Source organism: Takifugu rubripes, chromosome 8, assembly GCF_901000725.2.
Source record: "Takifugu rubripes chromosome 8, fTakRub1.2, whole genome shotgun sequence".
Taxonomy (NCBI): domain Eukaryota; kingdom Metazoa; phylum Chordata; class Actinopteri; order Tetraodontiformes; family Tetraodontidae; genus Takifugu; species Takifugu rubripes.
This window is the reverse complement of record NC_042292.1, coordinates 821,068-960,765: the sequence shown is the minus strand read 5'-3', so window position 1 is coordinate 960,765 and position 139,698 is coordinate 821,068. Positions and strand designations below refer to the sequence as shown.

The 139,698-nt window shown below is 40.6% G+C and overlaps 9 protein-coding genes and 1 long non-coding RNA gene across 25 annotated transcripts; 7 read left to right on the top strand and 3 right to left on the bottom strand.

The window, feature by feature from the left end:
- The first annotated feature begins 2,297 nt into the window (after positions 1 to 2,297).
- LOC101068564 (cyclic nucleotide-gated channel cone photoreceptor subunit alpha-like) lies at positions 2,298 to 7,266 on the top strand. The gene is made up of 7 exons (XM_011618780.2): positions 2,298 to 2,538; positions 3,380 to 3,452; positions 3,619 to 3,675; positions 4,364 to 4,546; positions 4,690 to 4,791; positions 4,875 to 4,981; positions 5,076 to 7,266. Exons 2-7 carry the CDS (start codon positions 3,388 to 3,390, stop codon positions 6,434 to 6,436), a joined length of 1,875 nt encoding a protein of 624 aa, XP_011617082.2. The 5' UTR covers positions 2,298 to 2,538; positions 3,380 to 3,387; the 3' UTR covers positions 6,437 to 7,266.
- Positions 7,267 to 10,140: 2,874 nt separating this feature from the next.
- On the bottom strand, positions 10,141 to 19,478 carry LOC101068793 (ubiquitin-protein ligase E3A). Its single transcript, XM_003977593.3, has 11 exons — positions 19,183 to 19,478; positions 18,497 to 18,541; positions 17,858 to 18,159; positions 16,325 to 17,571; positions 15,964 to 16,108; positions 15,009 to 15,214; positions 14,766 to 14,930; positions 14,450 to 14,605; positions 14,288 to 14,361; positions 13,942 to 14,085; positions 10,141 to 13,381 (listed from the first exon to the last, which is right to left on the bottom strand). The coding sequence occupies exons 1-11, from the start codon at positions 19,257 to 19,259 to the stop codon at positions 13,261 to 13,263; spliced, it is 2,682 nt and encodes an 893-aa protein (XP_003977642.1). The 5' UTR covers positions 19,260 to 19,478; the 3' UTR covers positions 10,141 to 13,260.
- Positions 19,479 to 23,440: 3,962 nt separating this feature from the next.
- LOC115250788 (uncharacterized) lies at positions 23,441 to 27,470 on the top strand. The gene is made up of 4 exons (XR_003889372.1): positions 23,441 to 23,771; positions 25,222 to 25,354; positions 26,580 to 26,787; positions 26,892 to 27,470. It is a non-coding gene; the product is annotated as an uncharacterized lncRNA (long non-coding RNA).
- An 8-nt stretch (positions 27,471 to 27,478) lies between these two features.
- LOC101068103 (uncharacterized) lies at positions 27,479 to 28,670 on the top strand. Its single transcript, XM_011617986.2, has 3 exons — positions 27,479 to 27,968; positions 28,074 to 28,242; positions 28,524 to 28,670. Exons 1-3 carry the CDS (start codon positions 27,479 to 27,481, stop codon positions 28,654 to 28,656), a joined length of 792 nt encoding a protein of 263 aa, XP_011616288.2. The 3' UTR covers positions 28,657 to 28,670.
- A 2,703-nt stretch (positions 28,671 to 31,373) lies between these two features.
- Positions 31,374 to 44,700, top strand: ddx4 (DEAD (Asp-Glu-Ala-Asp) box polypeptide 4). Of its 4 annotated transcripts, none has more exons than XM_029840651.1 (22): positions 31,374 to 31,509; positions 32,224 to 32,369; positions 32,569 to 32,599; positions 32,897 to 32,948; positions 33,205 to 33,255; positions 34,162 to 34,221; positions 35,816 to 35,863; positions 35,948 to 35,971; positions 36,046 to 36,105; positions 36,184 to 36,222; positions 36,304 to 36,339; positions 36,419 to 36,451; positions 36,542 to 36,684; positions 38,092 to 38,244; positions 38,311 to 38,465; positions 38,870 to 38,999; positions 40,926 to 41,092; positions 41,153 to 41,298; positions 41,640 to 41,739; positions 43,553 to 43,823; positions 43,980 to 44,087; positions 44,367 to 44,700. In XM_029840651.1, exons 3-22 carry the CDS (start codon positions 32,579 to 32,581, stop codon positions 44,439 to 44,441), a joined length of 1,872 nt encoding a protein of 623 aa, XP_029696511.1. In that variant the 5' UTR covers positions 31,374 to 31,509; positions 32,224 to 32,369; positions 32,569 to 32,578; the 3' UTR covers positions 44,442 to 44,700. The 4 variants fall into 4 exon arrangements, with proteins under 4 accessions (XP_029696511.1, XP_029696513.1, XP_029696514.1 ...); XM_029840653.1 differs by having other exon boundaries at positions 32,224 to 32,374; XM_029840652.1 differs by having other exon boundaries at positions 31,408 to 31,513.
- Positions 44,701 to 46,018: 1,318 nt separating this feature from the next.
- LOC105416745 (uncharacterized) lies at positions 46,019 to 50,702 on the top strand. 3 transcript variants are annotated; one of them, XM_011605979.2, is made up of 11 exons: positions 46,019 to 46,218; positions 46,603 to 46,658; positions 46,742 to 46,817; positions 46,973 to 47,045; positions 47,596 to 47,679; positions 47,960 to 48,412; positions 48,606 to 48,723; positions 48,888 to 48,970; positions 49,049 to 49,192; positions 49,584 to 49,686; positions 50,102 to 50,702. In XM_011605979.2, the coding sequence occupies exons 1-11, from the start codon at positions 46,195 to 46,197 to the stop codon at positions 50,562 to 50,564; spliced, it is 1,677 nt and encodes a 558-aa protein (XP_011604281.2). In that variant the 5' UTR covers positions 46,019 to 46,194; the 3' UTR covers positions 50,565 to 50,702. The 3 variants fall into 3 exon arrangements, with proteins under 3 accessions (XP_011604281.2, XP_011604282.2, XP_011604280.2); XM_011605980.2 differs by having other exon boundaries at positions 46,600 to 46,658; positions 46,991 to 47,045; XM_011605978.2 differs by having other exon boundaries at positions 46,600 to 46,658.
- Positions 50,703 to 53,482: 2,780 nt separating this feature from the next.
- ankrd10a (ankyrin repeat domain 10a) lies at positions 53,483 to 56,418 on the bottom strand. Its single transcript, XM_003966371.3, has 6 exons — positions 56,151 to 56,418; positions 55,364 to 55,516; positions 54,769 to 54,860; positions 54,321 to 54,538; positions 54,149 to 54,229; positions 53,483 to 54,065 (listed from the first exon to the last, which is right to left on the bottom strand). The coding sequence occupies exons 1-6, from the start codon at positions 56,346 to 56,348 to the stop codon at positions 53,755 to 53,757; spliced, it is 1,053 nt and encodes a 350-aa protein (XP_003966420.1). The 5' UTR covers positions 56,349 to 56,418; the 3' UTR covers positions 53,483 to 53,754.
- Positions 56,419 to 56,421: 3 nt separating this feature from the next.
- hsf2bp (heat shock transcription factor 2 binding protein) lies at positions 56,422 to 60,737 on the top strand. Of its 4 annotated transcripts, none has more exons than XM_011605981.2 (10): positions 56,422 to 56,591; positions 56,933 to 57,026; positions 57,429 to 57,564; positions 57,721 to 57,824; positions 57,909 to 58,058; positions 58,266 to 58,410; positions 58,989 to 59,106; positions 59,264 to 59,367; positions 59,992 to 60,191; positions 60,361 to 60,737. In XM_011605981.2, the coding sequence occupies exons 2-10, from the start codon at positions 56,958 to 56,960 to the stop codon at positions 60,388 to 60,390; spliced, it is 1,056 nt and encodes a 351-aa protein (XP_011604283.1). In that variant the 5' UTR covers positions 56,422 to 56,591; positions 56,933 to 56,957; the 3' UTR covers positions 60,391 to 60,737. The 4 variants fall into 4 exon arrangements, with proteins under 4 accessions (XP_011604283.1, XP_003966421.2, XP_029696500.1 ...); XM_003966372.3 differs by having other exon boundaries at positions 56,838 to 57,026; XM_029840640.1 differs by lacking the exon at positions 56,422 to 56,591 and having other exon boundaries at positions 56,818 to 57,026; positions 60,036 to 60,191.
- A 680-nt stretch (positions 60,738 to 61,417) lies between these two features.
- On the bottom strand, positions 61,418 to 62,905 carry cryaa (crystallin, alpha A). The gene is made up of 3 exons (XM_003966354.2): positions 62,708 to 62,905; positions 62,359 to 62,481; positions 61,418 to 61,724 (listed from the first exon to the last, which is right to left on the bottom strand). Exons 1-3 carry the CDS (start codon positions 62,903 to 62,905, stop codon positions 61,515 to 61,517), a joined length of 531 nt encoding a protein of 176 aa, XP_003966403.1. The 3' UTR covers positions 61,418 to 61,514.
- A 5,186-nt stretch (positions 62,906 to 68,091) lies between these two features.
- Positions 68,092 to 138,806, top strand: LOC101068375 (diacylglycerol kinase zeta-like). 8 transcript variants are annotated; one of them, XM_029839793.1, is made up of 36 exons: positions 68,092 to 68,440; positions 68,613 to 68,713; positions 89,216 to 89,324; positions 92,490 to 92,585; positions 93,449 to 93,526; positions 94,242 to 94,304; positions 94,928 to 94,984; positions 95,108 to 95,176; positions 95,303 to 95,374; positions 95,466 to 95,582; positions 95,687 to 95,758; positions 96,591 to 96,689; positions 96,882 to 96,964; positions 97,058 to 97,118; positions 97,445 to 97,558; positions 99,075 to 99,212; positions 99,372 to 99,450; positions 100,182 to 100,237; positions 100,594 to 100,656; positions 100,775 to 100,848; positions 101,430 to 101,541; positions 105,167 to 105,253; positions 105,429 to 105,541; positions 105,623 to 105,723; positions 109,033 to 109,112; positions 109,294 to 109,335; positions 117,009 to 117,075; positions 119,788 to 119,828; positions 120,365 to 120,507; positions 126,010 to 126,081; positions 130,163 to 130,212; positions 132,937 to 132,977; positions 133,100 to 133,220; positions 133,938 to 133,974; positions 134,324 to 134,438; positions 136,076 to 138,806. In XM_029839793.1, exons 1-36 carry the CDS (start codon positions 68,177 to 68,179, stop codon positions 136,190 to 136,192), a joined length of 3,204 nt encoding a protein of 1,067 aa, XP_029695653.1. In that variant the 5' UTR covers positions 68,092 to 68,176; the 3' UTR covers positions 136,193 to 138,806. The 8 variants fall into 8 exon arrangements, with proteins under 8 accessions (XP_029695653.1, XP_029695651.1, XP_029695650.1 ...); XM_029839789.1 differs by lacking the exons at positions 68,092 to 68,440; positions 68,613 to 68,713 and adding exons at positions 79,602 to 80,066; positions 85,649 to 86,783 and having other exon boundaries at positions 134,320 to 134,438; XM_029839786.1 differs by lacking the exons at positions 68,092 to 68,440; positions 68,613 to 68,713 and adding exons at positions 79,606 to 80,066; positions 85,649 to 86,783 and having other exon boundaries at positions 134,339 to 134,438.
- Positions 138,807 to 139,698: the final 892 nt, after the last annotated feature.

Genomic DNA, 139,698 nt, shown 5'->3' with positions numbered 1-139,698 from the left:
ACATAAATAAATATAAAATTGTATTTGTATGAGTTGTGCTTTCGGCTGTGGAGTTGAGCAGACCTGACACAAAAGGGTTGATGGAGGCAGACAGGAGGGTTGGGGCAGTGACTTATGTTGGGATTCAGTGATCAGTGTAACCTTGGAGACACCACAGACAACCAAATGAATCCAGAGGAGATTCGCAATTATAAACTCCCAAGACTCATAATCATCCATGACCTTAGCCAGGCTGCTGTCATTACCTCATAAATCTTCTATAAAAAATCCATTAACTCTGTCTGATCTATCTTTTTTTATGATAATTGCCATTAAAAATAAATCTAATGTAATCATCCTAACTCCACAAATGTATTCTAACAGTGCCTGATAAAAGTGTTTATTTCAAATTGATTTTGGGATTAAATCAATCAATCAATCAATCAACCAATCAATCAATCAATCAATCAACCAATCAATCAATCAATCAATCAATCAATCAATCAATCAATCAATCAATCAATCAATCAGTCTTTATTTATATAGCGTCTTATACAATCAAAATTGTTTCAAGCTGCTTTCCAGAATCCCAGGGCCTGACCCCAGACAAGCAAAAGTGGCAAGGAAAAACTCCCCTTTAACAGGAAGAAACCTTGAGCAGGACTAGACTCATGTAGGGGGACCCTCCTGCTGATGGGGGGCTGGGTAGAGAGAGGAGAGGAGAGGAGAGGAGAGGAGAGGAGAGGAGAGGAGAGGAGAGGAGAGGAGAGGAGAGGAGAGGAGAGGAGAGCATTTCCCAGTGGGGTGACAGAGGTCAGGTGATCATGTTTCTGGGGCCTATAGCAGCCTCGGCCTATAGCGGCATAACTAAGATGATAAAGTTTATTGCCCCTCACCAGTTGCATCACTGTGAACTGATCCTTCGTTTCATCTTTGCTCACCACCATCAACAGATTATCTCTAATCTTATTTGCGGCAGCTAATCTGATGGTGCTGTGTGACCACGGTCAGACCACAACAGCACTCACGATCACGCTGTTGCACTCAGTTTCTCCACATTTTCATTTTGATGGCACAGAAACGCTGACCAATAATCAGTCATTTAATTAGAGTTCAGGAAAGTGGAAGGCATTGGAGCCACACCGCTTCATTAACTTTCCCTCACAGAGCGCAAAGCAGGTGTGGGTCAGCATGACACATTTAAAAAGGTTTTATGAGATCTGGAAAGTGCGCATGTAGAAATGTGGATCATTATATAATTGACATTTATTTTATGTTTAAAAGTATTTAGGGTGATTTTACTTGAATTGTTTGCAATTAATGTAGTAATGTCACATATTAAAACATATGCTTCATATGTAACTACTCATTCTTTTAAAAATGCAAGTCTTCATACACTATAAGTATATACAATATGTGTGTGTGATAGACGAATGAGACAAATAAGGATACATATATGTATGGTGGGATAAAAGCAGAGCTAAGATCAGCGGAGACTTCTGAGGTTCTGCTCGGCACCAACACCTGATGTCTCACTTTAGCCATCCAGGCGCTAAGAAGATTTCAGCAGGCTGGAAGGGGTGTAAATATAGACATAGCTAAGAAGTCACTCACTTCTGTTCTGTCCAGTCTCATCTCACATATGATAAACTGACAGTAGCGGTTTCTGGGGGGGTTATGTTTTTGTATAACTAATTAGCATAACATTTTTTTAAATCATCATTTAGGTTCAATTTGCAGATTAAAACACTTTATTCAATGAAAATGCTAAAGGATTGCTATGACTATATCAATAGGACTGCAGTAGATCTGATCATATCTGAAATTAAATGTACTATTGATGTAAAAAGTAATTTTTCTAGCATTTGATTAAGATTAAAGTTTAAATTATATGATCTAAACTAAATTATGCATGTATATGAACTTTAGTGAAGGACCAAAGTGAGTCTTTTCAGACTGAAATGATCGGATTATTCATGGTCTAGTTTGGAAAAGGTGCTGAAAACATTGTTCAGCAGATTTTGTGCTGTATTCAGGAAATCAGTGTACTTGAGTGATTTATCTGTGGGGTGATTTTACAGTTCTGGCTTATCCGAGTTGCGAGTTATAAATTGTGAGCTGACCTTTTTGCATCATTTCACGTTTTTAATCTGTGTAGCAAAATAAAGGTAAGCATAAAAAGTAAAGAAACTATAGACACTATGCAATGTTACTTGCTGCCATCGTGTGCATGCCTTCCTGGTAGGCTCAATCCCACTTCCTCCACTTCTGTCCTCCCCCTCTCCCCCCTCTCTCTTATCCTCTGTTGGAGTGGATAAACAGAAAGCTGCTCCAAAGCAGAGGACAATATCTTCCACAAGAGATCATGAGTGCTGTTTGCTCCTGTTACATCTATTGATGGATGGCATAAACCATCAGGGTCCCTTTGGATCGCTCAGAGACAGGACAGCAGCTCACACCAGCCAAATGCTACGTACCAAGGCAGAAGAACTATTATGGGATTTATTCTGAGCTGGGTTTGATCTCTCCTCACTGCTTGTCAACAGCGTTCCCACTCAGGTAGAACGATATTAGCATTGTGATCACTCAACAAGCAAAAAAAACGTGTTTGTTCTCGATTTTCAGGTCTCGATCTAAATTTAGCCAAAGTAATCTGTGAGAAAAGGATTTGAGTTTACAGTGCTAAAGAGGAAACATTCAGGGCTAATAGGACTAAATGGTGTTTCCTCTGTTTATCAGCAGATCTGAGTGTGATACTGCCTTTGAAGATTACGAGTGTGTGAATATATACTGTAAATATGTATACATTCATGTATGTGAGCATAGTGAATGTCTGTATGTTCAGTGTGATTTAGGGTTTAAATTGGGGTTTAAACAGGGTTTAAATTGGAATCATGAACATAACTAACCTGTTATCTGTTCTATACCATATAAGGTCATCAATGTATCAGATATACAGGTCGCTGCTAAGAATGCCGCAAAATCTTTTTAGCCTTCTGTAAACCACGTTGCTGTTGTTAGAGACAGCAGTGTCACAGTGGAAAGCTAAGAAATATCCGGAACGCAGCACAATGCTGTAGAATAGATAGGATAGAGGGATTGCCAATAATTAGTGATTTGCACCCAAAAGCTTCAATGCCTTTTCCAGTTACTAATGAGAACCAGTTCACTATATTATTTGTTCTATTATATCTATATCTAGGAAGTGAAGGGGTTAAAAACCCTGAAACATTCATGTAAAATCCAGGGTAATTACTGGAGTAATAGCTGGCAGTGTGTTACAAGTGAGATAGACTCCTGATTGACATCACCTCTGTGTGACCAGGGTCATAGGTCACTTGGACCTTAAGTGGACTTCAGTGCGGCTACAAGTTAATATGTCGGTCTTATTTTCCCTAAGTGGTCACTATGGTGCATTTGGGGAGAGGCGGTGTTGGTCCCTCAGGGTCCAGGATGATGACTACGGGAAGCAGGTGAGGCCAAACCACAGTTTTAACACTGACACCAACAGTGCAACACATTTTACATTGCTCAAGAGATCATATGACAAGCAGCAGTTGCAATAAGAGAATATAAAAACACCTTTGTAATGCTGATCAATTGCTGTTCTTCTTTTATTGATTTCATCGCTCCACTCAGTGAAGGCCCGTGGCCTTTGGCTGCACGGAACACAAACAGCTGCAACAACAACGACGGGTGAGGTGATGCACCGTCGACCCGCTTCACAGGGGGATGCAGTCGTTCCGCCATCCGCATTAGAGTCAATTCAGTTGATTCTTTGCACATACTCGGACATTTATTATCATAAAGAAGTTGAGTTCAGTGTAAACAGTGAGGTTGTCGGTTATTGTAGGCTCTCTGCAGAAGACCGTCAACATATTTGAGACTGCTCACAAATCTCCCGCAGGACTGGGGACAGAACGCTGGCCCTGGCACCTTTAATGATCCAGCTTCTAAAAAGAGCTCTGAAAGGCCTCAGCCAGGGCAACTTTACAGACGCTGGGGCCCTCAGATCAGCCCCCTGAGGCATAACAAACATCATAACCTTCTCCTGCAACTTTGTTTTTTGTACTACTGCTCTTGAGTGCTCAAACAACCTGTCAGTATAACTGAGGGCTTCCTCTTATCTGAGTTTAATTTATGTTGACAGTCATTTTGTATGTGCAAATATTTCAATCAAGATAGATACTAAACCATGGGGCTGTGCTGGATTTGATGTATGTTTTGGACTTTTTTTAAAATTACATGATCATTTTAAGCACTTAGAGCTGCATTTTTGCCTGGAAGGTATTTTTATTGTGATTTAGGTTTTGAATGTTGACACGTATAGCCTTGTCATTTACCATTTTATGGGGAATTTACTTGCTTTTCTGGATATTCACAGGAAAAAAGATGAGAAGAAGGATGAGAAGAAAGATGAGAAGAAGGATGAGAAGAAAGATGAGAAGAAGGATGAGAAGAAGGATGAGAAGAAAGATGAGAAGAAGGATGACAAGAAGGATGACAAGAAAGATGACAAGAAAGATGACAAGAAAGATGACAAAAAGGATGCAAAAAAAGAAGAACCGTAAGTCGTAAATTGGTGTGATCTCCATGTGTTTTGAATTGACCAGAGGACAAAACGTACCTGTACCTAAGTCTTTATGCTAATGTGTCTATCTGCACATGTATAACAATATTATTCCTGTTCCAAATTCTCTTGCTAATTAGAAAAGAGGTGTGGATCATGGACCCTGCCACAGACACCTACTATTACTGGCTGTGCACAATAGCAATTGCAGTGTTCTACAACCTGATCTTACTGGTGGCCAGGTTTGAAACCATCAGATTTTAATTTTCCAGATTATATTGTGGTTCTTTCAGAAGTCAGATTTGCTTGTTTTTTCTTCTTTCAGGTCTTGTTTTAATGAACTACAGTACAAAAACACAGTCCTGTGGATGTCTCTAGATGGTGCCTCAGACATCCTATATTACATTGATACCTTTGTGAGAGCCAGGACAGGTTGGTGATGGAGATTACTCAATTATCAAGAGTGTGAATAGAGATAATGCTGAGTATATCGTCCAAAAAATTCCTCCACTCATGTGTCCAACAGGGTTTCTGGAGCAAGGACTTCTTGTTAAGGACGCAAAGATCTTGAAAGAAAAGTACATGAAGACACAACAGTTCAAATTGGATATTTTATCAATAATTCCCACTGACATTGTATACCTCTACATCGGAATCGACAACCCAGAGTGGAGGTTCAACCGTCTCTTCAGGTTGCCCCGACTCTTTGAGTTCTTTGATCGGACGGAAACTCGAACCAATTTCCCCAACATTTTTCGTATTGGTAATCTGGTGCTTTACATCATCATTATCATCCACTGGAACGGCTGCCTGTATTTTGCCATTTCCAAAATACTCGGTTTCGGCTCCGACACCTGGGTTTATCCGATGACCGCCAACAATCCTGAGTTTGCGCGTCTAGCCAGGCAGTACATCTACTGCTTTTACTGGTCCACTCTGACCCTGACCACGATCGGCGAGACACCGCCTCCGGTCCGAGACATCGAGTATTTTTTTGTGGTGCTTGACTTCCTCACAGGAGTTTTGATCTTCGCCACAATCGTAGGCAACGTCGGTGCGATGATTTCCAATATGAGTGCTGCACGTGTGGAGTTCCAGGCTAAGATCGACTCCATTAAGCAGTACATGCAATTCAGGAAGGTCAGCAAATCCCTTGAAGCCAGGGTGGTGAAGTGGTTCGATTACCTTTGGACGGAGGACAAAACCTGCGATGAGAAACAGGTGCTGAGAAACCTACCAGATAAGCTAAAGGCTGAGATTGCCATCAATGTGCATTTGGAAACCTTGAGAAAAGTTCGCATCTTTCAAGACTGCGAAGCCGGACTGCTCATTGAGCTGGTCCTGAAACTCCAGCCTCAGGTTTTCAGTCCTGGTGACTACATTTGTAAAAAGGGGGACATCGGCAAGGAAATGTACATTATCAAAGAAGGGAAGCTAGCTGTAGTAGCAGATGATGGAGTTACACAGTTTGTGGTCCTCAGCGATGGAGCGTACTTTGGAGAAATTAGCATCCTTGGAATCAAGGGAAGTAAAGCAGGGAACAGAAGAACAGCCAACATCCGAAGTGTAGGGTATTCTGATCTATTTGCCCTGTCCAAAGAAGACCTGATGGAGGCCCTCATTGAGTATCCGGACGCCAAATATGCATTAGAAGAGAAGGGAAGATCCATTCTGATGAAAGATAATCTCATAGATGAGTCATTGGTGAACGCAACGGATGCCAAAGACATGGAGGTTAAAGTTAACCAGGTCGAAACCACCCTTGAGGTCATGACGACCAAATTTCGAAAGATGTTGAACCAATACGAATCATCTCAGCGTAAACTGAAACAAAGGCTCAGTAATCTGTCAAATGAGGTCCGGATTCTCAGATCAGATGACGAGTAGGACTTACCTTTATGCTTCTGCTTACCTCAGGAACTCAACCAAGACTCTGGGTTTTGTCACGTGAAAATGTGCACGCTGCTCAATATTACTGTCATCTCCGAAGATGCTCAGTCATTGGGGTCGTGGTTATTCCATAGGTTGGACTTCCTGGAAGTTTTCTTTAGCTTGTTCCATCTCTTATTCAAGAGGCTTTTTCTCACATCCCCTACACAATACTGAATCAATCATTTTCAGCCCATTTTTATAGCATCAAAAAAAGAAAAATTTGAACATTGGAACAACATCAGCATAGTCAGAAATAGAATGACAAAATTGTTTTTTAAAGACCTGTCCATGGAGGTATTAGGGATCTGTGTGAAGACTGCAGTTTACCAAAACAGGGGAAGATGCCCCAAATTCCAAGGTGCGAGTGTGTCTGCCAGGATAGAATCACCCCACCACCCTGATAAGGTCAAAGTGGAAGAGTAATCTAAAATCTGTGAATTTGCTATCATGTTAGATCACGTATTTGACTTCATGAAGTCATTTGAGTTGAGTCTTCAAAAAATAATGGAAAGCTCCAAATTCTAGTCCCCTTCCTGAGGTACAGTAAAAGAACTGCTAAATCTGTATATGTTTATACTGTATAGCTCTTTTCCATTTTATTATTCCTTCATAATATTTGTAGAAGTATGGATTTCAAAGCCTATTACCAGGTTTGATATGTTCAAAGGGGCTTCCTTTGAGAAATTAATTAATGTAAAAATTTAAATGACCACTCAGTTATTCAATAAATCACTACATAAAATGATGTTTCGTATTCTTAAATAGAATTAACATTCCTCAGTGAGCTACACCGGGTAGCATTCAGGAACATATTTGACTTCATGGACATCTTAAGGCTATTTGTAGGATTTTGGCATCATTAAAGCTGGGCAGACCTTTATGGAATTAGTGTATCTGGTCCACACACACACATTAGCTCTTATTTCTGAAGATGTGGAAAAGCACATAAAGATACAGCACAATATGGAAACACTAACCTTCTTAACACCATGGAATTATTTTTTCTATATTGTGAGAAGGGGGGGAAAAAAAACTATAGCAGCAAAAAAATGCCCATATTTATCATCCAACATATATTTATATTTTTACAAGACAAAAGACATTTTAAGAATTAGTTTAAGGCTGTGGATACTAATGCAACAAGGTCATTTTTAGTCATTTCTTCATAATAAACTGTATGGTTGAACTGACATTTTAATAGTAGCAACTGAGGATAGAACACATCCTTCCTGGAGGATGTCTTGGACTGCTTTGCTACAATTACCGTCTCACAGACTACCTCAACTTCTGTGTAGATGTGGTTGTCCCCACCAAGACTGTACAGTGTTATCCTAACAATAAGCCATGGGTAACACAGGAAGTCAAGGATGTCCTCAATCAGAAGAAAAAGGCCTTCAGAAATAAAGACAGGGAGGAGATGAAAGAAGCGCAGAGGGAGGTGAAACGCTGCTTGAAGGAGGCGAAGAACACCTACAGGAAGAAGGTGGAGAAGAAGCTGGCTGATAACCACATGCGGGACGTCTGGGAAGGTGTCAGGACCATCACTGGTCACAAAGCCAAGACCAGCACGAAAGGGGGAGGAGTGGAGAGGGCAAACGACCTGAACCAATTCTTCAACAGGTTCAGTCAGCCCACTCCACTCCAATCCTCTGCCCCCCACCTCAGCAGCCCAGCTCCCCTCCACCCCCTCCCCAGCAGCCGAGCTCCCCTCTACCCCCCCTCCCCCCTCCCTCCAACCAGCTACCCACCACAACTTCCCCCAACCCCGCCTCCCCTCCTCCCTCCTCCACCTCCCCTCCCTCTGCTGACCTCCCTCCTCCCACCCTTCCACCTTCTACCACCCCCATCCCCCTGCTCTCACCATCTCCACATCCTCCCTGCATCCCCCTGCTCTCACCATCCCCACATCCTCCCTGCTTCACGGCTGACCAGGTGAGGGGAGAACTGAGGAAGCTCCGGCCCCGAAAAGCAGCTGGACCGGATAGAGTCTGTCCCTGGCTCCTCAAGACCTGCGCTGCTGAACTCGGGGAGCCGCTACAACGGGTCTTCAACCTCAGCCTGGAGCTGGGGAAAGTGCCCACCTTATGGAAGACGTTCTGCATCATTCCTGTCCCCAAGAAGAACAGACCGAGTGAGCTGAACGACTTCCGGCCGGTGGCACTCACCTCACATCTGATGAAGACTCTGGAGCGGCTCTTCCTCAACCTCCTCAGGCCCCAGGTGCAGCACGCTGAGGACTCCTTACAGTTCGCCTACCGGGACAAGGTCGGTGTAGAGGACGCCATGATCTACCTGCTGCACCGAGTCCACTCGCATCTGGACAAGGGGAGTGGCACAGTGAGAATCCTCTTTTTGGATTTCTCGAGTGCCTTCAACACGATCCAGCCCCTTGTCCTACAGGACAAGCTTCTACAGATGCGAGTGGACCCCTGCCTGGTTGCTTGGATCTCCAGCTACCTCACCGACAGGCCGCAGTTCATCAGGATGAAGGACATCACGTCTGACACTGTGGTCAGCAGCATCGGGGCTCCACAGGGGACTGTGCTGTCCCCCATCCTCTTCACTCTGTACACCTCGGACTTCTGTTACAACTCTGAAATGTGTCACATTCAGAAGTTCGCTGATGACACAGCCATCGTTGGCTGTATCAGAGACGACCAAGAGGAGGAGTACCGGTGCCTGGTGAGGGACTTTGTTGCCTGGTGCCACAACAACGGTCTGCAGCTCCACACCTCTAAAACCAAAGAACTGGTCATTGACTTTGGGAGGGACCGACCGAGACCTAGACCAGTTCAGATAGGAACGGAGGAGGTGGAGGGCGTGCAGACCTACAAATATCTTGGGCTGTGGCTGGACAACAGGCTGGACTGGACAAGCAACACGAGGCAGCTGTACAAGAAGACCCAGAGCAGGATGTACTTCCTGAGGAGACTCAGATCCTTCAACATCTGGAGGAAACTCCTCTGGATGTTCGACCAGTCTGTGCTCGCCAGCATCCTGTCCTACGCTGTGGTGTGCTGGGGGGGGAGTGTGACAAAAGCAGACCTCTCCAGGCTGGAGAAGCTGATCAGGCGGGCCAGCTCGGTGGTGGGGATGAAGCTGAAACCTCTGGCGACAGTGGCAGAGAGGAGAACTATTGACAAGCTGCGGAGCATCATGGACAATGTCCGCCACCCTCTGCACACTGTCATCCACAGCCAGAGAAGCCTGATCAGCCAGAGGCTGCGCCTCCCCAAGTTCAGGACCAACAGACTGGGGAACTCATTCATCCCCCGAGCCATCAGGCTGTTCAACTCCTCACAGGGAGGGAGGAGGGCCAACAGGAGAACTGGAACATTTTTATAGTTTTATATTTATATTCATATTCTATTTAATTTATTCTATTTTATTTCTTATTTTATTCTATTTTTATTATCTTTAATAGGTTTAATGGGGTGTAATGGTGGTGGGAAATTTTGTAGATGCTTGTAGATCTTTGGAGATGCTAATTTCCCTGGTGGACACCCCCTAAAGGGATCAATAAAGTACTCTTGAATCTTGAATTACTCAGTGTATTGAGTGCTACATATTTTAAGCAGCAAATGTGAGAATCATGACAGCGAGATGCTTCAAAAACTCCACAGGTAGCACAAGGCTAAAATCAAGGGAAAGAGACAATAAAAGTTGAAAAAAGCAGTCATCTTTATTTAGCATTTTTTCACAGGGGACTTTTTCAGGGACTTTCGGCCTTTCATATGTTCAAATCTTTTAAAAACGCCTTCCCCTCCTTCCCGCCCACCCACTCTATAGGCTCTCAGACTGTTTCCACATAACCAGGACAGCAGCATCTTCAGCAATACAAGACAGAGTTACAGAGTAATGTTCCACACAGCTGAAACCACACCTGGACTTTACCTGCACAGCGCCACATGATGGACAGGGACCACAGTGTAACAACATAAGCTAAGAGGGCAACTGCAATGTACATTTTAGGCACTCTTTCTACCAACTCCAATTGACATTTAAAAATATGGATTGTTTAACATAAACCCCCCTTAAAAACACAACCAGGTTTGGCTAAAAGCATTTTTTTTGAAAACTCTGGGTGGGTGTGTACCACTGTGATGTATCTGCATCTCATCTCTGCAATCTAAAAAATAAAAGTGAAGAAAATTAAGTTTTAAATTCTAAAAATCAACTTTTAAAGTTGCCACGTGGGTGTTGGCAATTTAGGCCTGCTGTGATCGAAGCAGGCTTCAGGACCCAGTTAACAGCAGTAGTCTGGAGGATGCCAGTGCGTCGTTTTCAGAGAAATCAGATGTCTTTGTGAACGTACATACAGATTAAAATCCTTTTCAAAAAAGGTTTGTACCAGAGAGTAAAGAAATTATAGCACAAGATCCAGATATTTGCCACCAATTTTCACCGACTAGAGAAAGTAAAAGTTGCATCGTGTTGGTATACATTCATCTTTTACTGATGGCCGGTGGCTGTTGCACACTGGGATCTTTATGGATGCATGTGTTCCACAGTGATCTTAAAGGCTGTACCACTGCTGTGCTACAATGTTGCTGTCAAGGAATTGCACATTAGGACACAACAACTAGTCACATCTTTGGGTTCTAATCAGACGGTTAGCCTATCTGTGTTCAGAGCTTTTCTCTGGTGTTGGATCTAAATGTGGTTCTCAGGCTGTCCCGGTTTTTAGCAGTGTTTAAATCACACATTGAGTGCCAATGTTTGAGGAACTGTTTGAACATTTTTTCCCGTAGCTGCACAAATCTTTATGTAAAAGAAAAGCTCCTGAGCAGTGAGGATGCAGATGGTTTATGAGCAACAAGATAGAAAGTTTTTGATGAGTGGCGATTTATTAGTCTTTTAAGTACACGTGCTACTGACTTCAGTTTCTATCAGTTAGCAGGCTTTTGAAATGTGCTTGAGTTTGTTCAGTATTAATTTACCTTATAAATCAAGCATGGACACAAAGCAGAGTTACATATCAAATTTCAAGTTCTATAGTACCGCACTGAAATGAATCAATGACCGGAATCCAATGGAAGCAAAGACCAATCAAAATAATTGATTTTTCTTTTTACAAAACAGAGCAAATGGATGCAGAAAGGTCGCAGTTGACAAGATCTGAAACTAGAAATGTAAAAAAAAAAAATTAAAAAAAAGAAAAAAAAAGGAAATTGGAGACAATATTGTGAGTCCATTGCAGATGCAGCCAATTCAGTTCAGTAGCAGTAGGAAGGAGCAGCCTGGTCTCTGGGGAAATGACTTCACAGTTGAATTTTTTTTTTGAAATGGTGTTGAACACCAACAGTTTCAATGGTTGAACAGGTGCAATCAGTCAAGAGAGCATTTACACCCGTTTTCATTCATTAATATTCCAAATGTACACCAGATCACAATTGTGTATCCACTCTAACGCCGTCATTCTACATAAACTGGAACCTATATGAAAGGAATAGAATTTTGTTGGTTCCAATCCCACAGATTCAAATGTTGCTTTCCACCAACTATTAAACAGATTAAAACAGCTGTTTTCTACTTTGTTCAACAGGGAATAAGAAGCTGTGGTTGTTGAATGGCACTATTATCAATTGTCAGGTTGCTTTATTGTTGTCCGTCAACATAGTTTAGATAAAAATAGACACAGGTATAACCAAGCCAACCAGCTAAGATAACTCTGGGATTGCTTTTTAGTGCACACTACAGTTATGACTACAAGTCATTTATACTCACTGAGTCAGTTTAATCTAGCATGACCCAGAAGTACGCAGCAAAATAGTTAGGATTCAGACGAGTTGGCACAACAATAGCTCAGTGTCCTCGACCTCTATGACTGAAGACTAGCCTACATCCTCCAGAATGTGCACAATATAGTAGCCTTCCAACTGCACTGATATATAAATACTGTTTTTATTTAGAATCATCAACACAGGAAGACATGGAAATAAAAGGTTTCAAACAATCATGGCAACCTGTGGCCAGAAAAACAAACATTCTGAGAATGTCTAAGTGCACTTACACAGCTCTGATGCGATCTTTGTCCAACCTGTTCCCTTCCCCTATTGAGATGAACGTAATCCATAATGGCCCCAGAAAAATGGATATTTTAGAATATGCCATTTATGACAGTCGATTTTCCAAATGTGTAGTTGAGGAGAAATAGCAGAAACAGACAAATGACTGGAGGATCGTAGAAATCTGCTTGTTCGTTTGGGAATTTCGAGGGAAAGACTACGAGTCCATTTTCGACAGAGGTCTTTCGTCAAATAATTCAGAGCTATTATAAATTTTTTGTTCAATAAAATCATTTTTTTGTTGAATTGAAAATGCATCTGCCTAAACGTACTTAATAGGGTAACAATCCTCTTTTTCCCAAGTAGAGTAGCTATCACAACAGACAGGCATGAAAAATAACCCATTTTATCTTTTAAATAAATAATAAGGAAATTAACCTCTCTGTACATTGAAAAAAGATGTGAAGGCTGTGGTACATTCACAAAATGTAATGAACGACTGGGTGTTTGGAAGGGGGGGGGGGGGGTTGAAGAGAGGGTCTCACGCTGTGCTTACACTAAAAGATGTGGGATGATGAAGAGACAACAGAACAACTACAAGAACACTCTACTCAAGCCATTCATTCATCATCGACGCTTCAAGTGTGATTCACAAACATACTCTGGTCTGTCTTGTCACCTTGTACATTGTATGTTAACAGGCAGGATGGGGCAGGGCATGTTGGGCTTTCTGAGAAGAAGTCCGTTCCCGTGGTGTTTGGAGGTGGGGGCTCAGAGCATACCAAAACCTTTGGCATAGGTGATGGCTTTCAGCAGTCTCTCTCTCAGCTTCTCCTTGCTGCTGTACTCAGGCAGCAGCAGCACGTTAAAGCAAGTGTGAGATGTCGGTAACCTGCAAAGACCAAAACCGTGTCAACTAAGTAAGAGAAGCCATACATACTGTCTTTAATAATACTGAAGGGCTATAATAATTCATCAAAACGATCTTCTGAATATGTTATCCTGCAGCGAGATGGGCACATAACGCAAATTCATTAATCAGAGGTCTTTAACAGTTTAACATTCAAATACATTGTGCACACTGACGGATTCAAATAAAATCAAACGAACAAAATCAAAGCGAACCAAAATAAAATCCCGCTGTGTCCAGGGAGCGGGTAGATCGGGTGGGATAAAGATCGCCGCGTTATAATGCAGCTCGTTTCACTGTTGTTGTAACAGAAACAGGCGTGCGCCACCCCTGATGCTAATGTTGGGGCAAAAACAAGGCAATTATCATGCAACGCATCACCACACTTTGGCATCGACAGCGTTGATAGCGAACCGCCCCCCCCCCCCCGCCCCCACTGATTAATATACATTCTACTGATGAACAGATAATGGGTGTTATTCACGTCAGCCGTCATAATGTCATGCCTGAACGGGGTAGAGTACAGTATAGAGGAGGCTCACCTGTCTGTGTCAGGGCCGTTTTTGGCGATGATCATCTTCAGCTTGCCCAGCCCACCCACAGGTGCTCTGTCAGTGCCAGTGGTGAACTGCAGAAATAGGCGTTTCTGCTCCTCACCAAATGAGTGTAACGTCTCCCAAAACTCTCTTCAAATAAGCACAATTTACCATTTTTTTTAAAATATCTGCAAAGTCCCAGGATGGCTTTAAAGATTAGATCATTCAAAATATAAAAAAAACTACATTTCATCTGGCACAAACGCTCCACAAAGCTGCAAATATACAGTATCTTGATGTTAGCTAATGCCAGCAAAGGCACGAACGAAAATCAATTTATACAAATTCTTACTTGATGATTCGAGAATCTCTGTTATAGCCTCCGTCATACTCTGTCGTTTCTTCAAGGGCAAGAAAATCCAATTTCTGTATTACAGAAAACACGGCAAGAGTTAGTTTGCAAAGTTGACCAAACAAAATAAATGTAAAATCCACGTCTAAAATACAATCTTACTCTGCTTCCACAGATTAGGAGCTCGATTTCTTCTGGTCTGAACAAATATTTGAGAGGCGACTCGTTGGTGACCATGTGGAAGCCTCTCCTGAATGCTTTGAACTGCTTCTCCACGCTTTTGTTCACCATATAATCTGCATACTGCGCCACAAACTCCTGCACAAACACATCGACGAGCACATCCAGATCATTCCTCCTGACTGTTAAACACAATCACCTACACAGATACCGTGAGATCTATTCTGCGTTGATTCTGAGCCACCTTGTCAGGCCAATAAAGAATATCATTTAAAAATATGTAATAGTTTCAGTTTACCTTCCTGTTTTCATTTGTGACTGGAATCTTGTCCCCATTTTCCCTTAAATCATACATCAGTGGATTCCCAAACAGATCTGTCTGGGAAATCTGGAAGGTGATCATCATGTCCTCCTCCACGCTGCCCTCGTACTCCAGCAGCTCCTTCAGGCTCTGGTACAAAACCTTCACAACACAACAGACCCTCTTCAGATGGAGCATTACACATCAAATGATAGCCAAGGCTGGTGAGCAGGTTCTTACTGGGTTGGCATCAGCCAAGTCTCTAAATGTTCCTTTCTTGCCCATCAGCTTCCTGTACACCACCATTGGAAAGTGAACATCCAGAATACAGTTGTTATATATGGCTAGGCCGAGAACAATGCCGATCAGCGTGTATTGTCCCTCATTCTCAAATGACGAAGGGTTGAACCAAAACAGCTTTGTGCGCTCATCATACGTAAACATTCCTGGAAAAAGAAGAAAAAAACAGTTTCAATGTTTTTAAGCTCTTGATCACCCTCCACTCACAAACTGTACATATTATGAATCAATCCTTACAGATTTTATAATAAATAAACTTAACATTGAGCAGATAATTCAACATCGATAAAAACAAAATACAATCCAAAGAGATATTTTCTTAAAAGTTAAAAATAGTACTCTAATATAAAATCTTTTTTGTCATAAATATGTGTCATTAGGACTGCACATGTATACAAGAAAATACAAGGCAAGAATATCTTTAGTTTTTTACTAAACATCTTATTAGCAGCACTCAATAACGTGCACAATCATAAATATCACTCCAGCAACGGAGCATTAAATAATCCAAACTGTTGGATTGGCGAGGGAGAAGTACAGTCTGGAAATTATTTAATGTACAATACCAAGGGTCCAAGTGCCGAAACACGGCACGGGAAACATGGCTCAACTGGTAAATTAGAAGCAATAACTTACACAGGACATGTACAGAGTAGGACTATTGGCAAAATCAAACCTGTATAAAGAATATCTACCCTCCAAAGACTGTCTGATATCTCCACCGCTCTCAATTTTTGCAACATAAAAAGTTCAACAAGCTTTTAATAAAAAACCACAAAGGAGGTCATTTAATACGGTGACAATCTAGGAAATAAATTACTGACAATTAGTTATATAAATTCCTCTGCTAGAAAAGTGGCATCAGAGAAGAGTGAAGCCTTGTTTGTTGTCTTACCAATGTCAGGGTTGAAGATCTCCTCAACAACCAGCTGAAAAAACTCTTTGGACACTCCTCCTTCATCAACACCTTGCTCGCCTTCAAATTCCACGTAGAGCTGCTTCTTTAAGTCTGCGGGGTTCTCCATTGCTATCATTTCCAGCTACACACACAGACAAGCACAGCAGAAATGTGTCAATGCGGCTTTTTTTTTTCTAAAAAAGAACCGTTTTTAGAAATTTGAATTCAAGTTTGTTTGGAAAAATGATACCAAACTCTATTTTTTAGGGTATTTGGTGTACAAGCTTTCAATTCCACACAATCTGGATGCTAATTCAACTTGAAATGAATGAAAGTGCCTCGGCCTGGCTGCACATACCCTGACGAGAGCGTCGTCAATGATGTGGTCTCGGCGAACTTTGAGCCTCAGGTAGGGGTTGAGCTGCTGCCCCTGTACCAAGCTGTAGAGTACAGTGATACGCCGCTCGCTGTACATGCGAATCCGGTTGTCATAGTACAGGCCTAAGTTCTTGGTGACAGCATTCAGAATAAAAGGGCAGGTCATAAAAGAGAACTTATTTTCTGTTTCAACTTTAAAAAACGTGTAGTCTTTGTCCATTTCCAAAACCTCGTTTAAAGGTTCATTGACAAATTCCTCAAAGGGAATGAGGGGTCGCCGGCAATCGTTGGTTCTGATCCCTAATTCCGTCTCCAATGGGTCCACTCGGGGACCCTTTTTGTTCCGCCGCTCCTCACCCAGCAGTTCCTGAAGGGTGAGCTCGCTGGACTCAGGGATAGGCTCATCATCCTCTTCCTCGTTGTGCTCCATATCGAGGTCCCCTCCGAGGACATTTGCATAGTAGACGATCTTCAAGCATTTGGTGGCCGCCACAACGGCGTCGTCGTCGTTCACCAGGTTTCGGCTGTTGAACTCATTGCTAATCACTTTATAGGTGATGAGTTGTTGGAAGGTCTCCACCATGCGTCGAATCTGTTTGGCACTGTAGTGCGACCACAAGCGCGCCAGCTTTGCCTGAGCTGCCAGTGGAAGTTTGCTCATGGCCTTACAGAACTGAGGGAGAGCTATCTCTAGGTACTCTGGGCTGTGGAGGTTGCTGTTCTCCATGACTATAACAAACAGGTTCAGGTAGTTTGGGTCTCTTGAATAAACGTTGTGGTATGTCAGGTCACACTCCACATTTGGAGAGAGGTAGACCAGTGCATTCAGAAAAGCGGCTTCTATCTTCTCATTGGACAAAAGGCGGTCGTAGACTCGGCGTACCGCTTCGATGTCCACAGAGACTTCATCAGGGGCGAGCTTTTGGACATCATTTTCCCCTGAAGAACTCTCTCCGAGACGCGATGATGAAGAAGGGGAATCCTCTTCCATCGCTGAAGAAGAGGTCGCAGCTGCCTCCTTTTCATCCTCATCCTTATCCTCATCTTTGCCTTGGAGGGACTTGAGCTCCTCCTTGGTGTGAGGTTTGGACCTCCGGAAGCTCTGCACCAGACCCTCGGCACTTGAGAATACGCGGCCTATTACCCTGATTAGAGGTGAGTAATCTTCCTTCTTTCCACAGATGTCCAAGATCTCATACACTTTATCCTCTGTCAAGTAATTTATATCTACAGACACAAAAAAAACCCAATGTTAATTAAATATGAATTATTGGATTGATCATGATGTAGACACATCTAGGCACTATGAACAGGACATTTACAGAAATGAAAGTCATTTTGGCATCTTTGCATGATTCCTGCACACAGAATCAATATGGATGCATTGGTTTCCAACACTCTTCGAAACCACTGATTTTCGATTTTGTGGAAAATTTATAAAGACTAAAATAGTGCATGGTGGATGAGCACATTCGGACCTATTTTTTTTTTTTATAAACGCTGCATGTCTCACCTTTGAAATTGTCCCTTACAGAGTGAAAATCCTGCTTCAACTTCCTGTTGCTGCAGGCAGAATTACTGTGCGTGCTGCTCTCCAGGTAGGCTGAGGCAGTGCCTTTCTTTGAGGGATGAGGGTCACATAGTTTAGCATTGCCTTTGTAGAGCTCCAGGGCTTTGACCGCTGCTGCATTGTTATCCATGCGGTTGAAGCCGACTGATGAGGCACACCATGAGTTCGAGCACAACTCATTCCCACAGCCTTCTGTTAACTGGTGGTAATAACGCTCTATTAGATGTTTGGCGGCTGCACGCTTCCTGCATTCAGAGAAAAAACATACACACTTTATAGATATAACCCAAGAAACCAACATCTTGCTCATCATTTCATACAAATTTGGGTAAGATACACATCTCTGCTTGATTATCATACACAGTCCAAATTGTAACAATTTTACTATTTAATCAGCTCTACAACCCCATCACCAACCTTATTAATTTGGAAAAACGTCATAACTAATGTAAGATAACTAGTTATCTATCCTAAAGTTTAATATGTAAGGGAAAAGGTATTAAAAAAAAGAGAACATCTCAAGAGTAATCAGTTAATATTGATCTATATGACCGAGGAGACATAAAATGTGGTTTTACTTACATTCGGCTTGCTTCTGGGTTTTCTATTTCAGGCTCCTCGTAATCTCTAATTTACAAAAACAATGCATACATCAGAACAGGTTGCGCATTTTAATTATCAGTTCAACAAAAACCTGGATGCATTTAAGACGTCTCAGCTGTAATGAGCACAATTTGGAGCTTCAACAAAGCATGTTTGAGCTAGGGCATGAAAATCAAAGCTGAAGATGCAGTTTTGCAGCCGGTGTGTTTCACTTTCAGACAACAAAGTTAAGCTAAAAGAGGAATTAAGAGCCACAGACAGCAAATTCTTCCAGAGGTGGAGGCAGTTAATAATCGTGTGTGGTTGTGCTTATTAAATCCCTGTTTAACAATAGTCTACACCTCGATCTATGAAGTGCAATTGGTCGAGTCGAACCGCAGAATTGACAGGGACCTTGACATCCTAACCTAAACTACCGCTGGCTTAGCAGGCTAATATAAAGCAGTTGGCTACTTTTCGTCTTTAAGTTATAATTAACAATCGGAAAAATAGACGTATTCAATGAACTAAAAAAAATCATGCATTCATCAACTAATACTTAAAATGTATTTAACGAAAATAAATGGCTAAAACTAGCAGCACATCCACACCACTAGTAGCAACAGCTAGCTAGCGATCCAGTGTTTCAACTAGCATCCCCGGCTCATTCCTCTGTGCGTGCCTACCTATAAGGTATTCCTTCAGGGCTGGTCTCGGCCTGTGCTGGCGCACACTCACAGTCCTCCTCCTTGTCGGAATTCATACGAGACTTTATCCACAGCTGTTTGTAATTCTGCTACTTTTTGAATGCACCGAGTACACGTACAGCTTCAACTCCACATGGGTTTTGGTGTAAACGAACAGAGACGAAGAATATTCTATTGGAAACTTCATTCAAGGCCTCCCCACAGCAAGCTCTATCCTCCACCTGACGTTCACCGCCATCTTGAATCAACTTCATCGACGGCCCGCTCCCCACAATGCATTGCGAGGGGTTCCAAGAAGTACCGGAGTGGAGTGGACAGCTGACACGGACCGAACTCTCACCGTCACCCTCTAGCGACAAACTGGGATGGATGGATGGACGGAGCAGAAGGGATTTAAGAAATTAGTTCATCCAAACGCCATATGTTTATACAAATTGGACATTTTTAGATGTGTTCTTGGGACAAAGTGATATTTGAGTAGCAAGTAAAATCACAATACACATACATGGAAACAGTATGTAGTTATTATTAGTAGTAGTGTTAATAAGAAAAACAATAATATTAATAATCAAAAACACAAAAATCACACAATATCATAAGAGGAAACCAACTGGGGGCTGATTACTTAATCAGCAGGTTTTGTCTGATTGACCTTAGTTAAGTGTAGTAGTTACCTTGGTGCAGGCTTAAAGTGCAAAAATATAAACAATGGATGTTCCGTTTTTTTCATTATGGGGTATGGGTAGGTACAATAGACAAGTGGTGCTTTAATATTATATCCTGGGGCCTTGTTAAGGAGGTTCACTGAAGATAGAAAGATACTGTTCTAGGAGTGCAGGACTTTGAGTCACTTATTTGTGACTTGAACAGTGTATCCAGGTAAGAGGTGTCGACAACAATCTTGCTTGCATACTTCGGGGTCCCTGAGGTGTATAGGTGCTGGAGAGCTGGCAGATTCCAGCCGATCACCTTCTCAGCAGGTGAATGACCCTCTGTGGTCTCCCTCTGTCTTGGCAGTAGTTGCAGTGTACCAGATGGCGATGGAGACCCAGAGGATGGACTCAGTGGTGGCAGAGCAGAAGTGTACCTTCATCGTCTATGGTAGGTTGAATTTCCTCAGCTGCTATGGGAAGAATCTACCCTGTTATGCTATTTTAATGAGGGTGTTGCACCAGTTTTACACCAGCAACCCCCTTGCACCCTTTACACCTTGCACCAGCAAGAGAATGATTATTTTTTTCCTTTTCTTTTTCAGTCACATATAAGTTTAATATGTGTAGACCCGTGTTTAACCTCTATAAGCAAATGTACCAGAGAAGCTGAGAAAGTAAGGCCTTCTCACCCCAATAGAACATTTTGATGGGATAACATGTATCCATGCTCCCCATGCTCATATTTTACTGCATATAAAGAGATGGTCAGGTGTGAAAATCTGTCATTCTGCGGAAAAGCTCAGGCTTTTGTAGACTCAACAGAGAGGAACGAATGCTCTGCTGGACTCCGGTGTTTCATTTGGACTTGAAGATTTTTCCAACAGTAGTCACTTATACTCAAGGATATTTCCACCTTCTGTGACTTCTGGAGAGAGTTCTATCACTTATGGTCCACTCCTTGCCCCTAGTATGGAATAGTTTCCTGGGCCTGGGTGGATTATACTTGAGAATGGATTACTTAATAGTTTTTTTTTCTGTGGAAGTACACATCTAATTGGATATATTAGTTATTTTAATGGTATTATTATTAATCCTTGGGATTATTTCTTCATTTTGGAAATATTATTCCTTTCATTTGGATTATTCAATGATTTCTCCTTTAGATTATTTCAGTTTTCAGGTAGAGATATACACAGGCTGGATATTCGATTTTCCTTTGTTGGGTTGATTAAAATCTTGAATTGGAATTATTCAGTCTTGTTCGGATTACTCAACCTCTGAGCAAGTGTCCACAACTATTGCAATATTTTGTAATTATATCTTTAAGGATTATCAGACTTTTTAGGATGAAAGATTCACATCAGTGGTTGATGATGTTCAGCTTCCATTTGAGGTCCACAAGAATCTCCATCGTCTTGAGGGCATTGAGTTCCATTTTGTTCTGTCTCCACCAGATTGTAGATCTCCCACCTATAGGCAGACTTGTCACCTTTAGAGATGAGACGGTGAGGGTGGTGCTATCCACAGAGGATTGGAGGCGCAGCTGCTAGTGTACAGGAGGAAAAGACGTGGGAAAGAATGATGCCTTGAATGGAACTAGTGCAGTCCCGGAGACAAAGTTATATTGTCCCAGCTGCATGTACCCTCAGGTGGGGCAGGCACGTTCAGTTGTGTCCAGGTACCGGACGATGAAGTGGAATGCTATGTTGACAGCCAGAATTTTTTATTTATTTATTTTAAAGATATAGCATTATATAGCAGATGCCTCTTGGCTAGATCAATTGTTCGTTATCAACAGGTTATGGACTCCAGTCTTACAAGTTTGCAGTTATCAAACCAATGCAGTGATAAAAATATCACTGGATCCTGTTGTGTTAGCAAATTATAGGTCTATATCTAACCTTCTTTTTATACCTTGCACCAAGGTTACTGGAGCTCCTGCAGAGGAACAGCATTCCTTTAACTGGAACATGTGATTGGCATGAAAGTTGTAGCACGAGACTGATCATATTTATCAGATACCAGTATGTTCATGTTCATGATTACTCGGCTTTATGTTAGCCATGGAGTTCCACAAGGTTCTGAACTTGGACCAATCCTTTTCACCTGCCTTCCCTTCAGAAACATTATTCAGCAGCATGGAATACATTTTCATTGTTATGCTGATGACACTCAGCTATATTTATCCATGAAACCAGAGGAGACATAGCAGTTAGTGAAGCTTCAGACCTGTCTAAATACATAAAGTCTTGGATGTCCTCAAATTTCTGAGATCATTGTATTTGGTTGTAATCTTCTAAGGGGTACATTAGATCATATATTTACTCTAGATGGTTTCTCCTTAGCATCTAGTCTCTCTGATGTATCTTAGAGAAAAATTTTGACCAAGATCCATCCTTTAATTCATATATCAAAATGGTCTTTAGAAACACTGTTCCAGATCTCCAACACGTCCTGAGGCACATCTTCCGCCATCCTTCTTTTATTGAGATTAGGAGGTCCCTAGTTACACAGAATTCAAATGTGCCTACAGGGAGGGGGAAACACAAGATAACAGGTCCCATACAAAGCAAAGAATGTAAACCATAATGGTGAGTATATGAGTAAGTCTTCACTGATTTAATTAGCTTGGCTCGCATCCAGCACGTTCTTCCATAATAGACACATAAAAGAAGAAACCGTTCTGCTTCTCTGTGTCCTCCCGTGTCATGCTCTGCAGCTCTATCTCCAGTCAATGTCTCTTCCTAATACTCTTTACAGTAGCTACATTTCTGTCGTCCTTGAACAGAGGGGTACGAGCTCACACATCAAACATCCCAAACATTAAGCATTAACAAATAATAAGAAACATTAAGTAATGAGAAACAATATAACAAGAATAAAGAATATAACAACACTCTAAAAAAAGACCGTGAAATGTACATAAAAACATTGTAAAATCCCTACAAAAAAATCTTGTAAACCCAAATACATATATTTTTTGTTTAAATCACTGTGAAATTTTGTAAACTATGAAACAGAATTTTTTGTTAGATTTACTACAACAATATGTGATTTAAATGGAATTTATTTGTTAAAATTACAAATATTGGCAAAAGAAACCGGGAAATACTGCAATACTCATAACAAAGCAACTTTGATAAATTGACATGCAAATATTGCAAAAACTATTGTTTTAGTCTTTTTTTTTTTAAAAAATACAAAAACTATATGTTATTTCCTTCACAAGTTTGTCCTTTTAGCAAAATTATTCCTTTTAACATTGATGAAGTTATGTTAATTGAGGTCAACCAAATGTGATTTCACACAAAATTTCATTGTAACGTGAAACCGTTTACTGCCTATCTATTTATATTTTTTCAAATTATAAACTTATAATGACATTGTTTTTAGTATAGCCTATTGTACTGTTCTTAACTTTATATATTTTTTGTCTTTAAATTTTAATGCATTACAGCCCATTATTATTATTGTTGTTAATAATAATAATAGCAACATTAACAATAATAATTATTATTTATATAATAATATTTATTTATATAATAATTCAAATAGACAGCCACAATATTCATAATACTCATAATGGGCAGTGCATCGTCATCACTGGCTAATCAACCTCGAGGCTGATACCTGTGCAATAAAGCCGCCTCCTTCCGATACTTATATTTTTGAGTTTAAAATTGCGCGGGTTAAGCTCGTCTCTGATTGGATAATAATGGAAAGGCGCGAACTCCTCGTTGACGGACACAACGGACACCACTCGCGAACGGGTCGGAACTGAGCAGAAATCGCAGAATTTTTTCATTTCAAAAGATTTTACAAAAAATCGACACACTACATACAAGATTTTGCAGGGTCTGGAGTGACTGCGCAATTGGAAAAAAGTCTAAAGTCTGAAAGTCTAAAGTTTGCACGGTAAGTTTTCTTACTTTCTTTGGGAGACCTAGCAAAAATGTGTGCTAATAGCAAATGGCGTTAGTTAGCAATTCTCCATATTGCAAAAAGTACGTCAGTTCGTAATTATTAAGCAGAAAGAGACAGACAAACACTTGAAATTTTAAAAATGATCACCTGTGTCTTTTGTAAAAAGAAATTGGTTACGTTAAGATGCTATGTGCAACATTGCAGAGTGCATAGGAATGAGCCACGCTGTCTTTTCAAATGTGTTGGCGCCAACTGTAATAAAACCTTTACTACTTACTCGGCTTTCAAGGGCCATTTTTACCGTGTGCACAATATACTTGAGCCACAAGCTGTTTCTGTTGTTGCGGATTTAAAATGTGCGGTTTCATTGTGTGTCCGCCATTTTCAAACAGTGAAAGAGCTAGTGTCACACTTAAAGGATCACATTGGCGAAGGCAGGTCTGTGTCATGTCCAGTAAGTGGTTGTAAGCACGTTTTTACAAAAAAATCCACATTTACTTCACACATGTGTAGGAATCATAAAGAATGCTCCCCTGATGGCATTGCTGACATGTACAGGGAAACTTGCCCTCAGCCCCCAAATGTCATTGCCACTACAGATGATTCAGAACACACACATGATGCCATGCCATCAGTGAGTGCAACCATTGACACGCCAGAGAATGATTCTCAGTCCTATCTCAGAAACATGTGTCTCTTTTACCTTAAACTACAAGGACAACTGCTTATTCCTGCCTCTACTATACAGACTATTGTTGAGGAAATGCAAAATGTGCACGAGTTAGGTCAAGCCTACACAATTACAAAAGTAAGTCCTGTATTAAAAAATGATATGAGCCTATCAGATGAAGCAATCACTAAAATCTGTGACTGCATTAAAGAGTCAGATTTGTTCTCTGCATGTCATCAGGGACAATTAAGAACAGTGTACACCAGAAATCAGACATTCACAAAACCTTTTAAATACACAGAGCCCCAAGAAGTCGCAACAGTTTGGAGATCCCGATGCAGAGGTTTTTACAGATTTATATGATGGTCAAAATTTCAAATGTAACCAGTTCTTTAATGAAAACCCTAAAAGCTTAAAACTCATTTTATACCAAGATTCATTTGAAGTTGTAAATCCGCTAGGCTCTGCTAAAAAGACACACAAAGTCCTTGCAGTCTATCTTTCATTAGCAAATTTACCCATTCATTTGCGCTCAGATACTGATTATATGTTTTTAGTATTGTTGTGTGTTGAGAATGACTTTAAGCATTTTGGAATAGCCAGTGTTTTCTCTGAGTTGTTAGCAGACCTGAAATCATTGGAGACAAATGGAATAAATGTAGATGGAGAAACTGTAAAAGCAGGTCTTTACTGCATTGCTGGGGATAACTTGGGTTCTCATTGCATAGGTGGGTTTACAGAGAACTTCAGTCGCTCTCGATATTTCTGTAGGTACTGTGAGATCACAAGAAGTGAGTTTGAGGCTGAGCCGAATACCTGTGGTCCTCCACGCACCCGAGAGACGTATGACACAGCTATTGCTGATCTCCAGGCTGAAAACATCCAAGACGTCAGAGGAATAAAGGTAAACTCTATCTTTAATTCCCTTGAGTCTTTTCACGTATCCCAGCCTGGTCTCCCACCATGTTTAGGTCATGACCTTTTTGAAGGAGTGTTGTCATATGATCTAGCACCGTACTTGAAGCACATTATAAAAAAGAAACAATGGTTCACATACTCACTCTTAAACAGACGCATCAAACAGTTTAAATACAAAGGATCTGAGGCACTCACAAAGCCATGTGCTGTCAAACCTGATGGGGACAAGTTATCAGGACAAGCCATTCAAAACTGGAACTTTTTGAGGTTACTACCAGTTTTGATTGGTGACAAAGTGCAAAACCATGAGGATGAAGTATGGCAGTTGGCTCTCCAACTAAAAGATATTGTGGATCTTATTTGTGCTCAGAATATTTCTTTGCCCCAGATAGCATATCTTGACATTTTGCTCCAAGAATATTTGGAGATGAGAAAGATGTTGTTTCCTGAAATTCAACTAAAACCCAAGCACCACTATTTGCGCCACTATTCAGCACTGTTGTTGAAATTTGGTCCATTAATTAGGTTATGGACGCTAAGGTTTGAAAGTAAACACAGTTATTTTAAAAGATGTGCCAGACACTTAAAAAACTTCAGAAACATTTGTCAAACATTGTCAGAGCGTCATCAGATGTATCAGGCTTATCTTTTGGCTGGGCAAGAATGCAATAAACTGCTGAAAGTGAAGGACAGCTGTCCATTTTATCCAAACCTATACAGTAAGACTATTAAACATGCAGTCAAGGTGTTAACCTTTTCAGGAATCAAAACCACAGTTACCACAGACATTGAGTACAAAGGCACTGCATATAAAAAAGGACAGTTTCTTGTGTACAGAAATGATGATGGTATGGAGTTTGGCAAGCTTTTGCTCATCTTGATTCAAAATGACACATCTGTGTATGTTTTGATGGATATCTACAAAGGCATCTTCCTTTCAGAATACCATCTGTATTCAGTGACAAAGGACAGTCTTGGGTTACACTGTATCAACATTAATGACCTGCCTGATTTCTATCCTTTGGTATCTTACATTCTTGGTGGCTACCAGGTCATTCCATTAAAACACAGTATTGTGGCAAAATAAAGTTCAGTTAAAGCTCACTTCTCAGTGTAAATAGTTAGACATTATGTGTAACCTGATGCCTTTATCTGCTCTGTTAACTTTATGCACTGCATATTTTTCTGGTCTGTTGGTTACATTTCTTTAGTACAAATATGAGTCACTTGGAGCAATCCTTCCTAGATGACGCCATACTGGAAGTCTTACCAGATCTTCCAGCAGTCGACAGAAACATCCTGAAAGACCACTTGGAGTCGAGACCTATGATGATCTACACTTCGTGACGGAGGCTGATTTGATGAAAGCATTAAAACCTGTACAAGCCAGAAAGGTTCTTTCTGTTTGGAAACAGAAATGTATGTAAAACACCACACAAGTATCCAAATTCACAAGCAAATATGGATGTTGGGTAATATTGCACGGTGTGTATCGTAATCTTATTTATTTTTGTCATTTAAAGACCTAACTCCTGAGAAAAGCTCACCATCATCTGTGGAAGCTTCGTCTACCCATTCGCTGTCATTGCACACCGTTTCACCGCAAAGTTCATCATCAACCTCCTCCGGTAGCCCAGGACTTGACACACAGTGGGATGACAACTTTGAAATTCCATGGAGTAAGTTTCCTGAGGAACTGATCCATTCTTTGGAGTTGGGGAGAAGGCCAAGCCCGAGGCTGAGGAGGCAAATGGTCCGGATTGTCGTGGCTGAGATGATGGGGAAATGCCGTCATGTGGGTAAAAGGCATGCAACTGACGTTGCAAAAAAAATGGTGGCAAAATATCCCAAGTCACTTCAAGATATAATAGAGGGTGATATTATTGGAACCGGCTACTATTCCATCGTCAAGCAGTTGCAAAACAGGATTGAAAATGAGAAGCGCACAACAACAACCAAGATAAGAAAAAGAAAGCATTGGGATGATGACTCAGACACAGATGTGGTCCCATTAGAAGAAAGAGCAGCAATGCAGGACACTTATGGATGCATTAATTGGAATGTAAAATTCCTCCCCATTGGAGAAACTCAAGTGAGCCAGCAGCAAAAGATGGAAAAACTCCAGAATATGTACCAACACTCAGATGCCAATCCAAAGGAGGTAACATGTCTGATGAAGTCCACTTTTTACACACAGCGTCAACATGTAAACGAGGGAAAAAGTATCAATTGCCTTAGAGAGGAGTGGCCATTTTTGTTTGACGAACTTGGCATGATAGTCCACTTCAAAGAACTTACTGGTATTGACATCAAAGAGACATTGACACATAATTTGGATTTGAAGGGGAAAAGGCTTCTCAACTACTTGACCACAGTTTGTGTCCATAAGAGCAAGAGATTCCATCAAACTTATGCAAGGCTTCAGAGGATGCGGGGACAGCAGAGTGGCTGCTCAGAAGACGTGAAGGAGATGCTGCTGCTTCTGCTCAGCTACTTTGATGAGAAGGAGGAGTCCATGTTCTTCCATGTAGATGATACATGTCTGGCAGAAGAGGTTGAGCTAGGGCAGGTGCCTCTGACACCCACTATTATTGTCTGTGGTAAGTCTCTTGCATATGTGTCTGAATTTATTAGTCTGAATTTATTATGTGAGTGACTGAGTTATGACCACCATGGACTTATTAATATAACCTGTTAAATTATAGGCCAGTCCTGCTATTCCTCAACAAGGTACATGCTGAGTCTGGATCGGAACCTTGTCAACACAAACATCTCTTCCTTCGTTTCTGCATTGTGGCTAATGTTTGGGAGCTACTACTGTTTCAACATCCATTATCCATCTGAGCTGGCTTCTACACTGGAGTTTCTTCAAAGGTGAGTAAACATTTCCTGGGACCTGGAGTCCGGACTGCACCCAGAGCCAAGGCCAAGAGTCAGACCCAGACTAAGCCGTAATCACACCTGGTCTTGGTGTGGGTCTGATTCTCGGCCTTGGCTCTGGGTGCAGCATTGGTTTTGATACGACTTTGAGTCTTGGCTCGGACCCAGACTCAGACTGTTTGTTTATATATGGATGTGTGTATTCATTCATTCCTGTAGTCTTCTTTTAACTCATTAAAATGCTTAATATGTTTTTATATGCTTTTATTCTACAGGTGTTTTTTCTTGATAAACCCAGAAAAAGGAACCAAAGTAGAGAATAAAAACTCAAAGCGTCGTCTCAACGTGAACCCTCGAGTTCTGACCCTGATACAGGATCTCGCTGATCATGAGTGGCGTGAAGGCTAAACAAGGACTCTATTGACTGCTAGAGAAGAGGTGCTGTTAATTTTCACTTTGTTAAATGTACAACATGCAAGTTTTGTTTTAAAGGCGCATTTTGTAACTTTCTATGAAGAGGTTCTGCCACCTGCTTGTTGTCCTTGTTATCCAACAATGTTCCACAGTATTGTAAAAATCTTGTCTATCTTCAATCACTCAAACAGAATATGTTTTAGCAAACAATAACACAGATAAAGTATGACCTGTAACTCTGTCTGTTCAGCAGTTAAAAAGAGCCAATGCTTGAAAGTTCTTTGTGTTGGGGTCCAGGGTTGTGTTGCTGGTTTCTTCCTGCAGTGGCGTGGAGGAGCCACTCATCAGCCACGGCTGGCGCCGCAGGCAGACGCACCTGCGGGCTCTCTTCAATCTACCGTGCTATTTACCATGCTATCTTCCCTGCTTGTTCGAGGTCTCCATGTCGTCTGCTGGACCTGTGAATGTGCAGAATCGGACTCCTGAGATTCCTGCAGTCCAGGAGGACTGCCTTTGTGTCCTTGGTGAACGTTCGCAGGTCCAGCAGACGACATGGAGACCTCGAACAAGCAGGGAAGACGCAAGGGAAACAGGCAGAACAAAGCATCAAAGACACAACACACAGGAGTTCTGTCCTTAAATGGCACGGTAGATTGAAGAGAGCCCGCAGGTGGGTCTGCCTGCGGTGCCAGCCGTGGCTGATGAGTGGCTCCTCCACGCCACTGCAGGAAGAAACCAGCAACACAACCCTGGACCCCAACTTCTTTGCATGCTCTATATTTTGAAAAAGTGAATCTAATTGTTTGCAACTAATCACAATGGCTGTTCAATAAATTTCCTAAAAGTGATATTCTCTTGTCTTTTATCATGATGTATTTTTGCATTTTTTTGGTGTAGTTCTAATCATTTTAAACTGATTATTAAAACATACAGCTACTGCATATAATGAGTAGCTTGTATGTAGAATATACAGAACAGCTCCATTTAACATGCAAAGTTTTACTGTTGTTCTACCAGTTTAAATAGTTTTTTGCCTGATAGTTCCACGTTAATTTTACAATTTATTGACGCATAATAAGTAGTTACATGTAAAAAGTACAGGAAATGATCTATTTATATACAACAATGATCCATGAAATTGATAGATTTTTTTTGTAGAATTAACAGTTCGGCCTTGGCATTCACTGTAAAACCATTTACATATTTTCTTTGTAAATTTATCTACTGTCCTGTTGGTTTTTTTACAGGAATTCTCTGGTAACCCCAGCTGCCAGCGTTTTCCTGTAAAAACGACGGTCTTTTTCTAACAGTGAAGGTAAAAGCAAATAAGAGATAACTTTATTATAATGATTCTAACAAGCACACTCTGTTAGAATACTACATCTTCTCTGGGGAACAGTGTCCCAGCATCTTTAAAGAGGAAAGCACAATAACTCCCTTAAAGAAGCTGCAGCAAAACCCAAGCTTCCAGGAGGCTTTTAGCCAGCTTGGCACATTGTAGTTGGTCACAGATAAGCCCCAACAGGAGCTTGAATCCTTCACCTACATCATGTTTGGCCATGGCTGGCTGAAATGGGTTATGCTATGAGGGCCAAGATGCTGCAGAAAATTTTGATTGTTTATAGAGCCCTGGATAGAAACTCCAAAGTAGAACTGGAATGCTTGCCTTCCACCAATGTCTGTCATCCCACACATACACTGAGCAAACAACAGAGTTGCCTGTTACAAAAGAGCAGATCAGCCAATAGTTGAGAGGCTAGAACGCTGTGATCAGGATGTGGGCTTGGAGAAAACAATGGATAAAGAGGTGTGAGAGCCCGTCTGGTCAATTGGCCTCTTCTTCTTCACCTATTTATGTCATGGCAAAAAAAAAAACAGAAGAGGCAGGCGCTCTTGAAAAGGAGGCAGATGATGTAAATGAGGATAAGAAAGAGAGGAGGTCAATTTTTTATGAACTCTTAAATGATGATTAGCCGTGGCAGCTTCACTTGTTTCCACCACTCACAATGGGAATGGAGTTTCAGCAACAGTAGCCATAATCGTAATAGTTGTTGTTTGAATAGAATATTCAACTCTTTGACATTTGGCCTGGTTTACACTAGAAGTACAATATTTACAACATAAGAACATGGAAACAGTCTTGTTATGAGTATTATTTTTTTTAAAATATAAATCTTATTCAATGCACAGGATTTTTGTATAAATGGAAAATATACCATACTGGCGATCCCAACATTTTCGGCTTAGTTTTGTCATGTTCTGTCAAGATGTCCTTAAAACTTAAAAAATAACCATTCTGCTAAATCCTCTGGGTCAGAATTAGAAAGGAAAACTTGTTGAATTCTTTGATGAATTCCAAAGCAATACATTTTCCTTTACATTTCCATCAGGTTTAGATTTCTGCCAGGCCTAGTAAAACCCCATAGGACATAATTTCATCCTAGTGCTTCTTAAAGTATCTTAAAGTAGACACTGCAAGAGATTAGAGAACTTGAACTTAGAAAAAAGACTTTAGTTCTGACAAATAAAATAGAAACAGCAGATTGGTGGTGTGTTTTGGCACATTACCTGATCATTTGCATTCATTCAAAAAACAAAAACGTGCATGAATTAATCGTGTTACAAATACTTCCAGGTGTCTGTCTCTCTCTCTCTCTGTGTGTGTGTGAGTGTGTGTGTGTGTGTGTGTGGGGGGGGGGGGGGGGGGGGGGGGGTGAATGGAACCATCAACTCTGGCTCGGCGTGCGTGTAGAATTGCACACGACACTTAACAGAAGAGCGGCAAGGCCGAGTCCGAGGAGACGGTCTGACAGCGCGTTGAGCAAGTCACCGAGTTTCTCTTGATAAGTAAGTACGTGGATTAAAAAATAGTAGCTCATTAAAACTTGATTTTAATAAAGATTAAGGAATTCTTAGTCGGTCCGAGAGTTCGGTCCGTGTCGGCTTAGTTTCCTATTTGTGAAAACATTTAGCGGAAAGGCCGAAAACTCAGGTGTGCACTTTCTACGTGGCCTTCACCTTCACAGTCTTGTTATAACCTCACAACCTCAAACACCGGCGTTTTATTGTAGTTTGAAATGCCTCATTGGTTTGACCGATGCAGAAGGCCATGTTGCGTAGTTTGCTCAAAATGTTCATGCCAAGTCGTAAAATGTTTTAACTAGCTTAATTTGGGGGTTGCTAATTTAACGTGATTTATTTCCATTGTGCATGCTAATGCATGCATGCATATTAATGGCATTTAGGGGTAAAATGAACCACAAATCCACGTTTGAATATGTTTATGAAGTATACCAAGGAATTGGGTTCTGATTGTTTCCTGTGGGCCCAGTAATTACGGGCGCCATGTTGGGTGACCGTTTTATTGGGCAAACCATGGCGGAGCATCGTTTAATCAATCTATTAATGTTTTGGTTTTTAAAAAAAAAAACTAAATAAGTCTTAACTTAAAGCAATATGTCGGGTAGTTTCACAGGGCTAAACCTCTGATATTCTGTGTCTAATCTAATGTATGGGAATAATTTGTGGTTTTTGTTTTTCCAAAATGGCTCCTGGTTGCAGGAGGCCTGTGCGTCCCCGCATGGCTGCAGCGGCTCATTGACTGGAACAGACGCAGCTTCACTGCGCCAGATATCTGTCCCGCAAACAGCACTGGCTCCGCACACGCTAGATAACTGTTCACCATCGGCCCAGAGGCTTTCTGTCTGGTATAGTAGGGCCACAAAATATTTAGCAACTAAGGAAAGCTCCGTGTGGAGTTTGACCGGAATTGTTCTTTAAAACAGAATAATCTGCGTTTAAAGTGTGAAAAGATCCTCTCTTCCTCATTTCTATGAGCTATTTATTTGTTAAGGTATTTCAGTACATTTTTTGCCATTTATGTCTTGACTTTCTCATTTTTTTCAGGTGAACTAAAATGGATGATTGGGAAGAAGAGGTAATTTACTGTAGCACAATGTATTAATGCAGTCCTGTGCTAATTAAAACTATCAATACATTAAAGATGTCCACAAGAAAAAGAGGTTATTCTGACATACAGACGCACATAGAAAACAAGTTAGTTGTTTTGTCACGCCTACATGCATTTAACAACAGTATGAAGAATTCAACAAAGAAATGTACTTTGTTCTTATTCATGCATTATGTAAGAGTTGTAATACCAATCTCTGAATGGAAAATACAGACAACTAAAATGCTGTTGCTAAAGAACATTGAGTTGAGTGTATTTCTGCAGGGCACAACTACTGCGACCACAACCAGTCTAACCAATCATAACCTGTATGAAGGTATGTTTGCTGAACTGGATTCAAACTTCATTTGAATGATGATTATTATTAATATATATAGTAGCTTGAAACATAAATTGCTGTATTCCTATATATCTCTATATCTATATAGATAGATATAGAGATATATAGATTGAGATTCGTTTTTTAGATTGTGCATTGCAAACAACACGGGCACATAATTCAACTAGTGTTATTGTTTAATACGTGTACATGATATGGTTTTACGGCACTCATAACTGCTATTTCATTTTAGATGGAGGCAGCAGAAGGGGTGGAGATGGATTTACATACTCTTTTCCTTCAGGTGGGTTAATACTGACTTAAAATTTAAAACCATCTGAAATGCATATATGGGCAGTATGTGTGTTTCAGTGACTTCATGCATGCTTCCATGTACATTTGTCCACTGTCAAGCTCCTGTGACAAAGGATTGTTTTTCCCATTTAGTCTGTATAATGTGCATGCTTTTTGGACATGGCAATGAATTTCAGTTCTTGTTCAGGCCTTATGGTGTCAAAAGGTTTTTTTTTTTCTTGATTTTCCAGACCTTATCTTGACCTTCACTGTTCTTGTTAACTGCTATTTCTTAATTACAATTTGAATTGTTGAAATTGTAGCTGGAAACATAAATTGCTGTATTCCTATATATGTTTCCTGCCTTCAGTTTTTGGGGGCTCAGTCATTTTTATTTTTGGAGTATGTTCCATCTTAGAGGAACCTATGGCTGCTGATTAGAGCTGTTTTGAGTATTTATAAAGCTTTAAAACTGGCATCAACTGATCTTTCCTAATGACATTTTTTTACAAGCCATAATCCCAGTAAGGCTATAAAAGTCTGATAGGTCAAAGTTATGAGAGCTATGATATATTCCTGGGTTTTCCTTTCAGTGAAACTTCTTTTTCTCTCTCAAATTGTACCCAATAACAGCCAGTACACCAGTCCTGCTTATATTGTTGATTGTTTATTGTTCAACTTGGGTCCTTTTTTGGAGGTCATTTGCTTTGCTGTTTATTTACCTCTGGTGTAGCCAATTCCTTATTTACTCTTACATTATGGACTGCTGTCCCAACTCTTGTTTGCACTATGAGACTGAAACTACATTTCTTTTTTAGTAGCTAATGAGAAGAATAGCAAGTAGTCTTGAATGGTATTATGGTAACTGGAGTATTGTTCATATTCACTTATTGAATATATATTTTGTTCTACATAGATGAACCACTCCACATAAACAACTGGAACAACACAGGAGGAGAAATGGGTGGTTTCAGAGGTAAGATGTACACATATTAACTTGCCGAGTCGCAATTTCAGGTTGGCTTTAACAAAAAATAAAGGCAAGATTACCGTATTTTCACAACCATAAGGCGCGCCGTATTATAGGGCGCACCTTCAATTAACAGCCTATTTTAGAAATATTTTCATACACAGGGCGCACCGTGTTATAAGGCGCATAGCATAGAAACTGCGTAGTGCCTGTGGTTTCATGACGCGTTCACTAGATCGAGCTGCGCTAAAGGAATGTCAATAAAACAGCCAGATATGTCAGTCAAACTTTAATAGAATACAAACCGTCGTCCTCACAACTCTATTCACTCCCAAAACGAATAAACAGCTGTTTTATTATTTTTCCCGAGTGACGTAGTGTTTTCGCGTAACACAGTTCGTTTAATAACAGCGAGTTATAACAGGCAGTGCAACATTTTTATCACAAGTGGAGTTTAATAAATCTTCGATTTAGTGCAACATTTTTATCACGTAGTACCGTTGCGGTAAATCAAACGTTAGTGCAAACACAATATACGGTAACTCGAACTCTCGAAGTAATGCAAAGCGATAGCAATAGCAATATAACAACGTTGTTCAAACGGTAATTTCCATATTCACAGTATGACCAGCCTTGGTTGTAAACACACAAAAGAAACAAGTAAAGATCACTTTATCAGTTCATTCCTCATCCAGGAATCCCTCGAATTCTTCTTCTTCGGTGTCCGAATTGAACAGTTGTGCGAATACGGCGTCCAACATGGCCGGCTCCGTCTCGTCAAAGTCGTCATCAGGGTCGGTGTCGCTGGTGTTGTCTGGCATTTCAGTGACAATCCCTGCCTTCCTGAAAGCTCGGACCACGGTCGATGCCCAGGCATTTACGATCCACTGGCAGATAGTGACGTATGACGCTCGGCGCCGTCTCCCCGTCTTGGTGAACGTGTGTTCGCCGTTCGTCATCTACCGCTCCCACGCAGTTCGCAGTCTAGCTTCTAATGCCCCGTTGACACCAATATCTAGCGGCTGGAGTTCCTTTGTTAATCCACTTCTTGCTTTGTTTCCTCGGAAGCTCCGTTGAGTCTTCTTTACCTGGCGCAGGTCGTCTTGTTGCTTCCTCCACTTCCGCACCATTGATTCGTTCACGTTAAATTCTCTTGCCGCTGCTCTATTTCCGTGTTCAACTGCGTGACTGATAGCCTTCAGTTTGAACTCTGCGTCAAAAGCGCGTCTCTTGCAAGGAGCCATTTTGGGGTCTTTACAGACAGAAATGGTTTGGGACTGAATTTACTGCTGTTACCTCGGCCACGCCTACTGACTACGGTAGCCGCGATTAACCAATATTACCGTAATCCAGACAAAAGGCGCTCCGGGTTAAAAGGCGCACCGTAGATTTTTTAGAAAATTCTAGGCTTTTAGGTGCGCCTTATAGTCGTGAAAATACGGTATTCTGAATAAAAGGTAAATCCTATTGATTTTAAAATATGCAGAATTGTAATTATTAACAAGTCCAAAATAATGTGAGTCTTAATTTTGGTACTACTTGCTATTCTTCTAAAAAAAGTCACTGCTGTAATTTATTTTGACATTTATGTATTGATTAGGAGCTGGCAGAGGACATTTTGGCAGAAAGGATTCATCTGAATTCAATGGTAATATTTTTATACATTTCATTTGCATTTACATTCAGATTCCCAAAAATACATGAATTTACATTTTAAGCTGTCTATTTACAGGAAATAATGGACACTTTGAAAATGGTAGGATACTAATTTTTCTCATCTAATATTCTCTTTTATGCCTTTGACTCATATCAGTATTGTCATCTTAACAGGCTTAAGAGGTGGATATCGAGGAGGAAGAGGTGGCAGAGGAGGAAGAGGGATTAGACAAGGTGTTTGTTGCATACCATTTTATGTTCTCCTTAAACTGCTTGTATTTGTAAAAATTCTAATGTGATCTTTTGTTAAAGGTGGTGATCAGGATGGGAACAGAGGAGGTTTTCGAGGAGGTAGTAAAATATAAATCTAACGTTGAATAAAGTCAGTTTTACATTGTTGAAAGCATATTTTTCACTCAAATTTTCACCCAGGCTACCGTGGAAAGGATGAAGAGGTCTTTTCTCAAGGTTTAAGTCTGTTTTTAACTTATTAAAATCGAGTGAGTATTGACTTTTCACTAATGTGGCGGACCTTTTCTTTATGTAGGTGAAGACACAAAGAAAGAAAGCAACGAAGAAAGTAAGGTCTTATTTCATTCAAATGTTTTGCGCCATATTTAAAGCAAAAATGTTCATTTTGGAATCTTGAATAATTTCCTTGTATATTCAGAGCCAAAAGTCACGTATATACCCCCAACACTACCAGAAGATGAAGAGTCCATCTTTGCCCACTATGAGACGGGCATCAACTTTGACAAGTATGATGACATCATGGTGGAAGTCAGTGGAGTTACTCCACCCCAAGCTATCTCGGTAAGAAAACATGGTGACCATGATGCCATTTACTTTTCAGGTATAGGTGATTCAACAGGTATCGTTACTTCTATGTAGGCTTGTACAAATTAATGCCATCTAGCCTGTGTGTTTAATTTTTTTTAAAAAAAGGGCCTTTTAACTCCCTTTTACACTTGCAAGTTGTAGCAGATATGAACCTACATTTTAAAAGAAAAAAAAAAAATCCCGTCTTGGCAGGGACAGACATTTAAGGGGCAGCTATATCTGTGTTTCCCTGCATGACCATACCGACATTCCTTTTGACTTCATCATTCTGATGGCCCCAGTAACGCCCTGTTCACATTACATGATTTTAGACTAGTCGTGAGGTTGCTGACTGTTTTTTGTCCTCGTTCACACCCGCGTGAGGAAGTTGTACAATTAATGGTGAACACCGTGAAGATGTCAGAGACTCATTTGTCCAGTTGCAGACAGACTTTGAGGTGTTCAAGACCCAGATAACTGGATGTCGAGCATGCTTAAGGGTTTTAATGACGTATGCTACAGTAAATGAGAGCAGTGGGTTTACGCGAAATATGGAAGTGACCAGAGCAGCAGCAGCCCGAATAGCAGGAGCAACAGGATCATAGTCTTCTATCTTTGTTGATTTGAGTACTGCTCAAAACTCAGGCCTCTTTTCTGCTTCAGATTAAGTACATTTAGATCAAACTACAGTTCTCACTTGACAGGCATGAATCATTTATGCAGCCACATTTTGTTTCTACAAAGCAGTTTGCAATAGTCGTGGGTTATGTGGATCATGGGTGGAGATGAGCCACCATGCGCGTAGGCCAGCTCGCCGTATACTTGCTCTCATAACTCGACCCCCATCCAAGCTCTCTGGGTGTTAGGCCAACTACATTTGGACTTCTCTGGGTATTAACTGAATGCTTATGGTTGAGAAATTGTACATAAACGAGTGCTAACAGGTTAATTATTGATACAAAATTGTTGACATTTAAAGAGTTATGGTTTAAAAAAAAAATAAAAAAAAAAAATTAAATTGTACTATTGACCAAATTATAATTTGGTGGCCAGATGAAAAAAAATTGTAAATGTTTTGTGATTTCATATGCAAACCACTTGTGAAGGTGGTCATTTTGGATGCTTTGGGGCATTTGATTCAAATGTAAATGAGTTTCCATATGCAATAGCATAAGCAATGGATTCTACAGGTTGATAATCCCACCTACATGAAGTCTTTATAGTCCATTAAAGCTTTGATTGCTCTAAGATGGGTTTGACTGGCATTAGTGGTAACACTTGGTATGCTCTAAAGTGTTTAGGCCACCAGATGTCAGTGTTGCTTTCCAAGCAGAGCTGCACATGACTCAGGCTTTGCTGAACTATATCTGCTGTTGAATAATTTTAGCATTTGTTTTTCAGACATTTGACGACGCCGAATTGTGCGAGTCTTTAAGGAAAAGTATCTCCAAGTCCGGTTATATCAAGCCGACCCCTGTGCAGAAGCATGGTATCCCAATCATATGTGCTGGCAGAGATCTCATGGCCTGTGCCCAAACAGGATCTGGTAAAACGGTGAGTCTATAATTCTGTTGCAGCTTTACTTTTTGGACATGTTTGACACATGTGTTCCCTTTCCAGGCTGCATTTCTCCTGCCTATTTTGCAAAAGCTGATGGCGGATGGAGTTGCAGCCAGTTCCTTTAGTGAAATCCAGGAACCTGAAGCCGTCATTGTTGCCCCAACCAGGGAGCTTATTGGCCAGATTTTCTTGGAAGCCAGGAAATTTTCCTTTGGGTAAGCATCATGGCTGTGGTTTAGTCATTTTGTTGCTATGGTTACCATTCCTAATTGCATCATACTTCCCAAACTAACATTTTATTGATGCTCTATTTCTACACAAATGGGCTTTTTTGTGTGCTTGTTGGGCTAAACCTTGGGAAGAAGGAATACCTGAGTTAGCAATCTGTTTAGTCTGTTTAATTGGCATGGAAATGGTTAATTGTGAAGAGACTTTAATCGTACTACTTTATAATCTCTGGTTGTACACCAAGATGATCTATGGCTACCTGAGTAAGTTTTATTTTATTCTTTTTTGTGACCAGCTGGGCAGCACATTGGAAGACTGCTGCCAGAAACAGAATGGAAGATAAAGCATGTAACATTGCTTTCAGCTACTAATGCATGTTTCCTCTTTAAAGCACATGTGTTCGTCCAGTAGTGGTTTATGGTGGAGTAAATACTGGATTCCAGCTGAGGGAACTGTCAAGGGGCTGCAATGTCCTGTGTGGAACACCAGGGAGGATGCTGGATGTGATTGGACGAGGAAAGGTAGTTCTAGTTACCGTATTTTCACGACCATAAGGCGCACTGTATTAAAAGGCGCAGTCACATTTATGGATGCTATTTCTGTATTTGAAACATACATAAGGCGCACCGTATTATTAGGCACATGCTGAAACATACAGTAAAAAATGACAACGGAAGTAAAACAGTGAGTTTCAACACATTTATTGAACAAAATATTCATTCTTCCGCCACAAAACCATCAAAGTTTTCATCTTCTGTATCTGAATTAAACAGCTGCGCTATTTCAATGTCCAACATCCCGAATTCCTCTTCTTAATCATCTGAATCGGACTCACCGACCGGTTCCGCTTCAGCGTTGATTTTGTGAAAGCTCTTCCAATACATGAAGACGGTATCATAGCCCATGCCTCTACAATCCACCTGCATATGGTGGCATAACTCGCCCGCCGCTGCCTCATAGTCTTTGTGAAGGAGTGTTCGCCTTCCGTCATCCAGCGCTCTGTCCGTTTCCGTGGCAGCCGAGAACCACGGTGAACGACGACTTCTCGTGCCCCGTTGTGCGTATCGCCACTGTGCTGGTCCCTTTTTCTCCACTGTGTGGGTCAAAGGGATGTTAAAAGTCAGAGGGATCTCATCCGTGTTGGTGATGTGGCTGGGCGTGGTTATCTTGTCGCGGCAGTAGGTGCGGAAGATGGCCACCCTCTCCTGGTTAGGGTTAGGGAAGATGGCCACCCTCTCCTGGTTAGGGTTAGGGAAGATGGCCACCCTCTCCTGGTTAGGGTTAGGGAAGATGGCCGCCCTCTCCTGGTTAGGGTTAGGGTTAGGAAGATGGCCGCCCTCTCCTGGTTAGGGTTAGGGTTAGGAAGATGGCCGCCCTCTCCTGGTTAGGGTTAGGGAAGATGACCACCCTCTCCTGGTTAGGGTTAGGGAAGATGACCACCCTCTCCTGGATAGGGTTAGGAAGATGGCCACCCTCTCCTGGATAGGGTTAGGAAGATGGCCACCCTCTCCTGGTTAGGGTTAGGGAAGATGGCCGCCCTCTCCTGGTTAGGGTTAGGGAAGATGACCACCCTCTCCTGGATAGGGTTAGGAAGATGGCCGCCCTCTCCTGGTTAGGGTTAGGGAAGATGGCCGCCCTCTCCTGGTTAGGGTTAGGGAAGATGACCACCCTCTCCTGGTTAGGGTTTGGGTTAGGGAAGATGACCACCCTCTCCTGGTTAGGGTTTGGGTTAGGGAAGATGACCACCCTCTCCTGGTTAGGGTTTGGGTTAGGGAAGATGACCACCCTCTCCTGGTTAGGGTTTGGGTTAGGGAAGATGACCACCCTCTCCTGGTTAGGGTTAGGAAGATGGCCGCCCTCTCCTGGTTAGGGTTAGGGAAGATGGCCGCCCTCTCCTGGTTACGGTTAGGGTTAGGGAAGATGGCCGCCCTCTCCTGGTTACGGTTAGGGTTAGGGAAGATGGCCGCCCTCTCCTGGTTACGGTTAGGGTTAGGGAAGATGGCCACCCTCTCCTGGTTATCCGCTGGCAGCCGCTGCTCAACAGTTGTCCTTGCGCGTATGGAGAGATGCCGCCTCCTCATAAAGTGAAAACACTAAGATTGCTCGATTGCCATTTTCAGCCACATATTCGATGGCCTGCAGTTTAAAGTAAGGCTCATTCATACGCGTCTCGCTTGACCGGTGCCATTTTAGGGGATCCTTACGCAGAGGTGTGCCGCTAATCGATGGGCGGAGCGTTTACCGTAGTGCACCCACCAAAGGCACACAGCAGATTTTGGAACTCAGTCCACACACAAGGCGCTCCATATTATAAGGCGCACCGTCGTTTTTTTTTTTTTGTTTTTTTTTGAGAAAATCTCAGTGTTTTAGGTGCGCCTTTATAGTCGTGAAAATACAGTACTCTTAAACTGAGTTGACAGCTTAAAACTTGAACTGATGTTTTCTAGGTGGGCTTGAGTAAGGTGCGTTACTTGGTGCTGGATGAAGCTGACCGGATGCTGGATATGGGTTTTGAGCCTGACATGCGCCGCTTGGTGGGTACACCTGGAATGCCATCTAAAGAGAATCGTCAAACTTTGATGTTCAGCGCCACCTTCCCTGAGGACATCCAGAGGTTGGTAATTACTTCTGTCGATGTCACTGTGTATGTGTGTCATTTATTTCTTTTTTATAGATTGGCAAGAGACTTCCTCAGAGTGGATTATTTATTCTTGACTGTTGGGATAGTGGGTGGAGCCTGCACTGATGTGGAGCAAACATTTGTTAAAGTGACAAAGTTCTGCAAGAGGGAACAACTCCTTGACATCGTCAAATCAACTGGTAACTTTTTTCTTACAACCGCTTTTATGCGATGGATTTCACACATGATTTAACTCATTGCATCCTTCACCTCATCTGATAAATATCAAGAAATGATACGTCTTTCTTACAAGTTTCTTCATTTTCTTCTGAATTATGCACAGTCATGTTTTAAATTTAGTCATGCAAAGATGAAGTGAATGTTCAAGACGCTATAGGAAGAAATACACTGATGGGACATTCAGATACCAAGTTAAAAATTCCGGTTTATGAAATTTTTGGGTCTACCCAAATTAGAATTCTTGCCCAAAATCTGTTTATAGTGGACAAGGACTGTTTTCAGGATGGATATTTTTCCGCAGGGACGGAGCGAACCATGGTCTTTGTGGAGACAAAGAGGCAAGCTGATTTTATCGCTGCTCACTTGTGCCAGGAAAATGTTCCAACTACCAGCATTCATGGGTTAGTGATGTCCAGTTCTAATAGGTCACACCGATATATACTGCTACTATAGCTACACACCTGTAGATATTATTTATATTACTGTATATACTGGCTGAATAGGGGAAAATAACCAATTTTATTATCCTAACAAATAGTCGTGTAACTAATTGACCTACAGTGATGTATTGACCATGGTGGATAACTACTGCAAATTAACTTCTTTCCCACACTTTTTATGGATTTTTAGGATTCCTCGATCGCTCCACCGGGGCTCAATTACCGTATTTTCACGACCATAAGGAACACCGTGCGTTAGGGCGCACCTTCAATTAACAGCCTATTCTAGAATTGTTTTCATATATAGGGCGCACCGTGTTATAAGGCGCAGAGAATAGAAACTACAGTCGTGGCTGGGGTTGCATGACTCATTCACTAGCTCGAGCTGCGCTAAAGGGAATGTCAATAAAACAGTCAGATAAGTCAGCCAAACTTTATTAATAGAATACAAACCGGCGTTCTCACAACTCCGTTTACTCCCAAAATGAATAAACAGCTGTTTTATTATTTTTCCCGAGTGACGTAGTGTTTTCGTGTAACACAGTTCTTTTAATAACGGCGAGTTATAACAGGCAGTGCAACATTTTTTATCACAAGTGGATAGTGGAGTTTAATAAATCTTCGATTTAGTGCACCATTTTTATCACGTAGTGGAAACACGTAAAAGAATTAGTCTGATACTGTTGCGGTAAATCAAACGTTAGTGCAAGCACAATATACGGTAACTCGAACTCGTAACTCTCGAAGTAGTGCAAAGCAATAGCAATATAACAATAACCCAACGTTGTTCAAACGGTAATGTCCATATTCACAGTATGATCAGCCTTGTTCAGTTGTAAACACACAAAAGAAACACATAAAGCTCACTTTACATGTTTCCCTCGAATTCCTCTTCTTCGGTGTCCGAATTGAACAGTTGTGCGAATACGGCGTCCAACATGGCCGGCTCCGTCTCGTCAAAGTCGTCATCAGGGTCAGTGTTGCTGGTGTTGTCTGGCATTTCAGTGACAATCCCTGCCTTCCCGAAAGCTTGGACCACGGTCGAGACTGATATATCAGCCCAGGCATTTACGATCCACTGGCAGATAGTGGCGTATGCTGCTCGGCGCCGTCTCCCCGTCTTGGTGAACGTGTGTTCGCCTTCCATCATCCACCGCTCCCACGCAGTTCGCAGTCTAGCTTTGAATGCCCTGTTGACACTAATATCTAGCGGCTGGAGTTCCTTTGTTAATCCACTTCTTGCTTTGTTTCCTCAGAAGCTCCGTTCAGTCTTCTTTACCTGGCGCAGGTCGTCTTGTTGCTTCCTCCACTTCCGCACCATTGATTCGTTCACGTTAAATTTTCTTGCTGCTGCTCTATTCCCGTGTTCAACTGCGTGACTGATAGCCTTCAGTTTGAACTCTGTGTTGTAAGCGTGTCTCTTGCAAGGAGCCATTTTGGGGTCTTTACACACAGAAATGGTTTGGGACTGGACTGGAATTCCTCTTTATAGTTCTTACTGCTGTTACTTCGGCCACGCCTACCGACTACGGTAGCTGCCATTAACCAATCTTACCGTAAAACATACAAAAAGCGCACCGGGTTAAAAGGCGTGAAAATACAGTAGAAAGGCTCATAGACCAACAAATTCTAATGTCTCAAACTCTATAATTCTTTAGATGAAAACCCTAAAATATTCTGAATAGCTGATGCCCCATTTCATTGTGTTTCTCCTTGACATGGACGGTCAGAAATCTCTTGTGCATCAAATTTTTTTCCCGTTTGATTTCTGCAGGGACCGTGAGCAAAGGGAGCGAGAGAAGGCTCTCTTCGACTTCCGATCTGGCAGATGTCCTGTTCTTGTTGCAACGTCTGTAGCTGCCCGTGGTCTGGACATCCCAGATGTACAACATGTGATCAACTTTGACCTCCCAAACAACATCAGTGACTATGTTCATCGTATTGGGAGAACTGGCCGCTGTGGTAACATTGGGAGGGCTGTGTCTTTTTACGACCCAGACACTGACAGCCCATTGGCTCACTCCCTAGTAACAATACTAGCCAAGGTAAGGCCTCCAGTGGACAGAGAACTAGATCGATGCCCCCCCCCCCCCCCTCTTTTATATTTTTTTAAGCTATGTTTTACACCAGGGAAATGTTTCGAACACACTATATTAAGTATTATTTGACAAGCAAGCCGGTTTGTCCATTTGAATTGGCAGGCACAGCAGGAAGTGCCCTCATGGTTAGAGGAATCTGCCTTCAGCAGTCCTAGCATTGGGAAATTCAACCCCCCGAGAAAGGACTTTGCTGCCTTGGACTCAAGGAAGGTAAAAATCTGTTAACTCGCTTGACATTTGAATTTCAAAGCACCAATCTCCTTAAATTGGGTTCTTGGATTTTTTTTTTTTTTCTACAGCTATCTTTATCATTCATGAATCTTTTTTATTAACTCAATTATTAAGTTCAATTCCACGGCACGGCAAATTCTTGCATTTTTAGTTGCAGTCCCCTGATGAGCAAATATTATCAGTGTTTAATGAGCATTGTGAAATGTAGGATGGCAGCGCGGCAGCTACTCTTCAATGTTGTGTCTTCACCACCCACAGGGAGAATTGTTTCCAGTCAATGTCAGCAGCCGGCCAGCGTTCCAGGCTGCAACTGATGAGGAGGAATGGGAATAGAAGAAACAGCCTACATCAAAATATTATTTTCACCTGTTCGTTTTGTAGTTTTATCAGGGTGATTTGTTTCAGGTTTTCTTTTGTTAATTAAAATGTGAGGTGAGATGCTTGAAAGATAACGGATCTAAAATTCTCACGTTGACTTGAATACTTTGCTTTTTATATTGCTTGTGTTTCCAACAGGCTGCTCTTCAGAAATGTTACATTGGAGTCCCACTGTGTTCAACATCTTTTGGGAATAAATAATGGTTCAAAGCAAGATGTGCTTTTATTGGTCACTGAAGATATTCATTTACTTACCCATGTCTGAACTGTAGGATTTACTGTAGTTTGAGTTGGTGTCAAATTATGTCATGTTGTGTTTTCTCATAACAAAAAATATATTCCAAAGGTCTGAAAGTTGATTCCATAACTTGATCTACAAGAAAGCTTTAATATTTCATGCAGAAAATCTGAAATAAGTTCCAACAAGATGCCTTTCAGTAACAAAAGGTGCATTATTTCAATTGTGATTGAAAGCTCAACTAATCTCATTCTCAACACGCAGTGATCGGTCTGTTGAAAGATTAAAAGTTTTCATTTAAGTGTTTCAAAAATTGATTTGGTAAACGATTGCAATGGTAATTGGAATTATTATTAGTGTATATTTTGCTTTATCAGTTTACTTGTAATGTAATACAATTTTGACAGGATGTTTCCACATGGTGCAGCTTTGAACACTTTTTTTTTTTTTTTTTTGGGACAAACCAAGCGGAAAAAATAAACGTTTGATGATAAAATGCAGTTATATGTTTGAGTAAACGGGCACAACTATAAAAACGAGAAAAAGGTTTAGTTCAGGCAATATTTCACAACTATATTTTTAGTATTTTGGGGTTTAAACTTTTCCATATAACACCATTTGGATGTTGGTGAATTTAAAGCAGGGATATGAAAATAAGCTACAAATTTGAAAACATAGATTATACACAGTACATTTCGAAACTTAAGTTGTACATGTTGGCTATTTAATTCAAATGAAGTCAACCTCAGAATTTAAAAGATTAAGTAAAATCCCAAAATCTACCTGCTCGAGAGACCCATTTTTCTGCTATTTGTATAATGAATAGAAAGTAGTTTAAACAATAAAAGGAACATATATGCTGAGAAGACAACCTTGATGGATCCCACTGTCAAATCTTTACAGTGCCAGATAAAAGTTAAATTGCATTAAATTCATAGTTTGTACACATATTTTTCAAAGATATTACCAAAAGCAATAAAGCTTTAAAATGCTAAAAGTCCAGAGCATTAAAAGTATAAGTTTGTCATTAAACAATCAAAAGTTTTGTGAAAAGATACAAAAACCAAACTAACAGATGTGAAACCATCCTGCCGACTCTTGCTGGTGTTCAGCCTTTTGATAGCTTCTACAAAACATGTCACTGTGATGGGAGCGTCGCATTTTTGGTTGCTTTACTAAACCTCTTATCAGCTTTACCTCAAACAATCAATCCAATTTTCCTTTGATCATTGTTTTCAAAGGTCGGCCTCACTTCGCCCCGCCCTCTTTAACCAGAAAGTACCACTTTGATTGGTCCATATCAACTTCCGCCTTTCAAACTTGCGTTCAGACGGTACCAGTTGTTGCACATTAAGCTCAAACAGTGGTGAACAAAAACGTTTTTAGCATTAATAAAATACTGCGCGAAGCTCTAACTGAGAGTTTTAAATTTATAGTCGGAGCACTTGAGATTTGCTCACTAAAGCGACCATGAAAGGAGTAGCTAAAAACAAGGTAAACTAACTTATAACTTTAAACGGGTTCTGTCAAATCACAACAAACTAGCTCGGTGGATACACAAAGTTACAAATATTACAGCTTTACAAATATTACCAACGTAAATACTGCAAACTTAAATATTCCGTTACGCTTTGCATCTGTTACAATAATATAAGGAGTTCGTTGTGAAGGTTCTCAGAAAAAAAGTGTTATTTTGATATTAAGCGTGCCTTTTGATTGACACATAGTGATTGCGATGGTTTATACAGTACATTCATGTGTGAAAAGATCTGGCCTCTTGTAGAAGTGAATGGCATTTGTTAGATTTCCCTCAAAGTGGTGTTTGATGTCCTCAAGCGTGGTTGTGTGCATTTAGAACTATTGACTGTTGTCTGGCAGGTGGTGACATCGGGAAGGATGACAGGAAGAGGCAAAACTCAGCCTACGCAAAAACAGGGAGTGAACCAACATTTGCTTTATTCCCTTTGGCAGCCCTTGTCCGTCAACCTAAAAATGCCACGTTCTTCCTTGTGCACAGGTTGATTCCAAACCCCAGGTTGGCAGCCATTCCTGAGCCAGCCTACAGCTTGTACTCTTCAGTCTCTCAAGACCAGGTAGAGCATATTTGTTGAATATTCTAGTTTTGTGAAAGCATTGTTACCTCAAAAAAGATTTATTTGATATTGATACTATGTGGTATGTAAGACAGCATGTTTTTGAAGCCATGATAGGATTTTTTATTCATGATTCCATAATATTAATCTTTTAGGTCACTTTTCTCCATAAGGGTTTAGACCGATGTGCTGCCTTGCTCGGTGGCATCCTTCAAGCCGATGAATCAGGTTAGATGAGTGTCCCTAAAAACATGGTTCCGAACACTTCAAACACAGTCATTCAGTCGACTTTAAAGCTTAGTCATTTTTCTGATTGATGGTGGAAAAAAGTACTGGATAATACTGAAAACTGACTGAATTTCATTACACTCATTTTTACCATAAGAATAACAAATGATTGTGTTTTACATCTGAGTTTTAAGGGGTTTTTTTATATCAAGGATCTTTGCTCAATTTGTTTTGTTGCAATGTACTCTGCTTCTTTTTTGAAACGTAGCTGGAGGTTTCCTAGTGTATAATTTCCCATTCTTTATCCTTAGTTCGTAGTGATGGTGAAATAGATTAAAGACTACATCCAGACATCTAATGTACGGTTCAGGTTCAACAATTAGGGCTCACCTCTGCAACTGTTTACATACTATAAAGAAATTACATTCGATACTTCACATCACATTGGAAACATTTTAGCGTTAGCTTAATTAGTTGCGGCTGGCCTGTCCAACTGGGGGAAATGTTGAGTGGAGGTCACCAGGTAAACAGCCCACATTGTGTGTGACAGACTTGCCAGGTGATCTGGGAGAAGCAAAGGAGTCAGCAGTCAAATCAAAACTGGGGAAAAAGTTTGCAAAGAAAGCTCCAGCAGGTGAGTGTTTTTCTTGTTTTACTCTTTATATACTGCATATGAGTTTGTGTGTATGCGCCCCTGCTTGTATCACTATATTAAAGTTGATATTATTTATGAAATGTATGCCCTCATCCTGCATACAGTAGTATCCAACCGTGCAGAGGTCAAATCTACACAAATGTGTGTTATTTCCGCTACTGACAATGGCTAACAAGAACTGGGGGCAAACTTTCATTGGTTAGCATTTCTACTCTCACCATCTGGAACTTTTCCTAACATGTGATGTATTTTCATTCAGCCCCTCATCGACCTGCCGGCACAACTCTAAGAACAAGGCAACACCCCAAAGTTCCAGCTGCCCATTCAGGGGTTAAGCTGCATCCAACTCAAAAAAGATTTCAAACAGAACTTTTACAGCTTCAAACGCCGCGTCACACGCCCTCAACATCTCCGCATCACACCCCCTCAAACCCTGCGTCACACTCCAAAGTGGTAGGCAAGTCGGGGGCTGAATCCAAAAACATGTCCTTTTGGGAACAGGGTGCTTGTGGAGGAGATGACCTTATTCCTGTGAGAGACATCGATCCTCAAATCGCCAGTTTGAAGGTGTCAAAAATGCAGCAAAAGAGGAAACTGGCTGAAAAAGTGAACAAGTCCCACAGCCCTGATGACAGGAGTGCAGAGGGAGACGAGAAAATGCAGACATTTCAGTACCTGCTGAGAGAACTCAAGGCCCTGATGATTGGAGAAGGTAACATCAGCTGTCTGTCTGTCTGCATCACTCACTATAGCTGACAGAATTTTAAGCAAAGCACAGCAGATTTAAAAAAAAAAAAAAAATACTCCGAATGCTGTAGATTAGCTGCAGGTATGGACAATGTTTGTTCAAATTGGAATAAGAACGATGGTACGGCCCCATGTTTTATACAATCTTTACTGTGTAGGAAGTGTTGCAGAATTGCTGCTCCGTCATTTGGAGCAGATGGTGTCATCATCTTTGGTAAGCAACCAGGGTGAATCAGAGGCGTCATTTCTGCAGAACCAGAACTATCAGCTCCGCAGGTAATGATGCATACAGTACTTTCACTGTCCTACTGAATTTCTACTCCTGACATTTCCTCCCTGAATATAATGCTGTAGCCTCCTTGCATTACCAGTCACTGTTTTTTTTTTTTAAACTCTTTTTCCCCATAAAAAGTATGTATGGACCTCTTCTGTTTTTCCAGATATGTGGAGATGCTGCAGCAGCAGTTGAAGCTGAGGGAGAAAGCAAAGGATGGCACAGTGGAAAGACTGAGCCACTCTGAAGGTAATATCTATGCATAACGAGGGTTTGTGGAGGTCTCATTCTGGATTAAAAGGCATTTTTAATTACGTATTTGCACAGCAAGCGAGATGCAGCAGGAGTTGAACACAGCTCTGTCACAACTGCGGGAACTCCAGGACAACCTGAGTGAACTCCAAAAGGCCCACCAAGTCACACAAAACCAGCTGAGAGACAAGGAGACCATTAATGCACTTATCATGTCAGGTTTGGATGCTTACTGTCATAATCTGTGTCCTGAAGAAGCTGCTTTTCTGAGGAAGTCTTGAATGCATTTTGCAGTAGTTCTCTAGCATAGTGTCAAATATATGAAGCTTGAATTTAATGTTTTTTAGCAAGAGTCTGTAGCTTTAAAAAACAGTTCACTCATGTAAATACTTGTTCCCCTTAAGTATTTTCAATAAAATTATTAAATGATTAAAAGAACAATCAAAACATGGTTGTTTTTACAAAGAAAAACCCAAATCATCAAAGTTGCTAAAAGTCTCATTGACTTTAGTAGATGTAAATAAAGAACATTCATTTTGTGGGTCTGGGTGTCACCCAATGTCTGAAGAAGAAGCTGAAAATCCCATCACATCTTTCTGTGTGTTTCCAGAGTTGGAAGCAGCTCGACGCCAGTTGCTGGTCAGTGACAGAGAGAAGAGTGAGTTGGCCACGCTGTGCGATCAAAGACTCGAAGAGCTGGAGCACTTGAAGGGGTGGGCTTGGGTACATTTCCTGTAAAGCTGTATAATTAGACAGATTTTCCAAGAGTCAGGGTGCAACCATAAAACTCAGAACAATCCCCCAATCTTACCAAAGTTTACCAAAAATTTTTGTTTCAAGTTTCCACAGAAGAAACTTATGTGCTTAATTTGTAATCTATCAACCACTTCCATTTTTAAAAAAAAAACAAAAAAAGAACCTGCCTCTTAGATGAGATATGGTTAAAAACCAAAACGAGATAAATATTTCCCTGATCTTGCTGATTCAGTCTTGCCTGAGTGAAATAAAATCTTATCAGGTGATGATGTGTAAACAAAACCAATGTATGTTCTTTCAGCTGTGATGGCAACATCCCTCAGGCCCTTCCTTAAGCTGAAAGAATTATTGTATATTTTATCTCCCTTTCAGGGTTCCTCCAAGTCCTTCAGCATCAGATTGCACCTTAGTTGACAGCACAGTGGCAAACAGTCAACACCGACACGACCCGGAGCTATCAGAAGGCGCCTCTGAACGCATCACCCGTTACCTCATGTCCCTGAACCAGGCAAAATCCACAGTGAATGATGGACCCCAGCTTAACAGCCAGACCACAGGTCCGCCAGATAGGCAACCTGCAGAACATTCGGGCTGCCACAATCCTCACCTGAGCTGGGGGCCCGACATGGACAAAGATCCACCGCGTAGGCGAATGTCACTCGCGCTGTCCCTGTGCGATGCCGAATCTGTGTTGTCTGCTGGGAGCACAAAGTCTGGCTCGACGTTCAACACCATGGACCATGCTGCATTCAAGGACGGGCTCTCAGCGCTGGACAGTTCAATAGCCAACCTGCTGAAGACTATTGAGCTGGATCGCGGGAGGTCCTGCATCTAAAGGTCAACACGTTGACTTCTTTTCACAAGAACCCTCGTATAAGTATCTGCATGCTTTTGTGCACTTTATCTGATCTTTATAGTTGTTTTAACACAGAATTGTGCAGAATAAACAATAAAGTCTGCTTAAAGAGCTGAAGACTTCTCCGCTTTAACACTGTGAACACTGACACCATGCTTGGACCTCGAGCTCCACTCCATTTTCCTTTTAGGACTTTCTAATACGCAGACCACAAAATGTTCCAAATGGGTTTGTAGTAAGTAATCTGGTTTCAAACACAGGATTCCCAAAAGGTTTTCTTTTGTTGCTCATTCATTTCTCTGCTACACCAATAACAGCCCCTGCAGCAGGGAGTGGCTGAGTCTTTATACGCAGATGACATGGCCCTGGTGGCCCACATAGACGGCATGAAGGCTCTCGCCCAGAACCAACAGCCACTCAATGGCCTGGTCACAACCTTTAGAGAGAAATCTGTAGAACACTGCTCTAGAAATAAAGCCAATAGTTGGAGACTTTCTGGGGACAGACGGTCTCCTCCCTGTGCTTTTAAATACAATCAGACACAAGCCGCTCCATCTTCTCGGGAAGCTGAGGTCTAACGGTCACTCACAGAATCCTTCCTCACCTTCAGCATCACATCTTAGCACAACTTTCTCTAGCAAACAGAACATCAAATGCACTGCTCAAAAAAATTAGAGGAACACTTTTTAATCAGAGTATAGCAACCTATCAGTCAAACTTCTGGGATATTGATCTGGTCAGTTAAGTAGCAGAGGGGGTTGTTAATCAGTTTCTGCTGCTTTGTTGTTAATTAAATCAACAACAGGAGCATCAGAGGGGCAACAATGAGACGGCCCCCAAAACAGGAATGGCTTTCCAGGTTGAGGCCACTTTTTTCCCTCCTCATCTCTTTTGACTGATTTTTCCTGACTGACTTTCTACTGCTCTAGTTCTTCATTTGGCACCCTGACTGCTATTAGGTATCGGGATGAAATCCTTGGACCCATTGTCAAAACCTACGCTGGTGCAGTGGGACCTGGGTTCCTCCTGGTCCATGACAATGCCCGACCTCATGTGGCTAGAGTATGCAGGCAGTTCCTGGAGGATGAAGGAATTGATAGCATTGACTGGCCCCCACGTTCACCTGACCTAAACCCAATAGAACACCTCTGGGACATAATGTTTAGGTCCATCCGGTGCCACCAGGTTGATCCTCAGACTGTCCAGGAGCTGAGTGATGCCCTGGTCCAGATCTGGGAGGAGATCCCCCAGGACACCATTCGTCGTCTCATTAGGAGCCCCAACATTGTCAGGCATGCGTACAAGCACGTGGGGGCCACACAACCTACTGAGAATCATTTTGAGTTGCTACAATGACATTTTGGCAAAATGGACCAGTCTGCTGCATCATTTTTTCACTTTCATTTTTGGGGTGTCTTTGATTTCCCCCCCTCTATAGGGTGATCATTTTCATTCCTATCAAATCATGTGACATCATTTTGTTACTAATACATCACCTACTTTTTTATCAGGAAAGATATTCAAGATCATTTCCCCCCCTCTTAGATCTGATGTGTTTTCCAAGTGTTCCTCTAATTGTTTTGAGCAGTGTATATTGCACCAACCTGTTTTGCCACAAACTGCACTGGCCCATTTTTCTGAGTACTTTGTGGTCAGCAAGGCCACCCTGATCACAAGGGAACCCTCTCATCAAATCATCTCGTCATCCATTCAGCCTCCTCCCATCAAGCAGGAGGTACAAAGTTCTACTGTCCAGGACAGCCACTGATCATTCATTTCAATTACGATAACAGCCCTCAACAGTAAAGGTGTTTCGTTGCCCCGGGAACGATCTGTGATGTGTGTTTCTAGTGTATTTTATGTTTTTATGTACATTGAAGTTATTTGATCTTTGTGTTCTGTCTACCCACCTTTGTGCTGCAAAGGTATAATACAGCCTATAGCATGGTATCTTTTGAAGAAGTAATTGCAAAGATTGAACAAAAAGACAAATTTATCAGATTTTTATAAAATTAAAAAAAGGGACTCAATGGGAAAAGACACAAAATTATAAAAAGTCACTAGGAGCATCAACTACTGCGGTACAGATCAATTCATCACTCATTCCGTGTAGGAATGAGCGATGGCAATGCTTACAAAATGTTCTCGTACATGTACAGTAATTCAAATAGCTTAGGGAATACACTAGAAAATTACAGTATGGATTTCGTAATTGTGTTCCAAACAATAAATACATCGAAATGCCAAACACCAGAGACAGATCCTAATGTATTCTCTTTAACAGATAAAGGCTAGCAAGATTTTTTCAGCGTCAGTGCAACTCTTCCCTTACGATGGACGGCAAATTCAGACACGTACACATGAAATCCTCAAAAATGCATCAGAACAGTGCAAAGGTGCTCAAACTGGCAGCGGACTCGGAGAAAGATTTTACAGCAATGCTCGGCAGGAAGTGTTTTCTACATTCTTTCCACTGAGGGCACATGGGAATCAGACTAATTACACCTGATGTTTGTTCCTAAAACTAAGCATTACAAAAAATGTTGTTTTCTTTTGCTGTTTGTCATCTTTAAAATTGCAGCACCAGCAATATAATGCCAACACTTGTTGGAGATGGTTAAAGGCAGCCAGTGAAGAATTCTAGTCAAGTCTCGTCTCATGCTAACAATTCCAGACAAATGAGTCATTAATTCGACCTTACTGTCAATTCCAAATGCCTCGTAGATACAGTTTAACTTTATGAGAAGTCTCCGAGAAAAATAACGTCAGTTTTGTCTCAGCAGCATTTGATTTCAGACATCCAATAACAGCCACTTACAACTCTCCCACCGGTGCTACAGAACTTCCCTCTTCCCCTTTTCTTTTCTCAATAATTTAACTAATCGTATTTCTCAAAAAGTTATTGCATTCATTTAAAAAATATATATTGTTTTTAAGACTTTTGTTGTACATATTAAGGGGAACAAGATACTAAGTATCCACAATTTGGATCACTTCTTAACAAAAAAACATCTTAATTTGAACATTTCTGACATTGACTTAAGAAGTCTGGCTTTTTGTTTCCCAAGTTCATCTGATTTAATATTTAATGTTACAATGGCTTCAGTAGTAAAAACCTGATCCAGCACCAAGTGGAAAAGACAACATTTTTATAAAAAAGCACATCAGCTTAGAGGTGGACGGCCTGCTCGTATCTATGCAGGACTTCGAGTTGGCTGCAGTCGCTCAGGTCCTCCGCTGTATCGCCAAAACCGTGGTAGTGTCCATAGTGAAGGAATGCCTCATAGTCTGCTCCCGTTATCCCCCACCAAACCGGCCGATGGGACGCGCAGCTGCTGGGACTTTCGCTCAAATGGAGGGAACCACATGTGTTGGACACTGAGGGCTCCACGGGGGCTTCGCTTGGTGGCGATGAGCTCGTGGGTAGCTCAAAGTAAGGCACTGAGGGAGGATGGTTGTTTGTGGGGGCTTTGGTGTCATCTGATCAAAACAAAGGCAAACAGTTCATGAGCTGCAGATGGAACATTTGTAGTTTAACGTGCTTGCTCAGGTTTCAGTCCCACCTGGATGAAGCTCCAGTCCCATCTCTGTGCTCATGTTCTCTGGCTCCTCAACTCCAGTGTACTCCATCTGGATAAATACATCTAAAGCACAGTGACAACACAAAGATACATATTCATCATTTACATATTTATTTTCCCCTGTTGTGTTTCCTGTCAGACACCCCTATCTTACCCCCAGCCCTCCTGACTCTTTTACTGTTTTCACTGTCCGCAGGGGTCAGCAGCCTTTTTCGGCTGCGCAGATCCAGGCCACATGAAGCGCCATCTCCATTCTGCACTTCATTCACAGGAAGTGCCCTTAGCTGGCTTGTTGAGATGAGATGGAAACAGTTGTGGAACCCACGAGCATAAGCCAGGTCTGCTGCCGTCTGCCCGCTGGTGTTTTGTAAACTGAACGGGAAAAAAGAAGATTACGGAATACTGCACTGATCAATAACTGTTTCAAATAAAGGTTGAAAGGTCTACTAAGGGTAGTACGTCAGTTTTGGCTGAGATTGATTTGAACTCTTATTAAGAAGTAGAGAGAATTACTGTGCATTATCTGTAATATTTAACTAATGCACAGGCCTGATAGCCAATCGTAGTGGTGTTGCAGTTACTCCATGATTCTGAGTAGCTACCTTGGTTTAGCACCTGCTATCAAAAGGACCTGGGTACATTCCAGGCTACCTGAGCGAGCTGCCTTGTGGATCGGGGTCTCACCAAGAAGGTCCTGCAGAAAGAACGGTGTTTAAGCATGATGTGAACACGTGATGCAAGTTGTGAGGTTGCAGTGACATAAACCGCTGGAACTGATCTATGTAAATTTACTCAAATAGGATATTTTTAAAAAGAAATTGAATAGATTGTAAAGTATATGCAATATCTATTTGGCCTTAATCTCAACTGGTAATTCACACTGTAACAAGACTTGAAAAAAAAAAAAAAAAAGGATCACCTCAATGAAACGGCAGCAACAACAAAGAAAATCAACTCAAGCAACTTTAGAAGTGATACAAACATAAATGCTAACTAATAACTAACTGTCCTATAATCTTTTGCAGAAAAATGTTTGGATTAAAATAAAGGCTTCCCTGATCAGTGGATCTATCCTAAATTGGACTATACAGTTGCGTTATTGTATTTATTGCTATATCTCCACATTAATCCTGAATCCAAAAAAATCAGATATTAGAGATTCAAATGAATTGCACGTTGCAGCTGACAGTAACAGACCTGTCTGTTGACGTCCGCTCCAGCTTGAGTCAGCCACACCAAGCAGTCAACGTGCCCGCCAATCGCTGCACTGTGTGTCGGGGTGTGTTTGAAGTGACTGGTCGCTGTGTTCACCTCGCACCCCATCTGCACCAAACGCATAAGGCACTCCAGCTGCATCCGTGACAACACAGAACCACATACACCATGTCAACAGCAACTCTTTGTAAACAAAGTATGAATCTTCTATTCGTCTAAACTATTTTTTTTTTAAAAATTGATTATTTGTGGTCTCATCTTCTAAACCTTTTTCCCCCCTTTGGGGTCACGGGGAGGGTACACAATGGGCGAAGGCAGGGTTGATCCCTGGGTGAGTTGCCAGTTCAATGCAGGGCCCTATATGAGCATTCGTGGGTTCGGTACCTTGGCTCGGCAGAGCTCTGAAGATGTTCTGGCACCTTCCCCTACTATCAGAACGCCATCCGTGTTTTGTCTGCACTGGGGCTCGAACCGAGAACCCTCCGTTTACTTAGGTTCATTCTACGGTACTTGTATTATGGCGCCTGAAATCCCATTGGCTCCTCCTGGACCGATAGGAATGCCTAACATTGTACCACCCAATGAAAATGCTTCTTCGGATAAGACCGCTTTAATGCAGAGTGAAACACGCACAGTTGGATAAACCACGCTGTATGACAATCAAGTCTGTTAATTTAGCCGCTGTGGTTGCAAACTCCACTAATTCAAAGGCTGTTGTTGTGTAGTCTTGCTAAGAATAATAATTTTTGAAAAAGAACGACAGGTGTACCTGGCCGTTGTGAGCAGCCCAGTGTAATGGGGTCCATCCAAAGAAGGAATCTTCCACCGTCAAATGAGTCTGGTTTGATAGACGCTCCAAAATCGATACCAGCGCCCCGACATCTCCGTCCCGACAAGCACGGTGGATGGGGAAACGGTTGATAAACACTCCATCGCTGGACGGGTCTTGTTTCAGTCCCACGGACATACGGAAACTATAAATATGCTACTAAAGCATATCTGTCCGGCGTTCCCGGTCACTCAAAGGAAACGGAACCTTTCAAATAAAAGGAAGTGGAATTGGGGGAGCCGTAAAACGCGGACTGGATCACGCGGATGACGAAGCTGACATACGCGTGCCGTCGATTCTCAATAGTTGTTGTAGTTCCATTTACGAGATAATTGCTCATTTGGATTTCTTCCATTTCTGTACTTTCTTCACACGTGGCTGGTAAGTTGACAACCCATTTTGTGTTTTGAAGACTATGTCATGTTTTTTAACCACTTTTATTTTTTGCAGTCGGCGTTAATTGATTTATTTTGAAAATTTTACTACACTAAACACGCGATGTTCTTGTCTTGAGCGTAAACACGGCAGCAATGTCTGTCTATCTCTGAGTTTATGTGCTATATTGGATGCTACATGTAGTGGTTTTAGCGGCAGCATTTTGGATTCTTATTGTGGCAAATGCTAAAGGAGCGCGAGCCCATGAAGGGAAACGTCTACCTGCCGCGTGCAGACCCATCAAACCACGCCCCCGGCGTGATGAGTACGACTCGTTTGGATTTTAGCTGGACGACGTTCGTCGACCACAAGATGGCGACCGCGCAAGGCGCCAAATCCGCGCTTGTGAGCTATGGAGGACGGACTAAAGCAGTCAAACAGGTACACAATCACAATTCTGAGCATAAAAACCCACAGAAACACGTTTCTTAATGATTGAGCCAGTGGTGTGTATCCAGAACTACTGAAGATAAACGCAGTAGGACAAACTTCTGAGCTTACTGTACTCAAGCAGAATATAAAGCTATATGGATACCAAGTTTTGTCGCCATGTTGCAATGTTCCCTCTATAATATATTTAATATAATGTATATAAGCAGTGATTCTTTGTAAATGAGCGTTGCAGCTCTTTGGGCTCATTTGTTATTTTCGTCATAACTTTTGGATTTAAAATTTTGTCATCAAATCTCTTGCGCACAGTGTTGATGAAGAAGAAATAATGACGCACAACCTCATGTAAAGAAAAAATGTATATAATTTTATTTTATTTTTTTTATCTTGCAGGCTGATTTTGTCAGAGTGAGAAAGAGCGATTTAGACAAGCTGACCACAGAAGTCATGCAGCTGAGGGAGTTCCTGCCCAGAGTTCTGAACAGGGATTTCAGCGAAGTGCTTCACAAAGCTCGAGCTGCTCAGACAAGTACCTGAGCTGTCATCACCATCATCATTATTGTTTTTGTCATTGACTCTCAAGCATGACTAGATATTTTAAACTGCATAGCCATCTTTATAGAAAATAAAGGCCTTTGCCATTATTAACTGTGCAGTGAAACAGTTTGTTGTTTCTGGTTCGAAGGGAAGGAGCACTGCATGCAAGAACAAGAGCGGTTGCGTCAAAAATGTCTCCACCTTGACAGCCAACTAGTTGCAGTGCAGACTGAATGTCAGAAAGAAAGAGAGGTTAGATTTCTGCATATCAATGTCCTCATGAATTGGTGTGTTTGTATGCAGTGTGTGCATGTGCCGGTGTGTGTGTGTGCGCAGGAGAAGCTCCTGTTGCGTGAGCAGCTTTGGCAGAGTGGAGCAGAGTTACAGCAGCAGGCAGATTTCTGCTCTGGTTTGGGATCTACGATGTGCCATCTTCTGTGGAGCAGCTCCACCAGGGAGAATACAGTCACACACTGGTTGGCTGATGTGAGTCATCTCGACAGCATTGCCTGGATTTTAGTGTAACACTTCATACATTTGATTTGAATTATTATTGTTTTCTACTTGGTGATTTATTTCCAGTGGTTTTAGGTTGTTGGATAGTCATTATTCGTTATGATAGTCATTATTTTTTGTTGTTTTCAAACTGGAATGTCTGTGTCTATATGTTTTTCCACCCATACGGTGATGCAGGGGATGCTCCAGCCATTTTTGGCAGTAGCTTCCCAGACTCTGGAGAGCTTTGTCAGATCTTTGGATGATGAAGTAAAAACTCAGACTGAAGACCACAGCTCCCAAGAGCACCAGTTTGTGCTTGCTTTAGCAGGAACCATAACCAGTGAGTTAAATGTTTTGGTTTATTTGTGCATTACTGCACACACAAACTACATATTGCAAGATATTTACAATATATTAATTTAAGTACCAAATATACTGTGTTGCATTAACTTTCCTCTTTGGTAATTTAATGAAAGACAGATCTCCAGTTGTAGCATAGGACAAAGGAAAATTATGTTTTGTGTTTTTATTTTTTTACTGACGCGGCATCATCTATTATAACAGTTAAAACACTTCAGAAGGTGGTATTATAGTAGAAATTTTGGTGCTACATTGTCCATGTTGATTTAAAAATGTATTAGAAGAGTGTACCTAACTCTCACAGTTGAAGCACTTTAAAAAGGGAATAGGTTTGAATTCAAGATGCTTTGTGCATCGAGAACTTCTCTGTTACATACTGTAGCATCTTTCACACATGCATTATTGTCATGACATTACTGGGATTCTAAGAAAAGGCATACTTACAGTTCCCACTCCTGTTATTTGCTGAATGTGTAAATAGACAAAAACTCTTGATTTGTTTCCCTCGAGATCTTCTGGGGTGCACAAAGGAAAGGAACTTTGTTTTTATTCATACAGATATAGCAGCAGTAACACGTGGAAGGGATTTCCTGTCAGGCTCAGCTCCCATTCTGCTGGACACTATGATGAAGCTTTTACAGGTGATGAAACCTGGCATCTTCCCAAGGTTGAAAGTGTGAGTAATAATACACACAAGTACCACAATGCAAGAAAAAATCAGTGAATAAAATGTCACCGCATAGTCTGGTGTACTAATGCTAATCTTCCCCCCAGCCTCGACTGTCCTGCCGTCATCAGTTTGAACAAACTTGAATCGTGTCTTTCTTTGGCAGGTTGATGCTGATGACTTTGTATAATGTCAGTATCAGTGTTAAAGGGCTGAAGTACATTAGTGAGAGTCCAGAGGTCATTCCTCTCATCTGGACACTGCTGGATGGTAAGAACAGTCTTATAAAATGATACAGTCCAGTCATGAAGGCCACATTGTCCAAGTATTTGTAAGGGTTTTCCAAAAAACCCAAAAAGAGGTTAACTTAAATTGCAAATGCCAATCCTTGACAAATGAAAAATTCCATTTAAATCTGTAATTTGTTGACAAAAAATAAAAATACCAGAGGAATTGGCAATCAATCATTTCTAGACTGGATACAAGATCATGAACAGAATCAAAGTGGAAAATGATCAAAGGCTTTTCTGAGGTTTTCTTTTTCAGAATTTATAATGCTGTTTATTAGCGTATCTGGCTGCCATATGCTTGTGTACGCTCTCTCCAAAATTGGGGTATACTCTTTATTACTAACATGTTCCAGAAGTGTGGTTGACTTAGAACTACACTGTTATGTTTTTCTAAAAGTGCAAGAATTATGATTATTTGAATTTTGGATTTTCATGCACATGCTTAAAAGTGAGCTCCACTGCAACATGTTATTTTTAAGGAGGTGCTAGCAAATGACAGTATAAATATGGAAAACAATTTGCCATTGAGATTTAGGGTTTGCAGGGTTTCATTTCATGAGGTTACTCAAAACTACCAACATGGGCGACTTCTTCATCCTGACAGACGGAGACTGGGAAGTGTGTCTCCATACTCTCCGTCTTCTGCAGTCAATGTTGGTGGAGGAGGAGGTGTTGCTCCTGTCGGGCTCCTCTCTGCTGGATCCAGAACTACAGAAGCGCGTTGGACAGCTCACCTCTTCTGGTCAGGCCAACCTGCGACTGGCCGCACAACAGATCCTGGAGGACCTACAGGCCCTGCAGCAGGTACCATGAGTAATACAAGCTAACCTCTTATCTTGTTCATGGCTTTGTTGACTTGAATGAAGGACTGTTCCACACATGCAGAGACTATAATCAGGGTTTCCCACCAAGTTATGAGTGTTTTCCAAGGATCAGAGTGTGGGAGGCTTGACAAATCTCTCTGTCTTCCTAGGATCAGAGATGTAAACAGAAGAGAATTTGATGTGGATTCTGGTGTCCGGTTGTATTCCAGCGTTCACTTTCCAGATTTTTCAGACCTTCTTGTTTGGGGGCTTTATCTGCACTTTATAAATATTTTGAAGAGAGCCTCCCTTTTTAGAACTGTTCTTGAGATTTGCCTGTGTAATGTTGAGGTTTTGCAGTTATTTCTTTGACCCTTTGTGTTGGATAGAATCCAGCTTTGTTACGGTACAGCAATGAATCTGTCAGTGTGCAGTTGAGCAAGGAAAACTGACACTGTCAGTGTAGTTCTGTAAATCTGCTACCAACACTTGCATTCTTACTCATGCTGCACGGGTTCTGCCAGGAATACATTTATGTGCAATCTACTGTCTCTTTCTTCCTTTACCCTAAAATAGAATACTCTGTTACCTTTTTACATTTTTTAATTTAGAGGCAGTAATTCTAATTACTATAGAACTAATGTAAACTAATCAGCCACTGTCAGCCTTGTGACTCAGGTTACAACAGTTTAAAAAACTAATCAAGATACTGTGTTAAAATAATATTTTATTAACTGATTGTAATGATTGAGACCCATTATTCAACTGGGATCAACATGTTAATTTGATGAGGTCTCTGTTCTTTGAAAATCCCATTTGTTGGCAGCTCTTCTCAAAAGCCTGCACTATGGTTGCTGCACCGTCGCATCAGCTCTCACACAACAGAAGAAGCCGATGCTGTTATACATAGAAAACCTTTCAGACGGAAATGAATTGGATAAACAGTTGCTTTTGTGTTAATTGAGCCATTTATTGTTTCCAATCAACAAGGCCTAGACTTGCACAAGATATATTTTAGACGACGTATGTCTGCACCGCCAGCCCTTGGAAACATGAGAAGGAGTGAGACGAGACGACACATTGGACTCCTCAGCTGACTGCTCATCTTCGATGTTTGCTCTGATGCAGATCAACGACATTCAGCAGAATATTGTTTCTGTGAACGTCTCATCCTGATGCTAATTATACTACAAGTGTGCTAAAAGTCTAAAAAAAAAAGATGAATTGAAATTACACAGATAGTAGTTTGATGAAAAGGGAGAAGAAAAAAGAGGCAGGGGACAGAACTCCATCCATCCCCTGCGAAACCTCCACCGCGTGGCCTCTAGGAGGAGGCAGCGGCGTTGGGCTTGTCGTCGCGGGTGACGGGGATGCTCCGCTCGCTGCGGCCTGACTCGCTGCCTCCCTGGACCTTAGCCCCGCTCAGAGTCAGCAGACCGTCGGCTGACAGGTTGCAGCCGATGGCTGTTTGGTCCACGCTGGAAGGGAGGCGGTATCGGCGGCAGAACTCGCGAGAGATGTAACCGTGATCATCCTGAGAAGAGCAATCATGAGAGGAGATGTTGGACGGGGATATTTCTTCAAAATGGCATTGCATTCAATGGGAGGACCTCCGCTGAGGTAAATACACACTGTGACCACTTCCTCTACAAAAGGGAAGGGAAAGGTGCTACAGTGTGAATGTAGCTGCAGTATCACATTAGTAACAAAGCCATTAATCCAATCTTAGAGTTTAGACTGTATATTTATATTGCATTACGTAGATACTTTGGCCCTGATGTGGTCAGAAGTGATACTTGCATTAGTACATTGACCTCATGATGTTAGATTCAGTAAATATAGAACTGAATTTTAACAAAGAAAAAGCCTGTAGTGTTGTACTGTTAGCAAATCGTTTTGGGTTTGAAATTCTTCTGTTTTTCCTTATTTATACTTATTCTCCACTAAAGACTAGTTTGTGGACTAAAAACTTTAGTAAGACCTTTTTCAATCACTGAATCTGTTAATCTGCTAATATTGGATCTGATATTTGGTCAGGATGAAAAGTGTATGGGACTTTAATTGAGAAATCCAACTGTCTCAAGGATGGCCAATATTATATTTATGCTTTTTAACAATAGCAATAGTAAGAAACAGGCAACATAATTCATATCTATTGAAATAAAAACCTGTCTTTCTCCATGCTTCCCCTTGATCTCCACATAGTCATCGGTGACCTTCACATTCAGGTCATCAGGAGCAAAATGCTTGACATCCAGGTAGATTGTGAACTTTTCCCTGTCAGACCTCACCTATAAATCACCAAAACATATACTGACAATCCACAATCCAGTTGTAAAGATTAACTTTACAAGTTAATATTCTTTGGGATTAAAAAAAAAATGGCAATGATGCAAATAAATTCCTTCTGAAAACAATAAACTAGATCCAGGTAGAAGTTTAAATATTCACACAACTAGGACTAATATATCAAACAGTCTTATTTTGCTTCCTTGTGTATGACTAAAACTTGTTTACCTCAGAGATGCCAGAGTTGGAAAAATCCAAAAAGCTGCGAAACAGAGATTGTCTGTAATAGGGGCTGATGGTGGAGGCCGCGTATGGGAACAGGTCATAGTCAAACATGCCTTCCCCAAAAAACTGGTCAAAAAGCCGGGTGGGGTATGCAGAGCCCAGGGCGCGTCTGAACCAGGGATGCTGGATGGCGATATCCATAGTGACAGCAGGCAGCTCGGTCTTACTTGCTGTGGTGGGTGTAGCCGGTCTTCTCAGAGTCCTGCAGGTGAAGGAAAGGAAGTAAGGCGAGCAGTGTCAAGGAGCCTGAGAGGTGAATGTCTCCAGAGAGCTTTCTGCTCCCCAGCTACCAACTCTTTTTATACACGGGAGCCAAAAAGAGAGGCTTTAGCCACAATCCCTCTGGAATGGCATTATCTCATGGTGGTTTGGAGCCTGTCAGCAGAATCAGGGCTGAGGAAGAGGCTGCAATGGATGGCCGTAGCGGGTCCGGTTGGCGGGGGGTGTCCGTAAGACCCCGATGCGCTGCATTGACGTCCACACATCAGACGACTGTCCAGGGATGCCAAAAGCAACAGTACTGGGGGAAAGACCAACAGGAGGAGGGTTCAACAGAGACACAGAGATCAAGACATGTATGTGGAGAAATAATGATTCTTCACCCTGATACAGTCTGTTACTGACACTGTGGTGCTTATTGTCTTATTGTTCCCATCCTCTCGGATGTAGGTAGATAAATATACAGCTAATGAGTTCTACACCAGGAAGAAACAAAATGGAATAAATAATTAGGGTATGGGGTAGCTACAGGCAGAATCTATTTACTTATTTATTATATCCCACCTGGGGTGCTGTAAACCATGATTACATAAGCAGTGTGGCGCTCTTGGGAAAAGAAGGAAGGTACTATTAGTGTGATATTCCCTGCAGTTTAGATGCAAAGTATGAAAGCTCATGCAAATAATTGTAATTTGTTGTAATGAAAATATGAGCATCATTTCCCAGGCCTTGTGTTTTTCACCACTGGTGGCTTCTCAGTGCATTAGTCTAATCCTGCAGGGCTTTAGCCTGTTAGCCCTGGGGCTTAGCTGCTCCATGCACCCAGGCCAAGAGCAACCGGGCCAGGCAGCCAGGATTGGGTCTGTTATTGGGGCATTTTTGGGAGATTGTTGAGGTCTGGGGCTTCTCGCTGCCCCACAGACCGGACGTAGATGCCATTAGGCTGGCTCCAGTTCATCCTAGTCAGCATTCTGGTTTTTATCAATGGGGCAGACAATGGATGTGCACTCTGTTTCCACAGCTTTGAAAAGCTGTTTTGGCTGACAGTCTGGCTACCTGGCTCAGTAGACTTACTTGTTTTCGTTCACTGATTTTTTGTTCTTGAACAATTTTGGCATCTTCCACTCACAAGCGGACAAAAGGAGTAAAAATTCAATCTTATCAGTGAACAATGACCATCTTTGCCTTCATATAAGGAGCTTTATGAATGGAGGACGAAAGGTTTCTACTTTTCTAGCAAAAATGTGTACTACAAAAACTCCATAAAAGCAAATAAGACTGACATTATTTGTAAATGACATAGTGCAAATATATGAAAGAAAAATAATATAACAAAGAGAAATGAGCTAAGGAGAGAAATGTACCAAAACAGTCGTATAAAAAACAGCTCAGCACAGAAATCCACCCTAATATATGTCCTAAATGTAAAAACATGGCCTTAGAATTTATTACATTTGTTATAAACCAGTCAGCTATAAAATATCGGGCCAGGTGGGTAAATATAAATATTGACTTCCCTGTACAAACATGAATTGTGTATTAACGAGAACCACATTTTCAAGTGAATGTTGTTGACGACTGAATCACTTAAACATTGCTAGATCATTGAGACCGTGATAATAATACTCTAACCTTTAATAGTCATAGATATAAACATAAGCAGACTAGGACACGTGGACTCAATGTCAGCTGGTTATTCCAATAATTAAATATCAGATAGTCATATTGAATAAAGCTATATTGTTTTGGAGGATTTCCATTTTTCCTAATTACTGTCCGCAGCTCAACTCTTGCGGCAAAGATTTGATTTTCATGTTGGGTGTCAGCGAATCTGCCGCTCTCTGCTGCCACCAGAGAGCTCACACTACAACAAACAACTGGAACCACTTACTGGTACATCCTGCACTTTGCTGTTTTATTGATGAGGGCAAATACTGTAAATCTACTCACTGGAAGCGTAAATAGAAGAGTAACGTGTTTCTTTTTATTCTCTTTTTAGGTTTCTAATGTAATAATTATTGTGTCATGCTGCATAGCTTCAAAGCAGCTTAAAATTAGAGGAATAAAAAAGATAATGAGGATAATGTGTGACAACTAGTGTTCATTATTGCAATATGTGTAAGCAGATTTGGGACCTTTGTTACAATAAAACTCAAAGACCTTGTGCTGCAATATTCTTTGATGATTAAGATCCAACTGCAGTAATTAAAGCTGTATACTGTAGGTGGTACCTTCCACGTATGAAAAATCTATGAGTCTGAGCTTTATACGAAAAGCTTGTGGCATCGGCAATTAGTGCCACACTTTAGCGGGTAATTGTGTGCTGATTTCAGGTTAAAAGAGAATGAAGCTGATGTGCTAAAATCATTTTCTGAGCACTTTTCAATGTCCATCCTAGGGTGGACCTTTATTCCAGAAGGTGAAGGAGGTATTTAAAGAAAGCTGAACTTTAAAAAATTATTAAAACCAACCAAAATGGCCAAAATATAAGTTTGATAATGAATTGATTGCTGTTTTTTTTGTTTGTTGTGTACCTCCTTAAAGAGGACAAGGCCCCCCTAGGATGGTCAGTAAGCAGAAAAGTCTTTAAATAATACTTTCTCACCAAAATACTGAATCTCCAAAAATGATAAAAGCCAGAATTTGAAATAGAGCTCAGTGCTGTATTTCTGAGTGGCCTGACGTTTCCATACTGGCCTGTCATGTGAGAGGCACAACTCCATTCATTCCTATAATTATTTATCCTGTGGATGAATTCATTCTGCCCTAAACAGTGTGGTACATCTAAATATAACTAATATCTACATTTTGGCTTGCAGAGGAGGGAAACATTCTGAAATGCTTATTTTTGCGCAGATCTGGTTGAAGCTTATTTTAGAAAGCTTTTTTTGGTCTTTTGATCCTATTTCATTAACATAGGTTGTCATAAAAACATGAAACATATTGTTATTACATTAACATAACATATTTAATGTACTGTACTTCTAAGACATTGATGGGCGTTAATGGAATTTGGTACGGGCAGTGTAGAAATAGCGCCATCTCTTGCCATCTGTGGGTGCTGCAGCACCCTCTGCACCCAACTTCACCTTGCCATCGTGGATACAGTGATTCTTTATTCACCCACTAGTAAAACGCGCTACAATGTGTGTGCAACTGTTCCTGGGATATTTATTTATTTATTTTTTACAAGTGACAACACCCCGTTTCCCCTCGCCATGCTATAAAGGTGTGCTAATGCACACTTACAGAAATTCATGTTGTTTGAAGGAGCTAATGAGCTATTTTTGCACTGTGCACCTATGGCAATTTTAAATCTCCCCCCCCCCAAAATGATGGTCCTGAAAAATTAGACCAACCGAAGATCCTTAAAATTTGGCTGATCTAAAGAATGCGCTAGTCAACAGAAATCCTGAGTAATGTTTTTTTTTTTCTTTTTGGGGGGTAAAGGGTACTTTATAAAGTCTTTGTGGTGCTCTTCAACTCATCCATGGTTTCTCACGTTAATGATATCAAACGCACTTGAAACGAGAATAAGGAGAGTAATAATATATGAATTTACAATGTTGTTTGCACTGTCCAATCATGGGCTTTGGAAAGCCTCAGAATCAATTTAAATCGAGACATGTTGCTGTTCTGGTTCCTCTTTGTAGCACTTTCAGATATTTATTATTGCGAGTACATAATAAATGATCATCAATAAAAACAAAGTCGTGTGTACACATACATTTTTATCTGAATATGAAGTCAGCAAAAAGCTGCTGTTACTGATAATCACAGTTTTAATTGTACAGTTGTAATTCTATTTAAGGGGGCGTGGTCAGGATCTCCTCTGTATGAGGAGTATTAATGCAAACTGACGTCAGAGAGAGAATGACAGAAGAAGACATAAAGGGTGAGAGAGTGATAGAGGGAGACAGAAAGGGGAGAGAGAGGGAGACAGAAAGGGGAGAGAGAGGGATACAGGAAGGGGGGAGTGATAGAGGAAGACAGAAAGGGGAGAGAGAGGGAGACAGAAAGGGGGAGAGAGAGTGTGATAGAGGAAGACAGAAAGGGGAGAGAGAGGGAGACAGAAAGGGGGAGAGAGAGTGATAGAGGAAGACAGAAAGGGGAGAGAGAGGGAGACAGAAAGGGGGAGAGAGAGTGATAGAGGAAGACAGAAAGGGGAGAGAGAGGGAGACAGGAAGGGGGGGAGTGATAGAGGAAGACAGAAAGGGGAGAGAGAGGGAGACAGAAAGGGGGAGAGAGAGTGTGATAGAGGAAGACAGAAAGGGGAGAGAGAGGGTGATGGAGGAAGACAGAAAGGGGAGAGAGAGGGAGACAGAAAGGGGGGAGCGAGTGTGATAGAGGAAGACAGAAAGGGGAGAGAGAGGGAGACAGAAAGGGGGGAGAGAGGGTGATAGAGGAAGACAGAAAGGGGAGAGAGAGGGAGACAGAAAGGGGGGGAGAGAGAGTGATAGAGGAAGACAGAAAGGGGAGAGAGAGGGAGACAGAAAGGGGAGAGAGAGGGTGATAGAGGAAGACAGAAAGGGGAGAGAGAGGGAGACAGAAAGGGGGGAGAGAGGGAGACAGAAAGGGGAGAGAGGGAGACAGAAAGGGAGAGAGTGATAGAGGGAGACAGAAAGGGGAAAGAGAGTGAGAGAGGGAGATAGAGTGGGAGATAGAGAGGGAGATAGAGTGGGAGGGAGAGGGAGAGAGAGTGGGAGATAGGGAGAGAGAGGAAGAGAGGGAGATAGAGTGGGAGAGAGAGGGAGAGAGAGTGGGAGATAGAGTGGGAGATAGAGAGGGAGATAGAGTGGGAGGGAGAGGGAGAGAGAGTGGGAGATAGAGAGGGAGAGAGAGGAAGAGAGGGAGATAGAGTGGGAGGGAGAGGGAGAGAGAGTGGGAGATGGAGAGGGAGAGAGTGGGAGAGAGAGAGAGAGAGAGGGAGGTAGAGTGGGAGAGAGAGGTAGGGTAGAGTGGGAGAGAGTGGGAGAGAGAGGTAGGGTAGAGTGGGAGAGAGAGGGAGAGAGAGTGGGAGAGAGAGGGAGAGAGAGAGGGAGAGAGAGTGGGAGAGAGAGGGAGAGAGAGAGGGAGGTAGAGTAGGGTAGAGAGGGAGAGAGAGGGAGGTAGAGTAGGGGAGAGAGGGAGAGAGAGATCAACACGTCCACCTGATGTGAACCTGATTCCGATCCACTGTTCCGAGCTGTGTCGATGAGACGAAGCCGAACGTCCTCTCGTCAGCAGCACATCCAGACCGGCCCTAACTTGTCAGAAACTGCCTGTAAAAAGCCGCTAATAACCCCAGGAAGCCCTGGAGAGGACGGCGTCAACAGAGCCGGAACTTTAAAGAAGCCCCGATCGACGTGTCACACATTAACGATGATGAGCGAGCCCGCGGTGGTGGAGCGACCCGCGCTGGAGGACGTGGCCGAGGAGGAAGACGTGTTCGCGGCTGAGGGCAGCAGCTGCTGCCAGGTAGGGATGGTTGGCTGCTTTACTTTCCCATTACTCTAACTCTTGCCAAGATTTGCATTTGGATCATATAAGGTGACTAAATGAATGGGGTAATGTTGTCTGAACATACACGGGTAAATAAACAGAGGATGTGGGGGGAAAACAGCTGTTTGATTTGCATTTTTCTGGTTAGGTGGTAGAGAAAAGGGTGGGTTGTCCCCAGGAAGAAGGAGAGAAGCAGCTCACATATCCACCGCCTGTCCCGCTGGCTTTCAGGAAGCAGGTTTCCTACAGGTAGGAAACATTTAAACACTGAGAGCAAGACGAAGTGGAATGCGACCCGCTTCCTTCGAACCTGTTTTACCTGAATGTGAGATTTGTGGTTTGATATGTGCTGTTTGCTGTGTGGGACAATTAAAGGTCTTGTCTCACATGAGTGTGTTCCCCTGAATGTGTGTTTGGAACTGATGTCTTATGTCATAAGTTATGGATTTCAATGTGACAGAAGGGACTTTTGCCTTTATTTTTGAACAGACTGATAAAGCTCACCATGGCAACTTAAGATGAATTTTGATTCCCTCTGCAGGGGATTATATTCAGTATGATATAAACAGCAATCATCCTTTACATGCATTCTTTGTGAGGTCCTGAGTGGGCAAATAAGAATATGTCTTATAATACACACAGCTCTAACACAAAGAGGTGTAGTGTTTATGTAAGTTAGATTATGTAGATGCTTTTGTTCACCCGTATCCTTTGTGCACGTCTACTTAGACAGAACGGCGATCTGTATCAGCTATCTAATAGCATGACACTGACCTTAAGATGTAGGAGAAATAAATTGGATTAAGAAAGAAGAATCTGATACGGGGAATGGTTGTCGAGGGCTGTCATGGCGTCGCTGACGTTACTCATAATAAATGGAAACATGATTGGCGTTAAGTACTGTCAAGTCCTCTCGCTCTCTCCCTCAAATGCAGTGTGTTGTGGTGTACCAATCAGTCAGTGGTCCACAGGGTGTCTCATGAAAGTACCCTGTTGCCTCTGTTGACAGCCCTTAGGAAGGACCTCAAAATGTGTGATAGCTTGGATGTGTTATTCCATTGCTCTTCCCAGTTTTTTGACCGTGGAAATGCAAAAAAAGGGAGCTATACTGGGTTAAGCTCTAGAGTGTGGTGGTGATGCAGCTAGGGACACAACGGACACCTCTGTGGACTGGAGCCTTTGAATTTCCGCCCTGTGGAAAAGACTTGCAAGAGTGAAACACGTTGTCGCTGTCGTAAAGTGGAATTTTTGGATGTGTTTTATTGACCAAGTAACAACAGTAAAGTTTAATATGCTATGTTTTATTATTCTCAATTAGCCATTCAATTAGCTGCTATGTTCTACTTCATCCAAATGGAAAGATTGCACCAGTTTGTTCTCTTTTGGGTTTATATCACATCAGGGCTGTTGTGCTCATTAACAGGTTTGCATGTTTACTGGGTTCCATAGATTTTTGCAAACTAATATGTAATGTGATCTCAATACCTATATTAGGCACCCACACGTTTCTGCTAAATGTGTTTGTTGAGCTTGGCGAAGGATTGTTTTTTATTTTGCTGAAGCCTCAATGTGTGGTCAATATTAATAGTGTTTTCACTCGCTGTCTCCATGAATCAAACGATTGACCTGCTTGTTACCTTAGAAACGCTTGATGTGAGATAATGTAATCTGATTATTGGCCTTTATCCTCCGTTAACAAGGCGCTCCTTTCGCAGCTGCCCTCTCTGCATCTGGCACAGCTGCAAATGCTGCTATATCTGGAGCTCCTCACTCCTTCTTATCATTTGGGAGGATTCACAATAGAATTACACAGATGAGGCTTCATACACAGAATGAATTCATTTTGAAGTGCTGGACTTTGTCAGATGAGTGTCTGTGTGGCTTCTCTCAGGGCTGCTCTCACATCAATACTTGTTAGATTAATTGTTGATTGTTCCTGTGTGACACGCAACGTGTGTGTGTCACAAAACTGTGTCTCAACAGTTTCAACAGAATCACTCGCTTCTGTTGCTTTTGCAGCCAACAGAATAGAATGTGTGATTTCCATCCTCCCTTATAAAGTAAAAACTCGCCAGTTCAGGCTCTCTGCTTTCTCGTTCCAAACCATAATTAACATCAAACTTTACAGTTACACACATTACTTGCCTTCCTCTTCAAATTGTGAACACATTTCTTGGTTTAAATGTGAGCTAGTTTGAGCTTCTGCCTGCTGTTAAATTCATAAACAGATTGTTAACAGCTTTTGATAGCATAATTATTAATATAGTTAGAATAATGTTGATTCTTTATCATCCCATCCTGTGGGTGCAGTTGTTTGTCTGGATTTTAACTTGGTCAATGATTAATTTTTCACCCTCAGACTTTCAGGATTATACCGTGACCTTGTGGACTAGACTGTCATTTTCATCAGACGCGGGTGGTTGGGATGTGATGTAATCTGTAATCTGTGTTTTGGCTCAGTGATGGTATAAAACACATTTCCAGTGTCGATTCCAAATTTGTGTAACGTTATACGGTCGGAGGATAATTAAGATTAGGACACAGACACAAACATTTCACCTCAAATAATAAGAAAGAAGCAAAGATGTTTCCATGCGTTTTGCTGCCACTACATGAGACATAATCTCGGAATAATTTCCTGTAATCAGTAATCCAGATGGGATTGTGTTTGCTCGACTGGTTGGGGGAAGGTCAGGCTGCCACCATGGGTGCTGATTTGTGTCTTTGTTTTGTGTCTATATACATTGATAAATAGGTCGATTTTAGGCGAAGTGACTTTTCCAAATGGAAAAGCACAATCTCAATGATTGTGAGCAAAAGGAAACCTTATACCGAATCTACCACGAGGTCCATACACACAAATGGGAAATGTGTGGGTCACTATTTACCTGGCCCAGATCCATGTCAGAAACCTAGAACTCAGCTGCTCCATCCACACCCTGCCACCAACTAAACTGACTTTAACGTGCTAAAGTAATTTGTGTAGCATTTTGTGATGGATGCAGGATGTGAGTGATGAACAAACAGACAGCAGAGTCTCGTTTCATTACCTAACAGACATGTGGAGACTGGGAGGAAGGACCAGTTGTGCAGTACTAAAAAGCTGTAAGAACAACTGTTGTGAGAAGACATGTGCAAGGCTACCTTATCTCCGGGGTTTGCTATTTCCTGTTTTACAACAGAAATGTTGTTTGCAGAACTGAAATTTATGAGAACAGTGAATATCAGCCACAAAGACTCAGTGGTGACAGCCAGAAATCACAGTCTTCCTTCATCCAACGCTGTGTTTTTCTTTGCCAACGCGAACTTACTTAAATTTCATTCTCTTTACGCTTTTATTGGCTTGCACTGGACTTTTTTGTTTTAGCGGCATGCAGCTGTAAATGTAACACGAGAAGCACTGTGCATTTTGCAGAGGAAAAGCAACCACCTAACACCAGAAGCGATAGAGTCAAGTAGAGCCAAGGTGAGCAGAGTGGGCACTCTGCAATGGAAGTGGGAGTAGTATCTCTGAATATATAATACACTCGACTATGGAAATGAAAATTATGTACAGTACATGCTCATTTACATACACAGCAGATAAGTGAGCTCCAATTAAAAGTGGTACACAATATAGTTTGTGTTAAGAGAAGCCAGAAAGAAGCCGTACACGTCCAAAGCTGCCTGGAAGCGTGACGCTAAAAATCCCCCGCTAAGCTTGAGCCTCTCTGACAGTAATGATGATGAGTTAGGAACGACATTGAGTCGCAATTACATTTATTCTGACTGATTAGGTTTGTTCAGTATTTGACAGATATAAAATGGAAACTGGAACAGACAGCCAGATAAGGTTGGTGATAGACGTGGCGAAGACGTGAGGCAGACAGCCATGGAGAACGGATATATGGATACTTGGCTATGATCTATCCTTGTATGAAGTTCAATGTTTTGTGTATCTGCCCTCTTGGCTTTGTTCTTAGTTGAATTTTCCCTCTGTGTTTTTAAAAAAAACAACTTTAGTTTGCATCAATTTGCAAAGTGATTCCAAGCCAAGGTTAACACATACCTAATTTTTCCTGTAATACAGGAACATTGTTAATGTGTATGATCAAATTCCTACATCATGGTTGTTGTTGTGATGCGCTACACCCTTTTGTCCTCTGCTGCATGCTTTGCTGTCCCTGGCACTTTCCCCTCTGACCTAACAGATCATGCTTACAGCGACTGAGGCCTTCATACATTCATCTGATCGTCTCACAGAATGGAGGGGAAGAACAAAGACTTCTTCACTGGGGCCAAAATGTTGCATAATGAGACAGAAGACAACACCAGATGAACAGAAACACAAATGGCAAAACACAAAAAGACAGGGGAGCGCCAACCACGCCGTCTTTTAATCAAAAGAGCTTTGCAGATCATAGTCTGGGGAATTTGTACATATATGGTACATCAGTTAAAATTCTGCACTTCACTACATAATAGGGTTTTGATATAATTATCGAGAAAATGTAGATAAACAGTTGATTATTTTGGTGTTGCATACAAGTGGTTGTTGAGTTATTTATTCTTATTCTCAAAATGAATAAAAACATACAGAATATTGCAAATGATTGGTAATACAGTATGTCATATAGATCAAGAAGGAGAGTAATTGTCTCAACAGAAACAAAGACCAATGATCTGGAACTTTCAGACCTGTTCTACATCAGTCGAGCTCTTGTCCTTTTTTGCTTTGCTTTAATGACAGTTAAAACTATATTACTCAAAAACCACACAAGTCTGATCTCCACGAAGAAGTAATTGAACATCTTTTTTTCTTAAACTAGAAGATGTCCTCATTGAGGGCTTCCTCATGTTGCCCCATGTTCAGGCACATGTTAGCATGTGCTGGCACAGAGACATCAATCTGGCTTTAAAATTAAAGCTGTGCAGTAATCTCATGCAGGCCGGAGTCATAGCAAAAGGGCTGAAATGCCCAGGTCTGCTCCAGACATCAGTTTAAAGGGTCTAAATAGACATCAGAGCTGGGCAGCTCGGTGCATTTAATTGAGAGTTAATGTGGCGATCTCCTCCATCGCGGCCACAGTGCTGTAGCCTCCATTTAGCTGATTCTAGTGAGTTTCTGCAGGGTGAGACGCAGATTAAGTAGGTTAATCAATACCATCGATCGCTGCTGTTCCCACACAGCAGAGAAGAGCCGGAGTCCCAACTCTGTGTTATATGCCGTCTCACTTTCGGTCATCTGGTCCATCTGGCGATACCCAATAAAAAAATCTCGATGACAAATACATGTTACATAATGAGTGCAATAAATGTATCAAGGCAAACGCTCTTTCAGCTTTTACACCTCTTCTTAAAACTTTCTCATGATTTCTCTTAGACTCTTATTAGTTTCTTGGGGCTAGAGCTTTTTTCTATATGATTAAATTTACTTCCTTGTTTTGTTGCTTCTTCTTATTTCTTTTCTTGCTCCTTTTCATCTGTTACATTTACAGCGATTTGTTGGTCACATTGAGAAAAAGACATCAGCACCGGTACTGATACAATGTCATGTATTAAAGCATTATTTGCAATACACTTTGCCCCTATTACATGAATTGTTTTGTCAGTGTCACCATAATACTCTAAAAGAGATGATTATTCTGTTAAAATGTTATATGTAAGTGCTATTGTGTCTTTAGTACATTTGTGGCACAAAACACAGGAAGAAAAGAGTCACTAAACTGTCCCCCTCATAATTCATAACTGTGAATAGACGTGGGAAGGACGGACGTGTGTGAATGTGTCTTATAGGATGTACAGCGTAGCCAGTTTGGCTAAATGCTAAAAAAGTACTATTACAATGTGACAGATGAGCTGATAGAAGCGGCGGCGTGAACTGGTCAGTGTGGAAGGTTGTTCGGATAGGTGCAAACATTCACAAAGCATGTGCATTTGTGTGTGGTTTGTTATTGTTTAGCCTGTTGGCACCACTATGGCAGTCATCTTGGTTTTTTTTTTGGCGGGGGGTCAACAGATGGTTGTATTTGCTCGTGATCATGGTTTTATTTTTATTTTTTGTGCTTTTTCCTGTCTGCTCTCAGGCAAAGATAGCAGTTTATCCAATTTACCTCTACATTTGCATCCGATTTACATGCATGCATTTACTTTTGATAAATGTGTTCCACCTAACAGTGCAGCATTCTCTTAACACCTCTGGTAACAACAATGAAAAGATGCATCCAGATTTTGCAGTGACTGTACGTGGGCACACAAGTTCCTCCACAGATGGAGCTGACACAGTCAGCAGACAGATGGTTTAGCTCAGTAGGGATGCATCAGCATCTCTTTTTTATTTTTATATCTCAGTTATGCTTTTAAAAGACAGGGCCCACGAGAACCCGTTCTTCTGGCGCCCAGCTCAGCCTCAGCGCTCCGCTGTTTCTATTTCTGTCAATGGTGATTTGTTCCACCATAGCTGTTCCCAACAGGTCCTTACACTGTAACCTATTCTGTTCTCATGAAATAATTAATACCTAGAAGTATAGAATATAAATATAAATATATATAATAAAATAACAAAACCAAATGAAAACAAAATTACATCGTAACGCCTCAGTGCATTACGCAACCTATATTTCCTGCCTTTTAAAACGTCTTTTAACGTCCAAAATCGTCACTTGGTAACAAATCTAACAATTGTAGGACAAACACATTTTTATTTTCAAGGTTATTGCCATCGCTTCCAGAGATGTTTTCAAATATAACCTGTTTGTATGTAGTCTTCTATTTATTTATATATTTTATTTATATTTTTGCATGAAGGCCTCATGATTTTAGTTGAATCATGAATAATATTATCAACTGTACTTAAAGTTGTGGTTATAACAGTTTCCATCTCTATGTGTGGTTTCAGGTACAAAGATGCGTTAATACTGAGCTGGTCATTACAGCCGTTGTCAGTGGCCCATGATGAGGAAAGTGTGTGTTGAGGTCAGCTTCAGGATTAACGTTACATTTCTAATCATAGGCCTTCATTAGAGAAAAGCTGAAAGTAGGTCATCAGTGGGCGTTGAACTTGAAAGGATCGCTCAGAATCGCGTGTTGTGCTGATGAGTCGCATTTTATTTGTCATGGAAATAGTGAGTGGGTGATGGATAGAGAGGCAGTAGTGATAACCGGAAGTCCGGTACGTGTGTGCGCGTCTCTCTGTGGGTCTGTGCATATTTCTTTGTCTGTCAAGGTCTGAAACCATAATCACATTACACCATGTGAGAAGTGGCTTTTATTCACATTTAAAAAATTTTAAAAAAAATCATTTTGACCTGCTTTTTCTGTGTGCGCTCACGCAGCCAAACATGTTTCAAAGAACATTTTATTATTTGGTGCTCCATATCATTTTTATCCTCATGCCTTGCACATCATGTCTTCTATTTGGTTCACGATATCTTTAAATTGTTTCTGCAACATTTTGGGGGGATTTCATGAGGCGCATTTGGTTTTAGAAAGTTCGTTTCTACTTTATTTGTTGGCATTTTCTTGACCAAAATAACAAGGAGTATTATGCGATTGTGAAAATGTAGAGGGAAAACTTAAGCAAAGCAGTTACCTATAAAGGTACATATACTCAAACTAGTCGTTAACTGTAGAGTTATTTGTTTTTAGACAGCGCCCTCATGTGGCCATTTAATAGTTCCGGTTTTATCGTGTTTAAGAAGAAAAACAAATTACCGGTAGTAGAAGAAAAATCAATGAATTTTTAAAAAATAATTTAACAAATGCTTCTCTGTATGAAAAACTAAATAGTATCAATATATGTATGTAATTTTGTTTTGATTGATCTGTAACAGGAAACATGCTTTTTATGATACTGTATGTGTACTATTTTTTAGAACTGAAAATATAGAAGAAAATGTACAGAACAATTTTTGCTGTCTTTAGATACATGCAGCATATTGTAGTGCAGTGTATTGTATGGAGCAGCAAGCTGGGCTAGAGAAGCTAAAAAGAGGAAATCCACGCAATTATTTCTTTCATGTCCTGATGCTGAAGTATAAATCACTCTACTGAATGGAATAACTGCTATTTGTATTTGTATGAGTATTAGAAATAATAAATTCATTGCTAATAATTGATAAATTCATAGTTTTCTTTCTTTTTAGGGCAATTAGCAAGGCAGAAACACCTAGTCTTCTGCTCATGAGAACCTGCAAGACAGTGTATAGATCAAACAAACTATTATTCAAGATTTTACAATAACAAACTGAAATGACTGAGTAAAATGGGTAAACGTGGGAAATTTTGTAAAGCTCATTTGGAACATATGCAATTTTTTTTTAAGGAAGACAGTGGAGACACTGATTGTACAGCATCATCCATAATGACAGTTATTACAGCAGCCAAATATTTGTTAATAATTTGTGACAAATGAAGACCTTCCACAGTTGTTTTTAGCAGACTTTGCCACCGTTTTTCCATTCCTCTGTCACCATCTGCTACACCACCGACAACATGATTAGCTGCAATCTGCCAAGTCCCCAATGATCCTAATAAGATTAGAAGAGATTTGACAAGATCACGACTGACTCCTTCTTTATTGGACTGTTTTTACAAAAAGAAGAGCTGCACTCACTGTACCTCAGCGTTAACAGCAAACACTAGTAATGAAAATGTCTTTTGACAGTGCATTCACTGCAACACTCACAAGCCCAATCTCTCAAAGAGCATTATATATAGTGCTTTGACTACAACTGCAATTTTCTTAAAATATTGTTTGGTCAGATGTTCTGTGTTAAAGTTTCCTCTCCTTATTATTATTATTATTATTATTATTATTATTATTATTATTATTATTATTAATAATAATATTAATATTATTGAGTCGCAGGAGCGGCCTGTCAGGCATGTGTGCGGGCAGCTAAAATTTGGGGTCCTGCGTGCTGTTATTGCCGACTTCCTTGTTGTAACAGGGCGAGCCGTGCCTGATCGGTGTGTGTGAGTGTGTGTGTAGTAACTCAGCTGTCAATATAGAGCTCACGTGGAGCCAAATTAAAGTCTGAAAACCAAACAAGACGAGATAAAAGAGGAGGAAACTATCTGACTGACGGACCCAGACGGTGGAAAGCAGAGCAAAGCGAAGCAGGTAAACTCCGGCTGAACTTTACTAGTGTGCTGGTGCGGACACAGCACCGTAACAGAGTGAGACGTGAAGAGGAATGCTGGAAAGGATTATCTCCCTGAGCGCTAATCACTGACTAAACCTACACAAACACGCACATAAACACTGAATCCGCTGTGCAAAAGACCTTTGACGTTTAGATTATTGACTTGCAGGATAGTCTTGGAGCAGACGCAGTGCAGAGTTAATTCATTGTGCCATATTGTGGTGGATTATAGTTAATGCTATAACACCAATGCACACGTTTATAATGACGGTTTTGCTGAATTCACGGCAAATTGCATGTAAATGAACATTTTACTACCTATCTTGAACATGAAAAAAAGAGGAATTCATTACTTTGTGAGTGCAACTTCTGCGCACATAATTGTGTTGCATTCATTCATTGTTAGATAGCTTTGCAGTATCTGATCAGCATAGGTGAGGTCGTGGAATCACACAAAAAGAGAAGAAAACAGATAATTTATAGTTATGAGAGGGCCTGAGGAAGTTCAATTATTAGTTTTTGGTGCAGATTCTTAATGAAATAGTGAAAAAAAACCCTTTATGATTATTTGCAACATACAATGGACTTTCTGGGCTCCCTTTTAACGAATGTTTCAAATTTTGGTAGATCTTGTCAAGATGTGAAAAGGCATGAGCCCAAGGAAACTGAATAGAACCGTGCCATGGATAGTGATCTCGGAGCATGTACGGATCTGACAGATGGTCCTGGTCTCACCAACTGTTGCGGTGCCACCACCAGAGACAAAGAAGAAAAAGAGAGAGAATGCTTACTAGACCCCAATTCAGGTGTTGGAGGGTTGAGTTCTGCCTCTTCCTCCTCTGAATCGTCTCTGTACTCCACTTCGTCTGCCCTCCTCCCTGTATTCTCATCTAATCCTCCTATAAACACTGAGGAAGAAAAAGAAATGCTTAGCGGTTGCTCCAAGTCTTTCACTGGACTCAAGCTTTTCACAAGAAGGTAAGAATGAGTGAAACATAAAGTGAATGTGCTGTAAAATTAAAAGTTACATGCTTGATATTTGATCTCAAATATGATTTATAAGCAAATGGCAAATAACCGGATTGATGTATATTAATATTTTGTATGACCTCATTTCCAATCACATACTGCATGCTGGAATTCTCTTTAAAGAAGTCAGAAGTGGTTCAAAAATCAGACATAACCTCTAAAAACCAAATAAAAAATCTGTATTTCTTCTGTTTATTAAACCAAATTTGAAAATTCCTAAAAGCAGCAATTATAATTCTGCAATAAAATATTTATATTAATATTTACTATTGAATTGTTACATATATGCTTGAAAAAAGAAATCGACAATCACAGTATAATAACATTAACAATACATTAGGAGAGTTGTCAGTTGTAAGTGAAAGATCTCACCAGCAGGTGGAGCCCTCGGCAGAACCTTTCCTTGTACATTTAAATGAAGCCTTAACAGATGTGAAGTATTTGTAAGCCATGCTGAGGCAGTACACAGCTACAAGCAGAGATGACACACATTCTGAAACACACAGTGTGCTACGACTTACACGCAGGAGCTTACCCATTTGGCCTCCTCTACCCTTAATGGATACTAAACTTTTTCCTTGTATTTTTCCATCTGTTTTCAATCTCATGGCAAGAATCCTTATTGTGTCTGTGTTTTTGTGTGAATGAGTGTCAGGTATGCATATCACCTTGCCAATGGGTCACTCCTCAACATGTGTACAAGGGATGCGATTCCCATGTCAACAAGGGCCGCGGTCGTCAAGCCAACAGCTAAAACAAAAATAGTGCTTCTCCTGTTGAGAAAGTTGGAAAAGGATCAAGGTTAAAGCACTAGAGGCTAATTTCCTTTGACTTTGCAAGCTGGTATGTAAATAAAGTGGAGTTAGCAGCCATTTTGGCTATGTCTGAGATTTGGCCTGGATAATAATGGAGTAATGTGTTTGTGACAAAAGTATAATCAGCTTTGGTAGATTGTTTTGCAGTTTGTCAGAAAATTGGCGGTTGTGCGATGATAATTAACTACCTGTAAAATCAATTTGATCAATATATTATTGCCTTTTTCAATATAAACACAAAATAGCATCCACTGTAAGAATATAAGTAAAATGATATAATACATCACAAATGTGCAACCTCACTATGATTTGCATAAGTAGGATCGTTGGACGTCAAATCATTTGCATAATTGTTCTTGTGTGTTGGCTAATATTTATTAGCCAGTTTTAAGGTCAGTTTGTCCGGCAGGAAATACACAAGTTATTTTAGTCTTCTCTCAGGCTTGCTGTTTCTCTCCGCACACCCCCCACCTCACACACACACATGCACACACTGACACTCACACTCCTCCCTCTCAGCCTTTCGCTCTCTTTCTGCTTTCTCTTTGCACTCACTATGCAACAGGGTTGATCGTGAGCATGGTAGATTGATGAACAAAAGCAGCTCTGGACAATTTTCTCCTCCTTTATCAGGTTGGAACCTAATTTGTTTTATTCTAATCTAAATGTGTTTATTGCAACATATGGTTTATGTAACTTAGGTTTGAGGTGTTGAAAGAATAAGGTTGCATACTATTATTGTTCAGATTATTTAAATGAAATAAACAGTGTAGTAGAAGAAAGGGAAACCAGTAAGATGTCACTAAAGTCTGATGCAGTGCTGTTTTTTTTTTCTTGGGTTCAGTCAAAATGTCAACTGATGAAAACTTTGAAACTTTGTGTCAAAGACGGGTCTGAATTTTAATGACTGATAAAGAAAAAAACACTGACAAAGTGAATAATTTCTAATTATTTGGGGATTGTGTATTTGACATTATGTTTTCTCTCACAATATAGTTTTGTTTATGAACTGGTCTGTGAATTTAGCTAATATCCAACTTCACATCCCACAAACGCCTTTTATCTGAGTTATTTAATAACCTAGAGTTTGATTCCTTTATTTAATATGACTTTTTCAGTTATTTTTTATTTTTAAAGTTTGCACTATAACTTAATAGAACTCCATTAATTGTTAACTGCAGGCATGCTTACGATGATGTTTTATACCTAATTTGTGAGATTGTGTACAGGCAACTAAAAAATAACAGGAAGTGGCTCGAGTCCGTTTTGACACACGGCTTTCAGATGGCAATTCATATTCAATTGGAGACCATAGCAAAATAGTTCATGAGTTTATTTTCTAAAACAAACAGAGGTGTACGGACAGGGTTTGTGCATGAGATAGCTTGTTTATTGGCTCATTTACGCTACAGAGCTCGTATTTGCACTAAAAACAAGACATGAGCTGGCCTGCTGATAAAACTCAGGTTCCCTTTCAGAGGCTCTCATCTCCAATTTATCAACACAGTCTAGATTAAAACAAAGATTGCTATCATTAAAGCGTCTATATTGCATGGTTTTTATGTAGCGCCTGTTAAGCAAGCATGAACAATCACTTCAAAAATCTACTATTGGTTTATATCACACGCTAAAGGAATTGTGGAACTTAAATCATTCACTTTTCTGACTTGACAAGTCATTTATGCATTTATAATTGATTTTACAGAATGAAATGGCTTGAGGAAAATGACTCGTCGTAGTTGGGATGCAGAGTCACCAATGTCTGGCCATGCTTCTTTTCTTTTTCTTCTTGCGATAGAGTCTTCCCTTTTATCACCTGTTGCTCACCAAGCCACTATATACACTTTCTTTTCTACCCTTTCCTCTCACTGTGTCCCACTGCACATGTTCTGTCACTTGAAGTGCAGACCTCAAAAAAAAACCTTGTGTGGGTTTTCTTTCTACTGATGTATAATTGGAAATAGGGGGAAAGTGTTCATAGACTGTTGTCAGTGATCACAATAGCTCAAATTGGCAGCAATTAAGCACGCTATATCTGACTTTGTGACATATTTGTCGAGCCTTTGGAGTGTTGTGGAACCACATAGAGATGATCAGTGTTAAGAGGCAATTTCCAATGGATTCTCTGCTGTGATCCACTTGACTTAGGAACGTTTATATATGTGTGGATTTGCATAGTGCTCCACTGTTTTTCTTGTAAATGTTTAACTCCTCAGCACAGAACACCGGATAGTTCCTCAATTACACCTACTGATGAAACTGTTTGATTCTATTCATGTTTAATCGATCCTCTGTCCAGGGTCTTGAAGTGCCCAGTAATACATGCACTTGTCCATCTACCTGGATACTAAAACTACTGACTTCCCATTATAGCAGAATGGCTGGCGGGAAAACTCGAGGTCTTGCGACTATTGTGGATACTTGACACTGACCTCATCAGTGTTATTGGCAGTATGCCATTGCCCCACTCCCAGCTGGATAATATGCCTCACTAGTCCAAAAATACCATTCAGCACTGGCGCAAGGAAAAAACAAACCCGAGTTATTCACCTGGGCCCTAAACGGAACAAATCTGGAGTCCAATCGGCCATTCATGGGATACAATCTTTCATGGGATTTATCACTGTCAGTACAGGGCCCAGATGATCATTGCAACCTGAAAATTACAAGCTTTTAGTTTGTGTTTTCTTTCTTTATTTATTTCAGTGTATTCATCAAAATAATAGCTTTAAATTAATACAACGGGACATAATTATTATGGCATCATAAAGTGGACCAATACTGCTATTAGAGAAGCTGGTTTTATAGTGATTGATCCCTATACATTTTTAAAATATTGTTCACGAGCAGTGTCCGATGTAGTGATGAAAAGCTAGTAAGGAAACAAAATGCCATGGATTTTATAGACTGGATTGACTTCAAGTCTTTCATATTGTGGCAGCATGAAAATAGTCAGACTCAGCTATTTTCAGCGCTCATTGTTTGATGTTGCTTTAGTGTGTTATAGGGCTTAAAACACGCAATGTCATCAGTATTATGTATTATAACGTGATGTGGTGTTTTCATGCATCCACAGAGTCGGTATTTTCCAAGTGTGTTAAGATGTCATGCAAACAGACGCGAGATGGGTAATGTTTTATTACTGAATACTCGCATCTCATTTTCCCCCCTTACTCTCCCCTGTTATGGTAGGGGATTATAATCGTGGAAGAGAGCTGTTATATAACAGTCACACACACACACATGAACATTCCGCATCTGCACATATGGTTGTTGGAAGTGAAATATTGTTGGGGACAGACAGATCGTCCTCCACGTTATTTATTACAAGAGAAGCAAAGTCGTGTAGAGGAACCAGGAGATGTGCCACACTTTTCAGCCATTTTCATCTTTTTTGAGTTCATCAAAATCAAAGGTTACTCACCCCCCCCCCCCCCCCCCCCCCAAATAAATGTGACACCAAAATATGTATAGTATTTGGATGCCCTGTTTGTTGAATCTCCTGATTTTATGGTCTGTAGATGTATAGGAAACTATGTAAATGCACTCATGGTTGCTATGCTAGCCTCGGGCCTGTGTAAATAATCACTAAGGACTTGGAGTGCCTGTCTTTTCAATGATAGAATTACAGTAAATGAACATGTGAATTTGCTCTCTTTAATCTGTAGAGTGCTTTCAGTGGCAGTGGTGGTTTTATAAGCTCCTCATACATTTGCACAGTATGCAGAATAACACGTACACATATCCTCATCCATATACAGACAAGCTGGAAAGTTTTTAGACCCTTGTCATCTTGTGCCCCTGTGCTAGAAATGGCTGACCCACTCAAGGTCGTTCACAGAGTCGTCCTAAAGAGTTGTCCTAGCTCTGCTCTTAGGGCCACTGTTGTGTGTGAGGGTGACCTTTTGACCCAATAAGCGCTCTGGTTTTCATGTGGTATGTCTGGATTTTTCTCCATTCAGCTGATTGTCTGGTGAGCAGGGTACGGTCCTGCCTCTTGATTAGGGTTCGGCTCCCCAGCCTTTTTTGCTCAAACTGTTCCCCCTCATAAACAATTGCTGTTCCTCTCTTGCCTCTGAATTTGCCAGTCATAGTGAGAAGCTTTTCCGACAGTGTTATTTATAGCTTGGTTGATGGTCATGCTTTGGAGTGGTGCAGAACTCTCTGCGCATATCGCACGTATGCATTTCAAATATATTTGGATGCTGACATTTAGCATCTTTTTAACCTTGTTGATAACACTTCTGGCTTGCTTCACTAGAATCTTGCATGCAGAACTTCTGGATAGCTTCATAGGACCCTCCCACTGTGGCACGTCACGCTTGCTCTTCGTCTGTACAAAATCTCTACATCTTTTGTGATAGAGGCACTCCTCTTTTAACTATGTTCATGCTATTTCTTTCCAGCAATATTACCCACACTTTATATATATTACAGATGTTTTGTAGAGATTTTCTTACTAACTAATTTCTGATCACCTCACCGAGCTGTTCCTCAAACCTCTCCATTGCTGTTCAATCATCATACCAGCAGAAATCACAACTTTTTCCCCATTTCTTTTAAATATAACCTTTTTGAATCCCTGAACAATCACACAATAGCTCTTGGACACCTAAGTAAAAATCGTTGCCTGGGTGTTGTGTCAAGAACAAGCTACGAGCACTTCTAAACCAGGGCTGTAAAAAAGCTCCACATTCGGTCCAAAGAGGTGTGCGTTTACATTATGTACATGATTATTCGGGACAGAATTGGTCTGGAAAATACTTACTAGCGTTTACCATCCTACCTGTCAACTATCAAATGTGAATTCTCGAGTACTCAGTAAAGGCTGTCTTATTGTGACGACTGAATCGACTTTGACCTAAGCAGCACTGCATCAGGCACCAATGATAACTTGCTAGAAGGTATAGTAAATGTGCCATTTTGATTACCTTTTTGTGTTAGCTATTACATGAATAAACAGATTATGTCAGCAATGTGTTTGGCTAAAAGTAATCACTCTCTGATGTCTTCTCCTCTTATTGTTTTCAAAATTGCGATTGCAATTTTAAAAAAAAGTTTTAGGGGAAGAAGCACAATGAATGCAGCGATGAATGTCACAATATCACCACATGAACAAAATGAGCGATTGCATTAATATTCATCCGCTGTCAGAATTGCCTGTGTTAAATTACTTGTGTGAAGTAATGTTAGACACTGGTTAATCTATACTGTTGTTACCACAGCTGTTATGATTGAATATTACAGACTCTATCAACGTCCAAATGTTATTTAAAAAGTACACAATAGGGCATCCCATAAGGTTAAATCTGTGATTAAGTGCAAACTACAGAGTGAGTCATCCTCACAAATAGAGAAACAATGCAAGCAGGAGACCAGTGGGAAAGGCAGCCAGACCCCTCTGACGACTCTGAAGCAGCTGGAAATGTTAGCGTCTGAAATGATAAGCTGCACTTTGGAAAGAAAGGCCCACCCTTTAAGGTTTAAAAGAGTTATTAGGTTTGGTTCACAGTCAATCACACCATTTGGTGTGCACCAAAAGGACCGTAGTCCGATTCCCAAACACTCAATCGCCACTATGGCCAGGACTGTGGCCAAGCAGGGTGGTGGCAGCTTTATGCTCCAGAGAAACTCCTTGGCAGCCGGTGCTAGAAGTCTTGGGAATGTAGAAGGTAAAATGGAGCAGCATATTGCTGATGTGGTCTTAGCACAGCCACCTGATAACAGAAAGGTTCCAGTTAAGATTTGCTGCTTCTCTCTGTGGAGCTTACATATTTTAATGCTAAGGGTGTTCTCCAGGTGCTCTGATTTGCTCTCATAGACTAAAACCTTGCATATCAGGTTTATTGGTGTGTGCCATTGTCATTAGTGTCTTTGTCCTGTCATGGACTGGTGGCCTGTCCATGGTGTATTCCCGCCCTGCAGTTGAGCACCCATGCTGTCCCTGTTAGGTGAGCAGAAAATGGCTGGATAGGGACTCTATTTATGTTTAATCCCTGTGAAAAGGGAGATGATTCGTTTGCAAAGAAGAACGGAGACTATTCTGATGTGTGGATGAGCACATTATTGCAATCATTTATTTTTCATTGCAAGTTGTGATATATTTGTTTTATTACTCATGATTTAATTGTAAAGCAATAAAAGGGAGAACCAAAGCAGATTTCTATAGAGACCAACACTGATATAATTAACAGAACGCCTATTTACCTCCTCAGTGTTTCTAAAGGAGGATTGGGAGTAGAAGAGCTAGCTGGCCGAAGCAAACATATCAGCTGTTATTGGAGGGAATCCAATAATCCAGTTTTCATTGCTGTCAGACCTCAAACCATCTGAATTACTCCAGTTCAACATATTGTTTTAGTACTTAAAGACAGACACAATGGACTTCTTCCACCATCATTTCTGCCGTCGCCCAAAAGGGCCAAAACATCAAACCAGCCCTGCTGTTCAGACCAGTAAAGCAAGGAGGCGCTCTGGTGTTGGGCTACCTTCTGTGGCACTATTGCACTTCAGACGCACCTCTGTTGGGTTGCCTCCAGTTTTTTCTGACCCGCACCGGCGCCCTAGTGTTGGCATGCTTGTAGCGAGCGGAGAGAAACGTCAGTCTATTATTGACCTGAAATCAAGTGAATCCGCAGGAAAATCCAGAAGAATAGCCGAGCAAGCAGATGTTAAACGACGAAGAAAGGCAGTCCAGTACAACCTTCATGCCCGCAATGTTTTTGAAACAACCCCCTGTGTACATCACAGACTGGCAGTGCGACATAAGTGTCCCAAAGTAAAGTTCATTGAACCTCATTTACTTGGATCATCTATGCTACTTGCAAGTGTCGTGCAGATGGGCGGAGGAGTGAAAGAAAAAGAAGATGAAGGAGATGCCTCCCTGTCTTCCTGCTCTGATTCAAATAATGAGAGTGATGAAGAAATACGGACTGAAAACATCGACATGAAAGACCCAACACACATAAACCAACCACCTTTTATTAAGAAAGTCCGGCCTTGCCTGTTGCTCCGCCCCCCACGCTGTCTGAGAAGAAACTCCTCCCTCCTCCTTCCAGCAGACTCTCCATTTCTGAGCAGGGAAACAGGATATGGAATTTATGGGCGCTACAATCGACGGAGATCCAGCCAAAGCCACTACACCTTAGATAAACCAATCCAAACTTCTAAAACCAGCCCCAGCCTTTGCCACCTGACCCCGACAGGCGTGAGGTCTAACCCAGGTGAGGCTGGAGCAGATGTGGACTGCTATGCGTCTCCTCTCCAGAGAAGCTCCTCTTCGACACTGGGACAGTCAGAGGAGGTCATATATTATGATCCATATCTGGATACGTGGGAAAACTTCCTATCGTATGTAAAATACAACACACACACACACACACATATGCGTTGTATTGTCTGTGACCTTTGACCTTTGAAGTCCAAATATATTGTGTCAAATTCTGTCCAAAACATTACAGTATGTGCTTTTGAATGTATAGTATAGCAGTGCTTAAGGAAGAATGACCGTATATACTGCAAACAGGGTTCATCCAAAAGCAGATCTTTGAGGTAGATCCTGCTGAAGCGCAGGCAGTGGCATCCACCTCCGGCTCATGCAACGGGCCTCTGCCTCTGCAAGTGGCCATAATTGGATAAACAGCAACAAAATATTATTGTGGCAAGTTTACTTTAGCGAGAGAGGATGGCTGCATGCGTTCTTTTTAAATCCATTACTGCAATGTAACAAATTTGTTTTGCTTTGCATTTGTCGTGCTACGTGGCTCTATGTTTATTTTGGGGATATTTTACTGTTTTTCCACTTTACAGCTCACCTTGCCCACTTCAAGGTCTTTTCTATCCCATCCTGTCCTAAAATGCTGCCAGACATCTTCAGTAAAATTTGCCTTGAAGCAAAATCGCTTTCGTAATAGTGCTATTTGTCACACGCTAGAGTGGCAGATGAAAGCAGTTAGGGCTTGGTTGCCAGGAAAAAGAGTGATTTAAACACACAAAGGCTACATTTATCTTGATATTTGAATCCTCACAAAATGGAATATTGGGTATTGAACCTGATCCATTTTGCTGGAATTTTATGTTAAACCTCGACCATGTTGCACCCATATTTATATTATGTGTTTGGAAACATTCAGAGTCCTTGATTGGTGTCCTTGGTGACTTTCCCTTTGGTGTTGCCTTGAATCATATTGACCTTTTGTTGTAACACAGCTGGTGCCACAGTCAGAACTCTAATATGCAGACTATGAATAGTAGAATGCAATTTTAGTCTAGTTGAGCAGTTTTTTTTTGTGTTTCCAATGCCATAGAAATTGCAGAGGTGCTTCTCCAGCCTGACCTTTTGAATAGATGGAAGCTAGGGAATTATAAATTTGTTCCAGTGTGTGTCTCAAAATGTCAGTATGCTGGGAAAAGTATGAAATGGGAAAAAAATGCTCTAAGTAACATTAAATAATCTAAAAATATCCTATGTAGAGTATAGCAGTAGTGTTTATTAGGTAACATCTAGGGAACATCAACTGGTGAAGGACATTGAAATGGACCTGTCCAGAGTTTTGTCTTGTTTTGATGGCTTTTATTTATGTCTCTTTTGAGAATTCTGCTATCATAAACCGTTTTAATGCTTTTACTAAGTATTGCTGAGCTCTTTGTATCTTTCCTCTTTTCTTAGTATTTGCCATTCTGTTTGTGCTTATCTCTCTAAAACATGTTATTTACCCCAATAGCCTACTCTACTGACATTGATATTTCTTTTAACTTCCTATTGAAACTATAACTCAACCCTCAGCTGCCAGTTTAAAATTCAAACTCTTAATAATTTAGTAGAAGCATAAAAGACTTCACATCAGGCACATTTTAGTTTGTTCAAGTCTATTGTGGCAGTGAAAATAGGAAATATCAAGATTTTTCTACCCACACACTGAATTTTAACAAATGTGTGTCCAAATCTTTGAGTTATGTGCTGACAAAGGTATTAGGCTACACAGCTAAAGCATTTCACATCTGAATAGAAGCCATGGTGCAAACAAATTTCAACAAATACTATTTTGCTCTGCCCATTTGAGCACCTATGTGTTGAATATGCATGTGTTCTGCTCATCTCTGGCGGGGCGGGGGGGGGGGGGGCAGGGTTACAGCCTGATGTCATGCTGCTCGGTGGAATTTTCAACATGTTTGTGAAGAACAAACTGTTGTGCACTCTGACATTTGTTGCAAATATTTTGTTGTTGAAGTGACACTTGCAATACGAATGACTTAAGTCCTAAAAAAATAATGTATTATTATGCATAAACAATTTCATAAACCATTTCAAAAGTTCATTTGTAATTTTTGTTGAATTCATGTTTCCAGTTATGCATTCTTTTAATGTATATTTTTCCATTTAAAAGTCCAGGTCCCCATAATAACTGCAATACCTTGTAAAGAAAGTGTGAAATTCATCACAAACACCTAAAGCAACCACATGTTTAAAAAATACCCACAAAATATCCATTAGACACAGTTAATAAAAGGCTCCATTTCCATTGTATTGTGTTATTAAAAATGTGATAATTGATTCCCCCAGTCTAAAATTTTGGCAAGCTAATTTTTTCAGTTTCATAAAAAATTACTTGAAACCAGAAAAACACCAGATTAGGCTGCTAGAATTTTCCCCAAGGGGGGTGGGTGTGTGTATGGGTGGTGTGTGCCCTTTCTAGCATGTGATCATGTGTGATGATATTACTGCTGATTACTGTAGATCAACTTTGTATAACGTTTGTACTTTCTGATATTTGTATTTCCAGGAAAGCAATTGCCAAGTCTAGCCTGCACCAATTGCCCTGTGAGCCCAGTACATCATCGCTGAACAGGACTGACCCAGAAGCAAATATTCGCAGTACTGCGGATTGGACTGTGAGTTTCAGAAGACATATTTAAATCTAGGTGCTGTCTAATCAACACATTTTTATTTAAGATACAAAAGCTAAGAAGAAAAATAAGTATTGTGTCTCTAACTTCTGTTCCCTGGAGGAGCGGAACGAGAGACGACACTTAGTGTGTGGGGTATCACGCTCTCATAGCCTGCTTGAAGACACCTCTTTTAAAGCCATGACCTGTGGTGATGTATGTGGGGCCCATCCGTACATAGATATTTATGTTGCCACAGTTGTTATTCAGCTCCATCGCCTCCTCACCAAGCCCCGCTGCATGGCAGGGCGACCTGGTGATATACCTCCTTGCTCTCCTTCAAGGACCAGAAGTTAGAACCATAACACCTTTTTCTGCTTCAGTTGATTCACTCGGTACAACACGTGTAGTGTGACATGTATACATGCCCTGAAGAGCAGCTACCAAACTAGAGTCAAATCTCAATGTGCCAGTATCGTTGGCCTAAGGAGGACAGATTAAGCCACTATAGGAGCTATAAAATGGAACAAAAGTGTGGTGAGGACCCACTGGCGGCAGAGATAGTCCTTACAGATACTCCGCCTCTGGTTGAATACACAGTGGGCCAAAGGAAGAGCCCTGTTGCTCTAGGATTTGTAGGCAGAGAGGCTTCTAGTAGATGATGCCACTCTCAATTGTCACCACATTTGGGGGCACACCTGTAGCTAATAAATTGGACCTTTCATGAGGTAGATCTGGTTGTGAATGAAGCACCTTCCCTGCCTTAGAGGGGGGTTCCTTGTGGAGAGCAAGGTGTCAGAGTCTGGTTATCTCCACTTTCCACGACTTTGCCAGCCAGCGGGGAGCCACAAGGATCTGGTGCACCTTATCAATCAGTGACAAAATCATATCCACTGGGGGAAACACACTAAATATTTCAGAGCCAAAACGGCTACTAACAGTTTCATGTAGTTGATGTGGATTCTGCATTGCTCCACAGTACGCACTCCTATTACTGTTGGGCCTTCACGCAGAGAGCCCCCACCCTGTCAGAAACATATCTGTGGAGAGCAACTTGCAAAAATTCATTCCTCCAAATGATTATCATTGTCACGAACCCTTTTGGAGGTGATGTGATGCACAGAGCCGGTGAGATTGCTTCATGTTTTGAACTGATTGCATCTGTAACAGCCCCAGTGGCACCACTGCAATTGATGCCATCAGCCTCTCAGTCTGCATCCCAACTAGAATCGCGCAGCTGCCGGCCCCCTGGAGCTTGCAACTAAAGCCCAATCGTCCTGATAGCCTAGTAAGGCAAGACCTGTTTCCCAGACTGACTGGCAGAATTTGGCAGGCGTAGGCTCTGCCTAGGAATGCAAACCTCAGAAATAGTGTGTATTACTATGGGAAAGTAAATGTCTGATAGATCCATCATTGTAAACCTCCTGGTCTTATAGCACTCACTAGCTGTCTGAGTGTCAACATCCTGAACCTGTAGGTTTTTACAAATCTGTTTTACAGTCGTAGATCGAGAATAGGACAGAGTCCTCCCACTTTCTTTGGAACAAAGAAATAATGGCTGTACCTGTTCACTGAACGGCTCATATTGCTCTTTTGTTCCGCAAGCCCTTTATTTCTTTTTTTTTCATTACTGCTGCTTCCTCATTCCCAACAGCTTCATCTACAATAGTGCAGAAGTGAGGTGGCCAAGCCTTGAACTGTAAAGGATAGCAGGTGGTAACGGTGAGACTGCTTATTGGCATCACCGAGGGCAGTGGACTGCCGCCCCTTGGCGTGCGAGGGGGAAGCAGTAACCCCAGCCTTCCCCGATGTTTGTGATTCATATTTTTGTGAAATGAATTGAACCTTAATGTAATGTAATAATGAATATTTTGGAACTTTTCACCAGCTGGCAGCTGGAGCATGTGACGGCTTAGGTCTGCACAGGTTAGCGGGCTGCTTAGGTTTAGCATCACACCTGGGAATTATACTGCTGAGAGCCTTAGCTTGCCTTTTTCCCCGGCAAACTTAGCCGGGATGCCGTTGAGTGATTGTCCAAACAAACCATCGGCCGATACAGGCCTGTCCACATAGATAGCCCGGTCTCTCTTCAGAAGGTCGGACAAAGTTCGACATAGGTGCGCAACGGTTAGCATGGCACATATGGGACACACTCATATCCTCTGTATGGAGCATAGTGACAGAGCTCAAAGCACAAGCCACGCTTGTCTGCGACCGATTTTTTTTTTCCTAGCTGTGAGTCACTGCACTACTTGGATGGGGGCATAGCAGAGCCACCGACACCGTGATTATAGGATGGGACCAATTACGAGACAATTCCACCCATGGAGGATGCCTACATGACTGGAATGCTGACCAAACTGGCATTCTCTGCTCCATCCAAGCTCAAAAACTGACTATGGCCAGGCACTGGCGCGGGCTGAGAGTGGTTTGTGCCATGTCGAAGTTAGTTCTGCAACAAAAACCTGGAACATGGGCAGGTTGTCGGGTCAGGAGGGAGGGAATATCCTGTGAGTTATGACAGTGTCGGAGCCAGTGGAAGAGCTGGGTAGTCGACTGATAGCTTTTCATGTGCGCAATGGCACAGGAAGAGGAAGCATGTGTCGGTTTGGAGGGCCAGTGCAGCAGCAGAGCAGCAGTCTACTGGTCCGACGATGACTCTTTCTGCTTATTAAAGCATTAAAGCATGCATGTCCAAGCCGATGACAAGCAGGTCATCGTCCTCGTGGCAGGCATCTAGCCCCTGCAGAGACTGGCTGATATTTTTCCAACCCATCAGTGAACTTCATGTGGTCTGCCCAGCGGTCCTGCTGCCTTACCAAATTGTCTCTCCACGAACTTCACCCATTTCTCCAGGGTTGAGCCTCGGAGGAGGCAGCAATACGCACAAGAGCTCAGCTGTTAAGCTAAATTCAAGTTGGCTGTAGCCTGCAATTAAGACAAAGGTAAGTAGCAGCACCTAGCCAGCCTACTTCATGGAGGTGTTCATCACAAGGAGAGGAGCGTAAGAACTGAATAGTGACTGTGGTGTCATAAATATGTGGCTCCAAGTGAATCGACTGAAAGGGAACTGAGAAAACATATAGGACATTCTGAACCACCTCTCAGCCTGGGACCAGCCTGCAACCGTGGTTTACTGAGCCTGATTACCCTCTCTGGTTGTCTCTGTAGGAGTCGGCTGTGTATGGAGATCATATCTGGTTTGAGACAAATGTGTCTGGAGACTACTGCTATGTTGGAGAGCAACACTGTATCGCTAGAGCACTGGTAAGCACTGTACATGATCAATGCACATCAGCTCTGCTCTCAAAACTATTTCCACTGCTTACAATAATACTTATACTCATACTTTGCAGTGTTTAAACTGGTGTAATGTGTAGCATCATTTAGGATGATTAGCCCTATGAAACCCATGACATTCTCTAAAAAACATTTACAGAGCTCTTAATGGGTGGCTATCATGGATGTAATCGTAAATATGGTCATTTTAGTCATTGTTCAGTAGTAAGAGTGTATTCAAGTAAATAAAGTTTCATACCCACATAAAGAAAAACAATCGCTCTTCCTTTCTTCCTTCTTTGGAAATTTATTCCACCAGATATCCATAAAAGTGACTCATTCTCTTTACTCATGACAGTTTCATAGTCATTTTCTTTCACTAGAATGTGTTGTTAACTTTGTTATTTATTACTGTAATTTCTTTTTTCCTTGTAGGGTATCCTTTTGTGCTTGGAAATGCATAATAGTGTATTATAATAGGGTATAATAACAGGACTACTGATAGGCTTATGAGACAAGATCTTAGGTGTCCAAGTCATTTTCTTGATCTCAGCATCACTAGAGCAGCCTCAGGGAGTCACTGCAGACAATTCAGAAGATCTGGTCAAAGCACTCTACTGGCCAGGAGAACTACCTCTTTTTCAAAGAATTACCTTTACTGAGATGAATTAATCAAGTGTTTGTTGACCCAATTTTTTTCTACAGCGTCATTAGGTGTTGATTTTTGAGATGCTATACTGACACCGTGTGGTCGGAGCCGGTATTACACTACGATAATTCAATGGCCAAAAAATAGTTGTTTTTCTTATGTATGTCTATTTATTTTATTGCATTCTCTTTCTATTTTCTAGCAAAAGTCTGTCAGCAGAAAAAAGTGTGCTGCCTGTAAGATAGTCGCCCACACTATATGTATCGAACAGCTGGAGAAGGTAATTTCCCATACATTTAAGCAAATTTAATTTAAACTGTTTTTTCCATGTCCATGGAAATGAAAAGGAGACAAAAGAAACAACTCATGAAAACAAAAAGAAACATTATTATTATTATTATTATTATTTTCCACAATTGTTCCACAATTGGTCAATATCATATCGTATCCAATATTCTTTTTCTTTCATTGTGACACAGAATAATAGTTAAGAAAGCAACAGAAGCTTACAGTATACATTTAAAAGTTTCAACTAAAGAATATTACTGGTTTAGTAGCACTAATGATGCACACTAACACAGATGCACACTAACACTTCTGGCTAATGTGGGTAATTTTGTGGCTGAGCATCAATTTGAGAGCAAAACAATATCCTGAGATCGTTCCCTTTCAAAATCAAGTTTGTGCATGCACATAAAAACTGAATTGTTAAAATTCAGTTGTGATCCAAAGATAAAGCTGGAGCAGAGAAGATTAAAAGAGGGGGATTAAAACATCTCTCACAAAGGAGGGGAAAAGTGATGGAGGGAAAAACAAAGGCAGATTAATTTCTCAGTCCTCTTAAAGAACAGAGAAGGGGAAACACACGATTAAGCTGTCAAGGTTTCTTGATAGCTACAAGCACTGTACTATTGTCTTGCAGAGTTTTCTTTCAGTTCATTTATTCCCGTAAAACAGACAGCCTTTCTTAACTCTCCGTCCTGTATGACCTGCAGTTTCCCAGCTCTAGAGCCATTCTGCTGGATGCCGCCCTGCCATATAATGACCCCAACTTTAGAGTGAGACACACAAAGCTTTTCCTTTTTTTACCTTTTCCATGTTCACCACAGAGGTGGTATCCCAACTTCGGTTCATTATAAAGACAAACGTATAAAAGAAAATGGCAGAATGTCATATGGGTGCTTCTCCTGGGATGAAACTTCTGCAACAAAATATAGAACCATGTTTCCAAACAAGCTGGAACTGCAATTTTACAGGTGTGCAGAGATGTTCATTTTCATTTCGGTTTTCAAATTCTGCAATTCCTAACCTCTGAAATTCAATATTATTTGTGCTTTTCAGTGTCCACATTTTTTGGGAACATGGTCATTAGGTTGTTTCAAACTTTTTTCCATCACCAACTCTGTAAAATCCATTTTATTTTGAGCAAACGGTATAAGAGCCTGGTAGAGCCATTGTGATTCCTTTAGGTTTTTTAATAAAACAAAACAAAATATGGTGGCAGTGCATGTTGAATAACCTCGCTGTTACGGGGAAAAAACCGAGGTCACGGTACATGGTGGTGGTATCTCTAGATTTACCATTCTTTTGAGTTCTAGCGATGAATCAGCTGCAACCGGCTCCTTGTTATGTTTTGCCACATGTATTTACACCTCTCTGTTCTCCCGTTGTTGCCTTCCAGATTAATTTCAGGTGTAAGCCTTCTTTCAGAGAATCTAGCTCCAGAAACCTTCGAGAGGTGAGATTCCCATTTACCTGTTAAGACGATAGTGGGACGGAACATTGCCATTGCTGATTGAACAGGTTTTTCGTGGGTAGAATAAGTCATAAAACTGATTTGGTCACCTGTCTTCATGTTCAGCCCATTATAGTGCGTCATCACTGGGTGCATCGGAGACGGCAAGAAGGCAAATGTAAACAATGCGGGAAGGTACCTTAAAATTGTTCATCTTAACCAACTTGAAATTGAAAGCATTTAGAGTTTAAACTTGACATTTGGTTAATTATTTTACTAACTCACAGAATAGATAAGTTTCCTCATTTATTTTCTGTGCAGGGCTTTCAGCAGAAGTTCACTTTTCACAGTAAAGAGATTGTGGCCATTAGTTGTTCCTGGTGCAAACAGGCTGTAAGTGTCTTACTGAAAAGTTTCACCTGATGTCACTGACCTTATAGAAGGATATTTCATCAAAGGTCTCGTAATACTTTTCTCCTTCCAGTATCACAACAAAATGTCCTGCTTCATGCTGCAGCAGATTGAAGAGCCCTGTCCAATAGGAGCTCATGCTGCTCTTGTAGTTCCTCCCACATGGATAATTCGGGTTCGACGGCATCAGGTGACAATTACAGCAATCATTTTTTACAAATAACTATTTTAAAGTTGGATAACTTTTCTCCAGTTTTTTAATCAAACCCACCCACATCTGTTTGTCTCCCACAGTCTTCTATGAAGTCGAGTAAGAAGAAGAAGAGAACATCCTTCAAGAGGAAAAGCAGCAAAAAGGGAGCTGAGGTCAGTTTTGTGGTGTGACCTTAAATAAGAGTACTCCATCATTCCAGTATTGATGGGCAAATACCCCAACATCCCTATTATAAATGAAAAGGCTCATTTGCTACATAGACGTTTACAAATTTGATAACAATGAGCATGTTGCCACTGTGCAAATCTTTTCTTTTGCTACTTTCACAAATAGATGCATTGCCAGTCATCTTGTGCTGGATTAAAAAAAAACAATGCCGTTTTCCACCTCAAAACCTGCTCAGAAAACTGTACGTAGACGGCCCACAAAGCACCCAGAAGTGGAGGCGGTTTCCTTTCTGTGCTGATCTTAGCGGATTGTGTCGTTCACACCAGCAGCGCCACCTCTGCGGGCCTCACACCCCGCGGCGATCGTGTTGGTGTTTTGTCTATTTTGTGCATGAGCGATATTGTCAAATCGGGCAGGAAGTTAAAAAAGAAACAAGAAAATGTGGCCAATTTTCTTGATAAAACTATTTTCACAATAGATGCCCTGATCAATAAATGCAATGTTATACTTGTGTTCATTAGTATTTATGTTACTATCTAAACAGAGTGTGATACAGATGAACACACACACACACACACACACACACACACACAGAGGAAATGAGAACAAACGAGAAAATGACAGAGAAGAAATAAATTTGGATATTGAGGGAACATGGCTGGTTGTATTCATTCATTTAGTGCAAGATGCCTCCAGAGGGCACTCAAGGTACTTTATTACTGATTAAGAGAACAGTAACTAAACTAAACTGCTTATGTACAATTTGTTGAATATAAACCATTAATGATTTAAAGATCTGGGCCTCTTCTCTGACAGGAAGGAAGACTGTGGAAACCATTCATCATCAGGCCAATTCCCTCACCACTAATGAAGCCTCTGCTGGTTTTTGTCAACCCAAAGAGTGGAGGAAACCAGGTATTCCCAACTGAATATGTTGTTTATCTTGTTCAGGTCAATAAATGAATCATTATAGAAATAGTTTGATGCAAATTGTTGTGGTTACATAGAGATGATCGATGACCTTTGCTTTTCAGAATTATTTCCCCCTTTTTTTTTACTCTACCGGTAATTAGCTCTCAAACGTGCCAATACTTCTTTATCTGCCAGGGCACCAAGATTCTGCAGTCCTTGATGTGGAATCTAAACCCTAGACAAGTGTTTGACTTGAGCCAAGCTGGGCCCAAGGAGGGGTAGGACAGACGCTCACACTCGAGCATGCAGCTGACATGTAATAAACACTGAATGAAATGGTTTAACTCTGTTAACCTGTGTCAATCTTGCAGCCTAGAATTGTATCGGAAGGTCCATAACCTGAGGATACTGGCCTGTGGGGGAGATGGCACTGTGAGTGGTAACAGAAAAAACACGTTTTAAATTAAATGCTCAGTAAAACTTGTGTGTGTAGTAGAATATATTCACCTCCATATTTACATTGGACATCAGTCGCACAGGTTTGGATGTTAGACTTCCCAAAAGTGTAAGAAACAACCATAAAAAAGGTATTTGTTGTTTAATGCCATCAGAGTTATTCCAGGATGAAAGACAGGCCAATAGAGATGTGTAAAAACACCAAAATCATGTACCTTAAAGTCCACTAAAAATATTCTAAAGCAAATATTATTGAACAAATATATCTCTCTCTATGAAAGTGCATTTCTGTTTTGAATTAGGTGGGCTGGATCCTGTCTTGTCTTGATGAATTGGCGTTAAACCCCCAGCCTCCAGTTGCTGTGTTACCCCTTGGGACTGGAAATGACCTTGCCAGAACTCTCAACTGGGGAGGGGTGGGTACAGAGATATGAATATGTTGATGCTGTCAAACTAATAATATATTTCTCCTGATTAATCACAGCAATAAAAAAAACAAAACATGATTAATCCCTTTTATTTAAACTGTCAGAAATTCTGGGCATTGTGTTTTAGCAATATGAAATGATAAGCAACATCCAAAGATTCAAAGTAACTGGTTTGTTTTTTAAACTGTTTTTTTCTTAACTATGCAACCTGCTTTAGAACTTTGCTGATATTGTTGTGTCTGGGCTTGTTAAAAGTGGGAGACTTTAATTAGGTTTACATAAAACTTAGTAGGAGTAAGGATGACAAAGTTTCTTTCAGTTTTTAAAATGTTTTCCACATGGAATTTAGCATAGGAGTTAATGGGAGCAAACACCTGGCTCGTCAGTGCATCAGCTCATGTGCTGATTGATTTATTGATTTAATAACTGACCTCTCAACAAAAGGATGTTTTTTTCATGTTTGTAAGACTGAGTTAAAGCGATGTGGCGTTTTTGTTCATCGATTTTAAAGCATTTTGACCGAAGTAAACCCTGAACACTTGAGGCATGGTAGTAGAAAAGAAGTAGAGTCGCGCACCGACTCAAATCGTTGAAAGCTTTGAGGCTGGCAAGTGACAAATGGCCAAATGAGATTAGCTCAATATCCTACCACTAACTCCTGTAAGTGATCTAGACAGATGGCTGTATGATCTAGCCTCAATGAAACACAGAAGATTCCAAAGAAGTAAATTCCAATTATTGTGGGTTAACATAATTAGCGGCGTTAAATGAATATTTTGTTACAGAACATCATATTAATGTACAGTGTTAAGATGCTGGATCCATGCATCAGTTGATATATTCTCTTGATTTCAGTGGCATCAAGTTCCTCCCTGATTATTTTGTCAACTACATGGTTGATCAAAAGCATGCCAAAGCCTTTGATGGTGTGGATCTTGTGCAGCAGATTGACATTCCAGTATCGTAGTTGTAGATCTTGGTGATGTGGATCAGTGAGTCTGTCTGACTTTTTCCTGGCTTGACACAAATTAAAAATCTCTTCCCAGACAGACAACTGTGCATCCCAGAACACAAAGTTACTGAAACAACATAACACATACGAGGGATACATGCATGCAATACAGGCACAATTTACTCACAAGTCAGTTAATAATTCCATTAAAAGTACCCCAAAAATACAAAAAAAGACCCTTAAGATGGATTTGAAAACATCAAATAATATCTACTCCTTAATACTTAAATATTTTGCAACATATTCCGGGGAGAAAGAACTGTATAATAGAAAGCCGTTCTATATTTAATGTTAATAACTTAACTAAAGAGTGTTTGGTTAGCCATAAAAACTTAAGAGGTAATTTGTCACTGGGTCTACAGCTTAGTAATAAGATCAGTTTATCACTGAGTTGGAAAGATGGGATTTAATATTAGTCAGTAGTAACAGCTGATGGGCTGTAAATCTACATAGTTTGAATTAACATCTGAGAATATTTATGATGCTTTCCAGGGTTATACAGATGAACCTCTTTCTAAAATCTTGTCCCATGTGGAGGATGGAACTGTTGTCCAGTTGGACAGATGGAGTCTACGGGTTGAACCAAATCACACTGCAGGGGCAGAACCTGATGAACAACAAAATGATAAGGTAAGTCGCACTTGGAACCCAGCAAAGGCAATGTGTGACCATGTAGCTCCGCTCACATGTGTTTTGATCGTTGTCTGGACACACAGCTGAATACAGTAAATACATTCAGTAGAAAGAAGTCGAATATGTCATTTTTGGTTTGCTAATGTTGTCTTTCAGCTTCCTCTAGATGTTTTCAACAATTACTTCAGTCTTGGGTTTGACGCCCATGTCACTCTAGAGTTCCACGAGTCAAGAGGTACGCTTGGAGCTTAACACTGCAGTGAATACTGATTAGCCATCAGTACACCCACAGAAATAATTAGCCTTGACCCCTTAAAAGGGACTGTCTGTCTTTGTATTTTGTTCACAGAATTTTAGAGTTTATCTTTTAAAGTACAGTGATCCCTCGTTTATTGCGGGAGTTGCGTTCCAAAAATAACACGCGAAAAGTGAAATCCGTGAAGTAGTCAGCTTTATTTTTTTAAATTATTTTACAATGCAATACTGAACTATAGAATGAAACCAAAAATCAAAACCTGTTTTAAAGCCCAAAATTTGTTTAAAACAATAATTTTAATCTAGTAATACAAGGTTGGAAACATTGTCACTCGCGTATTTCACAGTCCCAGCTGTGCCTCTTCGCCCTGACTCCGCTCCGCTGGAGCGTCTGTTTCTACTGAAGGTGCAGGAGTCTTTCTCTGAGAGAAGAACATTGTTATGGGTAGTTGTTGGCGCTCTTTCTTTTTCTGAGCAAGAAGATTTTTATAAACGGATATGCCACCTTCGATTATATTTGAGAACTGCAATGAACGACTCGCAAAAAAAAATCCGTGAAGCAGCGAAGCCGTGAAAGATGAAACGCGATATAGCGAGGGATCACTGTATTTCAATTTGATATATCCCAAAATAAGAAATTAAAAAAAGGATCAGTGTATGAATATGTTCACACATTTGACAAGAGTTCTCACTCTTTTTGTCTGTTTTTAGAGGCCAACCCAGAGAAGTTTAACAGTCGCTTTAGGAATAAAATGTTCTATGCGGGGGTGAGTGCAGCTCAATTACCAACTGTCATAATGTTTTAGTGAATCTCATTCTGTTGTTACAGACAGTTTTATCTACTGGCATTAATTAACTTGATTGTTTGCTCTGATAACATTATTTTGACTTGACTACTGTGATTGCACTCTCAAGCTAAGTCTTTATATCATGCATAGGATCAGATCATTTAGGGTACACTGTCCTGTAGCAGCATAGTGAAAGAAACAAATAACTTCAGTGTTTGGAAAGGCAATAGAGGATCTCTGGCCTACCGCGGCTTCCATAATACACTCCTCAGAGAGAACTGTCAGTTTTAATCTGCGTGTGTGTGTGTGTGTGTGTGTGTGTGCATGCGTTACAGACAGCATTTTCAGATTTCCTGATGGGAAGCTCCAAAGACCTGTCTAAGCACATCAAAGTTGTGGTGGGTAGCTGTCACTCAAGCAGTCATTTATGTGAAAACATCAAGTCACTCAGTTTCTCTCCCTCTGTCCGCCTCTCTTCCTCTCTCCGTCTCTCCCTCCCTCTCTGTCTTTCTCTAGTGTGACGGGACAGATTTAACATCAAAGGTTCAGGACTTGAAGCTGCAGTGTCTGGTCTTCCTCAACATCCCCAGGTGATTTCACTCCGACTTTTACAAATGCAGCTTATTTGCTTACGAAATCTGTTATGAAAGTAATAGTCAATTGTATTCTTTATGGATTTTTAATAAAGCCTATACACAGTTAATATAGAGCATTGCATTTTTGAATTTTGTTATTTTGAACATTTTCCATATGAGAATATAATAAATATAAATATATTCTGAATAATTTTTAATAAATCAGTGTGAGCGATACACATTTCCACACCCAGGAGCTCACCAGTCACTGCTGAAGCTGTTGTCCCCTGATGCTAGGAAGCCTAATTACAAAGTGCTCCTACATTTGTTATTGGATTCAGTTCAGTCTCAAGGATCTTTAATCATTTCAGATTGATGAGTTCTCTTGTGCTACCATCTTTCTTGTACGTATTGAAAGTGTATTTTAAACAAAATCAAAGGAATGAAAAGGTGTTTTTTTTGCCATAAACTTACATTTCGTTCTGCTTCTACATCTGGGCCCTTTATTTGTGGAATTCACGATGACCAAAACTACGACTTTCTTAAAAGAACTGCTGATCACAATTCTCAAATGAAGTTTTTGACTGAATCTATAGGTACTGTGCAGGCACCACACCTTGGGGAAATCCTAGTGAACACCATGACTTTGAACCTCAGCGCCATGATGATGGATACATCGAGGTCATTGGCTTCACAATGACATCGCTGGTATGTAATTATGTATGACAGCTGGTGTTTGTTTGTTTGTTGGTGTGTTTGTGAAATAACTTCAAAATTTATGCTGGGAATTTATTGACATTTTCAGGAAATATTGACGATTAGCTGCAGAAGATCTGATTCCAGAGGGACATTGACCCTTAGGAATCAGATCATAAAGCAGCCTATTATATTATGTAACCTTGTTATGTATTAGCTATATATATTTTTTCTATGGGTACAAGTCACAGTATGTGAGGAAATTACCTGACTGCAGAGGCCTACGCTCTACAAGTGCTTTTTTTTGTTTGTTAACTATGCCTTGGTTGCCAGGGTTACAAGAGAATAATGTCCTGACGGTCGATTGCCTGCTGATTACAATAATTGCTACAATTACTATTTGCAATCATACAGTAAATTACATAAATAGCATAGGCGCTGTCTCCCTTTAGTAGCCCACAGTTTATTTGAATCAGAGATCTCACAACATATGCTGTATGTTTTTTTCATTTCTTTTAGCTTTTTTGATGTAATTGGCTTTGACTGCATCAATTTTTTTATACTTTTATAAACTGCACAAACATGAGCAGCATATGAAAACAACAAAACAACACCATGCGGTTTGTCTATTTAAAACATCCATCCATCCATCCATCCATCCATCCATCCATCCATCCATCCATCCATCCTCTACCGCTTATCCGGGGTCGGGTCACGGGGGCAGCAGCCTAAGGAGAGAAGCCCAGACTTCCCTCTCCCCAGCTACCTCTTCCAGCTCATCCGGAGGGATCCCCAGGCGTTCCCAGGCCAGTCGAGAGACATAGTCTCTCCAACGTGTCCTGGGTCTTCCCAGGGATCTCCTACCGGAGGGACATGCCCTGAACACCTCTCCAGGGAGGTGTCCAGGGGGCATCCTAACTAGATGCCCAAGCCACCCCATCTGGCTCCTCTCAGTGCGGAGGAGCAGCGGCTCTACTCTGAGCTCCTCCCGGATGGCAGAGCTTCTCACCCTATCTCTAAGGGAGAGCCCAGCCACCCTACGGAGGAAGCTCATTTCAGCCGCTTGTACCCGTGATCTTGTTCTTTCGGTCATTACCCAGAGCTCATGACCATAGGTGAGGGTAGGAACAAAGATTCCACAGAGTCCACATTACTGCGGACGCCGCACCGATCCGCCTGTCGACCTCCCGCTCCATTCTTCCCTCACTCATGAACAAGACTCCGAGGTACTTGAACTTCTCCACTTGGGGCAGGATCTCCTCCTTGACCCGGAGAAGGCACTCCACCTTTTTCCGGTTGAGAACCATGGCCTCGGATTTGGAGGTGCTGATTTTCATCCCAGCCGCTTCACATGCGGCGGCGAACCGATCCAGTGATAGTTGGAGGTCACGGGCCGATGACGCCAACAGGACCACATCATTCACAAAAAGCACAGACCCGATCCTGAGGTCACCAAACCGGATCCCCTCAACACCATGACTGCACCTAGAAATTCTGTCCATAAAAGTTATGAACAGAATCGGTGACAAAGGGTGGAGACCAACCCTCACCGAAAACGAGTTCGACTTACTGCAAGCAATGCGGACCAAACTCTGACACCGATCGTACAGGGAGCAGACGGCCCGTATCAGGGGGCCCGACAGCCCATACTCTCGGAGAACCTTGAGGGACCCCTCGAGGGACACGGTCGAATGCCTTCTCCAAGTCCACAAAACACATGTGGACTGGTTGGGCAATCTCCCATGCACCCTCGAAGACCCTGCTGAGGGTGTAGAGCTGGTCCACTGTTCCACGCCCAGGACGAAAACCACATTACTCCTCCTGAATCCGAGGTTCGACTATCCGGCGGACCCTCCTCTCCAGTACCCCTGAGTAGACCTTACCAGGGAGGCTGAGGAGTGTGATCCCCCTATAGTTGGAACACACCCTCCGGTCCCCCTTCTTAAAAAGAGGGACTACCACCTCGGTCTGCCAATCCAGGGGCACCGCCCCCGATGTCCACGCGATCTTGCAGAGTCGAGTCAGCCACGACAGCCCTACAACATCCAGAGCCTTAAGGAACTCTGGGCGGATCTCATCCGACCCCGGGGCCTTGCCACCGAGGAGTTTTTTGACTACCTCGCCAACTTCAGCCCCGGAGATATGAGAGCCTATCTCCAGGTCCCCAGGCCCTACTTCCTCACTGGAAGGCGTGTTGGTGGGATTGAGGAGGTCCTCGAAGTATTCCTTCCACCGATCCACAACATCCCAAGTTGAGGTCAGCAGCACACCATCACCACTATACACAGCGTTGACAGTGCACTGCTTCCCCGTCCGCAGACGTCTGATGGTGGTCCAGAACCTTTGCAAGGTTGTCCGAAAGTCGTTCTCCATGGCCTCACCGAACTCTTCCCATGCCCGGGTCTTTGCCTCGGCAACAGCCATAGCTGCACTCCGCTTGGCCTGCCGGTACCTATCTGCTGCCTCAGGAGTCCCACAGGCCAGTAAGGCCCGATACGACTCCTTCTTCAGACGAGACGAGCACAGAAGTCCAATAACAAAACACCGCTCGGGTTCAGATCAGGGGGGCCGTTCTTCCCAATCACACCTCTCCAGGTCACACTGTCATTGCCAACGTGAGCATTGAAGTCACCCAGGAGGACGAGGGAGCCCCCAGAAGGAGCACTCTCCAGCACTCCCTCTAAGGACTCCAAAAAGGGTGGATACGCTGAACTGCTGTTTGGACCATAGGCACAAACAACAGTCAGGATCCGTCCCCCCACCCGAAGGCGAAGGGAGGCTAGCCTCTCATCCACCGGGGTAAACTCCAATATACAGGCACTGAGCTGGGGAGCAACGGGAATTGCCACCCCTGCCCGTTGCCTCTCACCATCGGCAACTCCAGAGTGGTAGAGAGTCCAACCCCTCTCGACTGGTTCCAGAGCCCTTGCCGTGCGTCGAGGTGAGGCCGACTATGTCTAGTCGGAACTTCTCAACCTCGTGCACCAACTCAGGCTCCTTTCCCACCAGAAAGGTGACATTCCATGTCCCTAGAGCCAGTTTATGCAGCCGGGGATCAGGCCACCAAGGTCTTCGGCCGCTACCCAAAACACAATGCACCCGACCCCCTTGGCCCCTCCTGCAGGTGGTGAGCCCACGGGAAGGGGGTCTCATGTTGCCTCTTCGGGCTGTGCCCGGCCGGACTCCATGAGCAGAGGTCCGGCCACCAGGCACTCACCAACGTGCCCCACCCCTAGGCCTGGCTCCAGGAGGGGGCCTCGATGACCCACATCCGGGCAAGGGAAACGTAGGACCAATGTTATTTATCTTCATGAGGGGATCCTGGGCTACGCTTTGTCTGATCCCTCACCTAGGACCTGTTTGCCATGGGTGGCCCTACCAGGGGCATATAGCCCCAGACAACGGAGCTCCTCGGATCATTGGGACACGCAAACCCCTCCACCACGATAAGGTGGTAGCCCAGGAGGGCATTTAAAACATACCATGTAATTTATTTTAATAAATGGTGAAATGCAGCAATTTAGAATTGAATTTCTGTCTGTGAAAAAGTACATTATCTAACACAAAAATGGTTTGTTTAGAGAATATGGAGCTACTTTCACTCCCCTTGTGTTTTCTTTTCTTCTTACCCAATTAGGCCACTCTCCAGGTTGGTGGACACGGGGAGCGGTTAAGCCAGTGCAGGGAAGTCACTCTCACCACAACAAAACCTCTTCCAGTACAGGTACCAGCTGTGGACACACCCGTTGCAATCCTAGCATGGTGGTTGCAGAACATTCTTCTATTTTTCAATATTTCTAAAATAAAATGTTGCTGCTACACCTGACTTTGGTCACTAACCTGAGGTGTCAAAGTTTTTGCAGTTTACTGACTGAATTATTTGATTTGTGTCATTAAAGGTGGATGGGGAACCTTGTAGACTCGCTCCGTCTGTCATCTACATTAGCCTTAGAAACCAAGCTAATATGATTCAGAAAACCAAACGACGGACCTCAATACCGCACCTCAATGAGTATGATTTTGTTCATATCACCAATTGTAATAGTGATGATAATAATTCTGATGATGATGATTATGTCTGCTTGTATACCAGTCAGCAGCATGTCCCAGATAGACTGAGAATCAGGGTCAGCAGGATCAGTATGGCTGACTATGAGGCTCTGCACTATGACAAGGATAAACTACGGCAAGCATGTAAGGACACACAGTAACAACCTATGAACGAAAGAAAGCAGAAGATTTCGTCTGCATTATTGCTGTTGAACATTTCATTGCATTCCGTAAATATAGATAGTTACCTGATTGGCTGATTTTTTTTACTTTATTTTATTTCTTGGGGTTTAATTGTATCACAACAGATTTTTTTTAGCTGTTTTTGCTTCTTAGCATGTGGACAAACTTAGTGGAAAGACGGGTGTGGATATGCTTAAATAATAGCAGCATTGATAATTAGAGAGTATTGTCCACAAGGTAATGTAATCTATAATAATTTACAGTGTTTTACCTGAATTATATCATATTCAATTATCTTATTTTTCTCTCTCTCTCTCTCTCTCTCTCTCGCTTTCCCCCTCTCTCTTCCTCTCACACACTCTCTGTTCATTTTAGTTTAGAACTCTAACACCAGAGGGCACTGCTAGCTTTTACAACAGCCATGTTTTATAATTCTGATAAAATGTGTGTGTGTGTGCGTGTGTGTGTGTGTATGTATGTATGTATGTAAAGAGGGTTTCACTCCTTTATTCTATTCCGACCATGATGTAGTCTTACAATCCTTATATAGGTGGGAAATTAATTATTTTATCCAGATGTTTAATTTTTCCCAGTTTTATTCATTTTATTCGACAGGCAAGTCACACTCTGATATCAAGATACAGTAGTTAACTTTTTGTATATTACTGCATTCAACTCTCACCATCTAATTTTTAAATTCAGCTGCTGCCACTTTTTTAGTAAGAAAAGGAAGTGAGTAGTGCAAATATCAGTAATGGCACTGAATTTTGCCTTTCACGTATCCACTGTGCAGGATGTTATACTGTATGTGTGAGCCCTCAATTAGCAGAGCTCTGTATTTGCTTGGGCAGGTTTTCCCCGTATCCTTCAGGTACCTTAATACACACTTTGGATAAGATTCATGTGTGAATGGAGCTGGAGAACAGCATTGTGCAGATCAGTGAGTGGTTGTGTTGAGGGGTGCCATGTAAATGGAAGAACGCAAATATCCAAAGGTGAAGAAGAGTGATATTTACATAACAATGACAGAGTGATCTCTTCTAAACGGAGAGATGAACACATCTGAGAGCTTCTGATGATGTGGGCTGACACCAGAATAGTCTGACATATCCAAAAAACAGTTGAGGGTTCAGTCATGCACAACTCAGTCATCAAGTACCTTTGAGATGTGTTTGCTCCACCCACGCTCTACCTAAAACTCAAACAATCCAATGGATAGCCAACATTTGGGATAATGTCTGAAGCCAAGACTCCCCTGTTAGGTGGGACACGTGTGAAGGAAATCTTGATTGAAATCTCAGAAAATCCCGATTACATACGTGAAAGTGACTTTCTTTTACATCTCATATCCTCTGTATCTCCGCTGTTGGTTCATGGAATGTGTCATCCCTACTGCTACTGCTGCGTCCCCTGTTTAAATCTTGTTGCTTCCACTTCATATTCATCAGAGATGATATTTTTGCACACCTTGTCCATGAGTTCCTGTCTGTCTGATTTGGATTATTCTGTCTCTCAGTGCCTGGTTTTTGATCATGCTCCATTTTTCTTCTTGTGGCTTTGAATTAGTCACTTGTGATTGGCCTCCTTGATATTGCTGCCCTTGATCTTCTTTTTTGGCCGTCTTCTTACTGCAGTGGGATGTTCTGGACGTTCAACCGACTGTTGGAGACCCACATTGCCCTTGTGTGGATATTAAACTGTGCTTAACTTCCTTGAGTAAATATTCCAAAAATGTTAAGATTTATTGGAGGTAGACAAGGTGACATTGGGTTTTTCTATATGTTCCCGATTGGACAATACATGTCTACATATAGTATAATTAAAAATCAATGAGTGACGTGTGGGTGACTGAATGTAAATGTGTAATGTGCAGAATTGACAGTTGTTCATAATTGTCAATCTTTGAATCCTTTACCTTTGAACTGCTAGTTTAATAATCCTTTGGCACAGCTTGTAAGCTGCAGCCGCAGAACTGTGACAGTTGTGCAGTTAGCTAGATGAAGACATTGGTAATCTGGGCCACAAAATACCAAACTTGAAAATGAATTGTTGAACCTGTGGGCACTGTTTGTTAATCCTTTAACACACTTTATAATCCCTGCCTACGGATTTGTACAGTAAATAACTTTTTTCCCCTTCAAAAAAATTCTTCTCAGAAAAAATAAGTGAAGGCTATAGCTTCTTTCATTTTACAAGCTGATAACGGGAAGGCTCCATTGGCTTTATAAGGTATGACGAGGATCAGTAGTAAATATTGGCTTCTTATGGGAGGTCATTGAACTCCATTTTCAGAATCTGGCAGTGTTTGACTGTGGTTTTGTCAATGCTTGATTCCAAACAGAATCTCACTCAATGAGATATTTGGTATCAATGGGAGGTGAGTGTATGGGGGTGCAGCTCCTTCACCATACTGAGCCGTGTGATCTTCCGCCAGTAGAGTTGTGTTGTTTAACAGGCTGCTCGCCTGCACAGCCTCAGGGAGCTGTCTTTATTGTTTCTGCACTGAATGGTGGCTCAATGTCAGCCAGCTTGCTTGGAAGCATTTCATAAAAATGGCTACTATCAAGTTGACTGTTAATATTAGTGAAAGGATGTCACTTGTCATATATTTAGATTGATTTCAGAGTCGATGATTTCATTTACCATGAGGAATCTGTGGGTTTAAGCATTATTATGTTATCTACAGACTAAACTGTATAGATGAGCTACTGTATGTCGGTGGCTTTAAATTCAATACTTCTTCATCAGCACCACCATTTTGGAATATTTGATGTCATAAGGTAATTATTAAATCATATGAAAATTATTGGGTAACTTATATTAAGTAATTTTAATTAATCAATCATCCTTTTGTGGATGCTGGGTTGGGTTATGCTTGGATTTGTATTATATGTTATATTACATAGAATAGGATCCATTGGATATTTTGGAGCGCAAGGTGAAGTTAGTCACTTGATCTCTGCCCACCAATGCAAACAAAGATGGAAAAAATCTGAAATTTTAAATTAACTAAAGGCAACTGAAGTACAGACCTAACAAAGCATATAAGTGCGGGGGGGGGGGGGGAGCTCACAATATAGTGATGCTAGACTTTTCATCTACTTTTGATCAAGTAAGTCTAAATGAATAGCCCCTGAACCTGGAGACACTCTGCAGAAAAGCTCTTAGTTAAAGCTGAAAGCATGTACTTCAATCACATGTTGATTGTTTTCCTTTTAAATCTGTGGTCTGAGCACATGTCAAAGACCTCTTATGTGTTTGTATCTCCAGCCATTCCCGTGGGACTGATCGTGGTACCTGGTGACAGCGATTTAGAAACCTGCAGAGAACATATCCAGCGTTTGCAAGAGGTAAGAAAGAAGGCCAGCATTATGGAAGCCATTTTGTGATAAGTGATTGCTGAGATAATGGTTTTCAAGTCAGATTTTTACAGACAGTGCCCTCAGTTTTCAGAGTCCATTCACACATTTTGAGCTTTCACTTCCTAGAAAACTCCTCTCTACTTTTCTATGCTCCCATCTTTTTGTCTAGGACTTCTGCTCCCTCTCCCCCTTCAAATACTTGGAACTGCAGGTTTGTAGTTAGACGTTTGAATTTATATTGTGGTAATATATCAGCTCAGAGGCACATGGGAAAAGAAAAACCAGACCACTTTGAAGTTCCATGTTAATTGGAAAATTACAGATGTCCAAATTCCATTATATATAAACATTGATGTATTGTACCATCAATATTTTGACCAAAAGAGTAGCAAGGATACTATACAACTAAAAAGGTTTTATGCTATCATTCATGCTTTCATGTTTTAAAAAAAAAGATTTTTTTATGTTTAATTAATTAAAAGTAATAGCATCCTATATCTTAGCAGTCAGCTTTAACAAGAGAATAGAATTTGACTTATGAGGCCCCGACTTTCTTCGCTGCCCAACTGACAAATTATCAGACCCGGATGCTTCCTCCTGCCCGTGGAGGTACCACCAGAGGATTATATGTCCCTGTAAACTAAACCCAGCCAGACCCAGGTGCAAAGGCCTCGTCACCAAGTCCGCAGGGCACTCAGGCACCAAAATATAGTAAATATTTATACAATAACACTCTTTTGTGTTGGTTCTTTCAAAAATGAATTATGACCTAGTTAGAGTACTAACCAACACACACTCTCACACGTGGACATTCTAACCAACACACACTCTCACACTTCTAAACACAAATACACCCCCCACACACAAACAGAACACCATCTGTAGTAGATGTCACTGAATGTTGTAAAAATGTTTGGCAATACACAGATGCATGCTATCCAAATATCATTTTTGTGTAACTCCCTATTTGTTTGGCTTAATTACTTTTCCGATAATTTATACACAGCTAGTGAGAAGGATGGCAAAAAATTATTCATTGATAGTTTTGATCTATTTGTCTGAGCACCACCCAATCAACCAATTTAAAAGAATGTTGTATTTTTACAAACATTTTATCTGTTGTAATGTAAAACAGTGATTCAAAAATATACAGCAAAACTGTTAAATAATTAAGCTCCTGTTTTTGCATTACTGTGTTTGCCTAACTTTCACTAAACATCTTGAATTTTGCAACTTTGGTGAAGCAGTGGCCTCTCTTAGAGAATTGAGGGGGTGGGATTGATTGTTGGTCAGCATAGGATTATTTAAGAGCTGGCAAATATCCTCCAGACAAGCAACAAATTAACCACTTTAAAAGATATTTTCAACGTTGTTGGTGTCAGCTATGATCTATGAAAAAGTGTTTAAAAGAACATAGACCTTTGTCTTGTGTCCCAGCTTCAGGCAGAAGCTGTAAAGCTTTATCCATTACAGTCCTTTGATGTTTATTCATTACGGAACATTTCCGTGGAGATTCCCCAAAGATCCAACCAGTGATCCTAACGATTAAGCATTTGCGGTGTTGAAGGACGCTCTGCAGATTTTCTTCAGTTCAGCTCTATTAGTACAAACATGAGCTTAGTATTTACGACTTCTACATTCAGCCATTATTTCATATTAAAAAACTCATCCGCAACCAATAATTGCACCTTTTGTGAGACAGGCTTTATGTTAATGTATGGCATAAATGCCATGTGGGACACAAGCCAGGAAGTGGTATTGTCATCTGGTTCAATACGGACCTAGACTTCATGTTTATCTTGGAGACAGGACTTTCATTAATGATGTGTTCAATATATTGCTTCTTTCTGCATTCTCTAGAGATCTATAAAAGAGCCTCCAATTATATATAGGTACTGCTGGGTCATCACAAATTGTGAGTACAATCTGCATTCACTGCTAGTTTAAGGATGGACCGGGGACTAATGGACAAAGCATAGTGTGGAGAACTTGCAGTAGTCTCCTAGTTTAAATGTGATAAAACTACCTGACAGCATCAGGCAGCATAAAGTGCAAAAGTTTCTCAGCTTCTTCCTTTGATGTGGAGGTTGAAGGTTAGAGTTAGATTGTTTGTGACAGTAAGATTCTTTGGAGTTGGATCATATTTGATAGTGGTGCCATAACCAAAACCTGTCAGTTTTCCAGATGAAAAGCAGAGCAATTTGTATTGCTCAGGGTCACAAACAGTACTGGAAATACTGACCAAGTGATGTCAACAGTTTCTCAAGTGTCACAAAACAACTTATAATCAAAGATATACAGTCAAACTCGTCAACTTGAACCATCTGTGTAAATGTGTTACACCTGTCACTTTAAGGATATAGTCAATGTATTTGTCAAAAAAAAAAGAATGGATTCCTTTTTGAGACCAGAATTACTGTGTTGGTGTTAGACATGTACATGGATGATTTTAAAAGAGGAGGAATTACCACGTGTGAGGCAGTGTTACAGAGTGATAGTAAAATGAGGTAGCTGTAGGGTATTTAATAAGCCATACTGTCTCCTGTTAGTACTAATCCGTGTGAGTTTGTAGTCCAGGCAATAGCCACGCACTCATTGAACAAAACACATTAATCCTTTATCACAAAATCAAATAAACAACTCATCATGCACAATACCAAATGAATCAACACATGGAATTCAGATAATGTACAGAAAATCAGGAAAATGGATCACAGTGAAAGAAAATACTAAAAAAAACATAAAGTGCACAAAACAACCAAAAATTAAAATGCTCGTTTGAAATGGCAAACAATTTTCCCTCCAAACAATATGGCTCCCAAAAAACAAACCAAAAAAAAACCCTGCACAAAACATCAAAAACATTATCTCTGTCAGCTGAGTCCAAAGTGGAAAAATCTGCCCATAATGCACAGAACGATGACCTTATACCAACTGTCGAGCATGTTAGTGCTGAGCTGATAATATGGCTTCGCTTTATAACCTCAAACTTAATACCTGGCAGAAGTCAAACGTGAACTCCTTAATACATCTTAATGTTCTAGAGTCAAATTGTCCTTTGGCCAACAGCTCAAGGTTTGGTAATATTTCAGCAGAACCATCTCAGGCTGTTCAGAGGATTTAAAACAGACTGACTGAAAAAGAGTGAAGATGTTCTATCAGTCCAGTCAAATTCTAAACCTATTGCAGTGTAAATACACTAATTAATAGCTAATTGGTTGGCTTTTAGTCAATGTGAGCTTTGATTTGGTTATAAAATACCAGGATATGCCTTTGTCTTTTGGCATATAGAAGCCATTTGCACACATTAGTTGGCCCGTGTGTCTCACTGCTGAAGCATGATGCATGGACAATTTCCTGTGACTGTACTTGTGTTATGAGTTTCTTTTTCTGTACTTGATGTTCATTCCTGTTTTGGTGTGTGAAGTTATCTTTCTTTTGTTGTTCATTGATGCTGGACTGAGTTGATCTGCTAATGAGGAGGAAGGTTATGCTTTTCTGAATCATTTGGGTCTTCAGAGATAAACCCACACTTGGTCTTTCCACAACAGGATTTTTTGTGTATATTATTATTTTAAGGGTAATTATTGCAGTCTCGTTCATGTTTGGACTACTTTAACCTGCTTTTATTACTCTTCTGAATGCTTTTAACTACAGAATATTGGTGATTTGGACCAGGTATAGTTTTACTGGCATCACGTTGGTGTGGGTCAAATCCCATCCTTGCTCTGTGTGCCAGGGTTTTTGTAAGGCCTAGAAGTCGGCTCGTGTTACGCTTCATCCTAAACTTCAACTAGAGCTCATCCACTTTTTTCCAAAAAGACTTGAGATGGAGTCCTGGCAATGATAACCGAGAAGGGTTATCATTGCCTCTTGATCAGGGCATAGGCTGCATATCAACATTGCTAAAACCAACAGTTATTTGATGACTGTAATTATAGATTTCCTAAAACAATAATACAGAGAGGACAGTTGGGATCAACTTACCAGAAATAGCCGCAAACTATTATTTAACGCAGAAAGTTTGGATACTTTTTTCTGACTCTACAGTTAAACCCAATGTTCAGTGATCATTTACGCAGTACATTTATAAAAAAATGATTCAGCATTCTTTTCATAACAATTCCTGCCTTGCTTTAACTGCCAAAGATGAGCTTTTGATGTTCCAGCAATAGTTAGAAGAAATATTGTTAGAGCGCAAAGACAAGCTCGGCCGCTCACTGGACTGTGCCGTCATGCTCTGTCACCCTGCCATGCGGCTGAAAGAATGAGGTTGAAGTTGTATTTCAATGACCTTAAAGAAGGGCATTCCAAATTATTGTCAGTCATTTAGAAATGGATAGATGACTTTATTTTGCATGCCAGTCCAGTGCCATCCATTTGACCTGATTGGGATTCTTTTATCAGTCTATCTGACAGACTTCTCGCCCTTATGAGTCCTTTTGATCTATTTACAGCTACAGAGTTCGGTGTAAACAGAAAAAAGTCAAAATTTGAAAATACAATTGGTGACTAGCAACATCATTTGCTATTAATGAGGAGCAGTAATGATGCCGCTGTGAAGAACACAGTCCCGTACATTAGCTGCTCCATCGTTATTAATTTGTTCAAATGTTTTTGCAATGTTAGCCACCCTGGCACACTGCCGTAAGACCACTCAGGTACTGCACTGTAAAATATTTGATCTATTTCAAATTGATGTAAATGATCATCAGAAAGCAATTCATGTACATTTTTCAAAGTGCTGTTTTGTGTTTTTAATGAGCAATTTAAAAAATAAGAAATATTTTCAATAAGATTTTTGCATTCTTTTGATTCTACTGTTATCTATATAGGTTGTTAATTTAAACTATATGTATATAATAGTTTATAATGTTGAGTTTTTCCTTAATGTTGAGTAAATTATTGTGGAAGCTTTAGCAGGAATTGGCAGTACTAGTTGTAAACTGCTGTTCTGAAGAGGGAACAAGGCTTTTCCGTCCTCTCCATCTGAATTTTCTGTGCGTCACACTCAGTCCAGCTTACCCTTCACGAGTTAATAACAATGCAAACGTTATTTTTATCCTGTTTCTATGAAGGTTACATTGCTAATGCCACAAAGACAACTTAAGATAAGTTCATGTCAGACTTTGTGTTGCATAGCAACCAAATGATGTAACACTTGTTTCACCGTTTGATCTGCTGCCCTATGGTGAATCATGATGCACATATACATCTTAATAATCTGATGATAATGTGGTCCTCTTACAATCACAATTCATTATTTGAAAACATACATTTCAATGTGAATCTGCTAACACACTGTCCAATACATATCAAAACAATCATATTGATAACATGTTACTCAAATGAAACCCTCATGAAGACTATTAAAAACTTCATTAGCTGCTTTCTTACTTGAGGATACATGTCAGAACTCTCTGTGTTTACTGCACTTAGCTGCTCTAATTTAAAATCTGTGCTCTGGTGATTAAATTACCTTGTGAGATGCTTTAATGAGATAAGAAGCAATAATTCTGAGTTTTATTCTACACTCTAATTGCAACATGATCTGAATTTTAAAAAGAAATGATTAAAACTATGACATTCATTTAATCTATCAATAGCATATAAAAGCTAGACCAAATATATTTGTGGTATGCATTGATTTATTTATTGTATTTCTGTAGTTTAAGTTGAGATTTGTTTTGCTTGCTGTAAACACTGGAGGAGGCTACATTACCATTTAAAGAAACTCTCCATGTTAGGCTCCGATTGAATAGAGAATAAAGATCATTTTTGAAAAGAGAATCAGTCATAAACCTAAAATACAAGCTCAGTGTAACTGAAAAATAAAGCCACAAAGCCCATGAGTCTCTCCTCCAACGGTATATGTTTGAAGACGAGCAGGAGTGAATGAAGCAAAGTCTGGTGGAAAAAGATGACAACTGGAAGAGTCAGTCAGTTAGATAAGTTCACCTTTTGAGTCCACGTTTGTAGGTTTGCTGTAAACGCCTGTGGGCATTGCACTCGGTGTGAGACTGTTCCTAGAATTGACAGCAGGACAAGATAAGAGCAGACAAATGCAGAGAAGCTGAGTAGGAGGAGTGTTTACTTCAAGCAGTATTTTTGTCGCAGCCTGCATGAAATCTGAAAAGAAAGTAAATTCACTTTTCTCATTTTGTGTTTTGCCATGTTGCTTAGCAGAGATGTTTTATCCACTCAGTCCACACGGGTTGTATTATTTACACTGCAGCTACCACTGAATTTGATATTGTCTAAATTGTATTCGTATCATTAATTGGGATTTTTGCAGTGAAACTCGCTCTCCTCCTCTCACTCTTCTTCCCCTTGTCTCTTTTTTAACAGAATATATTGCGTATATATACATGAAAATCCATATTTGGCTGATAAAATTGTCAATTATTCAACAAACAGAAATATAAATTTACCAGCACCATTTTTAAAAAAGATTTATTAATTAAGAATGGTTAATGTGACACGTACTTGCTTTGCCATTGATGCTGCGCCCAATAGGGAGAGTACATAGATCCAGATTATGAATGGATGAGTCCTACTAACTCACGCTTTAATGAAGGATTGTGCTACTACTTTGTTCGCGTGAGTATTACCCCCTAAATTCAGGTAGTTGCGTAAGAGAGGAGTGCTACGAGGCATTTCCCTTTTCCAGATTTTTTTCTGCGACAGTTTTAGTTCAGTTACCAATGAAGAGTTGTAAAACCTCATAAATAACACATAATGTATCTGTAACAAACAGAACCGCTCACACAAGAAGTAGCCAGAGTCGCAGCCAAATCTAATAAATCTAGATCTGGGCTTTTATCACCAACAAACTGAGAATATAGTGCAATTATATAATGATATTTAAATTCAAATAGACAAATCTGCTGGAGTGTATCCAGTTCCTTATAAATGTCAGAGCTAATGGATAATCAGATGTCATCACAGGTGTGAAATTTCCATTTTTTTGTTTTTTAATCGTTTCAGGAAGTCCATAAACCGCACAAGCGATTGTCCCTGAGAATGACTGTTAATGTTAAACTATTAAAGTGAAGACAAAAAGATTAATAGGAGAGGACAGTGTGCCTTGTTGTTGTTGGAGGATTTCGCAACATTCCCCTCTCTGCAGACAGTCCGGAGGCTTTGGTCAGAGATCTGAAATGTCTGGCTGTGTGGTACAGAGGCAGCAGTCTGCTGATAGATGCACTACTAATGTTTAGTGCTGTGTAAACAAAGAACAAGGCTTTAAACTAAGTCTACAGCTAACAGGGAGCCAGAGCTCAGAGGCAGAAGTCTTGGTCACACCGGATCTGTTTTTTGATATTGCTGCAGTGTTTTGAACTAATTGGAAGCTGAATGGGTGAGAAAAAGTTCCAATAATGAGGTGGGTGGATGAAAAAACTGTTGAAAAGTTTAGGGGAGGAGAAAAACTCCAAAAAAAACTTCTGTTCAAACAATATAGAGAGCTGTGTTGAAATGTCACAAAGGTCATTTTAAATGTTTCTAAGTTTCACCATTTTTTTTGTGTTTCCACTTTGGAACCTGTGTGTGTTTCTGTGTGTCTGCGTGTGTCTTTGTGTGTGTGTGCGCCACATTGAAAGCTTTTGCAATGAAAAGGCAACCACAATGCAATTTTTAAAACCTTGTATACTAAAATTATGTGTTTGTGTGATTTTTAGCCTTGACTTTTGATTCATCGTTCCATTTTCTAACACTAAAAAGGTTTCTCTGCTTCTTGTGGTGGTTTTTGTAGTGTCACATTCTGTCCCAGCAGTCAGTTTCTTCTTTCTGTTTCCTCCTAAAATTAAAGCTAAATTGATCCACAATGCTCCATCATGTTGTCAGAGGTCCTGTTAAACAAACGCTGCCTTGTGTGTCCTCCAGGAGGAGGCTGCCAAGCCAAAGACGTTTTCCTGCCAGAGGTTATCCCCAAAATGGTGTTTCCTTGACTGTAAGTACATCACTTTTAAATGTGTTATTTCTACTACACTGGCTCTTTTGCCTGATTAACATTTGCAGCACTTTGATATACTGTAAGAAAAAAAGAAAAGATGAACTTTTGTGCTATTTGAATGAAACATTACAGATTGTTATGGATTTTTAGAAAGTGACATACATTATCCTCATCCCCGCTTTCTAACCCATCTGTGGGTGAGTCTATTTTTCTAATGTAACAAGACAAAACTGGTACAATATCATCATTACAGTGAAGGAATAACGATGAAATGTAAAAAATATATACAACAGGCCAATTTGAGGTAAAAAAGAATGGAGGATTTGAGATTATAGAAATAGCAGGATCAGGTCAAAGCTGGTCTTTATTTTATGCGGGGCAGATGGTCTAAGTGAAATATTAGCTGCCAGCTAATGGTAAATGTAGTTACTTCAAGGTAATAGCAAGTGAAAATCTGGGCAAATTGCTTAAATTCAAAGGAGCCATATTGAATTAAAAATGGCTAAATTAATTAGGTTTCATTTCCTGATATGACGCTGTAATGACCTAATTTTAAATGTCAGGAATTTTCCTTATTGTTGAAAAACTCTGCTTACATTCAGTTTTCAAAGAAATGAGTGACTAAAATTAATCTAGACCCCAAAATGGACAATTGCCTTTGTAAAATAATACAATCAGATGCTTTTCTTTTTGAATCTTGGTCTTCTGTGGGCAATATCAGAAAAGGTTCATTCTCTAAAGGTCTATTCTTAATGTGGATCACAGAATCCATTATCTCCCCTTTTTTAAAGTATCTCAGTGTGCCCTCTTAATTATCCTGACTTCTTTGCTACAAAGTGGTCTGGTTGCGTTGTGACAGTGTCAATAAACTATGAATTGTCATTTGAAATGCTTGGAACGGCCTCACTGGGACTGTGCACCCACACCCTGAAATATTAAATCTAGTCATGCTTGTGCAGCATTGAATTTATGTCTCCTGCTCTCCTGAGAAGAACCCTTGGTTCTTTAAATACATCTACTATATTGAGAAGCCTTATTTATTCACAGCAGGAAAGCTCATTCATTCTATATGATAGAATCAGATTCTCTATAAAGCTATATGATAACTAAAATACATTACAGAACTTATTGCGTTTACTGCATCTTCATAGATTATCCTGATCTCATTTCCTCCATGCATAGTAGACATTTTATTTGCCAACAGTGGCAGCCTTGATGAATTATGCTCACAGTTTCATTACATTGGAGTATCCTAGGCAGGGATCCTGTGCATAGCAGTGGGAGCATCCTCTTTTTTTACATTTTGGTCTTGCCACTCTCCCAACGTTGTCAATGGTGACCTTATAATATTCCATTCAATTCTTCAAAGCAGCATTCAGTCACCAAGAAAATTAAGCGAAAGAGTTTTACCTCTGTCATTTCCATGTGACCTACTAATGATGTGCAGCAGTATGCAGGTAGCTTGAATATTCATTAGGCTTACATGCTGCATAACCAAGTTGGAGTCTAAAAATACTTTTGTTCTATGTAGTCGCATTTGGCGAAGAAAAGCTAATAACCCTAAGCTGGAAATGAAACAATTCATGTCATCTGTGTTGTCTTGACCTATAGGATTACAATAAATGTAGATGTTTCTATGTAACAAATTAACAGAAAGACTTTATATACACTGCTTATCTCACGGACCACCCCCCCCCCCCACACTCTTACTTTCTTTGCTTGTGTGGTTTCTCTAAGACCTTTCTGTGAAAAGCTGCAGCTGCTATGTGAGATTAATATTTATGCAATAAGCCAATGAACTAAATTTGCATGATGATTCTGAACTGTTTCCTTAAATAATATTTCCCTAGTGTTTACAGTGTTGTTCCGCAGATTTGTGCAAACATGTCCGACCTGATTTGTTAGCGGCATTTCTCGTCTTATTCACTGTCACCTCATGTTTTCGTCCTCTGTGTTTTTGAGTAAAATCTTTGATTGATGACTTTTTGTGTGAGTAGTAAGTTCACTCATTTGCACTAAAATGACCTCTGCGATTTTGCATGACCCCAGAGGTCAGTGGGAGGGACAAGAGAACTCATGTTTGGCTGTGCACGTTTGATCAGGGCATTACAAAAACAGAAACAGAGAAACAGGAAAAGACAAAACCAAACATGAGGGAAACAGCAAGTCGCAAATAAAAAAAAAAAAGCAAAGATAGCCGCAAGCCAAATATTGTAGCTCAGACCCTTCTGCAGGTGCTGAGGTTTTCTCCCAAAAACCAAAAGCTTGGATGCAGAGCGCATGAGTCTGTAGTTGATGTGCCTGCTGTGCACCATTGACCTGTTATGCATACATCCCAGTCTCTTGCCCAGTGATTGCTGGGTTATCCTCCAACAATCAATCCCAACAACATGACCTTGATCAGAAATACGTTGTGGCTAACAGAATATGGATGAAGGACCAATTATTTCAATTTCATTGTGAACAAATACCTTTATTGTTACAGACCCCTTAACCCTAAAGATAGCCAGTGACCTCTGGAATGCTTAATGTTCATAAGAAAGACATTTATTTATCTTCTTGTACGTCAGCACATCTGCATCAGTGCTGCTCAGTAACACATGTATTTTATTTTTAGCAAGGGTGTTTTTTTTAGTGTTGAATGTTTGAAAGCATTTTGCTTGACTCTTTACAGAGCAGATATTTATATTTTATATTTTGTCTTTTAAGCTACAACAGCTGATCGTTTCTACAGGATAGACCGAGCACAGGTAAGTCTCTCCCACCTGATTTGACTTTGCTGGATATTGTGATTCTTATTATGCCAAAATTGTTTCAATCATAGTCATTCATATAGTAAATATGAGTCTTCATGGCCTGGGTTTACGAAACTTTTTCTTCTTTGGTGGTAAACTTTCTCGCAACAATACCACTTATGGAGGACTCCTGGTCACCCATTTCTGTTAATTTTGTACAAATTATGAATTTGCTTTAAAGTTGGTAAAACAAAAAAATTTGGTTTGTGTATTTGTTTTCAAATGTAACTTTTGATATTGTAAATGTTATTTTTAAGATGTAAAAAATTCTTAATTTGTTTTTAACTTTGTAAAAGTTATTTTGTGTTTCACTTTCCATCAATCTCAGCTAATCTAGAATGTAGACATCTATGGAGAAACGGCTCAATAGTTCTGTCTTTGGTTTAATGGATGTAAGATGAATATGTTTGTTTAAGGGTTATTTTTTGTTTAATGCTGTTTAAAAAAAAAAAGGAAAAAAAAAGGTTAATGATTGTTTCATATCCTACCAGGAACATCTCAACTATGTGTCTGAAATTTCCCAAGAAGAGATCTTCATTTTGGATCCTGAACTAGTTGTTATGGCAGCAGTGGGTACCTCTCCCTCAACCATGCCAGACCTGGTTAATCCCACCTCCAGCCCAATAAACAGCAGGTAGGCCCATGACCAGTAGATAATAAAAACAATAAAATCACTGTCATGTTTAATTGTTAGTGATGTCATTTACCAGATTAAATGAGAAGCAACTTTAAGGTTCTGCTGAAACTAGATGATTTGAATGAGTGAGAAAGAAGGAATCATCCAAGTAAGAGAGGAACAATATTTAGAGGCTCCTCATCCTAACCAGACACAATAGATAAACGTGAGAGGGCTTATCATTGAAATGAATACAACACTCCTGCATTTCTTTTTCTAGTTTGTGATTTTTGAGGCAACAGTTGAGTGTGAAACACAAGTGGGGGCTATAGCCAGAGGGTATGCTGAAAACTGCAGTTGCAATTAACCAGCTTACCTTACGCAAGTATTTCGTTCCAATCATTTTTGCAATGTTTGATAAAGAATGGAACAAAATAAAACAGCTACAGTCCCTCAATATTATTGCGAGGTGATTTCCACTACCCATGCTAAAATCATTGATCATCATCATAATGCTCAGGGAAGAAAAGAAATGAACGGACTTCATTTATGTATTTAGTCATTACATTTGTTTTTCTGTTTGAATCATACTTTTGAATTGTGCAGGGGAGAAAAACAATGTGTGGCATTTAATCATGAATAAGTAGGTGAATTAATCAGAGAGTTAATGTGTTAATTACTTTTATCGTAGTCCTTTGATAGCCTAACAACAAGCAATAGTCTTTCACCATAAAAGAGACCCTAATAACTATGCACAGTACCTATAAAGGGTAATTCTGCATAGAATTGCATATTAAAATGAATGCATTTTGACTTTGTTTCAATAACACCGACAAGAGAAACAGTCAATAAAAAATGTTTCACAATTACATTAAGTGACACAATCGAAAGAATCACCTCTGCATCTGAGTTGCTATGCAGATAAAACTGTAAACCTTAGACCCATAGAGATTATGTTACAGAATAGAAAGAGGGAATAAATAAAGTAACAGGTACAATGTGATGATAGGCTCAACAACACAACCTGCTACTCCTCACAACACTTCCCCTTGGCCATGTGTGTGTGCCTGCGGTTCTGTGTTGGCGGTCTGATTTGCAATGCTGAGTGCACTGAGTGGGAGGATGAGGAGGAGAGATGAGACCATGAGGCAGTGGCAAAGTGAAGGAGAGATGGGTTTAGGAAAGAGATCGAGTCAGAAAAAAACAGTGGATGGAGAGAGAGAAATGGAATACATGTCAGAGTACTAGAGAGTCACACCGATCTACTGTATTTAGACATGTGTGCACGCTCACTCACGCACACAGACACACACACAAAACACACAATGTAGCCATTTGCCCACGCAGGTCCAGAGGTGAACATCATTCCTCCCACTATAATTACCTCCCTCTCTTCTGCCTCTCTATCCCCCCGTCTCTGACAAACACATTGACACCTACACACAAAACATTTTGTTTTTTCTCCCCAAATCATTTTGAAGATGATAGCTTCAAATGCGCGCCAGCATCTGCTGAAAATCAGCATTCAAGGTTATCAGGGGCAGGTTATCAGTGTCTCTGATGAAAAGGCAATTTTCGACCATGTTGAACAACTGGATTCTATTTCAAGAACTTGCATTATAAACACCGCAAAAATCCTTCATTAAACAAGCTCAAGCCTGGTAAACGTGGGTTTGTAGCTTGCATTTCATTTGCTATCATAAACATTGAAGAATGTTTTGACTTTGTGCATGAACGTGAATATATTACTCTGTTTTTTTAAAGGTGGTGTCATGTACTGTGATCTAAATAATATCCAACAAGTGAATATCGGGGCTTTTTCTTTGATTTACCAAATTAAGTTTTGGGAACGTGAGGTAGCCAGGAAATGCAGCATCTAGATGGCAGAAACCAAACCCTGTGGCACTTCAATTAATGACTCCAGTTGTGAATTTTCTTTGTGCACCGGGTGGTCTGTGGAGAACTCCAATCACACTGGTGAAACTGCTGCCACGGAGAGTGGTGGGATTTTGAATATTTGCTCATTGAAGTCCCATTAGGATTTAAATGCTCTGTCCGGGTTTTTGCTGCTGAAAAATTACCTTATCTCATTTTGAAATAGACTAGCTGAGAGGTGATTGATTTTTAGCTGTAGAGATTGAGGGTTTCACAGGAATATGATTTACCATTTAGTCCTTACAGCCAGTTTATTGAGCGTACATAACTTCAGGGGCTCAAAATCATTCAGATGATGAACTAACAAGCAGTTTTATGACCCGCTGTTCACTGAGGACTGCAAAAGAAATGAAACAGATCAGATGTTAAATTGTCCTTCAACAGTTTAATATCAGCAACAGATTGGTATATGCTGATGATATAATGCTTTTTCTAGCTAAGCCTGAGATATTGTTCTCTGCTTTAGTTGACCTATGGTGCTATGTCACATTATAAGGTTATAGGTTATAAACAACTATTGGACTATTATTATTATTACTATAAGACTACTATTATACCTCTCCATTCAGCTGCAGACGTAATGCCTAAACATACTACACTCCCTCATGCAATAATGGTTATCAAAAATATATTCCGTGATTTCTATTTATACTAATTAACAGCTCAATCAGTGGTCATATGGGCTTTGCAAACCATCCATTTTGGTCACAAATTGTGCAACATCAATTACCTGACATTAGCCTTTCCAGTCTTACATATATAGATTTATACTTTTTTTTTTTACCCACTTAAAAAATTGAATAACACCACTATTTGGTCAGATAGTATGAAAAAGAGAAAAAAAGTCTAAACAATCTAAAGAGCTACACCCTTTTATGCCCACCCTGCTGTACCATGCAAGATCCTAACGGATGAATCTTGAACGTTATGGTATAGGAAAGGTATTTGGACATTTCGTGACTTATCCAATAACTTGATGTTATTATCATATCAACAGCTGAGGTCAAAATTCCAAATGGGTCCTGTGCATAAGTATATTTGCAGGTTAGAGATTACAATAGTGTTCAATAAGGAAGTAAATTACTGCCTTTAGTATACACTTCCAAAGGATACGTATACTGTACTGGATAAAGATGTAAAGAAATTTGTTTACCGGTAATCTATGTACAAAATGTTACTAAAGTTGTCCAGTTGTATTCCAGAGGAGCAAAGGTTAAATGAGAGCAAGACCTAGGTGCTGAATTGAAGAACGAGAGTCGAAATGAATTTGTCAAAAGTCAGACATTTTCATTTAATATTTGTCAAAGAGTGCAACAATTTAATCTGATTCATCAAATATACATGTGTGGGCAAAATTTCCAGAAATATGTTTTACACACCACAGTGTCAATGTAAATTGGATCTTTTGGCTCTGTGTCCTGGATAAAAAATACAGACTGGGTCTCTTGTTCATATATTTTGGTCATCATCTCAATGACTTTTGGAAAACTGTTCAGAATACCACTGAAGAGTGATTGGCTTTGAGTTGGTTTGATTTTTCTGCTTTTGGTCCTATCGATTCGCCCACAACTCTTAAGCACATTATGGGACTGGCTTTAGATGTACGTTGTCATTCCAACTTCGAGGTAAACAACGTTTGTGATTGTGGGCTCTAAATCCAATAAACCACTCCAGTGGCACTATGTGTCATCACTCCTCTTCTCACGGTACAAATATTTGGGCAAATACATCCAGAAGTGGTCTGAACAGCTTTATGGTGTTATAGTAACCTAGGGTTGGGCAATATGGTTGAAAACAGTATCATGATATAGTTGTTTTATATTGTTTGATATTGGTCATTATTGAGAACCAAGAGAAAAATATCTTGAATTTAAACATTTTGATTTTGACTTTAAAGTGAAAGAAAATGTCAACATCCAGTTATGTAAACAACAGTCTAAAATCACAATGAACACTTAATAATATGGTAATATAAGGCAATCTACCGGTCCGGCCTTGTTGACTGATGCCAACTCTGTGCCACCCTTTCTTACCATGCTCACCATATAAAATATTAATCAGCAGCCCTCCATCAACATTAGCCCCTTTAGCACCATTGCCCAGCGATTTTTGAAGTTCCAATAACCCTCTTTTTGCACGGGGACTGGACAGTTGGGTATTTTTTCTGTTCCTCTGACCGTAGTTCCTATAAAACCCTCAGAGCGGAGTCTTTTCCCTTAGCATAGGAACCCCCAGTGACAACTCATTAGTGACACCCACTGTATTCGGCTGGAGCCTTCGACTCCCGCGTTTCAGGAATGTTAAGTAATGAAGTCTACTCTTTAAACGCAGTTATTCTAGCTACTTTTTGACCACGTAAACAGATTTGTTAGTGATGCAGTTAGCCATTGTTAGCCGAATGCTGACGCTGGATACTGTCTGTCTTGTTTAATGCAAAAAAGGTCTCAGAGTCAAATTTACTTACTAAAAAGATAATTGATGCTTACTTTCTATAAAAACAATTTGCAGAACCTCACAAATGACAGATGACAGCTGCTGGTTGTTCAATCACTCGTCAGACTGCTTTAAACATGTTCATAGATTCCTCTCTTGGCATCTCTGCATGGGTTGCAGATCCAAGCCAGAGCGGATTTTTAGACCCTCCTTTTTACTTCTAAGTAAATCATCTTGCGCCACCCTACCTATCAGAACTATTAACCACCTGATTTATTGCAGTTGTGAAGTTCTGTGAAGTGTATTGAGACCATGTTGCCAAGGTGATTTCACCCACTAAAAACTAAACGCAACAGCCTATTCTTGCTCTTGTGTATGAAGAATGAGCTGAATTCTTTCTGAGACAATGGATGTGTCATTTGATTTACTGCTTTGTGTATTTGATTTATTATTTTTCTTATCTGTATATCTCCTGTTGATATGTGAGGAGGGTTTGGAGGTGGGGAAGGGTTCATAATATTTTATTGGAATATGATCTTCTGTACCCTCAAAAACAATATTTAGAAAAAAACAAGACGGTATACATTACAGAGACGGTTGTTAAGCTGAAAATAGAAATAATATTTCCAATAAAGAAATGAAAATGAGTTTCTGTTAGCACACCTAGTGAAATTCCTCATTTGCAATTAGAAATTAGTCCCTAGTAAAAGCATGAATGTTTCTAGAGTTCTGGTCTCTGTTGTCCTTTGACTTTATGCTGCAGAACAAATAGAGCTGTTTTTAACAGCACAGATAGACAAAATAACCGAGGAGATTCTAACTGCAATACAACCAATCTGACATTTAGTAAGCCCCTTCAGTGTGTGGCTGAGACTTTATATATTAGTCACATTTCCCCCCAAATAGATTAAAAAACAAACAAACATTGCAGCACGGATGCAAAGTGGCATAAAAACCAAATCATTATGAAAGTGCACAAATACTTGCTTCTTTGCTTAATGAACTTCTGGGCTGTTGAAGAACTTTCATCATTTCTCACACTCGCAGCCAAGACTCTTAAAAGAATCTCAACTCACTGCAGGAAACAGTCTTCATGAATGAAACTTCTCCTTACTTCTCCAGTGACTGTCTCTGCTCTGTGTTCCATTGTAGATCTTTACAGACACAGAGCGTCAGTAGTGGGAGCTCTGAGGCTGCCGCACCTGAAACCAGCAAACTCTGTAGGTTAGTATGACTTCTTTTTGAAATCAGAGAAACGTGCATGAGGTGTTTTATGTTTTCCTAATATTCTTTAATATTTTGACCCTTTTTAATAGTTCCGACAGAGGTTTGGTCTCCTTTGAAAAGTTAGCTTCCAGATGAAACCTCTGTGAAAACCTCCAGGCTACCTAATAGTTCAGACAAAGTCCCATTTTGGGTTAAATGAAACAGAGTGTTGATTCCACTTTAATCTACATTTGACTCACTTAAAAAATAAAATATAAATGCTGAAATGGAACAATTGCAAGATTGATGTAAAGTGATGTTCATCTATTCAATTGATATTTTCTTCTTTTATCTTATATCTTCTTATTTAAAAAATACTAAATGAGTAGCAGAAGAGACAAAATGTTGCATTTAAATGTATAACTCTAGTAGTACTATTGAAAGAGTATTCAATTACCACTGGTATTTTAGCAATAATTTAAATAATCCCCAAATTGATTGTAATTGCAATTGTAGCAGAAGTTATATTAGAAAAGTTGAGTTAAGTTTACGATAATTTGACAGATTCATAACAAGTTAATTCATCAGTAAAAACAATCAAGATACACATCCTCCTTTTTTCAATAAAGGCATTTAATTAAATTGGGTTTGAAGGCAGATCATTTTTTGTAAAAAAAAAAAAAAAGATTTACGATCTGAATGGTGCCACCCATACATACTCCACCTGTGTTTACCCGACCTTTCTGGTGCCTCTTTACTGCCAATCATGCACAATATTGTGTTGTTCTATTGAGGTCATATTTCAAGCCTTCTTAGATCAACATCAATGTTCTCAGCTATAATATCCATAGTCTATTGTAACATTCTGTTAGAGCGGACAGACCTGACCCGCATCAGAAGTTCCACTGTATGTGTATGATAATCTATTCTTGAAATATGATCTTTTAAAGATGCTGGTACAATAATTCAACATTTGCCATCTGGCAATGCTACCAGACCAGGAAGAAGGAAGTGTCACTTAGAGTAATCAGGGCAGTGGAATGTAAATTCAACCACAAAACAGTTTGTTTGAGTAGCGTATCAGCCTCTGCTTCCAGAGTAAACTGTACGAGCCACTTTTGTCACTTTTGCATTGTGTAGCGTATGTGTGGTTATTAGGATCCAGCGATCCTCTGAATTACCCCCGCGCTTGGTTGCTTATGGGATCTCCCGCATGAGTGTAGGTAACCTAGTGGAGATTTCAATCCTGATTGGCTGTGCCTCATTAAGAACCAGAGTCACAGTGTAGCATGTAGCATCTTTCACACAGCTGCTGCTCTTTAGGCCTCCTCAGTCATCGCTGGTGTCTCCGTGGCGCCCTTGCTCATCTGGTCCATGCATGGCCGGCCAGTTCAGAGCAGATGTACATGCTCCTTCCAGTTCTTAATGGACTTCACTCAAGTCCAGGGGAGGCTTCCATCCATCCATCCATCCATACATCCATACATCCATCCAAACATACATCCCTTTTCAGACTAAAAAAATAAACTCACAATACAGAATAATTATTCTATACTGTGTTAGGTAACTGATACATTCAGTGAGAATGTTTTTTTTTATGTAAGGACATTATTTGAAATGAGCTCATATTCTGCGGATAGCTTGCAGGCGCAGGCTAAATCCTGCCCTCGTCACCTTTGCCCTCTGGATGTTCAGTAGCATTAAGGTGGAGCAGCAGCTTCCTGATTCTAATAATGCTGGATGGGAATCCATGCTCAACAACAGTGAGCCCAGCTGACTGACAGACAGGGACAGCTAATGCTCCTGACAGCACCGATGGGGGGTAATGCTGGAAGCCAGTTCAAATAATCCCCAGAGTCCAGTTCTGGGTCCAAGGTGTAGCTCAGCACAGAAAAAGACTTTTTTTTAACATGGCGGACTGACTTATTTTAATAATCCTCCCTTCTGGCATTCATCAGCTTTGGAAACTTTGGAAAATTTTTATCACAAATTTGATCATAGTATCGGAAGAATTTCCATATTTCATATTTCAATAAAAACTTATCTTAGATATTAAAGACTTAAGGAGAAAAATTGATGGCAAATAATTAAGGTGAAGTAGATGAAGATTCAGTGTTTAGTAAGTCTAGTAATATTAAACAAGAAAAACTGGTTTAGATGGCAATTAATTTAGCTTTGAAATATAGATTTACATTTGTTGTGGTAGATTAATGAAATAATTATTACATATACCAGGCTGAGACTGGTTTAAATATAAAAATCTGAACATAATGCAATTTTGAGAATCTTCTTTATCATGGTTCTATTCTCAACTCTAATTTAGAACTGATAAAACGAGACTTTATATCGGAATTAAAAGCAAAGGATTCATAACTATTGATAGCCCAGATTTCTTATATTGGATCAACAAACAGCATTCATAAGAAAAAACACTTGGATTATTTATTCTACCATTTCATTCTTGACTAGAGTGTTTGAATCAAAGGTTTTTAAAATCTGTTTTCTAATCCAATACTTTTAAGTGAAATCTTGTTAAGTATAAATTGTACCACTTTGCCACAATTTTTTTTAACTACAAGTGGTCTGTCTTTATGGTTGTGGTGTGAATTTAAACGGGAATAGGAGGACTTTACAGAGGTTTGTAGAACAGAGTTCCCTTTAATGTCTCTTGATGGATGGATGGATATTCTGGAGGGTCGCTGTTGGATGAATAAAATCACCATTGTTTAGATTTCAAGCAGAGATCAACTGGTCCCCTGACACTGGTAACCAGCAGTCAAATCTGTCAAATATATGAATGCCGTTCCCTCAGTCTCACACAGTGGCAGCGTAAATGCACCAGAGTTTTATTTGTTTTTATGCTTTGACACTTAATCGATAAATGAACCTGCCGACCGTAAAAGGACCCAAATATTCCAGTGCAATTATTTGTGTCTGCAGCTGCTCAAAAATCCATCCGCTGAATTATGACCCTGACGGCTTGGAATAACAGTGACATATTCATGTTTTGCTAATATCAGAAGGATCTGTTTTCAGTCAGCGAATTCAAGGGATGGATACGGGATTCTGTCGTCATTCTGTCTCCTCGTGTTAAATTGCTTACCTGCCCTTTTTAAAAAAAAAACTCTTGTATTACTTTGAGTGTGACTCAAATTCTGTGACTTAGTGGCAAGTGTGACATACTTTCTTTGCAAACTAAGTAGTGCATAGCTCTCATTTTTTAGTTCTGTATTTTTGCTCTGTCAGTTCCATATAAAAGTTGTCAGGTTAACACGGAATTTCCTACAGCTTCCGACATGAGATGCTTCCCGAGAGCTGCTTTCAGCAGGCGAAGGTGCTGTGAAAAGATCTCACGCTGATCCCTGTTTTTCTTCTTTTACGTTGCCATAGGTGCCACATTGTTGGCTGCTGTACAGTATATAAAGGTTTGATGTGATATGCACTTCCTGAAAACATGTAAGTCGAGATGCAGCTGAACAAGAAAGGTCAAAATAAAGAGGCACAGTAAATAGTCACATCCACGTCAAAACCCTGAAGATAAATGAAAGGTTTCGATAAAACCAGCTGTTGTCGTGAGACAGAAGCTGATCCACAGTTTGAGTTTAATTGCAGAACAGCTGCTTTTGTGTTAAAGTAAGCTGTACGCATCCGGGAAATCTCCATTTCCAAGTAAAGCTCCTAAAAGGGCTTCTCTTTTAGTTAAACAGATGCATATAGGGATGCAAATATACTGGGTGTCCTTGAAATGTCGCTTATTTAAGGTACTTAGATGTTTGCAGTCCCTGTCTCGATGCTACTGCTAAACAGATACAGTAGAAAGTGTAAGAATCAGGAGGTATTTGAGTGTATAAACATACAGTACGCTTTCTTGTTAACTCATTATTGCACAAGGATGTATTTATATATAAATATATATATATATATATAAATCTAGTTGAAACGGACCGGTCCATAAACTCGGCGGGTTTTTCAGTCGTGTCGGGATTTGGTTAAAGTATTCAACGCTGTGTTGTCACAGTAATGAGGCAACAGTAATGAGGGAACATATAGCATATTGCTGCCTGCATATCCTATAACAGCTGTCTTTGTTTCTCTCTAGACAGGAAAGCAGCCAAAAGACGGCGGAAATTCAGCAAGGAAAAGAAATGGGTAAAAACACACACTCCAAATGAACCGAATGAACTTTTTCCTTTTGGCTTGACTCTCCTCATTAAAGCAAACAACCGTTTTTCTTGATTCCTGCACACTTCTTATATTTTACTAACGTGTTTGTTTACATTTCATGTGACACACTGTACTGAGGCGTGCATGACAGGTATGCCCTGGGGGGCCAGAACAGTTCTGCTTCTCTAAACAGACTTTTTTTTGGACATATTTATTCTCAAATCACTGTTTCCTTCCACATGTTCCCTGTGCTGGGGGGGTTGGTGTACGGCAGCTTGAGCTGTCTTCCCTGTCAGCTTCACTTGAGATTTTATTCTCTTTGGGAACAACTGTACATCAGAGGTTGATATCGAAATCTCCCAGAAATCATGCATTTCTCATACATTAGAAACATTATGAGCCTATTAATGAGGAACTTTTTAAAAACTGTTTGTAATTTCAACATTTAAACCCTTTTGTTGACTGTTTCTGTCCATTTTATTTGGAATAATGATGACTTTGCTATTAATTAAGAACACACAATTGCACGTTTCAGCTCAACCAAAAGTGATACACTCACAGCTTGACTGCTCGTGAATTTCTGTTGATTATACATCAAAAAAGACAATTATTTAATCCCACAACCATCTTTCTTTCTGACTTGTGTCCAGTTTCTTTGCTATGCAGACCCACATGCACAGATTCCACCAGGGTGTGTGTCTGTGCACCAGCCGGAGTTTGAGAATGAAAGAAGGGGGAAGGTTCTCTTGCAAAGCTGTCCTCTGCATCCCTAACATCCCCCCACCCCCAATTACCCTCCCTCTCTGCTCTTCCCTCCCCACCCGCTGTTTGATTTCACTCCTACCTTGCACACAGTTCATTTAATCCCTGCATCCAAATTACGTGTAGAATTTGATGGTTTGTGTGCTGTTTGTGAGGGTTTGGGGGGTTCTTTAAGTTCTAACGCTCCCCTGCCTCTATCTCTCCTCATATGTTACTACTACTGTATATGCCGTATGATGCATATGTGTCAGTTGCGTGTGTATCCTGTCACTCAGACTAAGCTTAGCATAATTGGATTAGGCTTCAACTCTTCAGAGAGAGGGAAGAGAGAGTGAGAAATGAGGTCAAGCTAATAAACATTCCTTTCCTATGTCAGCCTGCTTTCAGCCACAACAATCACGGATGAAGTTTAACATGCCGCCTGTTTTTTTGCCTTTGAAATAATTTCCATACTACAGCTTTCACCGTACGCAATCTATTATGCAGCTGTCATGAAATATGAATCGACAGTATTTCTTTGCATCAGGATTTTAACACTGTTGACTGTTTAAGGAAGAAAAGAAAGCAAAACCTGGAAAAACTATAGATGTCTTTTGTGACAAGAATTTTAAAGAATTAAAGGAGGGGCTGCCTTTTACATTTTTTACGTTTAATTTCTTTGTATTCACAATGTAAATGCATTTCTTTATGTTTCCTGCAGTAACAGTAGTGCTGTCTTTGTCCGCACCAAACACAACACTTCTTTACAATTGACTGCTGTGTTTGGGTAGCAATTGAGCTATAACACTTACAAAACTGTTGTTGCTATTGAACTTTTTTTTCTTTTAAATTTGATTAAGATTAATACACTTTGCTGCAGTGCTGGTGGCAGCCAGCCATGCTTCTGTATGGAAACAGGACTTATCTGTGGGCACCCTGCTGCTGCTGCTGCAAAACTGGTATTATATAACTGCTTACTTGTTTATTGCTGCAATGGTCTGCAAACCGGCTGTAGCAATATGTGTAAACTAGCAGTGCATAGCTTAAAAGTACATTTAAATGGCTCACTGGGGTTTTTAGTGCATAGTATTAATGAAACAACTTATTAGAAAAACTAATCATTTGAATCCTCAAACAAAGTCCTACTGTTAGCACTTTAGCTTAGCTTTCTGTAAAAATAATTAACCTATAAACATCTCTACTGTGTCATTAAAACACTACTGACTATAAGTAAATTTTTCAAATCCATATTAAATTGAGTTGAAGCCAGGAACTTGTATTTACACTAACCAGATACTGTCAAATTATTATGTACATCGGTACCAGCATGTGTGCCTGAGCAGAATTTATATTTTCTTGCCGCCTGTCTGCCTTACAGTTGACATGAAGTGAAATGCTGTAAACATTTGTGAAGCAAAATGAAATCCATTCTCTAAATAGAAGCCTAGCTCAGCAGCAAGCAGAAGACTCCGGTGTCTGCTTATCAATCTCCCATTATTTGATTCAGTCGTTCTGCATCTCCACAATAATTGACTGGGCTCAGCACAGAACCAGGATATCAATGTGCCCGTCGAGGCATTACATTTCAGCTATTTTGCGCGGGATTCTTGTCTTGTCCCTCATTTCTGGAGGATTTCTCCCAGTGTGTCGCAGCCCTACCCAGTCCTGCATTACAGCATGTGTGTGTTCATGTGTTCCCTTCCATTCCCAGCTCACACAAGCTGACATTATGTACCCACTTTGGTTCGCTTGTATTCACTATTATTATTGTTGTTGTTTATATTAAACATCCATTCTCACCCCCTGTGATCTTCAGGGTGCCAGAACATCAGCATTTTCTTTGGTACTCTCAGGATCCCAACATCAGCGCAGCTCCCAATCACATGCAGCAGATCCGTTTACTGTAACTGCGTCTGAATCACCTGATACTCTTGTCTGATAGATTTTTTTCTGTGTCGTATCTGCTAGAGAGATTGATTGAATGTGTGAAGAATAAAGATGTAAAGAAGGTAAGTCTCCTTAATCAGCATATAATAACCTCCACATTCACTTGATTTTATTGTTAGTAGAATGAATTGAAGAGGGTATCTCAGAGGGTTTGATTTAACGCAGCATATTTTTGAAAAACTAGCTGCAGGAGCTGCACACGAAGGGAACAGACCTGACATCTCTGGATGAGTCTGGCTGCAGTTTACTGCACCATGCTGTGCACACGGGATGTAAAGAGATGGTGCGCTTCATTCTGGACAATGGTAACTGCCCTGAAACAACAGGAGAAATGACACTTAAACATCACATAAAGCGCTCAATGTCCACCCGATAAATAGAAAAATGAGTTTAAGCTAGTTTCAGAAATAGTGTCTGAAATAATTTTGCACTGTAAAACACTTATTTTAGTGTTTGTAACACAATCATTTTTAAACCAACACCTTTTGCAAGTATGTGACTTCTATGACATTAATTTATTGCAGCACTTAGAGTCAGATTTGTCTGTTTTAGATCATTCATTATGTTCTAGTGAAGAATTATCTGGGTTGTTGAAGGAAACACAAGACAAGGAAACAAGACAAAAGGCTTAGAACAACTAGTTTGGCCAGTTTGAGTCTCCGCTAGACCTTAATTGTTTAATATGCCATGGATTCATGAGGACCTGCATGGAGGGTGTAGAAAATTGCTAATGGTCGCTAGTTTACTACTTTCTAATTTTGTTCTTGACATAACAAATAATAACTGGATCAAGCAGGTTGCGTTACTAGCAGATGTTAGTTATATTATCTAATTGCCTCTGGACAATTGTGCAGGTAGAGGTGGCTTCAGTGCTTTGGATGCAAATGACAGTTCTTTGCATAAATCCTGTCTTTAGCCTTTACCTATTAAATACCATGTCTGTTTTGATGCCTGTCGCGGAGCCACCTCTACAACTTTTACTTACAACTCCAACAGTAACCTCTTACTTTCCTCTTTTGCAGCTCCAAGTGACCTGCTTGATGTCACAGATCATCTGAAGTGAGTTCTGTCATGGGTGTCTTTGTTCAGAAAACTCAATTTGCAATTCAAATATTTGAGTGCAGCTCATTAAGGTATTTGGTTTTGACCCTCTGATTTTTCTCTGTGGATGATGCAGGTGACAATGTTTGAAAACCATAATTTTTTTTTAGAAACATTACCTAGTCTAGTAGCCTGCTTTGATGAAGTTCCACTGAGGTCAGTCAGTAGATGTAGCAGGCATTCTAACAAGTACACCAAAGAGAATAAACAACGTGCAAAAACAGGGGGATGCAGCATCATCAAAGGGGCTTGGCTCCCAGAAGGTATCAGTTGCTCTTATCTTCCTCTCTGTGTCTCTCTCTGAATGTACTGGGACCACCAGCGGGGAGACGGTTCTTCACCAGGCTGCAGCTCTGTGTCACAGGACCATCTGTCATTACCTGGTCGAAGCAGGAGCATCACTCATGAAAACAGACATGCAGGTAGCTTTTAACCACACGCGTGCTCTAGGCCATTAAAACATTTATGTGTACCGGTACATATGATGACAAGAGAGAGAAGAGGCTTATTTATTTCATTTTCTTTTTGCAAGCACCGAGACTGGTGAAATAGGAAATTGTCAGATGGTAGCAGTGTTTTATGTGTTGTGTTGTGTTTTCTCATCAAAACGACGCCTCGTCTGCTTCTCCTCACTCTACTGCCATGCTATGATCAATTGCTCAGCGCTGACTGTGACAGGCGCAGGTACAGGTCCGAAACTGCTGCCTGTCACAGACGGTGTGGGGTGGCGGAAATGGCATCACACCAGGGCTGTATGAGAATTCCTCTGCTGTCTCCAGGGTGATGTGCGCTGCTCTCACACCGTTACATTATAACAGAAAGGTCAGGAGCTGCATCTGTGCTTTCTGAACTTTAGCCAAAATGAGTTTTTCTTTCAGGACATTTTAAGATATGGATCTTTGAGTGGTTTTGATTGGGGCTGTAAACACATACGTCCAACTCTATACAAACCCTGAAACAGCCTGGTATGTTCCAGGTGTGTCGGAACATACCGGAACAACAAAGCCGGAAGCTCAGTAGGTGAAACTTGGTTGTGTATTAGGGTTTAGATCCACTGTCAAGGTTGTGCAGAATGTAGAGGGACCGTTGAACATTGACCAGCAAGGTGATCAAAAAAAGAGAATATGAAGGGATTTCTAAACTATGCAGCATTAAAACAGCACAACTGAAGTGCTTATTTGGGTTTGAGTCTCCTACATATGGGCTGTAGGTGATGGAGAGCGTTATAAAATAACATTTTAAAGTAATGGGAAACTTGTTTCAAAGGAAGCTTTTACAGCTGAACAAATGACAAGGATTTGGTTGGATAGAGGTTTTTAGTCTTTTTTCTGTGTGTGTGTGTGTGTGTGTGTGTGTGTGTGTGTGTGTGTGTGTGTGTGTGTGTGTGTGTGTGTGTGTGTGTGTGTGTGTGTGTGTGTGTGTTGCTTGGTTTCATTTTGTCCCTCATCGGTGGGGATGCTGAGGAAAGCCACTGCCAACGACGGACACAAACAGAGTCAAACAGTGTCACATCTGGTCTGGGATTCTCGATTAAATAGGTTTTTGTCTCAAATTTCCCCCTTTCCCCCCATTTTAGTCAGTTTTTCATGGCTGTTGCTACCGTGGAGTAAATCTCCTAATTGGCTTGACTCAGCAGCGACCTAGATACAGAGAAGAAAACGGAGAGCGGGTGCACGAGAGATAGCGCAGGCAGGACCGCAGTGAATGAAAGAGTAACTGAATGATGAAGCCCAGGCTGATTTGCATTTACTCTGCCTTTCACCCTTTCTCAAAATATGCTTCGTTGTCGTGATTATAGTGGATCAAACATGCCTTTCAAAATGAACACGGAGCTGTGACATGATAGAAGAAACACAGTGTTGTTGTCCTGTTCATGTTGGGGGTAAAACTTAGAGCTTTATTTTCAAATTGTAAGTAAATCAAAATGAGGTTGTGTTTCTTTAGATTAGTATTAGTAGCCACAATGTGTGTGACTGTTAAATCTAATCTCCAGACATGCTTGTTGTAGACATGGAGCTGCAGTTGAAGGGATCATTCAGTTATCAAATGTCTTTATCAGGGGGACACACCTAAGGACAAGGCTGAAAAGGCTCACGACGCGGAGCTGGCAGCCTATCTGGGGAACAGACAGCATTACCAGATGATCCAGAGAGAAGACCAGGAGACCACGGTCTGAAAATGCTGAAGAAAAGAGAGAAAGGATGAAGATTCCACCTCCTTCCTCATCGTTATCAGACTTATTTTCCTTCCCTTTGCTGAAGTGGCAGAACTACTGCGACACAGACTTGGACTGCGAGTGATAATGTGCCAAATTTTATCAAGGTTTGTACGTAAGAATGAAATAATTCCACTGACAGAGGTTAAGTTCTAGTCAGGTTAAGTAATTCCTTTTTGAGTAGTTAGCGAGGACACAAAGATGTGATAGAAACAGCTTTAACGGTCCAACTTACTAAAGATTTCAGAGGTTTTTAAAGACTTCTTTTACTGGTAATCGTACATATGTCACAAATCAAACTAGACCAAAAGTAAAGCTCAGGAAAACCTATTTTAAACCGCTACAAATGAAAGTGCATTAAAGACATTTTAAGGATCATTTTTAAGAGAAGAGCAGGGGTTGGTTGGGTGAGCATTTGATAGTATGTAGATATTTATGTGAATGGCCAACAAAACTGAAGGTTTCCCCTCAGTAAACTAAGGACACCACAAAAACCAGAGGGTCATAATGGTTCAGACCGATGGATTTGGGACCAGTGAGTATTAATAAGCTCACGGATTGGACCACTGGTTTTGACATGACCCGGCATGGGTTAAAGCATCCTGAACTAATGAGGAGGTTTAAATGTAATCGACGTGTAACGAGAAGGAAGCGGGAAAGTGCTGCCCAGCACAGCGACGCCAGGGTCAGACTGTCCAAGTTGAAGCTGCAGTCGTCCTTGATTTTGTCTTCTGAACCACTTTTCGACCCTTTGTCGATATTGAAAATGCTTTTGATGAACCTTTTGTGTGTCTGAAGCGAACACACTTGCAGACAATCCTTCTTCCTCTAACACAAGGATTAGAAAACCAGATGAGAGATTTCAGTTTCCTTAGAGCTTAACAATTTTGTTCCTCTCTGTTGCGTAGCAGGATCACCTGACATGTACAAATACACAATGCTGAAACATTCATAGAAACAGTCCAGGGAGTCACAGCCCACGTTACAGTATATCCATCCTTTTCCAGAACAGGGCGCGTTTCCACTTTGCATGCTAAAGTACCCTTTTTTTGTGGTTTATTGAGCGCGCTTTATATGGATAGAAATCTCTTGTAATTGTTGGTTTCCGGACCATTTGTCCACAAAGTGGCTTTTGACAACGTGATGAATGTGCCTCAGTCTTTGTGAGCGAGTCCGTCTGTGGTTTTCTCATGATACCGACGGACCTCCTTCTGAATATGACATATTTGTACTGTATTGTAATATTTCTACTGTTTTCATTTGCACTCAGTGCCCTGTGGAATTAGGACAGGCCGTTTCTTCATGTTTTGCAGAGCGTAACAGGTTTTTCAGGAACAAGGTCTGAGTCCCTTTGGCTGCACGACTTCACGGAGGCTCTAATATTGTTTCATGAGTTCCAGCAGGGATTTTTATGAGGGTCATTGAGTTAAACTGCAGTAATTCATTCATACTGGAGAAAAAGATCAAATTTTCCATCAGTGCACAAAGTCAAACCTTTAAAAACAAAATCGAATGCGTGCAACCTCAACAATGTCTAATAAACTTAAAACCTCAAGAGCTTTTTTACAATAATGCTAATGTTAAGAATGATGATGAAACGGAAACCTCGTGATAGTTTTATGAAGTTACACAACGGTGGAAAATGTCAAAGTAAGGTAGATGTAACAGCAGCGGTTGTGTTTGTATGATAGCCACCACTTTTATTATATACAATAGCTTCTGTGTTTAGATCGAAATGCTTTATTGTGTCGGGTCAGCCATCCTCTTCGGTCAGTGCTGATTAGGTGACATATCAAACAGGTCCTTCGCCCCGTCTGGAATGATGGGATGGCTCAACACACCCGCAGTGTGCCGAAACATCCAGAATCCAGCTCAACAAAAAAAACAGCTTCTGCTATTAGCATGTATTAAGGTGACAATATTTCTGTAAAGGTCCTCAGAAACCAGGAAATTTGGAAAGAAAACCAGTAAAAAGATTTGTCTTAAACTATGTTCAATTTATATTTAATTTGACCAAAGCGTTGAGTTTGAGAGGTTTCACAAAAATCTCACTGCAGCACAGAATATATACCGAATCATTTCTATTTGTTGGAAAGCAACTTGGGCAGATGAAACATGAGCAGATGATTTGGAGTCCTGAAATCCACAATTCTCTCGGTAAATCAAATGCATAATTAAGATCTTGACTGAAAGTAAATGTGGAAAATGTAATTAATGTGTTTTTGTAATTACTTGCTTGTTAATACAACAATTTGTTCCAATTTTTGTGAAACCCCTTGAATTAAACCTGAACGTTAATGACATTTATCTTGTCCTGCCTATAAATCTCTAGCATTTCAGTTTAGTGGCTTTTTCAAAATTGCCTTCTTGTCATTACAGTGACTTGACTCTTTATTCAGTATCGATTGCTCATCTAGCTCTTCTAGCAACTTCTTTTTTCAACACATGGTGTGAAAAACTGTAAGTTTTTATTCTCTTCTGTGTTTCTATTCCCCAAATTGGTTTTGTTCATAAGTTCTGTGATAATTGTAAAAAAAGAAGTTTTATATAAACAAATGGATAAATATTTAAAAGCCACATTTGTCCTGTTTTTATTTGCGTGTTATAAGAGATTAGAATAAAGCTCAAAATGCAAATGCTTCTTTATCTTTTATGCATTCAAATGACCAGACATCATTCTGAAATGGAAGAAGTGTGTTTACTTATATTTAGCAGCAACTTTGTACAGGAGCAAGTGTGGTCTTTAAACACATCACCAGGCAGTTAGAGGCTGGCTGGAGTTGTTGATGCATCACTGCTGCCTTCTTCAACTCCACAGAGACCAGTTAAAGAGCTCCGCGCTCCCACGTCGTCTGCTCCACATCCACACACCACAGGTGTGAGGAGTCAGCAAATAACAGAAAGCTAATTCATCATGAGGCCAAGGTTTAGAATTAAAAAGCAAACCTTGGCTGACTGGTTTGGTAGCGCTTGATGGTTTTGTGGACAGTGTGTTTAAGTAGGTGTGTATGATTCGGGGCAATGATATGTATTTATACATATTTTGGATATTGCATTACTAATATTGATCCTGTTGATGTATACAGGCTAAAATACAAATGAAATACACAACTACAAATGCATATTGCATCATTCGTATGCACTTATTTAGTGCTTATACACAACAGCAGCACATTTTGTATTAGCACATAGCACACTACTGATTCATTCTCTCAAAAGTACTTTATATTTAAATGATAATGAGTTCTAATCAGGTATTAGTTGTTTAAATATCATCTTCAAACATGTAACATGTATAAATGAATGTGAGTAAATCAGTGTGAGTCAGTGGCGTCCGAGCAGAGTTAATACATGGGAATTTCAGTAGTGCTCAAAAGAACTTGAGCTCAGATGAAACTGGTTTGAAAGATCTAGAGTTAGAGATTCTGTTTCATGCAAAGATTTGCGAACCAATGGCAGCTACCGCT

Coding starts and splice junctions, on each gene's coding strand:
- LOC101068375 (XM_029839786.1), top strand. CDS start 85,813: ATGGACTTCTTCCACCATCATTTCTGCCGTCGCCCAAAAGGGCCAAAA. Junction 100,657..100,774: donor CTAAGCACATCAAAGTTGTG/GTGGGTAGCTGT, acceptor GTCTTTCTCTAG/TGTGACGGGACAGATTTAAC. Junction 120,508..126,009: donor TCCAGCCCAATAAACAGCAG/GTAGGCCCATGA, acceptor GTTCCATTGTAG/ATCTTTACAGACACAGAGCG.
- cryaa (XM_003966354.2), bottom strand. CDS start 62,905: ATGGATATCGCCATCCAGCATCCCTGGTTCAGACGCGCCCTGGGCTCT. Junction 62,482..62,707: donor CCAACTCTGGCATCTCTGAG/GTAAACAAGTTT, acceptor GGTGATTTATAG/GTGAGGTCTGACAGGGAAAA. Junction 61,725..62,358: donor GGAAGCATGGAGAAAGACAG/GTTTTTATTTCA, acceptor TGCTCTTCTCAG/GATGATCACGGTTACATCTC.
- LOC101068103 (XM_011617986.2), top strand. CDS start 27,479: ATGGAAAAACTCCAGAATATGTACCAACACTCAGATGCCAATCCAAAG. Junction 27,969..28,073: donor ACCCACTATTATTGTCTGTG/GTAAGTCTCTTG, acceptor GTTAAATTATAG/GCCAGTCCTGCTATTCCTCA. Junction 28,243..28,523: donor ACACTGGAGTTTCTTCAAAG/GTGAGTAAACAT, acceptor TTTATTCTACAG/GTGTTTTTTCTTGATAAACC.
- ddx4 (XM_029840651.1), top strand. CDS start 32,579: ATGGATGATTGGGAAGAAGAG. Junction 35,972..36,045: donor TAATGGACACTTTGAAAATG/GTAGGATACTAA, acceptor TCATCTTAACAG/GCTTAAGAGGTGGATATCGA. Junction 43,824..43,979: donor TAGTAACAATACTAGCCAAG/GTAAGGCCTCCA, acceptor TTGAATTGGCAG/GCACAGCAGGAAGTGCCCTC.
- LOC105416745 (XM_011605978.2), top strand. CDS start 46,195: ATGAAAGGAGTAGCTAAAAACAAG. Junction 46,659..46,741: donor ACTCAGCCTACGCAAAAACA/GGGAGTGAACCA, acceptor CCTTGTGCACAG/GTTGATTCCAAACCCCAGGT. Junction 47,046..47,595: donor CCTTCAAGCCGATGAATCAG/GTTAGATGAGTG, acceptor TGTGTGTGACAG/ACTTGCCAGGTGATCTGGGA.
- LOC101068564 (XM_011618780.2), top strand. CDS start 3,388: ATGGTGCATTTGGGGAGAGGCGGTGTTGGTCCCTCAGGGTCCAGGATG. Junction 3,676..4,363: donor AGCTGCAACAACAACGACGG/GTGAGGTGATGC, acceptor GGATATTCACAG/GAAAAAAGATGAGAAGAAGG. Junction 4,792..4,874: donor CTGATCTTACTGGTGGCCAG/GTTTGAAACCAT, acceptor TTCTTCTTTCAG/GTCTTGTTTTAATGAACTAC.
- LOC101068793 (XM_003977593.3), bottom strand. CDS start 19,259: ATGAATTCCGACAAGGAGGAGGACTGTGAGTGTGCGCCAGCACAGGCC. Junction 18,542..19,182: donor CCTGAAGGAATACCTTATAG/GTAGGCACGCAC, acceptor TTTGTAAATTAG/AGATTACGAGGAGCCTGAAA. Junction 16,109..16,324: donor TTGACGACGCTCTCGTCAGG/GTATGTGCAGCC, acceptor CTGTGTGTGTAG/CTGGAAATGATAGCAATGGA.
- hsf2bp (XM_029840639.1), top strand. CDS start 56,829: ATGCTAAAGGAGCGCGAGCCCATGAAGGGAAACGTCTACCTGCCGCGT. Junction 57,027..57,428: donor GGACTAAAGCAGTCAAACAG/GTACACAATCAC, acceptor TTTATCTTGCAG/GCTGATTTTGTCAGAGTGAG. Junction 58,059..58,265: donor TCACACACTGGTTGGCTGAT/GTGAGTCATCTC, acceptor ACGGTGATGCAG/GGGATGCTCCAGCCATTTTT.
- ankrd10a (XM_003966371.3), bottom strand. CDS start 56,348: ATGTCCGTGGGACTGAAACAAGACCCGTCCAGCGATGGAGTGTTTATC. Junction 54,861..55,363: donor GAGCGGACGTCAACAGACAG/GTCTGTTACTGT, acceptor TTCTTTCTGCAG/GACCTTCTTGGTGAGACCCC. Junction 54,230..54,320: donor AAGAGTCAGGAGGGCTGGGG/GTAAGATAGGGG, acceptor ACTGTGCTTTAG/ATGTATTTATCCAGATGGAG.